Here is a 127,089-nt window from a genome sequence, read left to right on the forward strand (position 1 = left end):
TCTCATGAACTGGGAGACCATGACCCGACCCAAAGTCAAATGCTTAACTGACTAAGCCATCCAGGCACCTCCCTTGATTCCCTTACTAATTGAGCTCTTGAACGTAAGTTTTCTTTGTCCTGTTAATTACTCACAGTTCTATTGGTTCTTTGTCTAAAAGTAGGAATTTTGCCTGCCTTGGTCATTTCTTTAGGTCTCAATTTTAATATTGAGCTTCTGTGCATAGGTACTTAAAATGTGTTTTTTTTCCTCCTCTTAATTTGTTTTATGTCAATTTGATTCATAGATCAGCTAGAAGGATCTAGAAGAGTAGAGAAAAATTTTCTTCCCCAACAGATGGCATAGTCAGCAGCATGAATTTAACACTGCTGTAGCTGAGAGACCCAGGACATCTGACAAAAGCCAGCAGAAGGTAAGAATCCTTATCGTGTCAGCCTCCGAGATGTCAGCCTGAGGGTCTAATGGGGCAAGATTGGTGAGAGACTTTTCCCCCCTCAATTTCTGAATTCAGATTAGTAGGAAAAAATAATTGCATAACTAGTTCCTTGGGCTTAGTGACTCTGGTAAGTTTGGGAGAATACTCTTGGTTTAACTTAACCCATTCCCTCCCAGCAATGGTCACCATTTTTCTTTGTTTTTGTCTTTTGTATATTTGTCATGAAAAGGAACTACCAGAGGGGGAAAACATAGGCATGTGACCTACAAACCTGATGTTCAAGCTGGCTTCACACACAGGTGCATTTACAGTTCTCATCAGAGCAGCATCTGTTTAGGTAAACATTGCAGTGGCTCCTCTATGTGAAAATCAGATAAGGTATTTCCTTTCATCTTGTTTCATGTCCTAAAAGCTTGGCTTTGTGACCAGTGAAAATATTCCCTCTTGTCTCTACCATCTGTGGGGGGTATTTAGTGGGGTGCACTTAGTGGGATGCACCTTAGTGGCCTGTCAATAGACTAGGGTTCCAAGATGTGCAGTTAAACACAGTACTGTCTTTGCCTGGCTGTGCCAACTCTCAGGGGAGTCTGTCATAAGAGGTCCCAGCCCATAAGGGACCTTTGTCACTTCAGCATTTGTTGCTTGTTAGTACTGGAAAGTCCCATTCCAGTAGCACCTGCTCAGTGACACACATTAGCAGGTCTGTGACTGGAGGTGTCTCACATTTTCATGGGCGACCAGAGACACCATTTTCAATGCATCATCCTTACTGCCTTTGTAATGAAGACCTTCGTTATCTTTTTTTTTAGGTTTATTTATTTATTTTTGCAAGAGATGAGCAGGGGACGGAGAGAGATTTGCAAGCATGAGCAGGGGAGGGGCAGAGAGAGAGGGAGAGAGACAGAATCCCAAGCAGGCTCCGTGCTGTCGGCACAGAGCCTGACATGGGGCTCAAACCCGTAAACTGTGAGATCATGACTGAGTCAAAATCAAGAGTTGGATGCTTAATGGACTGGGCCACCCAGGTGCCCCAAAGGCCTTCATTTTTGTATGCTCTTTGGGGGAGTAAACTTTTGGATCATGAGGGTTGCATCCCCTATGCCCTCTCCAGAGACACCTCTTGCAGCAATGGTCTAAGTCTGGAAATTTGCATCTGGGCATTCCCATAAAAAAAAAGCTTATTACTTTGAGTCACTAATGAGATTAATAAGGTCCTACTTGTCAATGGCCAGATGATGGATCCTTTAAATTGGTTATATTATTTGTAGAAAGATCTCAATTGTCATATTAGCATAACAGGGTTTTTTTAATGTTTATTTATTTATTTTGAAAGAGAGAGAGTGTGTGAGCAGGAGATAGGCAAAGAGAAAGGGAGAGAGAGAATCCCAAGCAGGCTCAACCAGAGTTGAAGAGTACAATAACTAAAATGAAAAATACATTAGAGGGAATCAGCAGCAGATGAAAGGATGCAGAAAAGTAGATCAACAATCTGGAAGACAGGGTAATGGAAAGTATCAAGGTACACAGCCAAAAATAATAAATAATCATTTTTAAATGAGACAACATCAAATATGTTAACATTTGTAATTATAGGGGTCCCAGAAGGAGAAAAAAGAGACAAAGGGACAGAAAACTTACTTGAAGAAATAATAGCTGAAAACTTCCCTAACCTGCAGAAGGAAACAGACATCCAGGTCCAGGAAGCACAGAGAACCCCAAACAAGATGAATCCAAGGAGGACCACACCACAACACGTAATAATTAAAATGTCGAAGATTCGAGATAGGGGATCTTTAAATTTTTTTTTTCAACGTTTATTTATTTTTGGGACAGAGAGAGACAGAGCATGAACGGGGGAGGGGCAGAGAGAGAGGGAGACACAGAATCGGAAACAGGCTCCAGGCTCTGAGCCATCAGCCCAGAGCCCGACGTGGGGCTCGAACTCACGGACCGTGAGATCATGACCTGGCTGAAGTCGGAAGCTTAACCGACTGCGCCACCCAGGCGCCCCAGAGATAGGGGATCTTTAAAGCAGCCAAAGAAAAGCAGCTACTTATGTACAAGAAAAACCCCATAAAGCTATTAGCTAATTTTTAAGCGGAAACTTTGGAGGCCAGAAATGAGTAGCATGATATATTCAATGTGCGGAATGGGGTGGGGGAGGGAGCGCCTGGTTGGCTCAGTTGGTAGAGCCTGCAACTCTTGATCTTGGGGTCATGAGTTTGAGCCCCATGTTGGGCGTAGAGCCTACTTGAAAAAAAAAAAAAAGATAAGACAAAGTGCTGAATGGGAAAACAAAAATAGAACCAAGAATAATCTTCTTGGCAAGGTTATTCAGAATTGAGAGGTTTTTTTTTTAAGTTTATTTTTTGAGAGAGAGAGAACAAGTGGTGGGGGGGGGGGTACAGAAAGAGAGGGAGAGTGAAGACCCAAAGCGGGTTCTGCGCTGATGGTACAGACCCCCGACGCGGGGCTCAAACTCACAAGCCATGAGATCACGACCTGAGCCGAAGTCAGAAGTTTAAGCAACTGAGCCACCCACACACCTCAAGATTATTCAGAATTGAAAGGGAGGACTGCCGGGGTGGCTCAGTGTGGGGAGTGTGTGACTCTTGATCTCAGTGTCATGAGTTTGAGCCCCACGTTGGGAGTAGAGGTTACTTAAAATAAACTTAAAAAAAAAAAAAGAATTGAAGGAAAGAGTTTCCCAGACAAGTAAATGTTAGAGTTCATCACCATTAAACCAGCCTTACAAGAAATGTCAGAGAGAGTTTTTTTTAAGAGGGAAAGGCCATAATTAGAAGAAAATTGTGAAATGAAAAAAATTGCATGAGTAAAAGCAAACAGTTAAGTAGTAGATCAAAAACATACAAAACTAATAATAAGGATAAAAAGACAAAAGTAGTAAAATCAGTTATGTCTAAAATATTAGGGGATTCTCAAAATAATATAAAACATGACATCATAAACATAAAACATAGAAGGGGCAATAAAAATGTAGTGGTTTCAGAATGTGTTTGAATGTAAGCAACCGTCAACTTAATTTAGCCTGCTATATAGTGAGGATGTTATATATAAACTTCAAGGGAACACAAATCAAAAACCCATAGTGGATACACAAAAAAATAAAGAGAAAGGAATCTGAGCATAACACTAGAGAACGTCATCAATCACAAGGGAAGAAACAGAGGAGAACGACAAAACCAACCAGGAAAAAAATTACCAAAATGGCAATAAGTACATACCTATCGATAGTCACTTTCAATGCGAATGGTCTAAATGTTCCAATGAAGAACAGCGGGTAACCGAATGGATTAAAAAATAAAAACCAAGGCCCATCTGTACGATGCTTATAAGAGACTCACTTCAGACATAAAGACACATACCGACTGAAAGTAAAGGGACAGAAAAAGACAGTCCATGGAAATGGAAGTAAAAAAAAAAAAAAAAAAAAGCCAGAGTAGCAGTATTTCTATCAGACAGAATAGACTTGGAGATAAAGACTGTAACAAGAGATGAAGAGGGGCAGTACCTAATGACAAAGAGGTCAATCCAACATGAGGATGTAACAATTTAAGTATCAATGTACCAAATACAGGAGCGTGTAATTACATAAATTTGTAACAAATATTAACAGGCATACAGGGAGAGATCAACATTAACACAATAATAGTAGGGGCTTTAACACCCCACTCACATCAGTGGATAGATCATGCAGACAGAAAATCAATGAGGACACCTTGAATGACACATGAGACCAGATGGACCCACGTGATATATATAGAACCATCCAAACAAAATAGCTTAATACACATTTTCTTTGCCCTGGAGATGTGCAGGCGATTCTCGACTGACACGAGGTGCACAGGTCTGGAGGGTCCTAGCTCCCTGGCTAGACTAATGGAATACATACTGTGCATGTACAAGCTGCACAGGTTAGGACGGCCAGGGTCCTGGAACAGGACCGTGTATCTTGAGGCCAGCTAATGGAGGGGGCTGTTAGGGGTACCTGGCTTCATGCCTTAACCTACCCACATGTGTATATTCCCCTGCAGACGTAGCTGGAGGAGCCTGGACCGCCTTTTAAGGCTGGGCAGGAGAGATACTCAAGTACCCTCTAGTAACAGAGACATCTGGGAGCCTCGATGCCTGGGGAAGCTTGGGAGCGGGAGTCCAAATGGGGACTGACGATCACCACTTAAAGCTGCTGCCTCAGAAATATTCTCTGGGTGGGAGCACCCACCTCCCCAGAAGCTAGGTGGTTTTGGAGGACTGTCTGAGCCCCAGATGCCTGGAGGGCCCTGAGAGCCCAAGGCTAGTTGGGCATGCACGTGACCGGGCATGCATGGTGGCAGGGTGGGCCAAGCATCTGAAGTAGGGCAGCTACAGGGAGAGGCTTAGTTACAGAATGGGCTATTGGGCCCACAACTGAGCACCTGCCTGATTCAGGCCATAAGCCACACAAATGCACATATTCCCTCTGAAGAGAAAGCTGGAGAAATCTCAGCTGTCTTGCTAGGGCTGGGAGTGGGGGGGCCTTGCACAGAATGGTCCCATCTGTCCAGTTCCAAGCCCTAACGTGCACAAATGAGCACAGGTATTGGCTTTTCCTCCATCCCTGTTTTTACTCAAGTCGCCTAGGATCACATTCCCAAATAAATGACTTACACATAAGTTTTAATGACAAAGCCTGACTTCAGGGGAATCAGGCTGAGATACCCAGCGTCTATAAAAATTCTTTTGCTTCAGATTATAGAATCAGCTAAGGAGTTAAGATTTATTCCAGATTTGTGAAGACTCCCGTCAGAATTCCTTCTCCCACATGTACACATCCTGTCAAGCCCGCCCACCCCAAATCCCACTCCACCATCGTTTCTTGCAACGTCTTGGTTGAGACCACTCTGGGCAGTAAGCCACAGTCACTTCTCTCTGCAGAAAGCCCCACGCGGACACGGATGGCACGTGACAAAGGCATCTTACTAAAGCGTGGCTGAGGCAAAGAGTTTCTGTGATGGAAGAGGCTTTTCACCCTGAATAATCTCAGGTACAAGCCAGGCCTAAAAAACTTCTGTTTGGAAAGCACCTTGAACCATGAGCTTGTACACGACTCAAGGCAGACACCTAAAGTATCTGGCAAACCCACTGCTCTTTAGCACTTAATCTTTTGTGTCCATATTCCCGGTGACAATTATAATTATAGTTGTATTTATAACCATGCACGAAGTGGATGTGTGGTTTCTTGACCAAATAACTTGTGATCATTGGACTTCCGGGCAATTGTTAACGGATGGTTTTTCATCTATTTATTTTTTGAAGTTTATTTATTTATTTATTTTGAGAGACAGAGAGAGCACACACGTGAGGAAGGGGCAGGGAGGAGAGGGAGAGAGAGAATCCCAAGCAGGCTCTGCATCACCAGTGCAGAGCCTGACGCGGGGCTCGCACTCAGTAACCGTGAGACCGCGACCTGAGCCGAAATCAGGAGTCGGGCGCTTAACCTACCGAGCCGCCCAGGCGCCCCAATGGATCGTTTTTGAAGCAGGATAAATTCATGGCTGTCATGCAGATAGACTAGAATAGGTCAGAGATGATAGTGAACTCATTGACAAGTCGGACGAGTAAGACATTACGGGTGGTTCAAATTCAAAGATCCACACACATATAAATAATGCTGAGATGGACTTATGGTGCAAAGTTGGAAAAACTCGAAGAGAAAGGGAATTCTATGGTATTTCCACATCTCAAGATGTATCTGCGTGTGTGTGGACAAGAGCCATTGGCACTGTTCCCAGCCATCTACAATTCACAGACACAAAAGAGCTCAAGGACAATGAAAAGCACAGACACTTCACAGAATTGGATAACCCAGAAGGGGGTTTAGATCCCACCTGCCTGTTTTTCCATTGAACGCGCCCAGTAATCATTTTGCTCTGGTTCAACCGTCTTTCACATTTCTCCCTACATTGTCCGGTTTAACCCCCTTATTTCACAGATAAAGAAAAGGAGGCCTAGGTGAAAATAGCAGCCGTAATAACGTATCGGCCACAAAGAAGGGCAACCACATCGGAGGATCTGGGACATTTGCTTCTCCAGGACTATGCTGAACCTGTACTTTTTTGTTTTTTTTTTTAACGTTTATTTATTTATGAGAGAGAGAGAGAGAGAGAGAGAGTGAGCATGAATGGGGGAGGGTCAAAGACAGGGAGAGAGAATCTGAAGCAGGCTTCGCACTGTCAGCACAGAGCCCAACACAGGGCTCAGTCCCACGAACAGTGAGATTGTGACCTGAGCCCAAGTAGGACAGTTAACCGACTGAGCCACCCAGGCGCCTCTGGACGTGTCCTTCTGGCCGTTACTTCTCAATCTTCCTGCATTCCCTTTGTTGTTTTATTTCCACGGTTCCTTTAATTGACCTGTTGCTTTTCATTTCCTAATATCATCACTGGGCCAACTTTGTTCTTGCCCTGGGTCAAGGTGACAGGCTAGTTTGCCTAGTGACTTCACATACCTGACCTCAGCCACTGTCATTTTATTTGCCAAACTTTGAATAAAGCAGAGCGTTATGTTGTTCCTGCATCGTGGGTACCAATGACTATCTACACATAAACCTGAGGTTTGCGATCAGAAGACAAGAATTGCTTTGAATCCCACAAACCAAAAGTAGATGAACCTTAAGTATCTTTTCATTAGCTTGCTGGTTTCTCAGTTTCAGTTTTCTCTCAAAAGAGCTAAAGAGAGGGGCGCCTGGGTGGCTCAGTCGGTTAAGCTTCCGACTTCAGCTCAGGTCATGACCTCACAGTTCGTGGGTTTGAGCCCCGTGTCAGGCTCTATGCTGTCATAACAGCTCAGAGCCTGGAGCATGCTTCAGATTCTGTGTCTCCCTTTCTCTCTGTTCCTCCCTGACTTGCACACACTCTCTGTCTAACAATAAACAAACGTTAAAAAAAAATTTTTAAAGGGGCATCTGGGTGGTTCAGTCGGTTGAGCATCTGACTTTGGCTCAGGTCATCATCTCACAGTTCTTGGGTTTGAGCCTCATGTCGGGCTCTGTGCTGACAGCTGCTTCACATTCTGGTTCTCCCTCTCTCTCTCTCTCTATCCCTCCCTGGCTCATGCGTGTGCTCTCTCTCTCTCAAAAACAAATAAAAACATTTAAAAAATTAAAAAAAGAAGTCTGCCTTCCCAGAGTGTACAGTTCAAACAGGGGTCTTGATATATACCGTGGGCTGAAAATGCCTTGAGTCAAGAATGACAGGGACATGAAACAAACAGGAAATCAGACGGCAAGGCTTCTCAGTCTGCAAGTGCAATGGGACAAGATGGCGGACCATTGGGTCAGATTTCCCAGCCTATGGTGCACCTGAGCAAGGTCCAGCTGCTTGTAGGGCTTAGGAAACATGGTGACAATCATCCAAGGAAGTTAAAAAGTAACAAGGAACCAGAGCATTCAAAGTTACCTACAAGAGAAAGTACCTTGATTCATTTCGGTTGGCATTGCTTGCTCTAAATAGTATGGCGTTGGCCTCCCTATACTTGCCTAAGGGAAAAGACTTGTGGTCCTGTTGTTCTTTCTTCTGTTTTACTGACAAATGAAAGGTAGAAGGCCACTCCCAGTTGGCAAAGTTCTGACACTAAACCAGCTGAACTAAGGAGGACACACATGAGATTGGTGTGGATGAGTCCAGATAGAAGTAAGTCATAAGGAAAAAAAAAAAAGTCATATAGTAAACAATACAGAACGAATAAGGGAGGAACAGAGTGAGAGACCACAACCAGTTTCACTAGATGGTTACTTGTTATAAGGCTCTTTAAATTCACATTGAGACTGGATTCACATTGTTTAAACTTGACACTCCAGAGGGAGGTCAGATCAGGCATTCTCAATGGGGTCTTAAAATGCCTACCCTTGGTGTGGTATACGGTAGTTTGGGATAGGGTGCCACCTAGTGGTCGATGGTAAATTTATGTTTTCAAGTTAGGGGTGGGTAGGCAAAGTCAAAGGTCTACACTGGTACTGTCCAATGCATCTGCCACGAGAGCCACATATGTGGGAAGTATGTAGACAGCTGAGGACCATGCGGGTGTTAGCAGTTTCTGTAGAAATGGACAAAGGTTATGGGAGGCATGTCTTGAGAGTAGAGATCATGAGTGATGATTCTAGGTTTGACCCCGCATCCCTGCAACCAGGCCATTCTTCTGGTCTAAGAATCTGTTGGATGATCCAGATGCCACAGGCACTGAGCCTTATTCTGGGCCCCCAGCTCTTAATTCAGGAATGTTTTGGACCAGCTGTATTGACCTGAGGTCAGAAAGGGTCATGAATGAAGACTATTTGTGCTGAGGGTACTTGAGGAGTGCCCCAGAGCCCTAGTGTATATTGTTTAACCCCAGGTTTAATGAGGGTCACCTGGCCCTGCACATATCCAGGCCGATATATACACACAGGAGGCATGGGCCTAGGAGGGGCAGTGGAGCTTCTGGAAGGCCTAATGTGGCCTTGGCTTACCGGCACTTTTCCATTGGCAACCCACCAGCACACGCATCTATCCTCAGATTTTTTAGGTTCTGAAGCTAGCACCTCACTCTATCCCAAAGAATGCTGCTGATCGATGTGCTATTTCCAGACTCAACTCATATCCTTCTGGACCCCCTGGATATGTTTAAAAAAAAAAACAAACTGTTGGATTTGCCTAGTGGGATGATTGGCTTTCCTTCATTTGGAACCAACTATTGACATTCACCAATACACCTGACAAGCAGTGGGTGAGAAAATGAGGCCCCAGAACTCATGTGTACGTTGGGCAGAACAGCCTGCTTTGTTGTGGAAGGTTCACGGAACTTCTCAACTATCATTGATTGTGCGGGAACATTGAAGACAGTTACATGACCGGGGCACCTGGGTGGCTCAGTCAGTTAGGCGTCCGACTTCGGCTGAGGTCACGATCTCACAGCTCGTGAGTTTGAGCCCCACATCGGGCTCTGTGCTGACGGCTCGGAGCCTGGAGCCTGCGTTGGATTCTGTGTCTCCCTCTGTCTCTACCCTTCCCCCGCTCGTGCTCTGTCTCTCTCTCAAAAATAAACATTAAAAAAATTTAATAAAAAAATAAACTCTTTAAAAAAATGAATCATAAGCCTTGCATGTGATAAGGTTTCATCATCGAATATATACATCTGTACACAAATGCAGTCTAGAGACTCTAAGGTATCATCAGGAACACAGGCTCTTCAAGCTTTTCACTCCTCCATCCCAAGACTTTTGTCTTCATGGTATAAGATGGCTGTTGGAGTTCCGGCCATCACATTGACATTCTGGGCACAAGGATAAATTACTGGGTGAAAAGAGAGAGGGAGAGAGAGAGAGAAACATGTATCAGTCCTTTAAAGCAGTCTTCCAAAAACTGCCATATGACTTTAACTTCTTGCAGCTCATTGGCAAGAACTTAGTCATGTGACTGTATCTAGGTGCATGGGAGACTGGGAAAATGGGAATGTTTGATCCAAGCAGTTTTATGATAAGCTAAAATCAGAAATTATACGACTTTGGAAGATGAAGACAAGTTGGGAGAGGTGGCTAACAGTCTACCTCAGACACATTCACATGTTACACTATTTAAATGGGAGGGAATGTGTAGAAATTTAAGAAATTAGGGGCACCTCGGGAGCTCAGTCAGCTAAGTGTCTGATGCTGGATCTCGGCTCAGGTCACGGTCTCAGGGTTCGTGAGTTTGAACCCCACATTGGGGTCTGTGCTAACAGTGCAGAGCCTGCTTGGGATTCTCTCTCTCCCTCCCTCCCTCTCTCTCTCTGTCCCTCCCCTCTTGCACACACACTCTCTCTCTCTCAAAATAAATAAACTTTAAAAATAGAAATATTATTTAAAAAAAACAGCTGCATGAAGAAAAAAAAGAAAGAAACTGGCTACAAGGGGTGATTGGAAAGGGGTAAAAAGGAGAGAAGAACAGGAATGGAGTAATACAGATTAGGACAGAGTTATACTCCTTCAAGAACATCTTTTTGTTACAGAACGATAGTAATGCTTCACAAGCCCTTCACGTTTTCCCCTCCAAAAAATAAACAAGTTATAATGAGGATGTGGTGGGAATCCAAGATGCAATGCAAACAGTAACGCATGAACCTGTATTGTAAATAAAACACAAAATCCCACTGAAGGGGGGAGGAAGAAAGGAACCTTGGAAAACAGGATCTTGTCTGCATCATACAAGGTTAAAGACGAAAAAGAACTACATAAATGCTGTCATCTACATAATAAATGGGCTCTTCAAAGGTGGGTTAACAATTCTGACACAACTTTATGTGTACTTTATGAGTAAATAAGTAAGAATATTGTATACAAGGGAGAGCCTGGTTTCCCACCACTGGAAAAAAAAAAGTTACAAATAAGAAACCCTCTAGTTTTGGATTGGAATCAGAAGTATCAGCATAAAATCATGTGGGTTTTTTTTAACGTTTATTTATTTTTGAGAGAGAGACAGAGAGGGGGAGAGAGAGAGAGAGAGAGAGAGAGAGAGAACACAAGTGGGGGATGGGCAGAGAGAGAGGGAGACAGAGAATCCCAAGCAGGCTCCACACTGACAGCAGACAGCCAGATGTGGGGCTCGAACTCTGAAATTTGTGAGATCGTGACCTGAGCCAAAGTCAGGTGCTTAGCCAGCTAAGCCACTCGGGCACCCCTTAAAATACATATACAGATAGGGTCATACAGATATGTGTGTATGCATGGGTTAGTAGAGATACATGAATTTCCTACATCTTTTTCCATGGAAAGAGCCTAGAAGCAATGAGATCCCAGTAGCAATGAGCACACTTAGCACGCAGATATCGGTCTCTATACAGCATTCTTCAGTAAAAGGACCAGGATTCCTTGGAGAGTGGTTGATTCAAGGTTTGCGGCAGGGAAAAAATAAGATGAATCCGGATTATTTTGTGGTGCCAGAAGTAAGGAAGTGCTGAAAACTGGAAGGGAATTCTCAAGAAGACGCAGGAACCAAACAGAACAAGTTCTGAATGGCCAAAGCTAGAACAATTTGAGCATTAAAATAAATACATGATGGTGCTGGATTATAACTCATAACATAAGATAACTATTATGAATCTAGAGTGACATAAATAAATGAGAAAAAATTCTTACAGAAAAATCCAGTTGATGGATGTAGAAAGAAGAGGGAAATAGAAAAATCAATAGTAGGCAAGTACCCACTGTATTAATTCCTTGCAGACAAGGTGGATGGTAAAATTAGCAGGCAAAATTTGAGGAGAAAAAGGATATTTAGATAATCTTGCAGTATCTACTCCAAGATAGTTCTGAACAGGAGAGGAAGACAGTATTTTACGTGGAGAAACTTCACAGGTTTAACCAAATGGTCAAGGTTAGCATGTAACAATGTAACAATGTCATAAACTCTAAATATGTTACACTGAGAAGGACAAAAGTCATTTTATGGTCTTCTTACCCAAACTGTATAACCTCCTTCTAATCATGAGAGAACATCAGACAAGCCCAAATTGATGGATATCTTACAGAATTCGTGACCAACACTCTTTAAAATGTCAAGGTCCTGGAAAATAAGGAAAGATTATGGAATCGTCACAGATTACAAGAATCTGTGGAGAATAACAGCTCAATGCTCTGTGAAATCCCCAAACAGGAAAAGGACAGCAGTGAAACACTGCTGAAATTCTATTAAGTTCCGTACTTTACACAATAGTATTACACCAAGTTTAATTTCCTAGTTTTAACCACTGTACTTGGGTTATGCGAGGTGTTAGATAAGAAACTAAGTGGGAAATACGTGGGAACTTTGAGTTATTTTTGCAACTTTTCCATATAAGCCTAAAACTGGTTAAAAATGAAGTCTTTTTTTAAAGGTACAGTTCTGGGGCGCCTGGCTGGCTCAGTTCATAGAACATGCCACCCTTGACCTTGGGGTTATGAGTTCAAGCCCCACTTTGGGCCTAGACCTTACTTGAAAAATAGACTAGGATAGGAGCCCGAGTGGCTCAGTCAGTTAAGCGTCTAACTCGGTTTCTGCCCAGATCATGATCTCATGGTTCATGGGTTCGGGCCCCGAGTCAGACTCTGTGCTGACAGTGTGGAGCCTGCTTGGGATTCTCTCTCTCTTCTTGTCTCTCTCTCTCTCCCTCTCTCTCAAAATAAATAAATAAACTTTAAAAAAAAAGGATAAAATAAAATAAAAGGTGTGGTTCTGCAAATGTGAGATTTGGTGTAAAAAATAATATATTTTGGTGTGAATAAATTATCATATCTAACAGTTGTTATTAAATATACTTCATACTGTTTTAAAGGGAAGCAGTTTAAAATTATTGCATTGGGGCACCTGGGTGGCTCAGACGGTTAAGCAATGGACTCTTGATTTACCCTTGGGTCATGATCCCAGGGTCCCGAGATCGAGCACTGCATCTGGCTTGAGATTCTCTCTCTCTCTCTCTCTCTCTCTCTCTCTCTCTATTCCTCTGCCCCTCTCCCCCAGTCATGCTCTTTCTCTCTGTCTCTCTCTCTCAAATAAAAATAAATACATAAATACATAAATTGTTGCATTATGTTTTAATAAGAAATATGTCAAAAGTTCAGCTAAGCTATCCATGCTATCACTGCCTTGGCATTTATTTTGTTTAACCAAGCTGTCTGCAAGGGAGCCTAACTGTCATTAGCCCCCCATACAACCACATGCCCTAGATAATGACCTGAAGAGTCACAAGCCACTATAAGTTCCTGACATGACTTCCTCAACAGCGCTTGTGACCCACAGTCTCTCCTCTCTCCAGAGCCTTCCCCTTGTGCACCCCTTAGATAAGATTCCTTGTGAAGGAGCGCCTGGGGTTGACTCCCACTTCAGCTCAGGTCATGATCTTGCATTGCAGTTGGGTTCGTGCCCCATCGTGGGGCTCTGTGCTGACAGCGTGGAGTCTGGAGCCTGCTTCAGATTCTGTCTCCCACTCCCTCTGCCCCTTCCTCCCACTCTCTGTTCTCCCTCCCTCAAAAGTAAACATTAAAAAAAGAGTCATGGGGCTCCTGGTTGGCTCAGTCGGTTGAACGTCCGACTTCGGCTCAGGTCATGATCTCACAGTTCGTAGGTTCAAGTCTGGCTGGCTCTGTGCTGACAGCTCAGAGCTTGGAGCCTACTTCGGATTCTGTGTCTCCCTCTCTCTGCCCCTTCTCTGCTCAGGCTCTGTCTTTCAAAAAGAAATAAATGTTAAAAAAAATTAACATTAAAAAAGATTAAAAAAAAAAAAAAAGACTCCCCACGGAGCTTTTGGTGTTTGAGTCAACCAAGATCCGGCCTTACCCAGGACCCCTGAAGCCTCCGCACCCACGGGCAGAGATAAACGTGTGTGGCCCAGGTCCTGTCGCTCTCTGCCTGCACCCGACCTTGGCCTTCCCAAGTGGCCCCTCGACACGTCCTGTGCAGGTCCCCTGGGGCCTTGTGAGTAACAACGTTCCCTATTTCAATTTCTTTCCTGATCTTTTGTCGAACCACAGCTCATCACCTGTGTGTCTGCATTTCTTCAACAAAGGTTAATTTAACAAAGTGATAACTAAAACATACACTGGGCTTCTAGAATAAGGAAACGGAACAAAGAAAGTAGGGGTGTAGTGCACGAAACTGGGGTGGAGGGGAAGACTCGCACAAGCAACGTAAAGACACCGGGGACCCACTCACCAGTAAAGCCGGTGGAAATTATTTTAAATATAAATAACAGGGGCGCCTGAGTGGCTCAGTCGGTTGAGCATCCGACTTCAGCTCAGGTCACGATCTCGCGGTCCGTGAGTTCGAGCCCCGCGTCAGGCTCTGGGCCGATGGCTCAGAGCCTGGAGCCTGCTTCCAATTCTGTGTCTCCCTCTCTCTCTGCCTCTCCCCCGTTCATGCTCTGTCTCTCTCTGTCTCAAAAATAAATAAACGTTAAAAAAAAATTTTTTTTTTTAAAAAAGAAAAAATATATATATATAAGTAAGAAAAAACCCATGAAATCGTCTACTTTTTCTCTGCCGCTGCCCTGGAGTTGACCAGCCGCGAGCTCACGCTCACGCAAGGTTCGGCTCCACCCTAAACCACAGAAGGCAATTGCTTTGGGGGGGGGGGGGTGATGGGCGACCCTACTGCTTTGCCAGAGGCACTGAAGACCGCCCTCACCCACCGTGGCCTGGCCCGTGGGGTTGGCACCAGCTGCCAAAGCCTTAGTCAAGCGCCAAACCCGTCTCTGTCCGCTTGCATCCACCTGAAATGAGCCTACGCAGGTCAGGTTGGTGGAGGCCCTTTGTGCCAGACACTAAAATTAGTCTAATTCAGGCTGATGACAAGAAACTAGGGGGATGGGTGGGCCTCTGTAACACTGACAGAGAGGGACGATGTTATGAAGGGTTGGTTGCTGTTGTGGTGGTTAGGGACCAGGGCAAAGAGGCTCAGACAAGGACATTCGCGAGGAATACTTCAAATGCAAGAAAGGAACAAATAAAAAAAACGCAGTTCCTGGGTGGCTCAGCTGGCTGGGCGTGGGCTGGGCATTGGACTCTTGATTTTGCTTCAGATCATGAGCTCCCCATTGATGGGTTCGAGTCCCACATCGGGCTCCAAGCTGACAGTGAGGAGCCTGCTTGGGATTCCCTCTCTCTCTCCCTCTCTTTGTCTGCCCCTCCCCCTCCTCAAAATAAATAAATAAACTTAAAGAAAAAATTGGTGGGGCACCTGGGTGGCTCAGTTGGTTAAGCATCCGGACTACGGCTCAGGTCATGATCTCACGGTCTGTGAGTTTGAGCCCCACATCGGGCTCTATGCTGACAGCTCAGAGCCTGGAACCTGCTTTGGATTCTGTGTCTCCCTCTCTCTCTGCCCCCCAGCCACTCATGCTCTGTCTCTCTCTCTCTCTCTCTCTCTCTCTCTCTCAAAAAGAAATAAACATTAAAAAAAATTTTTTTTTAATCTCTAGAAATGGTCCCAAGGACATATAGTCTGTGAAGAAACATTTACTAAAAAAACAAAAACAAACAAAAAACTTAATAAATACAAATACTATCATATTTATAATTTTTTTAAGTAGGCTCCACACCCGGTATGGGGCTTGAACTCAGAACCCTGAGATCAAGGGCCGCATGCTCCACTACTGACTGAGCCAGCCAGGCGCTCCAAGAGTATATGGTATTTAAGGTGAAACCTATATACCCTCTTCCCCCCCACTCGCAACTCAGCGAGATGAACACTCAAGACTAGCACAGCCAGCAAAGATCACAGGGCTCCCTCGCCCCCCAGCTCCCGGTTGGGGGCTATTTCCTACCTGGGGCAGGACATCTCCAGTTTCATCTTGTCCCCATCAAACTAACGCTGAGGCTAACCTCCTGTGAGTGTGGCTGAGAAACGAGGGCTCCTTTCTTCGGCCCAGATCCCACACCCAGTACTGAAGCTCTACCTCCGATGTGGCACCACTGAGAATCCATAGGGCTCTGATTGTCCCGCCTCAGCTCATCAGGTGGTGGTTCCATGCTGGAAGAGGCGAGAGAAAACGTGATGTTACCGCCCCCTCTCTACTGAGGGCTCAATTCCTAAGGCAACAGTGTCACTGGGAGGGAAGTGTGCGGCTGTCCCCATCCCCCCTTCAGAGTGAGGGCTCAGAGATTTTGCCTGAGGGAAGAAGCAGGCTGGAAAAAGAAAGCTCTTACTCTCTTCCAAACGAACTGACTTCATCTGCTACCAACGTGGACAAGTTCAAGCCTGAGGGTTCTCTGGAAAACAGGGGAGACTGTGGTGAAAGGCAATTGGGGGGAGACGGACACATTTATTGGGCACATAGGCAAAGTATAGGCCAGCTGGTTTCCCGGAGAAAGCCTGGGAAAGAGAGCTGGGAGGAACCTGCCTGGGATCAGAATAAACTCAAATACTGCACTCAAAAACTATCCAGTCAAAGGAGCCCGAAATTGATTGGTTTAGTCTGGGGAACAATTTTTGCACCAGGTCTGAAAATAATAGAGTAGCCAGTGGACGCTTAATGGAGTTTAACAGTGGTGTGGCCCAAGGAAGAGACATCAAAGAAAGCCCCGCCAGGCCCTCCACATCCAGGACAAGTGTGGACAAGCAGGCTTCCCCCAGCCCCAGGGTGACAGTCGAGGCTACCACAGGGAAGGGGGAGGAAGGAGAGGGAACAGACTACACTAAAACAAGCCAGCCGGTCACTAAACAAATAAGCAAATAACAACAATAAGCCCTACTGGAAATGTTGCTACAGTATTATCTAAAATGTCCCGGTGAAGCGTCCGACTCTTGGTTTCAGCTCAGGTCATGATCTCATGGTTCATGGGCTCAAGCTCCGTGTAGAGGCTCATAGTGACAGCTCGGAGCCTGCTTGGGATTCTCTCTCTCCCTCTCTCTCTGCCCCCTCCCCAGCTTGCACACACACATGCATGCACCTGCTGTCTCTCTCTCTGTAAAGAAAGCTTTAAACATTAATCAATTAATCGAAATAAGATGAAATGTCCAGTTTCAGGGTGCCTGGCTGGCTCAGTCAGTAGGGCATGCGACTCTTGATCTCAGGGGCATGTGGGTTCAAGCCCCGTGTTGGGTGTAAGGGTTACTTAAATAAATAAATAAACTTAATAACGTCCAGTTTCTGGGGTGCCTAGGTGACTCAGTCGGTTAAGTGTCCAGCTTTGGCTCAGGTCATGGTCTCATGGTTCTTGAGTTTGAGCCCCACGTCGGGCTCTGTGCTGACAGTGCACAGCCTGCTGAGGATTCTCTCTGTCTCCCTCCCTCTGTGCCCCTCACTCACGTGCACCCTGTCTCTCTCTTAAAAAAACAAAAGAAAATATAAAAGTGGGAATTAAAGTGTGTGAAGAGGAAAAAATGTCACTCAAATACCAGCACACTAAATTCAGCAACATATAAAAATTATGCACCATGACCAAGAGAGATTTATCCTAGGAATGCAAGTTTGGTTTAACACCTGAAAAACAATTATTTTAATATATCATGTCACTAAAATGAAAACAGAATTACAGGATCATCTCAATAGACACAAAAAAAGCATTTGATAAAATTTAATACCTTTTAATGAAAAAAAAACAACACTCAACAAACTAGGAACTGAAGGGAACCTGACAAAAGAGTGTCTATAAAAAACTCGCAAATGGGACACCTGGGTGGCTCAGTCAGTTAAGTGTCCAACTTCAGCTCAGGTGGTGATCTCATGGTCAGTGAGTTCGAGCCCCACATCGGGCTGTGTGCTGACAGCTTGGAGCCTGGAGCCTGCTTCAGACTCTGTGTCTCCCTTCCTCTCTGCCCTCCCCCGCTCACACTCTCTCTCTCAAAAATAAACATTAAAACTTTTTAAAAAAAAAATTCACAAACAGGGGCGCCTGGGTGGCTGTTGGCTGAGCGTCCGACTTCGGCTCAACAAATAACATAATATCTAACAGTGAAAGATTGGACGTTTTCCCCCTAAAATCAGGAATAAGACAAGGATGTCCACCCTTGCTCTTTCTGTTCAAAGTTACAACAGAAGTTCTAGTAAGGGAAATTAGGCAGGAAAAAAAGGCATCCAGGTTGGAAAGAAGACGCAAAACTGTCTAATCCACAGATGAAGTAAAGGCGGGAGCCCACGGCAAACTAGGGGCCAAGTGCAAAGTACCACGCACCCTCCACCAGCTGGGGCACGCGTGACATTCCTCAGGCACTCCTGGCTGCCCAAGGACAAAGGAGAGGGAAAGAAAACCAACGGGTAACTTACAGAGCTAACTGTCGTGACGGGACCTGAGTCTCCATCAGCTTACGAATATCTTTGAAAATTACAAGAAAACGGGAATCTTACCAATACCCTAATCTCCATGAACTCCCTACTGTCTTAATGTTAATGCTTTGCTGGAGGGAAAAACAACCTTAGTTTGGCCATAGCTAGGCCTCCAGGATCCTGTGAGTCTCCTTTAACTTGTGAAAATCTCTGGGGCACCTGGGTGGCTCAGTCTGATTTCAGCCCGGGTCATGATCTCGCGTGATCTTGCATGAGTTCGGGCCCCGCGCCGGGCTCTGTGCGGATAGCTCAGAGCCTGGAGCCTGTTTCGGATTCTGTGTCTCCCTCTCTCTCTCTGCCCTTCCCCCGCTTGCACTCTGTCTCTTTCGCTCTCTCTCAAAAATGAATCAGTAATAAACAAACATTTCTTTTAACCCCTTTAAGAAACTTCCTCTTGGGGTGTCTGGGTGGCTCAGTCGGTTAAGCGTCTGACTTGGTTTCAGGTCAGGATCTCTCAGTTCCTCAGCTGGAGCCTGAGTTCAGGCTCTGTGCTGACAGTCAGAGCCTGAAGCCTGCTTCAGATTCTGTCTCCCTCTTTGTCTGTCCCTCCCCCATGCATGCTCTGTCTCTCAAAAATAAACATTAAAAAAAAAATTTTTTTTAATAAAAAAGAAACTTTCTCTCGACTTTACCTCCCCCAGCTCCATGGTATATAATGAGCCACGCTTCACAGCCCCAGTGCAGCGCTTTCTGCCCACGGGTCCTGTCCCCGTGCTTTAATAAAATCACCTTTTTGCACCAAAGAGGTCTTCAAGAATTCTTTCTTAGCCGTCAGCTTCGAACCCCCACCATTCCAAAACCTCATCAATGTGACCTTGTATATAGAAAATCCTAAGGAATTACATGGAAAACTACTTTCAATTTTCATGAAAGTTGCAGAATGCAAGAATTGCAGAATACAAAGGTCAATTTTGGATCAAAATTGTCAATACAAAGTTGCAGAATACAAAAGTCAGTTTTTTCTATATACTTTCAATGAATAATCTAGAAATGAAATTAAGAAAATAATTCCATTTGAAAAAGCATCAAAAAGAATATAATACTTCGAAATACACTTAACAAAACAAGTATAATATTATACGCTGAAAACTACAAAATATTGTTGAAAGGATATCTAAATAAATGGGGGGGGGATCCCATATTTATGGGTCAGAAGACTTAATGTTATAAGGGTAGCAACTCTCCCCAAATCGATCTAAGATTCAATGCAATCTCTATCAGAATAACCAGCTGGTATCTTTATGGGAACTTACAAGCTGATTCTAAAATGCATATAGCATTGGGGCACATGCATGGCTCAGTTGACTAAGCGTCCAACTTCTGCTCAGCTCATGATCTCATGGTTTATGGGTTCGAGTCCTGCATCAGGGTCGGAGCTGAGCCTGCTTGGGATTCTTTCCCTCTCCTCTCTCTCTCTCTGCCCCTCCCCCACTCGTGCAAGTGCACTCTCTCTCAAAAATAAATAAATAAAACTTAAAAAAAATAAAATGCATATAGCATCACAAGAATTTCTGAAAAGCCCAAAACAATCTTGAAAAAGAACAACCTTGGAAGACTCACATGTCCTTATTTCAAAATGCAGTACAAAGTAAATGGTAATCGAGACAGTATGGTCCCGGCTTAAGGTCAGACACAAATGTCAATGAACAGAATCGAGAGCCCAGAAACAAACCCATGTGTCTAAGGAAAACTGTGTTAAGTTCATTTATCTTGAGATAGAGACAGAGAGCAGGGGGAGGAGCAGAGTGTGAAAAGAGAGAGAATCCCAAGCAAGCACCTCGCTGTCAGTGAGCCAGCCACGGGGCTCAATCCCACCAACTGTGGGATCATGACCTGAGCTGAAATCAAGAGTTGGAAGCTTAACCGACTGAGCCATCCATGCGCCCCTAGGGTCAATTTTTTACAAAAACACCGAGACTATTCATTGAGAAAAGAATAGTTCTTTCAAACATTGGTGCTGGCAAAACTGGATATCCACATGCAAACCATATATAAACATTAACTCAAGATGAACCAAAAACTTAAATGTAAGATCTATAACTACAAAACTCTTAGAAGAACACAGAGGTATATCTTCATAACCTTGGATTTCACAACGTACTCTTGGATATAACACAAAAAACATTAGCAACAAAGAAAAAATGGATAAATTAAGCTGCTTCAAAATTAAAAACTTTTACAACATGGGTAGACCCTAATAGCATTATGCTAAGTGAAACATCGGAAAGAAAGACACATACTGTATGACCTCACTTATATATGTAATCTTTTTTTCAAGTTTTTTATTTTGAGAGAGAGAGAGAGAGTGCACAAGCAGGGGAGGGGCAGAGAGAGAGAGAAAGGGAAAGAGAGAGAATTCCAAGCAGGCTCCGCACCGTAAGCACAGAGCCCAACTCAGGACTCTATCCCAGAAACCATGAGATCACAGCCTGAACCGAAATCAAGAGTCAAATGCTTAACCAACCAACCCAGGTACCTCTTCTATGTGGAATCTTCAAAGATAAATGTAACTCACAGGTACAGAAAACAGATTGGTGGCTGTCAGAGGTTGAGGATGGGCGAAATGGGTAAAGTGGTCAAAAGGTGCATACTTCCAGTTATAAAATAAATAATAAGTTCTGGGGATATAATGTATAGCATGGCATCTAGTTAATAATATGTTGCATATTTGAAGGTTTCTAAGAGAGTAGATCTTAAAAGTTCTCATTATAAGTGAAAAGTTTGTAACTGTGTACGATGGATATTAACCACACTTGTAGTAGTAATCAGTATGCAGTATATGCAAATATCACATTATAGTGTATACCTGAAACTAACATAATGTTATATGCCAATTATATCCCAATCTTTAAAACTTTAAAACTTCTGTACTTCAAAGGACACTATCAAGAAAGTGAAAAGATAACCACACTATGGGAGCAAATATTTGCAAATCATATTTTTGATAAAAGACTTGTGTGAAGAATATTTAAGTAATTTATACAACTCAATAATAAAAAGACAATTTTAAAATGGGCAAAGAGGGGATACCTGGCTGGCTCAGTCGGTAGAACATGTGACTCTTGATCTTGAGGTTGTAAGTTCAAGTCCCACATCGGGGGTAGAGATTACATTAAAACATTTTTTAGGGGCACCTGGGTGGCCCAGTTGGTTAAACAACCGACTCTTGCTTTTGACTTGGGTCATGATCTCATGGTTCCTGGGATCGAGTTCCGTGTAGGGCTCTGTGCTAATGACATGGAGCCTGCTTGGGATTCTCTCTCTCCCTCTCTCTGCTCCTCCCCTGTTCCCACACTCCCTCTCTCTCAAAATAAATTTTAAAAAAATTTAATAAAATATTTAAAAATTATTTAATTAAAAAACATAAAAATGAGCAAAGAGGGGCATCTGGCTGGCTCAGTTGGTGGAGCATGTGACTCGTGGTGTCAAGCCCCATGTTGGACATGGAGATTAATTGAAAAAAAAATAATAAAATAAAATAAAAAATAAAATGCACAAAGGATCTGAACAGACATTTTTCCAAGAAAGATATGCAGCCAATAAGCACATAAAAAGATGCTCAACATCATGAGTCATCACAGACTTGACAATCAAAACCATAAGATATAAAATAAGAGATAATAACAAGTGTTGACGAGGATATGAAAAGAGCAGAACCCTCCCACACTGTTGGAGGGAGCGTAAAATGGTGCAGCTACTTTGGATGCGATTTGGAAGTTCCTGAAAAGATTCAGCATTTGAGTCTGAGCAATTGCACTCCTAGGTATACACCCAAGAGAAATGGAAACGTATGTCCACAGAAATACTTGCCCATCGATATTCATGGTAGCTTTATTCATAAGAGCCTCAGAGTAGAAATAATCAAATGGCCATCACGTGATGAATTAATAAAGCAACATGGTATTTACAAACAGTGGAATATTAGTTGGCTATGAAAAGGAATGGAGTGCTGATACAGGCTGCAACTTGGATGAACCTTGAAAACGTTATGCTAAGTGGAAAAAAGCTGGTAATAGAAGGCATACATTGTATGATTCTCTTCATATGAGATGTCCAGAATAGGCAAATCCTCAAATAGTCGGTTTGAGATACAAAGCAGATTAGTGATTGCCTGGAGGTGTGGGAGGAGCAGGAAAGAGCTAGTAACAGGTGCAGCGTCTCTGAGTAGTGAGGAAAGTGTTGTGGAATTCGAGAGTGGTGATGGTTGCACAACTTTGTGAATATACTAGAACACAACAAACTGTAAACTTTAAGTGGGTGGATTGTGTGATATATGAATTATATCTCAATATACCTATTTCTTTAAAAAAAGAAGCAAGAATGAGCAAAGAAACTGGTGACCATGAAGGTGTATCTAAAACACATACACAACAAAGCTAAATTAGGGAATTCAAGGTGTGGTAAATTATAACAACAAATGATCATTGGGGTCCTGTACTCCCACAGGCACACATGGAAAAATTTTAGTTTCAAAAAGGTTAAGGATTGGGGCACCTGGGTGGCTCAGTCGGTTGGGCGTCTGACTTTGGCTCGGGTCATGATCTCGCAGTCCGTGAGTTCGAGCCCCGCGTCAGGCTCTGTGCTGACAGCTCAGAGCCTGGAGCCTGTTTCAGATTCTGTGTCTCCCTCTCTCTCTGACCTTCCCCCATTCATGCTCTATCTCTCTCTGTCTCAAAAATGAATAAACGTTAAAAAAAAAAAAAAAGGTTAAGGATTGCAGTTGATTCAGACATTGTGTATATAACTTTTTTCTTTTTACATTTTTGAGAGATGGAGAGAGACAGAGCATGAGCAGGGGAGGGGCAGAGAGAGGAGGAGACACAGAATCTGAAGCAGGTTCCAGGCTCTGAGCTGTCAGCACAGAGCCTGACGCGGGGCTCGAACCCACAAACCACGAGATCATGACCCGAGCCGAACTCGGACGCCCAACTGACTGAGCCACTCAGGCACCCCAAACATATTGGGTATATAAAAAGTCATGATTTGAGAATAATTTTTCAGAAAGGAAATAGTCCTGGAGATAGCCAGGACATCAACTTATTCCTCCGAAAATTGTTAATTACAGGGAAAGAACTAAACACTTCTGCTTTTCTAATGTAAGTAGAACTCCAATGTGACCTAATATCCCCGTGTGTAAGGGAACGTGTTTCAGTATAGAAGAATTCTAGCTAGAGCTGGGGCTAGGGTAAGGCGAGTCGTGCCCAGGGCAGAAAATTTAAGCAGTCACTCACCTAGCCCTGATTCTAGTTAACAAACGCAGCAGAGTCCAAGTTAGAAAATTGTTTCAACCATTGGTGAAATAACTGACTCAGGCAGTAGTCATTAGTGCGGCTAAAATAACCACAAGAAAAACTGATAGGAAATGTACAAAAATCAGGTTGTCACTATCTGAATCCAGTGATCAATCTTAATGGCATGAGAAGTGAGACAACCAACATCACATGCCTCCTGGTAAGGGTACAGAAAGTACACAGCACCACTTAGGATTTTCAGGAAAAAAAAAATTTGAATCATAACGCAATGAAACTGGGGTACCTGGCTGGTTGGCTCAGTCTTGTGGAGCATGGAACTCTTGATCTCAGGATTATGAGTTTGAGCCCCACGTTGGGTGTAGAGATTACTTAAAAAATAAAGTCTTTAAAAAAAATGTTTATTTATTTTTGAGAGAGACACAGAGTGTGAGCAGGAAAGGGTCAGAGAGAGAGGAAGACACAGACTCCAAAGCAAGCTCCAGGCTCCGAACTGTCAGCACAGTGCCTGATGCAGGACTCGAATTCATGAACCTGAGCCCAAGTCAGACACTTAACCGACTGAGCCACCCAGGAACCCCAAAAATAAAATCTTTAAATAATAATCAGGATAATAATGCATTCAAACCTTTAAAACTGACCCCTAGTCTGCAAGAAATATTGAGCATAAAGGATTCAGTCCACAAGGAAGCAATATACAAGATCTCAAAGGAGGGACTTTATATTAGACTCTAATTTCATCAACAAGCCAATGAAAGGAAAAATAAGAGGGGAGGGGAGTGTTCTAGATTAAGAGAAACATAAGACTTAAAAGACTTAAAGGAAACACAAGAGTCATAACAACCAAATAAAACAGATCCTGTTTGATCTTGATTCTAAACAGAAATCACAAAAAGAATTTTTTATACAGCTGAGGAAATTTGAGTATGGCTCGGTAATTGAATGATATTAAATAATCATTTGCATTTTGTTAGATGTGATAATGGCATTGTGGTCATGCGAGAAAATACTCAGAGATTTCTTTTTGAGTTGCATACTGAAGTGTTTAGAGGTGAATGGAACCATGGCTGGGATTTGCTTTAAAATATTCCAGCAAAAAAAACCTAACGAGGGGGAAGGGGCAGATGAAACAAGTCGGTGGTTAAATGAAGCTAGGGGATGGCCACATGGGGTTTGTTGTACTCTCTAGCTTTGGGGAAGTTTGGAAAGTTTCACAGTAAAAATTCCAAAAATATGGGTACACCATTATTCAACTAAAACCCACTGTGGAGTATGTGTCCTAGAGGAGCTCTTACTATCGTACATGTGTTCAAAAGTGAGTTCTGCTTTGTAAAATGAAAATTGGAGATGAGTTCAATGTCTGCCAGTAAAAGAACAGATAGATAGAGGTAAAGTGATAAGAGGTTGTCCTGTCAGCAGCCACTCCCTGTTCCTCCTAGTTAATAAAATCCTGATTTTCTTTATCCCTCACAGAAATGTCTTGTGAATGCAATGTGATGGACCCAAGGCACGCGCTGGAAGCTCCTGTCTTTCCACCAGTAATTGATGCAGTGGCAGGGAGGCAACCACCTGTGCCAAAGAGAGCTCAGGGCAACTGGGTGAGAGTCTAGGAAGTTCCACCACACTTCATTGATTCTAAGGCACACAAGCTTTCATTTCTGAAATTGGCAGATTTCTCACAATTGATAGCATCTCACAAGCACTGTCATTGGATGGCTGTTGTAGTGTGTTTGTCACTCCGTGTGTGTGTGTGTGTGTGTGTGTACAAACATGATCTGAAAACACATCCTTTGTGACACCTTCTGCTAAGATCCAGAAAGTACGAGAATTACAACTTTTAGAGTGGGTCTTCTTCTTCCCCCTCCTCCTCCCCCTCCTCTTTTTCTTCTTCTTCTTCTCCTTCTCCTCCTCCCCCACCTCCTCCCCCTCCTCTTTCTCCTTCTTCTTCCTTTTCTCCTTCTTCTTCTTCCTCTTCTCCTCCTCCTCCTCCTTCTTCTTCTTAAGATTTTATTTTTAAGTAATCTCTATACCCAACATGCGGCTCAAACTTACAACTCCGAGATGAAGAGTCCCTCGCTCCACTGACTGAGCCAGCCAGGTGTCCCCAGAATGGGTCTTCTTGAGACAACACGGCACACTCTGTGAGGAGACGCTGCACTGGCTGTGTTCCTGATGGCACAGAGGGTAACATCTTGGGGGAGAACAAGGACATGGAAGGTGCTGATTTAAAAAGTGATTTAGAATAGAACTCTGGTGACAAGACCTTCTGAAAACACCAATTTCTTTCATTTCTATTTTCCTGTTTTGTATACCCAGGATAATTTTTAAAGATTTATGTCAAAGTTTGGGGCGTCTGGGTGGCTCAATCAGTTAAACCGTTCGACTCTTGGTTTCGGCTCAGGTCATGGTCTCGAGGTTTGTGGGTTCGAGCCCCACATCCAGGTCTGAGCTGACAGTGCAGAGCCTGCTTGGGATTCTCACCCCATAAATAAACTTTATTTTTAAAAAAGATTTATGTCTAAGTTTAAAAGGGCCATTTTTAAGAGTATAAAACAAAACTTCTAAGGGATAAGAAAGCATTGCCAGTTTAAATGTCGGAATTTTTGTTTTTTTAGAACTTAAAAAAAAAGTGTGCTTTACAATTGATGAAATGAGGTACCTCTCTATTAGGAAATAAGGCTTGTTGGGAATGCAAGCTGGTGCAGCCACTCTGAAAAACAGTATGGAGGTTCCTCAAAAAACTAAAAATAGAACTACCCTACGACCCAGCAATTGCACTACTAGGTATTTATCCAAAGAATACAGGTGTGCTGTTTCGAAGGGACACATGCACCCCCATGTTTATAGCAGCACTATCAACAACAGCCAAAGTATGGAAAGAGCCCAGATGTCCATCGATGGATGAATGGATAAAGAAGATGTGGTATATACATACAATGGAGTATTACTTGGCAACCATAAAGAATGAAATCTTGCCATTGGCAACTACTTGGATGGAACTGGAGGGTATTATGCTAAGTGAAATTAGTCAGAGAAAGACAAAAGTCATATGACTTCACTCATACGTGGAATTTAAGATACAAAACAGATGAACATTAAGGGAAAGGAAGCAAAAATAATATAAAAACAGGGAGGGGAACAAAACAGAAGAGACTCTTAAATATGGAGAACAAACAGGGTTACTGGAGGGGTGCTGGGAGGGGGGATGGGCTAAATGGGTAAGGGACACTAAGGAATCTACTCCTGAAATCATTCTTGCACTGTATGCTAATTTGGATGTAAATTAAACAAAATAAAATTTAAAAAAATAATAAAAGCTTTCAACAGACAGGCCAATTCATAATTAATAAAAAATTCTTTTGAAGGTTAAAAAAAAAAAGAAAGAAAGAAAAGAAAAGAAGGCTGGGGAGCTTGGGTGGCTCAGTCAGTTAAGCGTCTGACTTTGACTCAGCTTAGGATCTTGCAGTTTGTGAGTTCGAGCTCCACGTCGGGCTCTGTGCTGACAGCTCAGAGCCTGGGGTCTGCCTCGGATTCTGTGTCTCCCTCTCTCTCTGCCCTTTCCCCACTGGTGCTCTCTCTCTCAAAAATAAATAAACACCAAAAAAATTTTGTTAAAGAAAAGAAGGCTAGAAAGGGGAAATTCTTCTTTGCCCCCTCCATCCCCTTCCTGCTCTGGATAGTGTCAGGCCAGGGCACAGCTGTGGCAGTTATCTTGGGACCACCAGGGGAAGACAAAAAGGATCCCAGGGAGGCCAAATTGCATCCTGACATTGCTGAGTCACTAATCTAGCAATGGAACATCGTACCTGCAGATTTCCATCAATGAGGTAATTAATGCCTGTATCACTTATGAGACTTTTACTTCGGAATCATGCTACAAAACTATACTGAATTAACAATTATCTAGTAGAGTACTGAGCAGTTTAAAATACACAATATAATTGAATATAAATAAATATTTTGTATATTTAAAAATATATTTTATCTAGATATAAACATATTTTACATGAATACTGTATATTTTATAAACATATATACATTTCTATCTCAAAAATACTGAGTTTTAAAAAAAAAAAAAAGCAAGTTTCAGGGACGCTTGGGTGGCTTAGTCAGTTGAGCGTCCAACTGTTGATTTCAGCTCAGGTCATGATCCCGGGGTTGGGGATGGAGCCCCATCACTGGGTTCCACACTATCGTGGAGCCTGCTTAAGATTCTCTCTCTCTCACTACCTCTGCCCATCTCTCCATCTCACACACTCTCTCTAAAATAAATTTTAGGGCGCCTGGGTGGCTCAGTCAGTTGAGCGGCCGACTTCAGCTCAGGTCATGATCTCGCGGTCTGTGAGTTCAAGCCCCACATGGGGCTCTGTGCTGACAACTCAGAGCCTGGAGCCTGTTTCATATTCTGTGTCTCCCTCTCTCTGACCCTCCCCTGTTCATGCTCTGTCTCTCCCTGTCTCAAAAATAAATAAAACGTTATGAAAAAAATTTTTTTAATAAATTTTTAAAAAAGGAAGTTTCAGAATAATATCACATGTGCAATACTTATATAAAGTTAAATGACTAATTCAGTGTCGTGTATGTGTTTTAAACACGGACTAGAATACGTGGATACACGGACGAGAAGGACACATCTTCAGCGTAGTCGATACCAGTGGGAAGAGAGTAAGGGAAACGCAATCAGGACGGGAATATAAATGGGACTCATCTGCACCAATAATGATTTGCATATTTTTCAAAAAAATATCCAAAGCAAATGTGGCAAATATTAACTTTGTTAAATCCAACTGGTAAATAAACTTGTCATATTCTTCATTTGTGTGTGTGTTATGAAATACAATTATGATGGTGATGATAAAACTCTCATTACTCAATTTTCACATGTTTATAATTGAAATAATCTCAAATTCATATTGTAGAGCATAATAAAAATATGCTGAACATACATATATTTTTTCTTCACTTTTAAATTAGAAATGTTCACTGCAGATGGCGCCAGAGTCATGAAAAACACTAGGCTGTTGCTAGAATTAATTCTCTTCAAGAAAGGTACCAGATAGAATTGTGAAAATTCCATGTATGCTATTAAGACTTCTATCAGCAATAGCTGACATTTACATATCAGTGGCTTAGAATTCACGATAAAGATACAAATCTAAATGCCAACAAACTTTGTAGAACTCCTCCCAAAGGAGTAAAGGACCTCCTTCAGGAGGGCATGGGAGGAGAGGGGACGACTGACTTAATAGGATGTTTCCAAGTCTTTTGCCAAAGGATTTATACTGGCCAGGGTCTAAGCAGGAAAAGAGAAACCACTCTAAGCATTTAAAACAGGGGAGGAAACCCCAGAGGGAATCTAATACAAGGAATTGGATGGAGGAACTGAGAAACCTGGCAAGGGAGTGAGGCAACCCAGACCTTAGCAAGAGCAGGGCCCAGTACTGCCTCCTCCTGGAGCAAGCGGGGAAGGGTAAGGGGGGTGGGGGATGTTCATGGAGTCCAAGGGGTCACTGAGCAAAACCCCAAGCCCGTTTGGGGATGAAGCCTTTGCCAGAAAGACTACCTGATTGCCTTCTGATTCCCCAATGATGCCTCTCATTGGCTGGGCTTAGCCAGGAGTCAGCTCACCTGGGAGCCTGGGAAACAGCCTGTCGGAGCGAGCCCGTGATACAGAGCAGAGCAGAGCCAAGAGCAAAAATGAGATCTGAGGGAGAGAGGATCCGATCCACTGGTTGTAACCTTCATTAGTTACAGTTAAACTTTCTTGGGGCACCTGGGTGGCTCAGTGGCTTAAGCGTTGGACTTTGGCTCAGGTTGTGGTCTCGGGATTCCCGAGTTCCATCCCATGGGGCTCTGGGCGATCAGCACAGAGCCAGCTTCAGAAACTCTGTCCCTCTCTCCCTGCCCCTACCTCTCCCCCACCTCCACTTCTCCCCCCTCTTTCTCAAAAATAAACATTAAAAAAACAGATTCTCTCTCCCTCTGCCCCTTGTCCCTCTCTGCACCCACCCCCATGCGCATGTGAGTGCACAAGTGCGCACTCTCCAAAAAAAACCTTTCTTTGTTTCTCATTTTTTTCCTCATATTTATTTACGTTATTTTAGAGAGAGAAAGAGAGAGCATGTGTGAGTGGGAGAGAGGAGCAAAAGGGGAGAGAGAGAGAGAGAGAGAGAGGGAGAGAATCCTAAGCAGGGTTCCCACGAAGCCTGATGCCCACGGCCCCGAGATCATGACCTGAGCCAAAATCAGAAGCTGTATGCTCAAGCGACTGAGCCACCCAGGTGTCCTCCTCGTATTTATTTTTAAAATGCTTCTCAACTCCGGTATACCTAGAGTCGTCAGATCTGGGGGATGGGAGGGAGAGACCCTAGATGACAATTGAATCTGAATTTCAGATAAACAATGCAAAATTTGGAATACATATGACAAAAATTTTTAGTATTTATCTGAAATTCAAATTTAACTGGGCATCCTGTGTGGTACACACATTGTACACCATATACTAGGTATAACTCTAAATGAAATGCTTTAAAAATAAAACTAACTTGTACATCCAACTCTACAGAAAACAAAACGTATCCTAGCTTGCACGCGTGTAAGGGAGTAGGAAAGACTATTTCACAGAAGTGGATGATGCCACTCTGTTCCACTCTGGCGACATAGGCTTTGGATATGGGGCCAGACGGAGGCAGTGGACTTGGGTGCAAAATTTAATGGGGTACCAAAAAACTCAGTAAGTAATCAAGATAAATAATAGTTTAATACAATATTTTTAAATAAAAATGAATGCAAAAAATCCACAAGGAAGAAAATATCAAAAATTTTAGTATGACTGGATCAGTAACAACGCTGTGCTGAGACACATTGGAACCTGAGGCAAAAGGAAAAATGGGTAATACTGATCCCATCTTTACTTAAAATATTGACATATTATTCAACATGAATGTATTAATTCCTGGTTTTTAAAAATATTGCCTTCGGGGCTCCTGGGTGGCTCAGTTGTAAGTGTCGGACCCTTGATTTCACCTCAGGTCATGATCCCAGGGTTGTGGGATCAAGCCCTACATCAGGGTCCACGCTGGGCATGAAGCCTACTTGGGATTCTCTCTCTCTTTCTCCCTCTGTCCCTGCGTCTCCCCTGCCAGCCACTTGTGCACGCACACACGCACGCTCTCTCAAAATAAATCAATGTAGGGGCGCCTGGGTGGCTCAGTCAGTTGGGCGGCCGACTTCGGCTCAGGTCATGATCTCACGGTCCGTGAGTTCGAGCCCCACGTCGGGCTCTGTGCTGACCGCTCGGAGCCTGGAGCCTGTTTCCGATTCTGTGTCTCCCTCTCTCTCTGCCCCTCCCCCGTTCATACTCTGTCTCTCTCTGTCTCAAAAATAAATAAACGTTAAATAAATAAATAAATAATAAATAAATAAATCAATGTAAAAATATTGCCTTAAAACGTTATTTGTCTTGATTACTCAATTTCTTGGCACTTCGTTAAATTTTTGCACCTGAAGTGAGTGTTTAGCACTGTTTGGAACCATTTCAGGGTCACACAAAATTTACCAGATTTGGATCAAAGGTTAGTGGCACACTTTCAGTTAGCAAATAGTTTTCCCTTAGAAGCTTGATTTGAATATCCAGTGAATAAAAAGTGAAGCTGGGATTGGAGCTTGATGTCCATCCCTGTGGATGTCACTGCTTTGGTGCAAAACCAGCAGAAGTTTATGCTTTCACATCTCTGTAGTACTTCTTGGCAATTACGATTCACTGTGATGAGTCGGTTGCAAAATAATTTGTAGTTTCCATCAGGAGTTTGATTATGGGAATAACGACATTTAACTCTTTGCACCCTTAAAAAAAGCCAGATCAAGAGTCCAAGAACTCTTTTCAAGTGCCCGTTCTGACACTTACTAGCTGAGCAAGTTGGTTTACTTCTTGGAGCCTCAGTTTTCTCATCCAAAAAATAGGTTTGAGTATCCACATCCATATCACGAGGATGTTGAGGACAAAAAGGAACAATGCAAAACCTCTTTATGAAACTGTAAAAGACCATACAAAAGTGTCACTACCCCGAATACACTGAGGAATTCTCATTGTCTAAGTCATGCTGCATTCATGGATACTGGCATGTTTGCTAAGCAGAAGTACAATGATGATATTTAAAGACAGTGTTTGGAGATTACAGCTGAGGTGATGGAGAGGGGATTCATACAAGAGATTGTTTCCATAGTGGAATAGCAGACTTGAAAATTACTAGTACAGGGGTGCCTAGTGGCTCAGTTGGTTAAGCATTCGACTTTGCCTCAGGTCATGATCTCATAGTCTGTGAGTTAGAGCCCCGCATCTGGCTCTGTGCTGATAGCTCAATGGCTCAGAGCCTGGAACCTGCTTCGGATTCTGTGTCTCCCTCTCTCTGCCCCTCCCTCATTCATGCTGTCTCTCTCTGTCTCAAGAATAAACATTAAAAAAAAAAAAAGAAAATTACTAATACAGCCTTGGGTAGTCAGGAACGTCTTCTTGAGGAGAGATGATGCCCGTGTTTTCAGGGAAGGAAATGGGTACTGGCTGTAAGGGAGGGAGGGTGTGGATGGGGTGGAAGCTGAAAAGGGATTATAGGCAGGTCATGAAGGGTCTTAACCCATTTTCAGGAGTTTGGACTTGGTGCTAAGAGCAGTGAAGTGTTTTAAACGGAAGTGGACACAATCAGATTAGCATTAAAAACCTATCTCTGGCTAAATGAAGGCATTCTAGAAGTGGAGAGACTGGATGAGAAGGCTGCTGTGGCTCTTGTCTCAGTCAGAGGTGATAGTGACCTGGGAGAGTGGCAGTGAGAATGGAAGGATCCATGAAATGGAGGAGGTAAAATCCACGGACTCGGTTGGTTGGTTGGTTGGTTGGTTGGTTGAACGAGATGGGGGACGAAGAATCGGGAGATGGTTTGCAGTTATTTATTGCTATATGACAAGCACCCCAAATGTAGCAGTTTAAAAGTACAACTTGTATATCCACATGCAAAAGGATGAAGTTGGCCCCCTAGCTGGCATAATATATAAAAATTAATTCAAAATGCATCAAAGACCTAAATGTAAGAGCTAAAACGATTTTTTTTAAAAAAGAGCCAAGAGGAGCCCAGTGGCTCAGTCAGTTAAGCATCCGACTCTTGATTTGGGCTCAGGTCGTGATCTCGAAGATGTGGGATCAAGTCGTGCATTGGGCTCTGCACGGAGCATGGAGCCTGCTTGAGACTCTCTCTCTCCCTCTCTCTGCCCCTCTTCCAGTCTCAGTCTCTCCCCACCCCATAAACAAACAAACATTAAAAAAAAACACACATTTAGGGGCACCTGGGGGGCTCAGTCGGTTAAGCGTCCAACTTCAGCTCAGGTCATGATCTCACAGTTTATGGGTTTGAGCCCCACATTGGGCTCTGTGCCGACAGCTCAGAGCCTGGATCCTGCTTTGGATTCTGTGTCTCCCTCTCTTTCTGCCCCTCCCCTGCTTGCACTCTGTCTGTCTCTCTCTCTCAAAAATAAGTAAACATTAAAAAATATGTATTTTAAAAAAAGAGGGGCGCCTGGGTGGCTCATTTGGTTAAGTGACGTGTCTGACTTTCGCTCAGGTCATGATCTCACTGTTTAGGAGTTCAAGCCCAGCATTCGGCTCTCTGCTGTCAGTATGGAGCCTGCTTCGGATCCTCCATCCTTCCCCCACCCCGCCCCTCTGCTGCTCACTCTCTCTCTCTCAAAAATAAACATTAAAAATATAATAAAATTTAAAAAGAGTTAAAAAATTATAAAATTCTTAGGGAAAGCAAGAATAAATCTTCATGACCTGGTTAATTAGATATGATACAAAAAGCAGAGTTGACAAAAGAAAAAATAGATAAATTGGACTTCATCAAAGTTAAAAACTTTTCTGCTTCAAAGGACTCAATCAAGAAAAAGACAAGTCATAGATGGGAGAAGATACTTGCAAATTATATATATGATAAAATATGACTTTTATAATTAACAATATAAAGAAGGGCACCTGGCTGGCTGAGTTGGAAGAACATGCGACTTTTGATCTCGGTGTTGTGGGTTCGAGCCCCGTGTCGGGCTCTGTGCTGACTGCTCAGAGCCTGGAGCCTGCTTGGGATTCTGTGTCTTCCTCTCTCTCTGCCCCTCCCCTGCTCACACTCTGTCAATCTCTCAAAAAATAGACGTTAAAAAAAAATTTTTTTTAATAAGAAAGCTGAAACAATTTCAGCAACAAAATAGCATAATATTGAATCGTAAACACAATAGAAAATAAATATTCATGAGTCCATAATGATAAAGTTTATGACTGAATAAGTAACTGAATGCGGAGTAAGTAACTCCCCCACCGGAGTGTCGAACTGCACGTAATGACTCGCTTCCCAAGAGTAAAGTGTGGGGGTAACTTTACAGTGGAGAAGCCTGGCAGACACCCCGAGCCAAGTGATCAAGGTTAACATCATCATTTTGCTAGGATGCTCTCTCCATTTGACATGAGAACAGCACGTCACCTCTGTGGTTTTCCACCTAAAACCCCATAATTTTAGTCTAGCTGTAGCTGAACTCAAGGGGTGCCGCCCTTGGGGTGCATCAACTTGAATACCACCCAAAGAAGTGCTGAAGGCAAAGAACTTTTTATCACTTGTTACATGGAAGGAGACCGATAGTTCTCAAAGCACTGTCTTCCCGTGGGATTAGCACAGGATGTTTTTCTTCAGGCTTTCAGGGGGCAGGGCAGGGAGCTTGCATATACATTAAAGAACTTACACATATTCTCTCAGGCTCTTTGCCCCAACTGTGCATGCCTAACATGCTAACAGGCTAGTGCATATCGGGATGCTCAAAAAATGGCAGAAAACCCCACCTATAGGAGGAGATCTTAGTATTATAACGAGCTAAAAGTAACTTCAAAACAATTCAGGGGGACACAAATAATAATGAATAAAAAATGGGGTGCCTGGCCGGCTCAATCGGTAGAGCATGTGACTCTTGATCTGGGGGTTGTGAGCTCGAGCCCCATGTGGGATGTAGAAATTACTTCAAAATAAAATCCTAAAAAAAAAAAAAAAAGACAATGCAGGGGGGCTTCTGTGTAAGATCCTCAGCTCCAGTCCAGCTCAAACTGGCTCACCTAAGGGGCTATCAGGTGAAACACCTAGCTGGGCAGTCTCCTTGGCTGGAATTCCTGGTTCTGCAAGACGAAACACATTCCTTCCCTGTTTTTGTCCCTTCCCCTCCCTTCTGCTGAGAGCTTTGAACACTCTGATCTGAGTAACTCCTCTGCTGGGTCCTAGCTAACAGGGGCAGGGGGATCCTGAAATGGCAGACCCCATTGATCGGAGGCCCATGAAGTCATACTAGCAGGTGTCCTGGTGCCGCTTTATCTGGTCTCCTGGAGGTCTTTCCATGTCAAGAGACTTGGAATCTAAAAAACGCCTTGATTCTTCATGTTTAAGATTTCACTAGGTACATTTGGTAATTGTATCTATCTGTAGCATAGTGCGGATTAACTACTTGTCCCACAAATTGCTTTGAATGATAAAGCAGGCATTCATACCCCTGGAGCCGAAGCCTATGTGTTCCTTGGTTGGTCCGGCCGTGCCTGGGTACACATTGATGAGGGAGCGTAAGACAAACTGAGGGCAAAGTACAGGCTAACAGCACCCCCGGGCCCCCAGGTGGAATATGTGTGCTATTTCTTGGACACTCCAGGCTACCCAAGAACAAAGGAAAAGGGTTTAAGTGCTGGCCACGGTAATGTGGGAAACTAAGGCAAACGAAATTTTAAATTCCCTTACTGCCTACAGCCCATTGACAAGTGCTTGAAATAGGCAGAGTGGCCTCCCTCTAGGAGCTCAGCTGCCTCCGTGACAACACTTTGCTAGAGACAAAAGGGAATCTTGGCTTAGCATCATCCTGACCCCCAGGAACCTGTAAGTCCACTTTAACGTTACAAAAATTCCTTTGGAGACTTCCTTTATCTCAACACCCCCAAGATACAAGCTGGCAATCATATTCTAAGCTTATGGCCCCCTGATATACAGGTGTATATCTGGGTCTCATGACTGAGGTTTTACTAAACGGTAATAAATGGTGTTTTCCCAACAGCACCTAGCCTCTCAAGGTCCTAGAAACCTTGCTTCCGAAATTCCTTAGAGTCTTAACCTATCCCTAACCTCCTCCCTACCTGAGGATATATTATCAGTCACCCGTCACAACCCCAGGGCAGCTCTTTCTGCCCACGGGTCCTCTCCCCATGTTTTAATAAAATCACCTTTTTGCACCAAAGACGTCTTCAAGGACTTTCTTGGCCATCGGCTCCAGACCCCACCATCGCCCCAAAACTTCATCAATATGACCATTAACGTTTTGAATTGACAAGTTGGAGGTCTGGGTGCCAGCTTCATAACCATGAACAAAATATTGGGAAACCCAAATCAAAGAGCATTCTTCAACAATCCTGACCAGTACTCCTTAAAGCTGTCAAGATTGTCAAGAACAAGAAAAACCTGAGAAACTATCAGCCAAGCATAGCCTAAGAAGACATAATGAATATGTGTAATGTCGTGTCTTTTGACAGGATACTGGAACAGAAAAGAGACATCGGGGAAAACTGGTGAAATTCATATAGTAATGTACCAGTCAAGGTGGTTTCTTAGATGTGACAGACGTACCATGGTAACTTAGTCAAAATTTAAGAGGCTCACAACAGGGGACTCTAGGTCAGGAGTATGCAGGAACTCTATGCATCGCTGTTGCAATCTTCTGTAAAGCTAAAACTATTCTAAAATGTTTTCTTTTCAAACGGCAACTGCAACAGTGCCTTCTCACAGAATTGTGAGAAATCAGCGAGAGCTTACAGGCCAAGTGCAAGGGGCAATGCTTAGCGCACAGATGACAGGTGTTACTAGAGCTATTTTACGTAAACTGCGGGAGGGACGAGAGCCCCGACACCAAGGCAGTTTAATCACGATAAGCAAGAGGCACTCACCCCACGATCCCAACCGGCAAACCCGCCACGCACCCACAACTCCACGCGAGCGCACTTCCGGCCGGGCGCGCGCGCACGCACACGCACTGGCCGCCGAGGGCGGAGCGCGCAGGACGACGCCAGCGTGGGGCGGGGCTGGCCGCCGTTCCCACACGGGCGGCGGCCCCCGGAAGTGGCGTGTCTGGGGATGTCGCGGAGCGGAAGCCGAGTGTGGCGGGAGGCCGGCTGGAGACGCTGTCCCCTGTTGCTAGACGACGTGAACTAGCCTTCGTCACTTCCTCAGCCCGCCGTCTACCCACTCCCCAGGCCGGAACTCAGGGGCCCGGAGCCGCGGTGGGCACAGAGTCGTTCTCCGAGGCCCAGGACCGCGGCCCGCTCGGCAGCTGGAGTCGAGGCCACGCCATCCGCGGGGAAGAACCCAAGCTGGAGCGGGAAGATGGCTGCAGACAAGCCTGCAGGTGAGGCGCCCACGCCCGGGGCGGGCGGACCCTGGCGCTGAGTAGGTGGGGACTAGGGGGTGGGGACCCGAGGGTGACTTTAATTTGGGTGTGCGTTCCTCTCCCCCGTCCTCTCCCTCGGCCGCCCCTAACGTGAGTCTTTGGGCCCCATGGCCGGTAGTTTTTTTTTACGTAAGTGCAGTATGAAGCCGCCACCGACCGCCTTTGCCCCGCTCGCCGGAATATCGGACTTAGCATTTGTGTAGCCACTTCACGGGCTTTTCGGTTTTCCAGGGGGGAAGGCGGATCACCCCGCAGCACACGGGTGCCTTATGTCCCCTGGCTCAGGATAGGGCTCACCTGGGCTATTTCGCCCACGTGAGCCTGCCTCTGGTCAGCGATGTCCTATGAAGTTAGCTTTGTGAAAACTGTTTAAATAGTCCTAAAACTGAAGTGTCTCTCTTCGTTCTGTGCTAATACCTTGAGCTTAGGAACTATTTTCCCCTAGTTCCTCAAGGTTAGCTCATTTAATTTCGACTGATTTCTTTATGGATTAGTACCCCATTCCTAGAGTCTTCTCCGTTAAGGTGTATAAAATTCTTTCCTGCCTGCCTCTGGGAGGGTCTGCCGTATGTTTCCTGTAAGAAGTGAATATTCTCTGTGGCATCCAGTTCATTGGAAGAACTTCACTCGCAGGTCTTAGAAGTGGTCAACACTTTGTCTTTTCTAAAGATTTCACTGTAAAAAGCCCATCTCAATATTCTGAAGGTTTTGATCTCAATGACTGATGGTCGGACTAGATTTGAAACGAAAGTGAGCCAGTCCTGCTATCGGAAATTTGTTAAAACATCTCTGCAGCAGTCTGCTGAGAAGGAAAACCATAGAGAAAAAGTTTACAAATTGAGGATAATAGAGTGTGCTGTAGAATGTTAGGTAGGCTGGTCCCAGGAGGCTTCTGGTGGGGGTGGTAACTGAGCAGAAACTCCCATGAAATGACAGAGTGACCGTATGGAATGGGGCAGGCTGGATAGCGAGAATGTTCCAGGCGGGAAATCAGCGTGGCTTGTCCAGGGCCGGACCAAGCTGTCCGGCATCTTCCGTCCTTAACTGAAGGCAGCGTCTCTGCGTCCCGGGTTTACGGTTCCTACTTGGCCATATCCTTGCGCTTGCTTGGAATGAGCTTTCCAAAAAAGGCCTAAGGCCTGTCCGGTTTCCAAGTCCTGCGGTGAAGTATTCTCGTACCTTTCCCTTCATTCACTCAGAAGATTGGGCCCCAGGCACCGTGTTGGAGGTTGAAGAAACGGATATGACTCGCTCCGTGCCTCCGACGTGTCCTGTTTAGTCCGTAAGGACAGCGCCGCTGGGTAGCTCTCCCATCTGGTAACGTGTGCGACGCGTAACGTGGCGGCGTAACGCAGGTAGTGGAGGAACGAGGCCCACGGTGATTCGGGGCCGTGTCTTTGGTTGAAGCTTTGTAGCCACGTTGTAGGAAACGTCTCACCTAGATGACGTTACGTAGCCACGTGGTAGGAAACGTCTCACCTAGATGACGTTACGTTGGTATCCAGCCGAGTGTTCAGAGTGGTCTCCTTGAATCTGGCCTCCTCCTCTCCGTCCCCGCTTCACCTGCTGTGATTCTAGCCTTTATCTCCTAATGTCTCCCTCGCGCGAGGCCGCCTTCTGACTGCCGTCCCTGTCTCTTCGTGTCCGGTCTGTTCTTCTCACTGTTGTCTTTTGATGTCTGAGACGCTAATTGCAGCAAAGCATTCCGATGCCTGTACACCTTCTAAGCTTATGCCGTCTCGTGTGCATCACATCCTCTTTCCTACATGTCATTCGTGAAACTTCACCATGTGTTTCCAGCCGACGTTTCCGTATCCGCACACCTCGCTCTTCACCCCAGAAACGACTCTTGGACATACTGTTCTTCTGAGCTGCTGAGTGGTAGTGCCTTTGATTTTCTTTTCTCTTTGGTAAACACGCTCCTCATTCAAAGGCTTTTTTTTTTTTTAGTATTAGTAACGTTTTTTACAAGTTGATTTATTTTGAGAGAGAGAGAGAGGGCCGAGCAGGGGAAGGGTGGAGGGGGGCAGGGGGTGAGAGAATCCCAAGCAAGCTCCGCACTGTCAGCACAGAGCCTAATGAGATGTGGGGCTCAAAGTCACCAACCATGAGACCAGGACCTGAGCCAAGATCGAGAGTCAGACGCTTAACCGGCTGAACCACCCGGGTGCCCCTCATGGTCTAGCTTACATGCTGCTTCATCTCTGAGCTCCTGAGCTCAGGGCCCTTGTCACAGAGGGTAAGAAAAGAGACCCATGAAAGCATGTAAGAAAGTGACCTGATCACAGCGTGGGAAGGGGGAGGTTAAAGTGAAACGAGACCGGAAGCCCAAAGACTAGCTAAAAGCGGCTAGTGCTATAGTAATTTATTCAGTAAATATTTACCCATGGCCTGCCTTGCCAGGCACTGACATAATCTCTGTAATCATGGAGCTTATGGTATGAAAGACAAACATGTAAACTAAAAAAATACTTGTGAGTTTAAGTTGTGATGAATATTGTGAAGAAAAGGAGGTAAGAGGACCAAGGATAACTGAGAGCAAGGACCCTGTTTAGAATGGATTGGGTAGAAAAGGAATCACTCTCTTAGAGGTAACATTTTGTGACTGATTGGGTATAGTTGGTAAGCAGAAAGGCTTACTCTTTACGCAAGGTTCTTAGTTGAACCTCAGTTTCTCATTTGCAAAATGGGGGTCCTAATTACTCATGTATTTTTTTTAACATTTTATTAAAAAATTTTTTTTACGTTTGTTTATTTTTGAGAGATGAGATAGAAAACAAGTAGGGGAGGGGCAGAGAGAGAATCTGAATCAGGCTCCAGGCTCTGAGCTGTCAGCGCAAGAGCCCAACGCAGGTCTCGAAACCACGGGCCGCGAGATCCTGACCCGAGCCGAAGTCCGATGCTTAACTGACTGAGCCACCCAGGCGCCCGTGAGATTTCATTTCTAAGTACACTCTGCACCCAATGTGGGCCTCGAACTTACAACCCTGAGATCAGAGTCTCGTGTTCCACCGACTGTGCCAGCCAGGCGCCCTCTAACTTTTAACAGCGTTTTAGTTTATTTACTCACAGGGTTGTTGCTTGTGTGCTTCAGCTGAGGTCAGGTGTTTGTTTTAGCTCACATCTTTTGAGAAGCAGAACCCAATTCAAGTGCTCTCAATTTGGAAGGTGCAAACGCAGAGTGGAAGAGGTGAGAGAAAGAGCCAGGCCGAGGGAGGTGCAGTATGTTGCATACTTGGCTCTTGTTCCTCCCTGAGCTGAGAGAGAGCAGGCCGCTTGCATGTGGGGCTCTTCTGAAAGGGCTGCAGGGAGACACTGCACTTCAGGATAGTCCACATGAGGGAGAAAAAAGGGATAACTTAGCGGTGCAGCTTCCTCCTGTTTCCTGTTGCTAGTTGGCAAAGACTCATTCCACGGGAGACGCATGTGCTTCTGGGTTGAGTGGCTTCTCAGTGGCTGATCGGCCAGCAGTTCCCCCACCCTGACTTGTATGCGGCCAAATTGCAGAGGGAGGGCGGGTGGAGACCGACCAAGGACAGAGGCTCCAGGGGGCAGTGGGGGGCTCACGAGGTCCGTGTCCCTGCGTGACATACAGAAGTGGTGTGAAACTGGTTTGTTACTGAGGAAGTACCAACAGTGCTTTAGGGTGATTTATTCGACTTTGATTTTTATGGCCATCTGAGAGGAGAAAGTGGCTGGAACTAGGACACAAAATCCTAGATTTGAATGTATCTGGGAATTTGGACCGTGGGCATGACTGTAGTAGGCTTCGTAGAAAAAGGTGGATAATATGATGAATAAGGGAAAGATAGAGCCTGACCTGATGGGTCATACGAAATCAGCTTTCAAAGATAGCTTTAAAATTTTAAGCCAGGATGGCCATAAAAATGATAAGAAGAACAAACAAATGGGAAGATTTTAAGCCAAGGCTATTTTTATTTTATTAAAGACACCCCAAACTGATTATTATTAAATGTATAAGGTAAAAACCTATTGAGTCCTCTATTGCCCCTACCCAATTCCTGTCTCCAGGTAGCCGATACTGAGTTTGTGTGTTCTTCCAGACTTGTCTACACCTACCCAAGCTCACACTGACTTAAAAATATATATGGCTCAGTCATTTGAACATCCGACTCTCGATTTGGGCTCAGGTCATGATCCCAGGGTCATGGGTTAAGATTCTCTCTTTTCTCCCTCTGCTTCTCTACCCTGCTCCATGCTTTCTCTCTCTCTAAAATTAAAAAATAAAAATAAAATATATGTGCAGATGACGTGGTACTGTCCTGCCATTTGCTTTCTTCAGGGTTCAGTAGGGAATCTGCATATTTGGTATTTTTTCAGCTTCGTATTACAAGCGATTTCAAACATCCAAAAAAATTGAAAAAATGAGTATCCATATACCCACCACCTAGTTTAACAATTGTTACATTTTGCCGTAGTTGCTTCTTCTTTATCTAGCTAAAATTCTTAATGTTGAATATTTCTTTTGTTTTTAAGTTTATTTATGTTGAGAGAGAGCGTGAGTTGGGGGGAGGGGCAGAGAGGAGAGAGAGAATCTGAGCAGGCTCAGTGTTGAAAGCGAGAGCCGGATGCGGGGCTCCATCTCGTGACCTGAGCTGAAATCAAAAGTTGGACGCTCAACTACCTGGGCCACCCAGGTGCCCCAATGTTGAATAGTTACAGATACTTCATCTCTAAATATTAAACCATGCACTTTTTTTTAAATAAGGCCTTTCACCTATATAACTTTTGTCATACTTTACAAAATTACCATTTAAATATACTAAACTTCCCCAAAGTAAGCTGTACTTACCTGACAAAGTATCAGTTATAAGGTAATAATAAGTCAAAATGATGAAAAGTACAGCTCAGGGAAGAGAGTCAGCAATACAGTGACCACATGTATTGTGGTGAGTGCCAAGTAATATAGAGTTGAATCAACGTGTTGTACACCTGAAACTAATCAGTTAGAAAAACCAGCTGTGCTTTTCAAACTGAGATCCAGTCAAGATTCACAAATTATATTTTTTAGGTCTCTTCAGTGTCTTCATTCCCAGTAGCTCCCTTTTCGTTTTGTTTTGTTTTGTTTTGTTGCATGACAGTGATTTTTTGAAGAGACGAAGTCAGTTGTCTTGTATAATACCCCACATTCCAGATTTGTCTGATTGTTTCTTCCTGGTATCCTTGTCCTTGGTCCTTGTCTTCTGTATTTTCTGTGAACTGAAAGTTACTTCTCAGGCTTGGTTAGATTTAGACTTACCATATTTGTATATTTTTAGGTGATTTTGTATACTTTATATACACTACATGATGTCAGTTTCAATTTGTCCACCATTAGTGATGCCAAGTTTGGTCAATTTGGTAAGGTAGTGATAGGAACATCTTTTTCCAATTATAATTAGAAGTAATCTAATGGATAATAATTTAGAATAATATAAACATCCATCATTGGTGATCAGTTGTATCATGGGGGGGGGGGGCTGCAAGGTGGTACTTTTTCTAGTTCCATTACTGCTGACATTTATTTGCTGATATTCTGTAAAGAACAGCTCTCCTGTATTAATTAACTGGGGATGAACTATAATTCTTCCCAGAAAGGCATGTTAAATGTTAAAAACTTGAAAATTCATCCTTTGCATTTACTAGTTTTTAGGATAAGGAGTTGATGTAATAGTGACCTACATTTCATGCTTTTAAGTGTTGTTAATGTTTAGGAATTTAGAGTAATATATTGGTCTTAGGATTCCAATTTTTTTTTTAATTACTTTATTTTGAGAGAGAAAGAGTGCAAGCAGGGGAGGGGCAGAGAGAAACAGAATCCCAAGCAGACTCTGTGCTGTCAGCACAGAGCCCAATGTGGGGCTTGATCTCACAAACCGTGAGATCGTGACCTGAGCCAAAACCAAGAGTCGGATGCTTAACCAACTGAGCCAACCAGGTGCTTCTCCAATTTTAAATGTATAGTTGAGTGAATAGTTGATTTATACTTGTGAACTTTCATTTTAATTTTTACTATATTATTGCATGGACATTAAAGAATACCTCAGTCACTATTTTTATAAGTTTAATTTTCAGATTTAAGTTCTCAGAAAATTATCTTTTTAAGTCAACTGTACTTAAAATTGAATGTATGAAATATTTAAGGTAGTTAAAATTTTATGTCTGAAGAGTGTTTAACGTTGTAAAGGCGATCAAACATTCATCACATCCCTTTAAAATTAGAACTCCAAATAGAACGTCTAAGTTGAGGGACTCCTGGCTGGCTCACTCAGAGGAGCATGAGACTCTTGATCTCCGATTGTGACTTTGAGCCCCACGTTGGGTAAAGAGATGACTTAAAAATAAAATCTTTTTCTTCTTTAATTTTTAAAAAAATTTTGTTTTTACATTTATTCATTTTTGAGAGAGAGACAGAACACAAGCGGAGGAGGGGCAGAGAGAGAGGGAGACACAGAATCTGAAGCAGGCTCCAGGCTCTGAGCTATTCACACAGAGCTGGACGCGGGGCTTGAACCCACAAACCGCGAGATCATGACCTGAGCCGAAGTCGGACAGCTAAACTGACTGAGCCACCCAGGCGCCCCTAAAAATAAAATCTTAAGGGCACCTGGGTGGTTTAGTCAGTTAAACGTCCAAGTCTTGATTCCAGCTCAGGTCATGATCTCACAGTTTCATGAGTTTGAGCCCCATGTCAGGCTCTGTGCTGGCCCTGCAGAGTCAGCTTGGGATTCTCTCTGTGCCCCTCCCCTGCTCACGCACACACTTTCGCTCTCTTTCAAAATAAATAAACTTTAAAATATTATAAAAAATAAAATCTTAAAAAGAAAAGTCTAAGTTGAATATAAAAGTTTGAGGAAAATCTACACTTTCTGAATTTGTAACATTAATAAATCAAGTATTAATATTTAAAAAGCGGTGTCTTTTCTGTATATAAAAACTACTCTCAAAAACAAGCAAATAAAGGGGTACCTGGGTGGCTCAGTGGTTGAGCGTCTGACTTCGGCTCAGGTCAGGATCTCTGGTTTGTGAGTTCAATCCCCACATCAGGCTCTGTGCTGACAGCTCAGAACCTGGAGCCTGTTTCCGAGTCTGTGTCTCCCTCTTTCTCTCTGCCCCTCCCCTACTCGTACTCTGTCTCTCTCTCAAAAATAAATGAAGATTTAAAAAAAAAAGCAAATAAATACTAGTCTCAGATACGAAAATAAAAACATACTCCTCAGCAGGGGCATCTGGCTGGCTCATTCAGTGGAGCATGCAGCTCTTGATCTTGGGCTTGTGAGTTTGAGCCCCAGGTTGGGTGCAGAGATTACTTAAAAAATAAATCTTGGGGCGCCTGGGTGGCTCAGTTGGTTTAGCGTCGGACTTCGGCTCAGGTCATGATCTTACAGTTTGTGAGTTTGAGCCCTGCTTCGGGCTCTGTGCCGACAGCTGAGAGCCTGGAGTCTGCTTGGATTCTGTGTCTCCCTCTCCCTCTCTGCCCCTCCCCCCATTCACGATCTGTCTCTCTCTCTCTCTCTCTCTCTCAAAAATAATAAACATTAGGGGCGCCTGGGTGGCTCAGTTGGTTGAGCGTCCGACTTCGGCTCAGGTCATGATCTCATGGTCCGTGAGTTCAAGCCCTGCATCGGGCTCTGTGCTGACAGCTCAGAGCCTGGAGCCTGTTTCGGATCCTGTGTCTCCCTCTCTCTCTGACCCTCCCCTGTTCATGCTCTGTCTCTGTCTGTCTCAAAAATAAGTAAATGTTAAAAAAATAAATAATAAACATTAAAAAACATTAAAAATAAAAACCAAGATACTCAGCAGTGGTAGAGATCTGCTTTGTCTGTCTTCCCCAAATCATGTTGTTACTGATCGTTGATACTCTCTTCCTTTATTTCTGTAGTGCTGGACAGAGTGCTCAAGTCTGAGGCAGTGCTGGTCATATAGTGTTTCTCTGAGCTGTATACTAATCAGCTGTTATATATAGGGTTTTGATAAATCAGAGACGCTTGTCCAAGTGATAGGAAACCACATAGGGTGTGTGAACTTTATGGTGACCTTGGCAGACGTGAATTATTTTTCTTTCGGATGGCATCCTTCTTTTTTAAAACTTGCCTTCACAAAGGAATCAGCACTATTTTGTGAGTGTACCAGTGGGTTTCCTTAGGCCTTAACATTATTTTTTCCTTAGGAAAAAATGTCCTTTCTTGAAAATCATTGAGCTATATTTTGAAAAGGTAGCTTGTGTGGAAGAACCTCCTGCAGTCAGATTTGAATTGTTAACATTCTGTATTGGAATGTATCTGTGCGTTCAGTTAACTGACTTTTCAGTTTTGAAAAAGCAGTGTGTTTCTTTTCGACTTAGTTCAGACCTAAAGGCAATTGTTTGGTTCAAAATGAAGCCTGTTGGCTTAAAGGGCGTCCGGGTTTGTGTGCCTAAGAGCCCTGTACGCCTAGAAGCTCAGCCATGTTCGTTAGGCCAGAGTAGAAGGAAAGTCAGGTTTAAGGATGAAGGGCCATTTTCTCTTACAATCGGCAACGGAGACTACTTTTGGACAAATAAAGACATATTGTGGAATTATGTGCAGACTCTTTCTGGTAAGAACTCCGCAGTCACAAATAATCTAGGTTTTAAAAATCCTGACTACAAAAATAACACCCATGCCTTATAGGAAACTTGAAAAGTAGAGAAAGATAACAAGGAAAACAAAAATAGTGATCCCATTGGAGTGTTTTTGTTTCAAAGTTTTATCTTGAAGTTAAAATGCAGATAAAATAATGGTTAACTGGTAAAAGGCTGTTTCTTGAGCTCTGTTCTCCAAAACGTCTGTAGAAATGGGAATTTCAGACTCTCTTGTAAGCCTTAGAGTCTAGTTTATTTATCTTAAAGCTGGCTTCTCTTTCTCAGGAAGATTATAGGAGACTTTTATAGTTCCTAGAGGGTAATGATGCAGAGTAGAAGCCTAAACTCTTCAGTGCGTTGGTGACTTGTTGGGTTTTTCCCCTTGCTTTACAGTATTTATAAATCACTTTTTGGCAGTTGGGCCTGTCAAAGAATGTAACCTAGAGGGATGCCTGGGTGGCTCAGTCGGTTAAGCATCCGACTCTTGATTTTGGCTCAGTTCGTGATCTCAGGGTTCGTGGGATCGAGCCCCTCAACCGGCTCAGTGTGGAGGACCAAGCCTGCTTGGGATTCTCTCCCTCCACCCTTCTCCAGCTTGTGTGCTCTCTCAGTCTCTCTCAGAATGAATGAATAAACTTTAAAAAAAACTTAAAAAGTAACCTAGAGACGGTGTATCTTATTTTTTATGATTTTTTTATTTCTTAAAGTTCATTTATTTATTTTGAGAGAGAAGACGTGCATGTGTGAGCGGCGGAGGGGCAGAGAGAGCGGGAGAGAGAGAATCCCAAGCAGGCTTAGCGCTGCCAGCATAGAGCCCGGCGCGGGGCTCCGTCTCAGCTGTCCCCTGAGCTCAGTGTCAGACGCTTAGCTGACTGAGTCTCCCAGGTGCCCCAAGAGCATACATTTTAGAAGAAGCTGCGGGAGAACTCAGTGGCAAACTAAGAAATTTTGACATTTGGTCTAAATTTAATGCACTTCCTTGGGAGGGAAGATAAATGTTTTAAACACTCTGGTTTTCCTAAACGTTTTTAAAGTTTTGTATTCATTGTTAAAATTTTATGACAGATACATATGCGGTATAGTGTTCTGCTTTAATCTAAACTCATTCTTTCTGGAGCTTTGAAATCCTGGGTCCCATTTTTACACATTTAAAAGTAATGGCTCCTTACTGTTCTTGTGCCCCTGAAAATTTTGCAGAACAGATGTATTGTGTAAACAGTTGGGTTAACAATAACTCATTATTTGTCTTTCTAAAGAAAAAACTGTTTAACGATGTCCTTTTAAACTTTTCTCCAATAAACTGTTAGCTTTCCTCCCCCCTATAAGGACTCAATTCTTATTTATCTGTATGCTGAAGTAGAAGTGAAATGTTAATTTATCTGCTAACTTTTTTTCCTGTTTCATTTTATATAATTTTTTAAGTTTTATGTAAGTAGTCTCTACACCATTGTCGGGCCCAGACTCACGGCGCTGAGATCCAGAGCTGCGTGCTGTTCCTACTGAGCAAGCCAGGCGCCCTTTGTCTGCTAACTGTATCAGAAGTAACACTTCTGAAAGACCCAGATACCAGAATACTTTTTTTTTTTTTTTTTGTAGGGCAGATCTAAGTCTTAGATAAGTTCACTTAGCACAGGTTATGTTTTGTTCTTGATGTTAAGTGGCGATTCTCAAGAGTGTGCCGTCTACCGGGGATTTGACGGTGATCTAAGGGCCGTTCCATGATCAAGTCATGCTAAAGCTGTTTTCACTGTTAATTGTATGTTTAGAGCGCAGAATTGTGTGTGTGTGTGTGTGTGTGTGTGTGTGTATGTATATATGTATATACATACATATATATATGTTTTTGAAACTGCCAGAATTGTTGGTTGTTTTGCCAGAAGGAAGGGGAGAGAGCCAGTACTTACTTAGCATCTGTAAGCAGAGAGTTAGGTGGCCAAGGGGAGGCCGACTGAAGATGTGACTGATTCCAAGGTTTGTACAGTTTTCGTTGCACCGTGTTGCCCTCTTGAGAGAGGGCAGTTGGGAATCTTTACTGACGGCCAGGATGTACCAGGCCAGGGCTCCCAGAGTCAGCTCTGTGCAGGACTGGTTCTTTGGAACGCTCCTGGAATATAGGTTTCTAGATAGGTTTCTATATAGGTTTCAAAAATGCCCACATTGTGTTTGCTTCGGCAGCACATATACTAAAATAGGAACAGTGCAGAGATTAGCACCACCCCCGTGCAGGAGGACACGCAAATTCACGAAGCATTTTGTATTTCTGTACTGGGTTTGGAATGTTAAAAAAAAAAAAATGCCCACATCATGAATGTACATAGTTTAATGACTCCTTACACACCCAGAAAGAAGCCCCTCCTAAGAGCTTGCTTTGAAGATTAAATGAGTTACCCTATTTGAGGTGCTTACATGCCTAACACCTTGTGAGCCCTCAAAGCATGTTAGCTTTATTGTTACAATTGCGGAGAAGTCGCAGGTGGTGTAGAATGGAGGCGCAGATAGTATCTCAAGCTAGAACTTGGTTTGGCAGGGGCCGGAAGGAGTGGTGGTTGTTTCAAAGCTGCAAGCAGTTTACATTTGGAGCCCTGCTTCCTCAGGACTCCCCATACCTGACTTCTGAGTTAGGTCCGACCTCACTTGTCATCTCTGTGCCCTCTCACAGCCCTTGTTATTGCCATGGCATTAGTCACACCCGGAATCACGGATTTGCATCTTATCTCCGCAAGGAACCTCTGAGTTTCACAAGTGCGGGAGCCCTGTCTGTGTGGTTCGCGTGTCGATCCCTTGCACTTAGAATGATGCTTGACCCTTATGGTCTCTCAGCTATTTATTAATTGGATGTATGGCCTGAATTTATTATATGCAAGCCATACTGTCACAGTTGAAAAAAAAAAAAAAGACTCAGGCGAGTGTTGTGCGTTTCTTCACGGTCAAGGTTAAGGAATGAACAATGTCTGCTGGGAAGCTTGCGGTGATGGCGAGGGTAGTGTTTGTAGGAATTATTGAGTAGTAAATCTGGGGGACAAGATGATCTGCCCTACCTCCCCACTTGGAGATTTGTCTTCCATTGCTACTTGAGTTGGATTGTGTTGCTTTGTGAACAAACGTATCCACTGCTTTATAGAAGCTTGTTTGGGGTTACTGAATTTCTGACTTGGAGGGCACCCTAAAAGCCATCTAATACAGATGCTCTTTAGTAACTAGGAAAACTGATATTTGCCCCAGTTCCACTTGTGTATCAACTGTGTAATTTCAGAAGTGGCACGAGAGTTTTGGTCTTCTTACTTCAGTTCCAGGTCTTGGCTCTACCTCCCCGTGCTCCCGGGTCCCATCTGTGTGTTGGAACAATAAAGTCTGCACCACCATGCCACATAGGGGGACCTACTCTGCCGGATACATTCTCATCACTTCACGTATATTCTCGGTGAAGCCTCCCAATCACTCCAAAAAGGGCTTTCTTATCTCCGTTTTTTACCTCGGTTCAAGCTTTGGAGGTCTTTAGATTCCAGGCTGGAGCAACAATTCTATCTGAAAAAAACTCTTGTGTAAATAAATTCAAATATTGTGAGACTTTGATAGTCTAATGAATTTTTTATTCTGAGTCATCAACAATGGCATCACCCTCACGTACCTGTGTTTGCAGCCCATGCATCCTATTTATGCAGTGGTCCTATTACTTTCCGTTGGTATTCCGTTAATGGTGCGTGGGGCTTTTGTTGGTGACTAAAACTAAAAAAGCCAGAATATTCTTTGGGAGATGATTGAAACATAAAAGTCACCTTTTTAAAACAAAACGCAGATTTTTTAAACAAAATTAAAATGTTGGGGCACGTGGGTGGCTCAGTTGGTTAAGTGTCCGACTCTTGACTTCCGCTCAGGTTGTGATCTCATGGTTGTGAGATGGAGCCCTCGTCAGGCTCTGCTCTGGGGTGTGGGCCCTGCTTAAGATTTTCCCTCCCTCCCTCTGCCCACCCCCCACCCCATTCTCTCAGGCTCTGCTCTGGGGTGTGGGCCCTGCTTAAGATTCTCCCTACCTACCTCCCTTTGCCCCCCGCCATTCTCTGTCTCTCAAAAAAATTAATGTTAAAAATTACTGATATTTATTATCCCATATATAATATTCTTGCCATAAATGTTAGACTAAATGCATGAGGAAACAATCAGATAAACCCAGAATATGGAACATTCTACAAGGTAACTATCTTAGGCTCTTTATTTTTTTTTTTTAAGTTTCTTTCTTTCTTTCTCTATTTTGAGACAGCACATGAGCAGGGGGAGGGGCAGAGAGAGAAGGAGAGAGAGAATCCCACGCAGGCTCCGTGCTGTCAGCTTGGCTTCATCTTACTAACCATGAGATCATGCCTGAGCCAAAACCAAGAGCTGGAGGCTTAAGCGGCTGAGCCACGCAGGTGCCCCAGCTTAGACTTTAAAACAAGTGGTGACTTGAGGAGCAGCAGAAGGTGAGGAAGTGCTCTGGAGTAAGAGAAACAAAAGCTATTTAAGGGAAATATGTGAGCCCTGATTGATACCCGGATGGGGAGGGAAAAATACAGTGATAAGATATTTCTTAGAACAATCAGGGAAATTGTTTGTTAGATGATATTATTGATTTATTGTTACTTTTCTTAGTGTGACCATTTTAGTTGGTTATGTAGGAGAATGTCCTTTTTTAAAAAAATTTTTTTAATGTTATTTTGAGAGAGAGAGTGTGTGTGAGTGGGGAAGGGGCAGAGAGAGAGGGAGACAGAACTGAAGGAGGCTCCAGACTCTGAGCACAGAGCCCAAGGCGGTGGTCTAACCCAGGAACTGTGAGGTCATGACCTGAGCCAAAGTCAGACACTTACCCGATTGAGGCACCCAGGTACCCTGGTGTTTTTTCTTTGTTTGTTTGTTAGTTTTTTAAATCAAAAGAAAGTTTTCTAAGTGGGAAAATTTTCAAATAGTAAAAGACCGTTTCTAAAGACTGATGTTTATCTTTTTTTTTTTTTTTTTAGTGTTTGTTTATTTTTGAGACAGAGAGAGCACAAGCAGGGAAGGGGCAGACAGAGAGGGAGACACAGAATCTGAAGCAGGCTCCAGGCTCTGAGCTGTCACCACAGAGCCCGATACAGGGCTCGAACCCATGGACCGTGAGATCGTGACAGCCGAAGTCGGATGCTTAACCGACTGAGCCACCCAGGCACCCCTAAAGACTGATCTTTATTAAGTACAAGTTGTATTTTGAGTTCAGTACCTCAGGGCAAAGCAAGAAATGCTGTGATTGATTTGAGATTAAATGAAGTTAAAATAATCAGCATTACAGTTTGCTGTAGCTTTCAAGGCACTGTCACTTTCCTCCCCTTCCTGCCGTTCCCATTCCCAGTGCTTAATTATTATTATGGCATTGAATAAATGTGAAAAGGGCTGAAAGATTTTGAAATCTGTTCAAACACGGAGTTAAAGGATTTAACATTCTCTATGGTCCGTCCCTTGATGTACTAGATGCTGAATTTTTTTTTTTTTTTTTTTTTTTTTTTTGGCTCTGTAGATGTGGTTACCTGGAAGTATTTATTCCTATTAACTTTTATAACTTTGTTGCCAGTTCTTTCCTTTAAAAATTTTCAAAAGCTCGGGTTTGTTTCGTAGTGTGGAATGGGAACTATGTTTTATGGCTACTGCTTTGTAACTTTACAGAGGAAACTCTGTTGTCTCCAGAGTGTGATTTCATGGTTTAGCTTCTTGTTACTTCTCTGACATCAAGGCCCCAGATCCTAAGGAAAAGCATGATTTCTGCCAGTCCCTCTGCCCAAAATCATCTGCCACAATATATAGATGAGGCTTAGTCGAGACAGATCCCTGGTGAACAAGAGGAGCTGAGACCATGTGACTGCATCATGCAAAGTTGGGATCGATGATGCTTTCGTTAAAAAGCATTTTTTTGAAGTATTTGTCAGAGCAGTTAAGAGTAGTGAACTGGAGTAGTTTTAGACTTGATTTAGCAGAGAGTTTTATGCTTATTTTGGAATTCTGTTTTCAAATAAAAAATTAATTTTGAAAATACAAAATTGTGGGGCAAGAATCATTAATCTTAGAGTGTATATGGATACTTGGGGCACCTGGGTGGCTCAATGGGTTGAACGTCCAACTCTTGATTTCGACTCAGGTCATGATCCCAGGGTCGTGGGATCAAGCCCCCTGCTGGGCTCAGCGCTCAGTGTGGATCCTGCTTGGGATTCTCTCTTTGTCTCTGCCCTCCTTTCCCACTTGGATTCTCTATCAAAAATTAGGGGTGCCTGGGTGGCTCAGTTGGTTGAGTGTCCAACTTCTGCTCAGGTCGGGATCTCATGGTTCGTGGGTTCGAGTCCTGCATCAGCTTGCTGCTGTCCGTGCAGAGCCACTTCGGATCCTCTGTCCTCCTCTCTCTTAGCTCCTCCTCCCCCAAATAAACATTAAAAAATAAATTAATTAAAATTAAAATTTAATAAAATAAACTTCTGGGAAAAAAGATTGTATATAGATATTTAACCATGTTAAGGAAGCTTTAAGAAAAAATTTCTTTTTAATGTTTATTTATTTTTGAGAGACAGCACAACCAGGGAAGAGGCAGAGAGAGACAGAGACACAGAATCTGGAGCAGGCTCCAGGCTCTGAGCAGTCAGCACAGAGCCCAATGCCGGGCTCAAACTCATGGACCACGAGATCATGACCTGAGCTGAAGTCGGACGCTTAACCGACTGGGCCACCCAGTCCCCCCCAAGGAAGCTTTTTAAATGTGTTAATGTTGGCTTATGGATTTCTAAGCCTATGAAAGCATTCTTGGCCTGGAAATTAACTATGAGTTCTTAGCAATGTAGTTTTCTAATTATTAAATGATATTATATTCCAGCTGGATTATAACCTTTTTGAAGGTATTGTGTATGTATTTATAATAATCTTGTGTCTCCAGAGCCTGGCATAGTTTCTTGAATATGTGGGACTTTGGTATAGATTGCTCGGGGGCAGATCTAATATGTTTTGAGTGAATGCAACATTCTCAGTCCTGATGGACAGAGCTGTGATTCTTCCATATGTGGTGGTGGGTTTTCATTGTGCCAGACCATGGCTAAGGGAAATGTTTCTTTAAGTTTCTGGAGGAGTGACTTCTAACTCCTTATAACACTGATAAGTCATGGTAATTGAGAGCGCCCTAACTATAGCAACTTCATTAGGAAGAAGACAGGAAGAAAACCAGGGGCACACTCACTGTACCACTTCATTTCTAAAGAACTCCAAAACTTGTGTGCTTGCAGATCAGGGAGCAGAGAAACATGAAGGGACGAGTCAGTCCTCTGGGATCACCGATCAAGAGAAGGAGTTGTCCACCAGTGCTTTCCAGGCTTTCACAGTAAGCAGCGGTTTCTTTCGGTTTCCGTTTTTAGGATCTGTCGAATATGAATCTTTTCACAACGAATTTTTAAATTTGTAACTTTTGTTCTGTAATAACTCAAGAATTAAGTTTAGAGAGTAGGTTTTATTTAAATTTTTTAAACACTGGGAGTTTAAATATGGTAAAAGGAATGGGAGTAATTTGAGCCATTCCCAAGTTTTTGTGTTTCATAAACGTGTTGACTCTTACACTGTTATTTTTTTCAGTCTTTTAAACTTAGATTTGTAATTATATGGGTCAGTCTTTTCAGTTCACTTCTTTGTTCGGTGCTCTTTCTTGCATGTTCTTTAAAATGGAACGCCAGAAGTTTCTTGTCAAAACTTTAACTTTTCTGATGTTAAACGATATGAAAGAAAACCTTATTTGACTATCAGGTTACATACATGTAAGCAGAAGAATTTGATACTTGGGTATTCAGAGCATATTTATTAGAAATTAAATCATATTACCTTTCTTGGGCTAGCCTCAGCTGTTATACCGTGCTAGCAATATATACCTATATACATGTGTGTGTGTGTGTGAGATGTGGTTTTATACATGTACATAGGTATATGATACACTTATGTGTCTATGTATGACTTATACACATAGTGGTGTTAGAGTGTGAGTCTTGAGAAATAAATCTCTATAATTTCTAGCTTTATTGAGATACAATTGACATACCCCACTTTCTTAATTGACATGAATATTGTTTCATTCAGTGACTTTAATTAGTATACTTGGGGAATTAGATCTGTCTTTTTAAAGAGTTTTCCAAATAGAGACGAATGAAACGTATTTGGAAATGAATGTCTTAGTTTTAAAGGTAATAGGTAATTTTGTCTGTGTGTGTGTTTTTTTTGTTGGTTTGTTTTAGGCTGGAAATTATGATGCCTGTCTGCAACACCTTGCCTGCCTACAAGAAGTGAACAAAGATGATTATAAAATAATTTTGAATACAGCAGTGGCTGAGTTTTTTAAAAGTAACCAAATGACAACAGACAGTTTGAGACAAACACTTAACCAACTGAAGAATCAGGTGATACACAAATGAATTTAGCTATAAAAATGTTGTGATATTCTCTGAATTGTGAAGTAAAAATACTTGAGGAAAATTAATATGTCTTGTCTGTTATTGGTAGCACAACTTCTAATGTGTCTAAAACAACTTGCATTAGTTTTATTTGTATAAAATTATTATTCTAGGAAATGAAACGTATGTTGTGTAATTTTATTTTCTAATTTGAACAGAATAGACTAATCTACCAAATTTGAATGAGCTTTGGAATTTTGAAGGAAAATTAAAGTGGAAATCTATGAAGAAGCTTAGCTGCTGAGATTATCTTTCTTGTGACTGCAAAGATCTGATGATAATAATGTGAGATTGTTTTAGCATTTTGGATCAGGGGATGTTAATTGATTAAATAGAAGATATTCTGATTTATATATGGTTTGGTGCTTGCCTTGGTCATCGGTCATAACAGCAACATCTCTCCCATCACAGGGTTAGAGCTTTGGTAGTCAAGAGGGCTAACGAAGATGACGATGATGATAGGATCGGGTAGCAGACATTTGTTGCCTACGATGTAATAGGGCCCTGCTGAGAACTTTGCATGCAGCATCTCACTCTTTCCAGCAGTCCTATAAAGCAGCCACTATGATGTTTCTCATTTTACAGATGGGAATGCTGAGGTACAGATAGCTGGTGTAAATTGTCCAAAGACACAAAGCTCTTAAACGAAAACAGCTCCATGAACCCAGTCTCCTTTGACTCTAGGGCCTGTGCCTCTGAACTGCTTCAAGGTCTTGAGACCTTTTTGAGCCCCTGTCCTGTGTTCCTGGGTACCATTATGCAGTAGAGTATCACCCTAAAATGTGACCTAGTTAGAAATAAGTGACCCCTCCAGGTTCTTTGTAATTTTTGGGGGGAGTACAGATACTCTACAGTATCACCCTATACATGGTATTGTTAGAAATAAGTAACCTGTTCAGGCTCTTCCTAATTACAGGAGTGAAGTAATTTACTGGCTGGATCAATCTTGATCTCAGGGTTGGGAGTTTAAGCCCCATGCTGGGCGTAGAGATAACTTAAAAAAAAAAAAGAAAGAAAGAAAAATGGCCAATATTTATCAAACTCTTATGTGATTCCAAATTCCATATTAAATGTGTTTTATGTTTTATCTCCTATAATTCTCATATTCAACCCTTGAGATAGGTCCTTGTAATTGCAGTTGTAAAGCTGGGGTTCAGAGAGCCTAATGAGTTTAATTTATGTGGCCAGGAAAAGTAGGAGCAAGATTCAAACCAGACCTTCAGACTTTTTTTTTTTTTTTTTTTTTTTAAGTAAACTCTACATGTGGGATTCAAACTTACAATCCAAGGTCAAGTGTTGCATGCTGTAAGGACTGAGCCATCCAGGCACCCCCAGACCTTCTGACTCTTTTTATTTTTAACATTTTTTAAAATTAGTTTATTTATTTTGAGAGAGAGAGAGCAAGCAAGCTGGGGAGGGGCAGAGAGACTGAGGGACAGAGAGTCCCAAGTGGGCTCTGTATTGACAGCAGCTAGCCCAAATGTGACTTGAACTGACAAACCGTGAGATCGTGACCTGAGCCGAAGTCGGCCGCTTAACCAACTGAGCTGCCCAGGCACCCTGAGTTTTTCTTATAGATTGTAAGTGATCTCTACACCCAATGTGAAGTTCGAACTCACAACCCTGAGATCAGGAGTCTCATGCTCTACCAACTAAGCCAGCCAGGTGCCCCAAAATCTTTTTTATTTTTTTATTCCTTTAATTTTTTAAAAAAATGTTTGTTTATTTTTGAGAGAGAGGCAGAGAGAGAGAGACACAGAATTCCAAGCAGGCTCTGAGATCAGGAGTCTCATGCTCTACCAACTAAGCCAGCCAGGTGCCCCAAAATCTTTTTTATTTTTTTATTCCTTTAATTTTTTTAAAAAATGTTTGTTTATTTTTGAGAGAGAGGCAGAGAGAGAGGGACACAGAATTCCAAGCAGGCTCCATATTGTCAGTGCAGAACCTGACCTGGGGCTCAGACTCAGGAACCTTGAGATCATGACCTGGGTTGAAATCAAGAGTCGGATGCTTAACTGACTGAGCCATCCAGATGCAGTGCCCAAAACCTTTTTTAGAATAAGAAAGAGACTCTTGCAAGCTTCCTGTTAAGCCTAGAAAACTGCTTTATAAAATCCTTTCACCAGCCTTTTTTTTTTAATGTTTATTTATTTATTTTGAGAGAGAGAGAGACAGAGATGAGAGAGAATCCCAAACAGGCTCCGCCCTGTCAGGGCAGAGCCCTATGCAGGGCTCATCCCAGGAACCATGAGATCATGACCTAAGCCAAAATCAAGAATCAGAGTTTGTTTGTTTTTTTTTTTTAAACAATGATCCACCTTTTTGTTTTTTAATTTTTTTTTTTAACGTTTGAGGGACAGAGCTTGAGTGGGGGAGGGGAAGAGAGAGAGGGAGACTCAGAATCTGAAGCAGACTCCAGGCTCTAAGCTGTCAGCACAGAGCCCGACATGAAGCTTGAAGTCACGAACCATGAGATCATGACCTGAGCTGAAGTCAAACGCTTAACCAACTGAGCCAACCAGGCACCCTTCACCAGCCTTGATTCTTAATAAGGCTGGTTCAGTAATACCCCTCATGCAATCCACTGTCTTGTGTTTCCTAGAAGTGTTTATACCCGTGTCTCCTAACTTTTCTCTAAATCATACTTCTGTTCAAGGTCCTATGCCCTGGGCATAGTTACATACATACCTTTTCAACCCATTACACTTCTATTATGCTTTATCTCATTTAACGAATAGTGTTTGTTTTGGCTGGAGCCAAACAAGTTCATGTTTCTCGTGAATCACAGAAAGTGTGGCGGTTATATATGTCACAAGTTCAATCCTTTTTGAATCCAAAATTCCTTAATTTGTCCAAAACCCCCCTTTCTGGCTAAGAATTAACCCTTTCTTAGCTCATTCTCTCTGCATTACATTACTACCAAGAAGTATTGTCTTTCTTTGGAAATTGAGTTTTCTCTACAGACTATTTTTAATCATTGGAAGATAGTGACTTGGTAAGTGAAGATTATACAGAAGCTCCGAATTCACTGAGATGCCCGTGCTGTTGGTCAGAGAGGACCAGTTGGTAACATTTGCACCTCCCTGTCAGGCTTACGCGTTATGACTGAAGTCTGCAGATGTCTGATTACAGATCACTATGTGTCCTGAAACTTCTGGTACCTTGTCATTAGCAAAACGTTAAGTTCATCATGTATATCAGAGTTCCACTGCTTAATGTAGGGGAACGTCAGTCTTAGAATTAATTACTTAACATTGCTTGGTAACTTACTCCAATCTTCATAGTGACAAAGAAAGATTAGTTTTAATACTAATTCCAGCTTTGTGTATTACATGAAAGTACAGAATGGATATGAAACTTTATTAAAATTGGCAAGCCTACTGCAGTAACTTAGGGAGGGGATAAGCAGGTAGTCGTTAGCTTTAAAATGCTTGGGGCGCCTGGGTGGCGCAGTTGGTTAGGTGTCCGACTTCAGCCAGGTCACGATCTCGCGGTCCGTGAGTTCGAGCCCCGCGTCAGGCTCTGGGCTGATGGCTCGGAGCCTGGAGCCTGTTTCCGATTCTGTGTCTCCCTCTCTCTCTGCCCCTCCCCTATTCATGCTCTGTCTCTCTCTGTCCCCCCCAAAAAAATAGGTGAAAAACGTTGAAAAAAAATTAAAAAAAAAAAATGCAGAGTGTGGGGGCCCCTGGGTGGCTCAGTCAGTTAAGCATCTGAGCCCCACAAAGGGCTGTGCACTGACAGAGCAGAGTCTGCTTTGGATTCTCTCTTTCTCTCTCTGTCCCTCCCCAACTTGTGCTTTCTCACTCTTAAAATAAATAAACTTATAAAAATAAATTTAAAAAATACAATGCAAACTTACTTTTTTTTCTTCTGGTATCAGATGTAGATGTTAGTGTTTTAGTAAAGCCATCAATAGCCTATTTTTGTTGTTTATTTAAAGATTCTATTTTTCAACTTTTTTTTCAACGTTTATTTATTTTTGGGACAGAGAGAGACAGAGCATGAACGGGGGAGGGGCAGAGAGAGAGGGAGACACAGAATCGGAACAGGCTCCAGGCTCCGAGCCATCAGCCCAGAGCCTGACGTGGGGCTCGAACTCACGGACCGCGAGATCGTCACCTGGCTGAAGTCGGACGCTTAACCGTCTGCGCCACCCAGGCGCCCCTAAAGATTCTATTTTTTTAAGAGCTCCTGGGTGGCTCAAGTCAGTTAAGTGTCTAGCTGTTGATTTTGGCTTAGGTCATGTCATGACTTCACGGTTCGTGGGATTGAGACCTGCGTCCATCTCTGTGCTGACAGTGCAGATCCTGATTGGGATTCTCTTTCTCTCTCTGCCCGTTCCCTGCTTGTGCTTGTTTGTGCGTGCACGTGCTCCCTCAAACATGAGAAAAAAATTTCAAATAAAATAAAAAATCTGCTTTCTTTAAGTTATGGGAACAAAACCTGAACGTAAGAGGAAATTCAGAAAATATACTTCCTAGCTATAAGGCCTTGGGCAAGATAGTTAAGCTTTTTGTGCTGGTCTTCTTACTTATAAAATGGGAATGATAATGTCTATGTCCTTGAGGTATGGTAAGGATTAAATGAGATATTCTCTGGAAAATGTTTAATGTAGCAGGTCTGGCCCATAGTTAAGTAGTTAGCTGTTTGTTAATGTTTAAGTTTTAGTTTAGTTTTTACAAAATGGAATCAAGCTTACGTATACATAGTGCGTAACATAGTGCACATGGGAAAGATTGTTTTGAGTTTTGCTCGCTCCCAAGGAGGCTACAACGTGGGGAACCAGTTCAAAAGCCATGTTGGCGGTTGAGACGTTCTTCACAGTGGCAAGGAACAGACTTGCCTTGCCTTGTCTACATAAAGTCCCATGAAAATGTTTTACTTAATGGAATTTTATTATTAATAAAATAATTTTTAGTAAGAATAATTAAAATCCGGAAGTTCTGTTGAAAATGTGGAAAAATCCAGAGTGAGAAATGTTGGCCTGTGTTCCCGTTTACTCGCATAGCTTCTTTCATTTCTCTTTATTTTCTTACTGTTTTGAGAACATATCCTGGCTGACTGTTTCGTAGGTCCACTCAGCTGTCGAAGAAATGGATGGCTTAGACGACGTGGAGAACAGCATGTTGTATTACAATCAGGCAGTCTTTCTGTATCATCTGCGGCAGTACTCAGAGGCCATAGCAGTTGGTGAAAAGCTCTACCAGTTCATAGAACCTTTTGGTATGTTCTCTCAAGTCCAGAACTTCCCTGTCATACTCAGAGGGGGCTCTGGTAGTTTCTTACCCAGTTAAATCAAGGAATCACATGCCACTATTTAAAGAAAGAAGGAGGGGCGCCTGGGTGGCTCAGTCGGTTGGGCGACCGACTTCGGCTCGGGTCATGATCTCGCGTGATCTCGCGTGAGTTCGGGCCCCGCATCGGGCTCTGTGCTGACAGCTCGGAGCCTGGAGCCTGTTTCGGATTCTGTGTCTCCCTCTCTCTCTGACCCTCCCCCGTTCATGCTCTGTCTCTCTCTGTCTCTAAAATGAATAAACGTTAAAAAAAAAAATTAATTAAAAAAAAGAAAGAAGGAGAAAAGCTGTGTCCAGTTTTAGCCACTAAAGATAACAAAGAGAAGAATGACATTACTTTTAGATGAACCCAGGTTTTCTTCTCCCATTTCCTCCCCACTCCTACCCCTCGATTTTTGCAAATTGAGATCAGAAATGAGGTTGCTAATTGGAAAGACTTCGTGCTTTTTGTTTTTTTCTTTGCTGTGTGAACACAGCTTCGTGTACCTGACCTGTTCTTTATTGAGTGGTGTGTTGAGAGTGGGGATGTTAGCGGACAGCCTGGTATCTTCTTGTCTGTTGCCCTCCTGACAGTTTCGTGGGTAATCCCTGGAGTAGATAGTACAGACTGTTTTGGTGTCGCGATTATCTTGCAGTTACTAGCCTTGAGTAACCGTAGTAAGAAAGGTAAGGGCAAGGGAAAAAAGAGAGAGCAAATAAGGCAGCAAAGCCAGATCCAGGAGGTGGTTGTTAGAGAGGGCTGTTTGTTTCCAGCCCACAAGCAGTCAGATTTCAATGTGATCATGTTTTTGTCTTTTTCTTCAGGTTACTTTCTTTTAAATTCGAAACACTAATGCCAGTTCTTGATTTATAAACACCTGATTGCTAATGTGGTTCCGGCAGGATAAGAAGCAGAGTGTGATGGCTCCTCTGTGGGGCTTTGGGAAGAGTTACAGGGTCCCTTTTTGCTGGTTGAATGGCTGTTTCCTGTGGCTCCAGGGAGGCATTTTCAAGGTGCTCCTCTCTTCCTCCGTCCTGAGGGCATGGTGGCTGGACAGATTGGGCAGGAGAGATGCCTGTGGTGAAGATGGTGTAAACAGCGGCCAGTTCCTTTCTCTGTAAAGCTGGAAATCAGAATTATACCTCCAGGATGACACAGATGGATTTTTCTTTTTAAATTTATTTTGGGAGAGAGTGCGCACACATATGAACTGGGGAGGAACAGAGAGAGAGAGAGAGAGAGAGAGAGAGAGAGAGAGAGAGAATCTCAAACAGGCTCTGTGCTGTCAGCTCAGAGCCCAGCTCGGGGCTTGATCTCACATACTGTGAGATCATGCCTGACCTGAGCCAAAATCAAGAGTTGGACTCTCGACCAACTAAGCCACCCAGACGCCCCCTCAGATGTATTTTTCTCTAAAGCTTTTTTTTTTTTTTTAAAGTAATCTCTACACCTGATGTGGGGCTTGAACATGTGACCCCAAAATCAGGAGTCGCACGCTGCACCGACCTTGCCAGCCAGGCACCCCTGTGAAGCTGGTTGTTAGAATTTCGGGAACCGTTCATTAAATCTTGTTCCTATGTATGGTGGCCAAGTGGAATAAAGCCACCGAGGCAGAATTCAGATCCATTTTTCTTCTTCTTTGAAAATTGTTATTGTTATTTTTAAAAACTTTACTGCTTGGTTCTTCACACAGCATGTATTTATTGAACATACACGGTGGACCCAAACTGTTCTGGGTTTTGAAGATAATGTAGTGACTGAAACAGAGCCTTTACCCTCGTTAAGCTTATATTCTAACGCGAGAGAGCGACACAATAAGTATGTATTGTGAGGTAGCCAAATGCCATGAAGAAAAGCTAAAACTGGTAAGAGGATAGAGGTGGACTGGGAACGCTGTTTTTACGTAAGGCAATCAAGGAAGGCCTGGGGTAAGACAGCATTTGAAAAGAGACCTGAGTGAAGAGAGGTGGTGAGCCACATGACTCTTGAGGGGAAGGCATTCCAGCCAGAGGTGATACTGTGTACAGAGCATCTGAGATGAGCTTGAGTTTGCCGAGTGAGAAACGGCAGGTCATTGACCTGGAGCCAGGTGGGGAGAACAGTAGCAGGTGACGTCAGAGGCAGCAGGGTAAGGAACAGGTGAAGTCCTGTGGCCCGGGTAAGGACTTAATGTTTTCGTTGGTTTTTTAAATTTTTTTTAATGCTTTTATTTTTGAGAGTGACAGAGCGTGAGTGGGGGAGGGGCAGAGAGAGAGGGAGACACAGAATCCGAAGCGGGCTCCAGGCACAGAGCCCTCTGTGGGTCTCCACATCACGGATCGTGAGATCACGACCTGAGCTAAAGTCGGACGCTTAACCGACCGAGCCACCCAGGCGCCCCAAGGACTTAGTGTTTTAAGGGTAGTGGTGGGATGGATGCCCGGTTGGCTCACTCGATTGAGTGTCCAACCCTTGGTTTAGGTTCAGGTCATGATCCCAGGGTCCTGGAATCGAGCCCTGCATTAGGCTCTCTGCTGACAGTGCGCGCTCGCGCGCGCGCGCTCGCTCTCTCTCTCTCTCTCAAAATAAATAAACTTAAAAAGAGTGGTGTGTAACCCGTAGAGATATATGACCTTTGTGCATCAGCCATGTCGATTCTAGTTTTCAATTGATTCCACTCCGGCTGCTCTGTAAGAACAAGAATGGAATCGGGAAGACTTGTTAAAAGGCTCTTAAGGGCTTTTAAATTTTTCTGGTCTTGATTTTAGCATCCTTTTTTAGATCTTATTTTTCCTTTTATCTTCTCTTTTGAAAGGAAAAGAAAATAGTATTATGACATACCAGGTTACCCTTTCTCTCTTCATTGGGCTCTTCTTCCTTTGAAGTCCTTGTTAGAGTTGGAAGGAACCTCAAGAGATGACCTGGTTCACTCCCCTGCCTTCAAGCAGGTGAAGTATTCTCCCCATTTTACAGGTCAGCCAGCTGAGGTGTAAAAATTAGCTCGCTGATATATAGAGGCAACATATCCAGTAAGTAGCTGAGCAGGTACAGGAATTGAGGTTTCCTTCTACCTGAAGTGATTCTCCTCATTTGGTGTGTTGGTAGATATTTTGCCAAAGAAGGATCAGCTAGTAGAAACCCAGCGACGGGAGGCCTTCAGATGGAGAATACTGCAATCGCATTGTTGGTATTGCAGGTTGTTTCCCTTCATGGCTCTGGGGGATGAACACACATTTAAATAAAGAGACGTAGGGGGCGCCCGGGTGGCTCAGTCTGTCAAGCGCCTGACTTTGGCTCAGGTTATGATCTCACGGTTCATGAGTTTGACCCCTGGTCTGAGAGCACCGAGCCCACTTTGGATACTCTGTCTCCTTCTCTCTCTGCCCCTTTCCCACACATGTCCGCCCGCCCTCTCTCTCATTCTCTCTGAAACATAAATAAACATTTAAAAACAAAAAACAAAACAAAAATAAAGATTTAGGCTTTGCTCTTTAGGAATCTGGGGAGAGGAGTGGTCTGAAATGTTTGCTTTACTTTGGATTGTAACTTTTCTTTTCTTGTTTTTTTCCCCCAGAAGAAAAATTTGCCCAAGCAGTGTGTTTTTTGCTTGTAGACCTATATATATTAACCTATCAAGCTGAGAAAGCTTTGCATCTTCTTGCTGTCCTAGAAAAAATGATTTCACAGGGTAACAATAACAAAAATGGGAAGAATGAGGTGAGTGTTGTAAGGTGATCAGATTAAAATTTATGGTTATTAAATATTTTAACAGCTTTATTGAAATGTAACTCATTATACAGGATGGTGGCTATCATTAATAATACTGTATAACATATTTGAAAGTTGATAAGAGAGCAGATATTCAAAGTCCTCAGCACAAGAAAGAGACCTTTGTAATTGTACAGTCTAGTGATGGATGTTTTAACTAGACTTATTTTTTTTCCTTGCAATGTTATTTGTTTTTGAGAGACAGAGTGTGTGAGCAGGGGTGGGACAGAGAGAGAAGGAGACACAGTATCTGAAGCAGGTTCCAGGCTCTGAGCTGTCAGCACAGAGCCTAACACGGGGCTTGAACTTGTGAACCGTGAGATCATGACCTGAGCTGAAGTCAGACACTTAACTGACTGAGACACGCAGGCGCCCCTAGCTAGACTTCTTTATTTCACGCTTGATACAGATATCTAATTGTTATGTTGTAGACCTAAAACATAATGTTGTATGTCAATTATACCTCAAAAAAATCTTTTTTGTTACAGCTTATTTTTTTGTTGTTGTTTATGAAAATTTTTTTAATAAATGAAAATCAAAAGAATTATGCCTACCCTCAGGTAGCCCACAGGCTACGTAGGGAGAGACAGATGAGTTAAATTTTTTATTAATGAGGGCAGTCTGGCTGGCTCAGTTGGTAGAGTGTGTGGCTCATGGTCTCAGGATCATGAATTTGAGCCCCACGTTGGGCATGGAGCCTATTTAACTAAAAAAGAAATTTTTTTGATTAATGACCTAAAAAAAAGCAAAGGTAAATATAATTCGCATCCACAAAATTTACCTTTTTAAAGTGTATAATTCAGTGGTTTTTAGTATCCTTACTGAGTTGTACGAGCATCACCACTGTGTACATTTTCATCACCCCAAAAAGGAACCCCGTACCCGGTTAGCACGTTTTCTTTTCCCCTTTCCCCAGCCCCTGGCAACCACAAATCTTTTTTTTTTTTTTAAGTTTATTTATTTTGCAAAAAAGAGGAAGCGGGGAGGGGCAGAGAGAGAGAGAGAGAGAGAGAGAGAATCCAAGCAGGCTCTGTGCTGCCAGAGGGGAGCATGATGCAGGGCTCAAATTCCTGAACTATGAGATGGTGACCGGAGCCAAAACCAAGAGTCAGACACTTAACCGACTGAGCCACCCAGGTGCCCCTGATGTACTTTCTATTTTTGCGAATTTGGACTATCCTGGCCATTTCATGCATATGGCCTTTTGTGATTGGTTTCTTTCACTTAGTTCGATACTTTCAAAGTTGACCAGGTTGTAGCATGTATATTTCTTTGCTTTTTATGGCCAGATCATACTCCATTGTATCCAGTTGCCACAGGTTTTTATCCATCAGATGATGGTCATCTGGGTTGTTTTCCACATTTGGTGATATAAATGATGCTACTGTGAACATTTGTGTACAAGTTTCTGTGGCGGCATGTTTTCATTTCTCTTGGGTGCATGTCCAAGAGTGGAATTGCTGGATTGTATGGTAATTCTGTGTTTAATCTTAGGAGGAACTGCCAGCCTGTTGTACAGAGGCTGAAAATATCACACAATTTTACATTCCTACCAGCGTCTTACGAGGGTCTCAGTATGTTAGCATCTTGGCATGTGTGAGATACTAATTTTACAGAATGTAAAGATTAGAATTAAGACAATAGAAACCCCAAAGCTGGATAAACAGGCAGCTTTCACTAGAAAATATTTCATCATGAAAGTTCTTTAGAAAGAATGCACATTTATGACATATTCTGATAAGAGACTTGGTAAGAATACTTCAGGGGCGCCTGGGTGGCTGAGTTGGTTAAGCATCCGACTTTGGCTCGGGTCATGATCTCACGGTTTGTAGGTTTGAGCCCTGCGTCGGGCTCTGTGTTGACAGGTCGGAGCCTGGAGCCCGCTTTGGATTCCGTCTCCCTCTCTCTCTCTGCCTCTGCCCCGCTCGCACGCGCGCGCGCTCTCTCTCTCTCTCTCTCTCTCAAAAATAAATAAACGTTAAAAAAATACTGAAAAAAAAAAAAGAACTTGGTTAAATCATCTTAGCATTATTCCTAAACACTGTGTGGTAAAATACTTTATTTTTATATTCAGTACTGATAAGAGTTGAGAAAATGCAGTTCTGTTCAACAGATGCTTGTGTCCTCTACTAGCTATTAAAGTGACAAAAATGAAAACGTTTTCGCTTTTCCAGGAACTCCAGTGTGTGGGAGGAGAAAGCTGGGGAGCATCTGTCCAGGGGCTGGGAGGAAGGTGGGGAAGGAAGTTTGGATGTTTGATTTAGGCCTTGAAGGATATAGTTTGAGTAGACAGAAGCAGCAGGCTGGAGCAGGGTAACCGTCGTGGCAGAGAAAACAGCACAGAGGTGAGAGTGGAATATTGGAGAAATTTCCGGCAACCCCAAATGCATAGTATACCTGAAAAGTCAGTGGAGATCAGGAGACGAGATTGGCAACTCAAATAATGGGTCTCATTGTGAAGGCTTTTGAACACTGCTAGGAATCTAGGGTATGATGTTGCCAGTGTTTATACCAGAGAAAATTTTTAAGAAGGGGATGACATGGTCTGTTCCGGGTTCCAGAAGGATAACCTCAAGTTTTGCTTGAGTAATATCTGTGCTTTTTAAACCGGGCTATCATTATGCTCAGTGCAAGCTTCTCAAAAGTAGGGTTTCCTTAAGAAAAAAAAAAAAAAAAAGTTGCCTATTACTCCAGACTATTCCACCTGAAGTCTGGATTCTGAAATTTGGAAATGCTCTCTAGGTGACTCAGACTAGCACGCTTGGAAATCACTGATTCAAATTATGGCAAAAAAGATTTAATTTCCGTTAACTCTGTTTCACCACCCTACAGACTGGTAACAACACCAACAAAGACGGATCTAATCACAAAGCTGAGAGTGGAGCCCTAATAGAAGCTGCAAAATCAAAGATACATCAGGTAGGGTAAATTCTGAGAGAGGGCATACATCATGTGTAGTTACTAACACTTAGGAGTGACGAAGAATGTGGAAGATCACTGAAAGCAGTGAATGTTCCGAGGCCTGTATGTTTTTTTGGCTTTGGAGTATTATAATTTAAAAGCATGTTCAGCCTTCTAAATACATGTGCCTAAGATGATCGTGCAGTATCGTTTCTTTTAATTCCTTGATAAAAGGTTGAGAGAAATGGCCTGGGTGTATTGGATGGTAAAGCCAGTTTGCAGACTATTAAAGTTCATTCTTAATTAGCTGTGGGCACGTAAGAACTGGTAGGAATTACAGCAGTGCTGTATCGCTGTGCTGCGCACCTGAAAGTAATGCAACACTGATCTTTAATGTTTATTTTCTGAGACAGACCGAGCAGGAGCAGGGGAGGGGCACAAAGAGGGGGAGACCCAGAATCCAAAGCAGGCTCCAGCTCCGAGCTATCAGCACAGAGCCCGATGCAGGGTTCGAACTCGCAAACTGTGAGATCACGACCTGAGCCGACGTCGGACGCCCAACCGACGGAGCCACCCAGGCGCCCCCAAAATAAAGTAACTTTTAAAAAATAAAAGAATTGTTAGGAGTTTTGCTTGGAATTTGGGTATAAGTTTTATTCTACCATTACCGTGTTTTTTTGTTTTTTAGAAGGTCTTCTCAGAGTACAGTGAAAATAGAGTGTTTAATAAGGTCATTTAAAATTTGCTTTTGCAAGTAACTGGCGTTAACTATGTTGTAAACAGGTTGGGTTGAATTTCCTTACCTAGAAAGTAAAGCTGCGTCACCCTGTGTAAATCTACCATTGTTCTTACATACTAGCGTTTTCTTTTAATAGTATAAAGTACGAGCTTATATCCAAATGAAGTCCCTGAAAGCATGCAAAAGGGAAATCAAGTCGGTCATGAACACAGCTGGAAATGTAAGTTTCTTCTTGACTTTTCTTTCTTTTTTCTTTTTTCTTTAATTTGCCAGTTTTAAGTAATTTATTTTAGTCTTAATATAGTGCATATCTACCAGTAGATAAGAACCTTGACATGGAGTTGTGCAGTAGTGATCATACCTTGTCTCTAATTTAATACGGTGCTTTTCTCATGCAAAATTGCAGCTTGCATTTTCCCTTCGTATGCAACCCTCAGAACCACCATTTTAAATAGCTGTCTAGCATTCTGGGAGTTGTTTATCATAATTCACGCAAACATTTACTATTAGATACCTCAGGGTTTTTTTAGTTTACACTCAAACCACTTACTAAAGATGAACGGTTCGGTTGTAGCCCAAACCTGCCCCTTCCAAACGGTCTTTGGCTTGACCTTCACTTTGACTAATGCCAGAGTACTTGAGACACGGTGTTCCTTCCATCCACTCCACTGATACATGATTTTTTTGGACTATGGAGGGAAAAAACAGAACTGTACACATTCTCGATGCTTTCAGGAATGGTGTTAATTTTAAGTATGAAGTCATAAGGAGATACAGTTTGTAGTAGGAATACTTCAAGTAAATTGACCCTAGAAATCCCAGGCAGGACCCAGATTAGTCACCGGTCACTGCTCAGGTGATTTTTGAGGAGAACAAATGGTAGCCCAGGTCTGAGGCGTAGCCTGGAGGCTGAGCGGGGAAGGCCTAACTAGCCGGCCAACCGTTACCAAACCTGTTTTGAGGTAAAAGGCATGATTTCTGCCTTAATGGATGCCATAGTCCTAGGGGAGAGAGAAACGAGAAGAGAAGCAGTGACACTGCAGACTAGCAGTAATACCTAAATCAGGAGGGGGCACTGCTGCCTGGAAGCCCTTGTTTCCTCGGCGACCAGGAGGCAGCAGAGTGTGAGCAAGGACTTGGAAAGCCTGCAGCTAAGCTAGAGTGAGGCGTGAGGAGGCCGGGATGCCTGAGGTCCTCCTGGCTGCGTGTGCGCTCTGCAGATGTGGGCATGCTTGTGTGCCCGCCACCCCGGGGGCTTCCAGAGAAGTGAGGCTCCGTGTGCCTCCCAAAATGTGATCTTTGCCACAGCCAGACTCACTCTCAAAAATAGGCGGTTCCTCCATCCACAGAATGACACTTTTTTAGATCCCTCTTTGGAAAAGCATTTGATTATTTGTATCCTAAAAAATAAGGGAGACCGTTGGTCTCTGTAATAGTCATTGAAACGAAAGGCCTAGTTAGTGCTGTTAAGTTGGCTTCCAGTTAGTGGTGTAATACATATACATATATGGTGTATGGATTTTTTAAGGCAGACTCTGAATTGAGTGTATGAGGTGCTTTCTGATGGGTTTCTTTTTTGGGGTTGTGAGAGCAATGGAAAATTTTGGAGCTATAGTTTTTTGTGAGCATGACTTAAATTACACTCTTGAATACATACCAGTATAGTGGTAGAATTGTGACCTCACATTACACATGTGAAGACAGAGTATAAACAGTTTATATTTTCTTTACAGTCTGCCCCCTCTCTGTTTCTTAAAAGCAATTTTGAGTACTTAAGAGGCAATTATCGAAAAGCTGTGAAGCTGTTAAATAGTTCAAACATTGCTGAGCATCCAGGATTCATGAAAACAGGTAAAAGAAAATTATGAAATTCTAGTACGCTATTTTATTTCTGGCTCTCTGTCTTTTGTTGTCTCCTGTACTTCTCTTCAGTGTGATTTTTTATAATTTTTTATTTTTATTTTATTACTATTTTTTATCTTCGACCATGAGTGTGAGTAGGGGAGGGATAGAGAAAGAGACAGTCTTAAGTAGGCTCCACACTCCGCCTGGAGCCGACGCGGGGCTCGATCCCACAACCCCTGGAATCATGACCTGAGCGGAAATCAAGAGTCGGACATTCAACCGACCGAGCCACCCAGGTGCCTTGAGCGTCCATCTCGCTACCCCCCCGCCCACCTCTTTCTAAAAATAAAAATTAAAACGCAAAGAAGAGGCGCCTGGATGGCTCAGTCGGTTAAGTGCCCAGCTTTGGCTCAAGATCCTAATCTCATGGTTCATGAGTTCAAGCCCCATGTCAAACTTTGTGCTGACAGCTTGGGTCCTGGATCCTGCTTTAGATTCTGTGTCTCCCTCTCTCTCTGCCCTTCCCCTGCTCATGCTCTGTCTCCCTCTCTGTGAAAAAAAATGAATAAACATGAAAAAAAATTTTTTTAAAAATGCAAAGGATGAGTGAGTTTTATGATACATTTTGTTTTAGATTCTGTTCAGATTTGAGCACAGACGGCCTATGCGAACATACTCAACCCCTGTTGCCCTTTTACCTCTTCTGTTTGGTGGGGTGGCAAAAGACGAAGAAAAGCAGTTTGTTCCATTATGATGTTCTTGGATATTCTGTTTATTCTGAGTACGCTTTTTTTTTTTTTTTAAACTTTTGTGTTTGTTTATTTTTTGAGAAAGAGAGCAAGTCTGGGAGGGGCAGAGAGAAAGGGACAGAGAAATTCCAAGCAGGCTCCGTGCTGCCAGCACAGAGCCCAATATGGGGCTCAAACTTGAGAAGCGTGAGATCGTGACCTGAGCCAAAGTTCAGAGTTGGATGCTTAACTGACTGAGCCACCCAGCCGCCCCTGAGTACCCATTTTTAATTCTGCTAAATTTTCATTTTTGCTGTTTTTATTGCCAAAATTTCCCCTCAGAAGCCCATAACACCCAAACACTGAAATGATCTTTCAGACTAAAAATTCAATATGCTTGAGAAAATTTTGCTTAGGATTGTCTTGATGTAGATTTCAGAATTGATATTGTCAGGCTCTGCAGTGGAGTGCGGAGCAGGGCATGTGGTTGACTGGTGAATGGTTAAGATTATGTAATAGGAAAGGTTTTATACAGCAGTTTTATTTTTTGATATTTTTCTTTTCTCTTTTTAATTTACATCCAAGTTAGTTAACATATAGTGCCAACAATGATTTCAGGAGTAGATTCCTTAGTGCCCCTGACCCATTTACCCCACCCCCCCTCCAGTAACCCTCTGTTTGTTCTGTATATTTAAGAGTCTCTTCTGTTTTGTCCCCCTCCCTGGTTTGAAATTATTTTTGTTTCCCTTTCCTTATGTTCATCTGTTTTGTCTCTTAAAGTCTTCATACGAGTGAAGTCATAGGATATCTGTCTTTGTCTGACTAATTTCACTTAGCGTAGTACCCTCCGGTTCCATCCACGTAGTTGCAGATGGCAAGATTTCATTCTTTGTGAGTGCTGAGTATTGATATATTTCGTAGTTATTAATTTCAAAATTGTTCCTTTTCTTCTCACATGTGAAATTTAGGTTTTGCTGCCGACAAAATATGCTCATTAGAGATTTGGGAATAGAATGTTTCTTCAAGTGTTCACAGTGCTACTATCAGAGACAGTCTCCTTTAAACATTTTAGCGTATTTCCTACTGTCTTTTTTCCTAAACCTAGCTTTTGTCTTTTTAAAATATCCTTGCTTAATTTTAAAATGTCAGAAGAAAACCTTTAGACTTTAGTATTAAGTATTGAATATCCTGATTATTAATTTTCTGTGTCTAGTCTGGCATTTATATCATTGAGGAAAAGGTGGACTGTCAATGAGTTGTTTTGGAGCATTTGGGAAGCAATTTACAAGAGGAATCCTGAAGCTTGGATTGCTTTCATTACACCAAAACAAACCCCAGAGAAATGAAGGATTAAAATGTAAAAATTATAAAAGCAGCTAAAACAACAACAACAACTTGAGTATTTTAATTTTGTGGTAGGGAAGACTTGATCAAACCAGGAAGCATAGAGTTTAGAAAAGGTGACTAGAGGCGCCTGGGTGGCTCAGTCACTTAAACATCTGACTCTTGACTTCATCTCAGGTCATGATCTTGTGGTGAGATGGAGCCCCAAGGTGAGCTCCGTACTGGGCTTGGAGCCTGCTTCAGGTTCTCTCTTTCTCGGGGCGCCTGGGGGGCTCAGTCTGTTGAGCAGCCGACTTTGGCTCAGGCCATGATCTCGCCATCTGCGTTCGAGCCCCGTGTCAGGCTCTGTGCTGACAGCTCAGAGCCTGGAGCCTGCTTCGGATTCTGTCTCCCTCTCTCTCCATCCCTCCCCTGCTCGTGCCTCTGTCTCCCACTCTCTCTCAAAAGAAAATAAACATTAAAAAATATATATTAAAAAAAAAAAAAGATTCTCTCTCTCCCTCTGCCCTTCTCCCACTCACACACTCTGTGTTTAAAGATAAGTAAAAATTTTAAAAAGATGACTAAATTCAACCACGTAAAAACGTGAAACATTAAAAACATAACACACACGGGGCGCCTGGGTGGCTCAGTTGGTTAAGCGTCCGACTTCAGCTCAGGTCGTGATCTCGCGGTCCGTGAGTTCGAGCCCCACGTCGGGCTCTGTGCTGACCGCTCGGAGCCTGGAGCCTGTTTCAGATTCTGTGTCTCCCTCTCTCTGACCCTCCCCCGTTCATGCTCTGTCTCTGTCTCAAAAATAAATAAACGTTAAAAAAATTAAAAAAAAAAACAACACACACACACACACACTGAACCAGGTCACAAGACAGATGACCCAATGACATTGTGGGTAATATTTGAAACAGACATGACCCAAGTTTTCTGCAGCATACTAACAGGTAACCAGTAGGAACAATGTCTGTAACCAAGTGAAAAAGTGGAAAGAACATAAAGAAGCAGAATACAGGATACAAATGCCTAACAAGCATGAGGAGAAAGACGCTCAGCCATAGTGATACACTTTTTTAAATGTTTATTTTGGCAGAGTGCGTGGGTGTGGACGTGCAGGTGCCAGCAGAGGGGAGAGAGCGAGAGAGAATCCCAAGCAGGCTCGCACTCAGCACAAACCCAGCGAGGGGCTTGATCCCACAACCTGGGATCATGACCTGAGCTCAGATCAAGAGTTGGACGCTTAACCGGCCGAGCCATAGTGATGTGTAAAGACATAGGAACTAAGAACAGCGGAGGGGCCCCTGGGTGGCTGGGTTGGACATCCCACTCTGGGCTTCAATTCAGGTCACCGTCTCTCAGTCGTGGGATGAAGCGGAGCTCGGAGCCTGCTTTGGATTCTCTCCCTCTACGCCTCTTCCCTGCTTGTGCGTGCATGTGCGCAGACACGCATGCACTTTCTCAAAATAAATTTAAAAAATAAATGAACAGCAGAGACTTAAAGTTTAACAAGCAAAAGCAGGATTTTATGTGTTCTGTTTGATGTATTCTTGCTATTTATTCATTGAATACATTTCTGTTTTAAATGTTTCCACATATACTTTGTTCTTTCCAGTTTCTACATAGTATTTTGTTGTGTGGATGTAATGCACATGATGTTCCTAATACATATTTTTTGTCCTTTGCGTTATTGTATCATTTGCCTATAATTATTAAAAGTTGAGTCGGAAACGAAGACTAAACAGGCTAACAAAATTGATGTGCACAGTTGGTTTATCACCTGTAAGAAAAGATTTTGAAAGGAAAGGAGCTTACAAAATTTTCAGATGTTTCTTAAATTTCAAATGCCTCGTGAACTTTTCTGTAGGGCCTAGCAGATGTGATTGCGTGGCTGACGCTTGTGTGGCATGTATCAACAGTAAAACTTGTGGACAAATTTATCTGTGTTCTCAGGTGAATGCTTGAGATGCATGTTCTGGAATAATCTTGGCTGTATCCATTTTGCCATGAGCAAGCACAATTTGGGAATTTTCTACTTTAAAAAGGCCCTCCAGGAGAACGACAATGTTTGTGCACAGCTCAGTGCAGGCAGCACTGATCCAGGTGAGCTCATTGCTGGAAGACAGTTCGTATTTGACCGCCTGAGGAGGGCATGACACTAGAGAGCAGCTGAGCACTGAGGCACGTATACAATTGTCAAATCACTCTATTTATACCTGAAACTAATATAACACCGTACCTGATGTACACTGGAATTTAAAAAATGATAATTTTTTTAAAGAAAAAATAAAAATAAATAGGTAGATGAGAGATCAAGTGGTCCAAATGTATGCCTCATGTGCCTACCTAAAATTAACATTGACCCTTCCCAACAGGTTTGACTCTGGGGATTAGTAGATATTGCTACTTCAAATAACAAGGTGGTAGGAGTAATTATCAAGGAAACCTAAATTACGTTCCCTTTTTCATGGATACAGAGATGAGTAATCACGTATGGTAACATGGTAAAGCAAAATAGATTGTGAGAGTTCTCAACTGCTAAGCTGGGTTTTTTTGTTTTGGTTTTTGTTTTAAGTAAGCTCTGCATTCAGTGTGGCGCTTGAACTTGTGACCCAGAGATAGAGAGTCCCGTGCTTTACCAACTGAGGCAGCCAGGCCCTCCTAAACTAGTATTATTATAGGTTATTTCCAAGATTTCACATGTGCGGTTATTGGTAGTATCTAACAATCTTTTTGAGCAAATTCCTGAAGTCTTTTATTTAATATCCATACGATACGAATCCTTCACCTGGAATGCTTAAAACCAAGCAGTTATTTACCTTATTGAAATATAAAACTAATTGATGAAAAATGTATCCAAAATTGTAAGTAATCTTTATTTATTATAGACTGAAACTTTGAAAAAGTTAGCAAAGCATTGTCTTTGTAGGTATAGTATATTAATTTTCATGTTCATAGAAAAGTTGCTAAATCCCCCTAACATTAGCTGCATGTTTCTGGGTAAGAAAGCACATGATGATAAAATGGTTAACCAAACTGAAAGTTTAAAAAAAACAAAAAAAGTGGAATCAGGCCTGAGTGACTCAGTCGGTTAAACATCCGACTTCGGCTCACGTCATGATCTCGGTTCGTGGTTTGAGCCCTGAATTGGGCTCCGTGCTGACAGTATGGAGCCTGCTTGGGATTTTTCTCCCTCTTTCTTTTCCTTCCTCCCTCCCTCCCTCCCTCCCTCCCTCCCTCCCTCCCTTCCTTCCTTCCTTCCTCGCTCTGCCCCTGCCCCACTCACACTTTTCACACTTTCTCTCTCTGAAAAATAAAAGAAAAAACTGCAATCTTCTAAAAAGGTGGAAAAGGTACAGTGGAGTCCGTGGGTCCTGTCTCTTTTCTTTGCCTTTCTGGAAGGTTGCTGTCTGGCTGCACCAGCACAGGCAACTGAAATGACTCTGGAGAATATTTGTGGGGTTGAGGGGGACGATCATCACTGGGAGAGAGCTGTTACAGCTTCACAGTGGGGTCACTGATATTACACGAGGTAGCATTCAAGTACTTTGTGGGATAAATGTTTTGAGTGTGACTGCTTTTTTTCACCTGATGAGTTTTTTCTTAACCTAATTTGTATCACTAGGCAAAAAGTTTTCAGGAAGACCCATGTGTACATTGCTAACCAACAAGAGGTACGAGTTGCTGTATAACTGTGGAATTCAGCTTCTTCACATCGGAAGACCTCTTGCCGCCTTTGAGTGTCTGATTGAAGCTGTTCAGGTTTATCACGCAAATCCCCGCCTCTGGCTACGGCTGGCCGAATGCTGCATTGCTGCCAACAAGGGGGTGAGTGCCCCTTGGGCATCGTTTTGAACCGTCCCCCAACTCGTTGCATAGAAAGCAGCAAACGCCGGGAGACATCCGAGACCTCGTTCCCTTTCTAAGTCTCAGGGAATGTACGTAGTCCGTCCTTTAACAGCTGGACAAAAGATTTCGTTTCCAAGAGTCGTTTGTTGACATTCTGCTTCTTGAAGCATCGCAGCCTCTGTCGGCAGTCATACTAAAGAGGTGGAGTCGTTGAGAGGGTCGTATCTGGTGGGACGGTGGTCCGCTGGCTGCTGGGGGCGGGGGCCCTGTCGTCTGAGGGCGTGAGAATGGCACCTGCACAGGTGGGTAGAAAAGGGCTGGCGGTAACCCCGTGAGTGCGACGCCGCTTTCCTTTTGATCCGGTAAACGGACTGTCGGACTGCCTCTCCCACAGGAGGGTCCCCCGTGACTGTGCGAAAGAGGCCGGTTTACGTGGGTGTCCTTGCCTAGATTATCTGCACGTGGTGGTTGCTGCAAGCCTTGGGAATCTGGAGTGGGGAGCGGTCAGCAGGGGGTGGGGGCAAGACCGCTTGGATGAGAATCGCCAGACGCCTGTAAGACCCGTTTCCTCCCCGCCCCCCGCCCTTGCCGTGCTCCTTGGCTGTGTGGAGACTGGGTGGCCTGGCACCCGAGGTGTGCCTGCCATCGGCCACCTGAGATGCGTCGGCTGCCCTCGCCCCCTCCTGAGGAACCGCTGCCGAAGCCCGCGTGGGAAGGATGTTTGCCTGGCGGTTGTCACACGTGGTATTTAAGTGGCTGATGATCTGTATCCCCCTGGGGAAAGAGAAGCGTGCCGTCCTCGAAGGGCTGTAAGGATTTATTGGATTGTAATTTGCCTTTTAAAAGACAACTTTCTTATTGGAGCATTCTTTTTTTTTTTTAATTTTTAAAATGTTTTTATTTGTTTCGTTGTGAGAGAGAGAGAGCAAGAGAGAGCGAACTCACGCGCAGGGCAGGGGCAGAGAGAGAGGGAGACAGAGGCTCTGAAGCGGGCTCTGCACTGACAGCACAAGGCCTGACGTGGGACTTGAACTCACAAACAGTGAGATCAGGACCTGAGCTGAAGTCCGACACTCAACTCACTGAGCCACTCAGGCGCCGCTCTTATTTGGTAATTCTTAAATTAATTGACAAATAGTTCTAGGCAGAATGTGTACTTTTGAAAACAAAAATCTCTAGGAATGGTTTATTCTCTTTAATCCATTCGTGAATTTAAGTATTGGAGGCCTCTCATTTGCACAGTTATTGGAAACCAGGGAATTACATCAACCAGGGAGTAGAGAAATACAGTAAGGCTTAATGTTTTCTTTTAAAATTACTTATTTTTAGGGGCACCTGGGTGGCTCAGTCAGTTGAGCTTCCGACTTCGGCTTGGGCCATGATCTCACAGTTGGTGAGCCGCTGTCGGGCTCTGTGCTGACAGCTCAGAACCAGGAGCCTACTTTGGATTCTGTGTCTCCCTCGCTCTCTGCCCCTGCCCCACTCTCTCTCTCTCTCTCTCTCTCTCTCTCTCTCTCTAAAAAATAAATAAACATTAAAAAGAATAAATTAAAACAATAAAGTTGTTATTTTTAGAAGTAGTACTTTTCAGACTGTCTTCATTCTGTGGATTTTATTATGAAGTCACTGCCCCATTCTGCAAAGTTCTAAACCTCTAATTTTTAGAAAATGGTGGAGATGACTTAATTGCCATAATTTGGTGGATGTCAGAATATTCAGTTTGTGCTACAAATAGGAAATATGCCAAAAATAATTTTCTGTCTGTGTGCTCTCTCTTCCTTCTAAAAGGATGCTGAAGTGCCCTAAAAGACAGTTAAGACAACTCTCTAATAAAACCAGAGAGTAAAATCCCAAAAGCAGAAATTATAAACTCTAAATAAAATTCCATAAAATGTATTGAGTTGGGATAGAAGGAATGCTGAAGAAAGCAGTTTGTACCTTCAGAAATAAATTCATCTTTTAATAAAAAGAACAACTTGGGGCACCTGGGTGGCTCAGTGAGTTGAGTGTCCAACTCTTGATTTGGGCTCAGGTCACAATCTCAGGATCATGGGATCTTAAGTGGAGCCTGCTTAAGATTCTCTCTGCCCCACTGGCCCCCTCTCTCTCTCTCTCTCTCTCTCTCTCTCTAAAACAAAAGTTAAGAAAAAATACCTTTTTTAAAAAGAACCAACTTAACTGTTAACTTGGTGATGCTGAGGAGATCATTTATGTCCTGTTTATCTGACGGACATTGCTTCAGACTGCTTTTGGCAGAAGTAGGGCTTACGCTTACTTGGATGGGTATAATATATGAGAGAAGATGCGCTAATTTAAAAAAAAAACACAGAGTTTACTATAGGGAGAGTATGGAACCAATTTAAGAGAAGGCTGTTAAGGGATGCCTGGATGGCTCCGTCAGTTGAGCATCCAGCTTCAACTCAGGTCATGATCTCGCAGTTTGTCGGTTCGAGCCCCGCGTCGGGCTCTGTGCTGACAGCTCAGAGCCTGGAGCCTGCTTCAAATTCTGTGTCTCCCTCTCTCTCTGCCCCTTCCCCACTCATGCTCGCTCGCTCTCTCTCTCTCAAAAATAAATATTAACAAAAATTAAAGAAAAAAAAAGAAAGTTTATTATTGCGGATTTTTAGTTCCATTCGGTCTTTGTTTTCATCTGTTGCACCTCCACATCTTCCTTGCGTGATCTTGTGTGACCTTACGGATCGGGAAGGAACGTATGGATGAATCATAAATTTATCACCACGAATAGGAAAAGAAGTCAGAATGGGAGTGCCTTCCAAGAATGGTTCAGAATATCCACTTTTTGTTATTTTTCATTGATCTTGCTTGGCTGCCCCCTCGACACAAAATTTCCAGTCAGAGCAGTTTTGTTGTATTTTTTAAGCACTGTGTAATATTTTCTTTTTAAAATGAAGTGTATACAGTGAATCCCTGTTTTATCAGAAGTCATGGCTGGAAGTACAACTATAGTAAAGTTCCAGTAGGAGCAGTGAGTAACAGTACAGAAACGTACTTAGAGAAGGACTGTTTGCAGGGCAGAGTTTAGCTCTGCGAGTTCACATGGGTCGGCTCCAGTTTATTCCTGCACGTGAGAGCTGCGTGACTTTATAAAATGACAGGGTGGGATTCCACCTGCAGGCAACCCAGAGACCTCGAATGACCGGAAGATAAATGCTGCTGGCACATTAAGTTCTCGTGGTGAGGTGACGCTGCTGTGTTCGTGAGACATCCCAACACTGTGTGTGTGTAGGTAGCTTTTACTGTTGTCGGTCTAATGTTTACAGGGTCTTAGAATTTCGATTTTCTAGAAGGAAAGAATTGTGCCCGTGTAAATGTTAACATGTAGCTTGTCCCAGTTTATATGTTGTTAAAATTTAATTAATGCTTTCAATTAAGAAAGACACGCTGGGTTCTAGGAAGTAGAGTTGCTTCCCTTTCTGAGTTTTTGTGGCTCTCCTGTTTCCTTACTCTGATGCAGCATGGTGTCCAGGGTGTAGGATATTCTAACTAGATCGTTCTAAATAAATGCTTAAGTCGTTCTTGAATTGCCTTTATTCCTTAGAATTACCTCAGACTTCATATTAAAATATAGCATATATGACAGACTTCCCGCTTCATGTACTAATTAACCATCCTTTTCTTCAGTACTGAACATATTTCCTTTATCACCAAAACTGCACATTGATGGATCATAGGAACTTCCTTGGAGTACTTCGAAAAATATTAGATCATTTTTCACATCCTGTCTTACCGTTGCATTGATTAATTGGAAATTATTTGTGTTTTTGCAGACTGCTGAACAAGAAACTAAAGGCCTTCCAAGTAAGAAAGGAATTGTACAGTCTATTGTTGGTCAAGGCTATCATCGTAAAATAGTTCTGGCATCACAGTCCATACAGAATACTGTATATAAGTAAGTATTATGCAGAGAGAGAGAAAGTGTAGATATTTGATATTATTTCTCAATGTTATTTATGTATAAAAATATGCTTAAGATTTTTCATGGGAGGAACCACTTTGCAACTAGGTTTTATTTCTACTTCAACAACCAGAGCCTCATATAAGTCCATAGTGTATATTATCTGACACAGGGTTTCGGTTTAGTTACGTATGTCCTGAGACTGTTGATGGCTCAGAGAACCCGGTCTATTCAGTTCCATTATTCAGAATGTCCAGAAGAGGGCATCTTGATGTTTCTTAAAATTTTATATAGTGTATCATTGCTGCTTTTTATTTAGGTATTTTCCCTAAACCTGATTCTTAGTGTTAGGAGAAAAAAATACAAATACATAAGTAACCAAAGCAATATAAAGCTGTCACATGCAGAACCTTCAGTTGAATAGCTTTTAAATATGAACATCTTTATCTTATATAAAGAAAGATTCCGGGGTGCCTGGGTGGCTCGGTTGGTTAAGCGTCCAACTTCGGCTCAGGTCATGATCTCACGGTCCATGACTTCGAGCCCCGCGTCGGGCTCTGTCCTGACCGCTCAGAGCCTGGAGCCTGTTTCCGATTCTGTGTCTCCCTCTCTCTCTGCCCCTCCCCTGTTCATGCTCTGTCTCTCTCTGTCTCAAAAATAAATAAACGTTTTAAAAAAAACATTAAAAAAAAAAAAGAAAGATTCCAATTTGGAGTTGCTATTATTTTTAAAGTAGTAGGCTTTGTAAAAAATTTGCTGTTTTTTTCCTTCCCCAAAAATAAAATTGTTCTCTACCATTTAAAAGTTTTTCCAAAGTTGTTTTTTTTTTTTTTAAGTTTATTTATTTTTGAGAGAGAAGGGAGAGAGAGAGAGACAGAGACAGAGACAGAGACAAAATCCCAGGCAGTCTCTACACTACCAGCATGGAGCCCGACACGGAACTCAAACTCACAAACCCTGAGACCGTGACCTGAGCCAAAATCGAGAGTCGGACGCTTAACTGAGCCACCCAGGAGCCCCCACCCCAAAGTTTTAAAATAGTATCTGGCACACAGTATTTTCGTGTTAATTTATTTCAACTATACTGCAGATTTATTTTTTTAAAGACTTAAAATTTCAAAATTATTACTACTTTTCACTTTTTTTCCCCCTAATAAAGTTTTAGTTTGGTGTATCAATAGAAAGTTATATAAATTCTCAAAAAAGGGACGCCTGGGTGGCTCAGTCAGTTGGGCGTCCGACTTTGACTCAGGTCATGATCTCACAGTTCGTGGGTTCAAGCCCCACGTCGGGCTCTGTGCTGACAGCTTGGAGCCTGCTTGAGATTCTGTGTCTCCTCCTCTCTCTGCCCCTTCCCTGCTCATGCTCTGTCTCTCTGTGTCTCAATAATAAATAAACGTTAAAAAAAATAATAATAAATTTTAAAAAATAAAATAAAATAACATAAAATCTCAAAAAAAATATTGTAAGGCAAAACAAAGCATTTTCGAAAACGAGGGTCAACTGAAACAAGGCTCAGGTGTAACCTTTCTTTCCCGTTCTTACTATACCTGTCCTGGCCCTTGTTACAATTTTCCTTACCTTACTCCTCTGTCTGTTGTGTTAACATGGGCACTGCAGATCACCTCCAAGTTGTTTTCCAACCCTAGTCCCATTCCTGGAGATACAACTGGGTATTATTCATGCTTCCTACACTTGATATGCACCGTTGAGGATTTGGGTGCTTTAGCATTCTCTTGGAGTGGCTTGTTTTCAGATTTTTCCCTGTCAGAGGGCACATTTTCATTCATAATTCTATTGGTTTTATTCCCGATAACAGAAAAGTCTTACTACTTTTTATGTTATTTACTTAGCTAATTCGGTTTTACTCTTTCAAGCGACGGACAGTCTTCAGCCATTCCTGTAGCCAGCATGGAGTTTGCAGCCATCTGTCTCCGAAACGCCTTGCTGCTCTTACCGGAAGAACAGCAAGATCCGAAGCAGGAAAATGGGTCTAAAAATAGTAACCAATTAGGTGGGAACACGGAGAGCAGCGAAAGCGGCGAAACTTGCAGGTATTCTAATCCCTTGGACCCCCTTTGGTGAAGCCCCTCAGGACTTCTTCGTGAGCCCCTTTGTCCTACAGATGAATTCTTAAAATCTCCAGACTGAATTTCCTAAATCCCCTGTTTTGAATAAGAAGAAAGGAAAGTATGAATGTTAAGTATTTCTGGAAGGGAGAAATAAAGTGAAGGCCAAGTGAGGACAGAACCTTGGAAGAGAAAAGTGGAAAGAAACAGCTTTTCATTGACAGGAGATACAGCTGTAAAGAAATCCTTTCGCACTCAGAGATAGGGCTTTGTTTTTACTTTTATTAAAGTAAATACTTAAATCCTAAAACTTCTCACTTCTTCTTATCCTTTGCCTTTTGTCTTAACATACCGTAAATCACTAACCTCTAGAATATTTCTATTAATTTCTAGGTTTTTTTGTATAAATGTTATACCAATCTCTAGAAACTAAGAGAGTTTCTAGTAATCATAAAACACCATCATATATAAAGTTATTTTTACACATAGCACCTTTAAATTCAAGTGTTTCCTCCCAGCATTTTTTCTGGATTATTATAAAAATACATTCATTAAAGAAAATTTGAAACAAAACTGTGGGGTTTTTTCCGCCTCCATCAAGAGGTTATCTTTTACTGTAGTTGATACAAAAAAAAAAAAAAAAAGCAATCAGAAGAATGAGAAATGTGTGAAAATACGAGAGTGGTCTCCTTTGTAGAGATATTGTTTACAATTAGAAATTTAAAAAAAATTTTTTTTAATATTTTATTTCTGAGACAGAGACAGACCATGAGCAGGGGAGGGTCAGAGAGCGAGGGAGACACAATACGAAGCAGGCTCCAGGCTCTGAGTTGTCAGCACAGGGCCCGACACGGGGCTCGAACTCACAAACCACAAGATCATGATCTGAGCTGAAGTCAGACACCTAACTGAAAGAGCCACCCAGACACCCCAACAATTAGATACTTTTGAAAGCAATATTGTGTATTGGAGAAAAGCTGAAATACAGTATAGCTTTAACACATTGGTGTTACCAAGTTACTAAGCATTTTTTCATTGGTTGTTTTGGCTCTTTTGCATTTTTGGCATAAAAAATTGCATGGGAGTGGGGGTCAGGCAACCAAATTTTATATTTAATTGCTTATTTGCTCTTTATAATTAAGAGTCTGTCTTTCTTTTAGCAGTAAAAGCCATGATGGAGATAAGTTCGTTCCAGCTCCACCTTCCTCTCCATTGAGAAAACAGGAATTAGAAAACTTAAAGTAAGTACGTAAACAAAAGTTAGCATAGCAGCTACTGCATGTTATTTTTAATCTTTATTTTGTTGATATTGTGAATGGTATTGGTGGAATGTCAGATGTTAAACCAGTCTTTCAATCTTGTGATAAACCCTACTAGTCAGAATGTTATTATCTTTTTTTATAAATTTTTTTTAATGTTTATTTATGTTTGAAAGAGAAAGAGCACGAGCAGGGCAAGGGTGTGGAGAGAGAGGGAAACACAGAATCCGAAGCAGGCTGTCAGCACAGAGCCCCAACTCAAGGCTCGAACCCACAAACCACGAGATAATGGCCTGAGCCAAAGTCAGACGCTCAACCGACTGAGCCACCCAGGTGCCCCTTTTTAAATTTTTTTTAATGTTTCTTTATTGTTAGAGAGAGTGCAGGCTGGGGAGGGGCAGAGAGCGAGGCACAGAGCCAGACGTAGGGCTCAAACCCACAAACCATGAGATCGTGACCTGAGCTGAAGTCAGATGCTTAACCAAGTGAGCCACCCAGGTGCACCCAGAATTTCATTTTTTAAGTATCAAATTTATCACTGCTCTTACTTTTTATCCATTTCATGTAATGTGTAGAAAGGCCTTCTTGCCTCCAAGGTTTAGAAAATAATTCACACATGTGTTCTAGCACTGCCACAACCACCAATCAAAATTTTTGTTTCATGTAGAATTTTGTTTTATCTAAATGAAGAAGGTATAGGAATCTATCCTGTGTCTAATTTTTCGTAGTAGTCCGTTTGATTAAGTTAATTTAACTTTCAAAATAAAGCATGAAACAGAACTATGAATGTTGAGATTTTATGTGTAAACATTTAAAATTACATTTTTATAAAATAACATGTGTATGTTTGCAAAAAAAAAAAAAAATCTGGGAAGGATCTGTGTCAAAACCTTCGTAGTGGTTATTCCTGAATGGTGGAATAACTGATTTTCATTTTCTTACTGGATATGTTTTTTTCCTAACTCTTTAAGAAAGGAAGATATTTCCTTAATGTTAGTGATGCCCCTTCTTGCATACCTAGTGTTTTTGGAGGAAGATTGGCCAGCCGGATGTGCCATTTTCTCTCTTCTCCCTCCCCTCCCCTCCCCCCCCCCACCCCCAGTTAAATAAAGATACGCCATTTTCTGATCATATGTTGTTAGATCAGCGTGTTCACAGTAGGGCATTGCTGTCCGTGAGCTCGGGGTGCCACGCACCATGTTCACCTAAACAACAAGTTTTTATCTCTTTATTTTACTCTGTTGAAGTATACCATAAATTCACACTTTGCAGTAATGCCCTCTCTGGCCTGGGTTTTATTATCAGGAGGGAAGAATTAATCCTTTGATTATAGAGAGGAAAATCTTAAATTTCAAATTTAGTTAGAAACGGGGAGTTGGTCATTTAAGGTACATTTTGAAAGTAGTGTTTTGGGGGTTATTTTTTTTTTTTAATTTGACAAAGATAATTAAATGTTTTATTCAGTAATCTTTAGAGTAAAACTTCTTGAATTCTCTTGTAGTGACAAGATAGCAAGAAAATAAAAGTACTGTAACAAATTACTAGTGAAAGTGCTGTAACAAAAACAAAATATCAGAAGAAGGTTGCCATTGAATAAATTAAAATTGAATTTTTAAAAAGCAGCCAAATTCCAACAGTATACCTAAAACTCACTGTGCTAGATTTTTGTCCTGAGTAGAAATGTGTAAAAACAAAGCAGATTATGTAAAGCTAAACTGTATTTGGTATAAAGTGAGCTGGTAGGGAAGAGGTGGATTGTCATGTTCAGCCAGGACGATATTTGGGAAAATACTTTATTGCCAGAAAATACACTGTTTTTCCCCAGTATTACTGCTTAATGTCTTCTAGAGATGTCTCTATGGAGCCACCTGTATTTCATGTTTGTCTAAGGGTTCATTTAGTTTTAATAGGTTATTTTGTATGGTAAAAATCTCAGTACAAAGTGTTATGTGGTGTAGGGGTGCCTGGCTGGCTTATTTGGAAGAACATGGACTCTTGATCCGCAGGGTCATGAGTTCAAGCCCCCCACATCGGGGCAAGTAAAGTATTAAAAAGAAAAAAAAAATGACATAGTGTAAAGTAAAATTTGACCCATCACAGTCCTCTGTTTCCAAGATCTTCCAGAGGGATGACCAGTGACTGGTTTCTTTTATGTCCTTCCGGTGAGATTTCTCAGTCATATGTCAGCAAAAGGATATATGGGATTTTTTAAGTTTTATTTCATTTATTGAGAGAGAGAGAGAGTGTGTGTGCACTTGCATGCATGCACATGAGTCGAGGAGGGCACAGAGAGAGAGAGGGAGAATCCCAGGCAGGCTTCTTGCTCCCATGACCTGTGAGATCACAATCTGAGCCAACATCCAAAGTCCAGCGCTTAACTGACCGAGCCACCCAGGCATTCCTATGGTATTTTGCACACTAACAATTGTATAGTGTCCACCTTGTTCTGTACCCTGCTTTTCCCATTTGACAGTGTGTCGTTAGAGATTGCTCTGTATTGGGACAAACCTCTGTTTCACTCTTTATAATAGGGGCATAAAATTACATTCTATGGATATGTATCATTCTTTTTAGCTGTTGATAGTGTTTTCAGTCTTTGATGTTACAAATAATGCTGCAGTATCACTGGACACAGTTCTTAATCCTTAATGAAGAGAGCATTTAAGCAGTTTTTAGGTTTAATTTTTACAAATTTATTTGAGTGTTGTATTAATCTTAGGGTTGTCTTATGCATGCGATTAACAAGTATTTTATTCCATGATGGTCGAACGGCTGCAGAGCTGTGTAAATTAATCTTGCATTCTTAAAGTGGCATTAAAGAGAAGGGTACGTGTGGGGTGTTCTACTTCCCCTCAGAGTTTTGTACCTCTCGTGGCACAGCGCTCGGCTTTCCACGTGTCCTGGTGGGAGGACTGGTGATTTCTAGAGAAAAGAACGTCACTTCCCTATTTTTGTGGAAAGGGGCAGAGGGCCTCCCTGGGGAATTCCGTCATCATAAAGGGAGGTAAAGATGGGTTTGCGCGAATCTGTTAACCTTTTTTTCCATGGAGCAGACGGGCGAAAGGAAGTGGGACAAGACGGAAGGAGCCTTAGGGTAGATTCATAAAAAGAACTGCTGTGCAGAATAGCAGTGATGGTAATGTGGAGACAAATGGTGCAGGGAAGGAGTTGTGAAAGATTTGTGGGTAATTTCCCAAGCTATAAAGGCTCCTAATGCAGTTGGGCGTGTTAAAGGGCAGCTCCGTGGCAGGGGCCAGCTGTCCTCTGTGGAAGGAAGGGCACTGAGCCCATTGGTTTGCTAAGATCATGGAATTCTTAGAGATTTCATCCACTTCTGACCTGCATTCTTTTATGTGATTGGAAAAGTGTGTGACTAGTGTATACTTTAGTTTTTATGGACTATTCTATTTGACCCCTTGTGCTCTGTAATCCCCAAGACACCAATGTAAAACCTCATTTCCTATTTTCAGCATAACTAATATGCAGTAAATTATCATGAGTGTTCTAATGGCTGCTTCTTATAGTATGGGTTCACAGCCTCTCGAGTACTTTCTTTTTTTTTCATTTCTGTATAAATGAAGATGGGTTCCACAAGATACTCATTCTAACCAAGTTTCAGACAGATCTGTTTTGAAGGAACTGTGAGATTCTGTGTTAGAATTAAGATAGTTTTCAGAAAAATATTCTCTCAGTTAAAACAGATTTGCCCCAAATCAGGAAAATGTGTCAGAAATTAACGAGGCAGTTTAATTGTGAAGCTCAGATGAACGCTGTTAGAATATTGTTCAGTTCCTGAATCTGTCAGAGCTCTGCAAAGCCATCAGTTTCATCCAGTTAAGAAAGCATACACACGTTCTACAGCCTTAAATTAAATAAATGCGGTGATAACATTTTCAAATAAAAGGTGACTCTACTTCTAGGTACTTACCCAAGGGAAATAAAAGCTTGTCTGCACAATAAGTAATAGCAGCTTTACTCATGATAGACAAAAACCAGAGATAGTGCAGATAACCATTAGTAGGAGAATGGGTAACTACATTGTAATCCACTTTATACTACTCAGCTATAAAAAACAACAAATTAATGGGGTGTCTGGGTGGCTCGTGTGGTTAAGCATCTAACTCTTTTTTTATGTGTTTATTTTTGAAAGTTTATTTATTTTGAGAGAGAAAGAGAACCCTCATGTGTGCGAGCAGGGGAGGGGCAAAAAGAGAGGTCCACACAGGCTCTCTACCGGCAGCACAGAGTCCAGTGTGGGCCTTGATCTCCTGACCCGGGAGATCATGACCTGAGGCGAAACCAAGAGTCAGATGCTCAACCCTCTGAGCCACCCCGACACCCATGTCTGCCTCTTGATTTCAGCTCAGGTCATGATCCCAAAGCTGTGGGATTGAGTTGTGCGTCAGGCTCCGTGCTGAGCATGGAACCTGCTTGAGATTCTCTTTCTCCCTCTGTCCCTCTCGCCCACTCTTGCGCACCCGCTCGCTTTCTCTCTCTCTCCTCTCAAAACATCAACAACAAATTATTGATACTTAAGTCAATATGAATGAATCTCAAAACATTCTGTGTTTCTGCGGTGCTTGGGTGGCTCAGTTGGTTAAGTGTTCAGCTGAAGTCATGATCTTGTGATTTGTGGGTTCAGGCTCTGCCTTGGGCTCTGTGCTGACAGCTCAGAGCCTGGAGCCTGCTTTCGATTCTGTGTCTGCCTCTCTCTCTGCATCTCTCTCTCTCTCTCTCTCTCTCAAAAATAAACATTAAAATTTTTTTTAAAAACCATTGTTTTTCTTCTCCTGCAGTGTGAAGTTCATGCTGTATGGTTCCATTTATGCCATTCTGTGCCAGGCAAAAACTACAAAACAAATTTAGGTTGATAGGAATCGCAGCAGTGGTGGGGCAGAATTGACTAGAAGGATCTTTCTGGGGTGATAGAAATGTTCTGTATCTTGATTGGGCTAGTGGTTACATGTATACATCCAAACTCATCAAATTGTACCCTTAAAGTTATGCATTTTGCTGTATATAAATTAATCGCTCTTAAAATTTTAAGGTTTTGGGGCACATGGGTTAGGTTAAGTCAGTAGAGCATGTGACTTTCATCTTGGGGTTCTGAGTTCAAGCCCCACATTGGGGGTAGAGATGACTGGAAAAAAAACTAAAACGTTAAGGTATTTTGAAATTTTGCAAAAAGTAATACAATTCTGCATATATGATGTTGGGAAATATAACCAGTAATGATTCATACCTGGTCAGTTCCGCATTCTGGCATGTCATGGAAAGCTCAGTTTCTTAACGAAAAGAGAATTCTTGCCACGTACTCCGTAGACCCTACAGTTGTGGTACGGGGTGGCACAGCCACTCCCACATCTCTACCAAGCACGTGGAAGGCACACTGTTTAATGTGTGATGCCAGGGATTTTGAAACTCACTGCCAACACTGCGTAAAATGTGTCAGCAACTTTTTTTACATTACATGTTGAAATGATATTTTATGTATATTGGGTTATTTTAAATATGTTAAAACTAATTTCACCTGTTTCTTCTACCTTCTTTAATGTTTCTATTAGAAAATTTATCTATTTTTTTTTAATTTTTTTTTTAATGTTTATTTTTGAGAGAGAGAGAGAGACAGACAGAGCATGAATGGGGGAGGGTCAGAGAGAGAGGGAGACGCAGAATCTGAAGCAGGCTCCAGGCTCTGAGCGGTCACCACAGAGCCCAACGCGGGGCTCAAACTCACGGACTGCGAGATCATGACCTGAGCCGAAGTCAGATGCTCAACCGACTGAGCCACCCAGTCTATTAGAAAATTTAAAAGTATATTCCCTGCTCCAATTACATTTCTGTTGGACAGTGCTGCTCTGAGGTTTCAGAACTGTGTTTGAAGTTTTTTATTTGTTCACACATGGTTTTCACAAATATGTAATACTGTTTCTATGCCAGCTTCCTCACGTGCCGTTTATTTTAGCTGAATATCTCAAACATTTTTTTTTAATTTTTTTTTTTTAGCGTTTATTTATTTTTGAGACAGAGACAGAGCATGAATGGGGGAGGGTCAGAGAGAGGGAGACACAGAATCTGAAACAGGCTCCAGGCTCTGAGCTGTCAGCACAGAGCCCGACGTGGGGCTCGAACTCACAGACGGCGAGATCATGACCTGAGCCGAAGTCGGCCGCTTAACCGACTGAGCCACCCAGGCGCCCCATTTGTTTTTTTTTTTTTTTAATTTACATCCAAGTCTGTTAGCATATAGTGCAACAATGATTTTAGGAGTAGATTCCTTAATGCCTCTTAACCCATTTAGCCCATCCCTCTCCCACAACCCTTCCATTAACCCTCCATTTGTTCTCCATATTTAAGACTCTCTTATGTTTTGTCCCCCTCCCTGTTTTTATGTTACTTTTTTCCCCTTCCCTTATGTCCATTTGTTTTGTCTCTTAAAGTCCTCGTATGAATGAAGTCGTATGATTTTTGTCTTTCTCTGACTGACTAATTTCACTTAGCATAATATCCTCCAGTTCCATCCACATAGTTGCACGTGGCAAGATTTCATTCTTTTTGGTTGCCGAGTAATACTCCATTGTGTGTATATACCACATCTTCTTTATCCATTCATCCGTCAATGGACATCTGGGCTCTTTCCATACTTTGGCTGTTGTGGATAGTGCTGCTATAAACATGGGGGTGCATGTGCCCCTTCGAAACAGCACACCTGTATCCCCTGGATAAATAAATACCTAGTAGTACAATTGCTGGGTCTTAGGGTAGTTCTATTTTTAATTTTTTGAGGAACCTCCATCCTGTTTTCCAGAGTGGCTGCACCAGCTTGCGTTTCCACCAACAATGCAAAAGAGATCCTCTTTCTCCACATCCTCGCCAATATCTGTTGGTGCCTGAGTTATTGTTAGCCATTCTGACAGGTGTGAGGTGGTATCTCATTGTGGTTTTGATTTCTATTTCCCTGATGATGAGTGATGTTGAGCATTTTTTCATGTGTCAGTTGGCCATCTGGATGTCTTTGGAGAAGTGTCTATTCACATCTTTTGCCCATGTCTTCACTGGATTATTTGTTTTTTGGGTGTTGAGTTTGATAAGTTCTTTGTAGATTTTGGATACTAACCCTTTATCTGATATGTCGTTTGCAAATGTCTTCTCCCATTCCGTCAGTTGCCTTTTATTTTTGCTGATTGTTTCCTTCGCTGTGCAGAAGCTTTTAATTTTGATGAGGTCCCAGTAGTTCATTTTTGCTTTGGTTTCCCTTGCCTCCGGAGACATGTTGAGTAAGAAGTTGCTGTGGCCAAGATCAAAGAGGTTTTTGCCTGCTTTCTCCTCGAGGATTTTGATGGCTTCCTGTCTTACGTTTAGGTCTTTCATCCATTTTGAGTTTATTTTTGTGTATGGTGTAAGAAAGTGGTCCAGGTTCATTCTTCTGCATGTCATTGTCCAGTTTTCCCAGCACCACTTGCTGAAAAGACTGTCTTTATTCCATTGGATATTCTTTCCTCCTTTGTCAAAGATTCGTTGGCCATACGTTTGTGGGTCCATTTCTGGGTTCTCTATTCTGTTCCATTGATCTGAGTGTCTGTTTTTGTGCCAGTACCATCCTGTCTTGATGATTACATCTTTGTAATATAGCTTTTAAAGTCTGACATTTTTGTCTTTAAAAGGCCTAATGTCCAAATGAATCTTAGAATGAAGACAGTTGTGCAGGATTGATATTTTGGCTCTCTGCTTTGATTGAAATATTAATGTTTCCACATGCATTTGAGAGATCATGATTTTCTTGTAAACAATTAGTTATAAAGGCATTCTTTTCTTTTAATCTTTCTAATTTAAAACAAAAAACAAAACAGCCAAACATTTACTGTCTACTGATACGTTATTTTTTTTTTTCATTTTTGTTAAGTTTGTTTATTTTGAGAGAGGCAGAGAGAGAGGGAGAGAGTTTCAAGTAGGCTCCACACTGTCAGCATAGAGCTCAGTCGTGACCTGAGCCGAGATCAAGAGTCAGATGTTTAACTGACTTAGCCACCCAGGTGCCCTTTACCTTACGTTTTAAAAATGGATTTATTGAGATATAACTCAAAAATCATACTATTTGCCCCTTTAAAATTTACAATCCAGTGGTTTTTAGTATATTCACAGAGTTTTGCAACCATCACGACAGTCACTTTTAGAACACTTTATCACCTCAGAAAGAAACCAGGCACCCTTTTCACTGTCCTTCCTCTGCCCCCAGTCGGCTCCCCAGCCCTCATTAATGTACCTTCTACCTCTATGAATTTTTCTGTTCTGGACATTCATATGAGTGGAATCAAAATAATATATGGGCTTTTATGACTGGCTTCTTTCACTTAGGATAATGTTTTCAGGGTTCATCCAAGTCGTAGCATGTACCATAGTCGTTTTTATTGCTGAATAATATTTCATCATATGGATATACCTTATTTATCCATTCACCCATTGGAAGACATTTGGATTATTTGTCTGTTTTTAAGATTTTTTTTATTTCTTTATTTTTAAGTAATCTCCACACCCAACGTGGGGCTCAAACTTAAAACCCTGAGATCGAGAGTCATGTGCTCTACCAACTGAGCCAGCCAGGCACCCCCGGATTATTTGTCTTAAAGCTATTGTGAATAATGCTGCTCTCTGCATTTGTGTACAAATTTCTGTGTAGGCGTATGTTTTTACCTTTCTTGGATATTTACCTGGAAGTAGAATTGCCAGGTCACATAGTAATTCTGTTTCTCATTTGAGCAATTGCCAGACTATTTCCTAAAAGGGTCGTACCATTTTATAATCCCACCAACAGTATGTGAGGATTCCAGTTTGTTCACATCCTCACCAGCACTTGTTATTTGCCCGCAGTTTGATTGCACATTGTTGTGGGTGTGAACTGGCGTCTCGAGGTGGGTTAGTTTTGCCTTTCCCTGAAGACTAATGATGTTGAGCTTCTTGTCATGTGCTCATTGGGCATTTGTGTATCTTCCTGGGAGAAATGTTCATGCACATCCTTTGCCTATTTTGTAATTGGGTTATTACCCTTTTATTGTTGACTTGTAAGAGTTCTTTACGTATTCCAGACACAAGACCCTTATCAGATACGTGATTTACAAATATTTTTTCCCATTCTGTGGGTTGTCTTCTCACTTTTTTGAAGGTAGCTTTTGAATCACAAAAGTTTTTCATTTTAATTGAGGTTAAAAAAAATAGAATGGAGATAAAAGTTTTTCATTTCAATGATACTCAACTTACGTATTTTTTTTTCTTTGATCATGCTTTCTGTGTCATATCTCAGAATCCTTTACCAAGTCCAAGGTCATGTTGGTTTACCCCTATGTTTTCCTCTAAGACTTTTATAGTTTTGGCTGTTACATTTAGGTCTTTGATCCATTTTGAGTTAACTTACATATGATAAGAGGTAAGGTCTCAGCTTAATTCTTTTGCATACTAATATGTTACTAAGAGTAAAGAAGTAAGTTCATATGATCAGTCACATACCAACATTTCATTATTGCTTAGTGGTTTAATAGCAGTCTTGGGTATGTACTGAGTCTGCATTTAATAGGGCATCTTTGTTATTCATTCTGAGATTGTGATATTAGCTGAACCTTTAATTTCTGAAACTAAAATGGAATCTGTCTAGAACTTGGGGAAAAAAGTGTAACAGAACTGAAAAATAATAGGAAATAATTTGGGGGCCCACATGGGAAATGTCCGTATGAGAAAATTTTAATTACAGCATACAAAATAAAAGTGAAATTTCAATTTGTCTTTTTTTTTAAGAAACTATAAAAATGGATAAAAAGAAAGTGCTCAGATCAAATTTAATTAAGCCCAGTTATTTAACAAGTATAAATTAAGGAACTTTAATGAGTTCATTTAGACTCTGATACTAAGTGAGTGATTTCCCATTCAGTTAAAAGGGACCTCTTAAGACCCAGCTTTTATGGGAAAAAGATGAATCAAACAAATGCTTAATAACAAATATGACAGACAGTTCTAGTGTACTTAATCCAATTTTGGGGTGCTTAGATGGCTCAGTCGGTTAAGCATCTGACTTTGGCTCAGGTCGTGGTCTCCGGGTTCGTGGGTTCAAGCCCGCATTGGACTCCATGTTGACTGTATGGAGCCTGCTTGGGATTCTCCCTCTCTCTGTCTCTCTCTCTCTCTCTCTCTCTCTCTACCTACCTACCTACCTACCACTGTACACTCTATCTTTCTCTCACAATAAATAAATAAACAAACAAAAAAAGAATCCTATTTGTTTTCGGTTTTAGTCCAGTGGTTATATTCTAGCTCATGAGACCTACCTGAAACGGAATTATGGCTAATAATCTTTTGAACCTCTTGGTGCTCTTACAACCGAGTATGTGGTCCTTACTGAAATGTGTCCATTTAGAATCAACTCTACCAAAGAAGGAACATGCCTGTGTGACATTTCTTTCGCATTATCAGCAGGGTTCGGATGATTCTTCGGTCGTCTGCCATTCTGTGGAGGAAGCCCCATAGGGCCACCGAGCCATTTAACAAATCATTTAACCCCTCTAGGCCTTACTGTTCTTTTTTAGCAAGTAAGCGAATGGGGTTGGGTGGTCTTCAGGTCCTGTGCATAAAATGCTGTGTCTGTGGCTTCAGGAATCTTATTTGCTGCCTAGGCTAGGACTGGGTCCTTTGGGATGGTAGATTTGGTTGAAAAAACCTTTTTTCAGCTTCTTTGTGCTGGGCTTCTGTTTGTTTTGGATTTGGGGTGTGTGAGTAAGCTTTTTGGCAGAAAACTGTTATTAGAAAGCAAAATGTTTATGGAAGACATGAAGTGAAAAACTTATTTAACTCTTAAATTTTCTTAAGATTTGAGAGTTGAAAAGTTTAACATTTTGGAGATTATTGTAAATACATGGAAATAGTTTGAAAGATTTTTTTTTTAAGTAGGCTCCATACGCACAGTCGGGCTCGAACTCATGACCCCAAGATCAAGAGTTGTGTGACCTACCAACTGAGCCAGCCAGGCGCCCTCATTTTTTTTTTTTTTTTTTTTTTTTAATTATAAAATCTAGTACCATGATCAGCTTGGAAGAAATCCTTTTTTATTTTTTTTTTTAACATTTATTTATTTTTGAGAGACAGAGTGAGACAGAGCACAAGTTGGGGAGGGGCAGAGGGAGAGGGAGACACAGAATCCGAAGCAGGCTCCAGGCTCCGAGCTGTCAGCACAGAGCCCGACGCGGAGCTCGAACTCACAGACTACAAGATCATGACCTGAGCCGAAGTCAGACGCTTAACCGACTGAGCCACCCAGGTGCTCCCGTTTGTATTTTTTTAATGTTTGTTTATTTTTGAGAAAGAGAGTATGCAAGCCGGGAAGGGGCAGAAGGTGGGGCCAGAGGATCCGAAGCTGGCACTGTGCTGACCGAGCCCGATGCAGGTCTTGAACTCACAAACCGTGAGATCATGAGCTAAGTCAAAGTTGGACACTCAACTGACTGAGCCACCCAAGGTGACCCAGAAGAAATTCTGTGTTGAATTTTTTGTGTGTTTAATGTTTGTCTATTTATTTTTGAGAGAGAGCAAGCACGGGCAGTAGAGGAGCAGAGAGAGAGGGAGGCAGAATCCCAAGCAGGCTCTGTGCTGTCAGTGCAGAGCCTGATGCAGGACTCGAGCTCACAAACCGTGAAATCGTGACCTGAGCTGAAATCAAGAGTCAGACGTTCAACCAGCTGAGCCACCCAGGCGCCCCTCTTCATTGGATTTTTTTGGGGCCAATTTTTCAAACAATGTTAGCTATAAGATTGCTTTGTAAATGTATTTTCCTTTGACAAATGGTGAGTAAGTTTACCCCCATTTTAGCCTCTCTTAATAAGGGTTAAACGATTTCAGACATTTGTTTTACATTAATTTCACTCACAGTGTGTGTGGCTTGGCAGATTTTGATGCCCAGTCTTACATGGCTTGTTGCTGTAATTTGGTGCTTTAAGGAAAGTCCTCACCCCCATTCTTTCCTTTCTCTTTTCTTGTCTTTTTTGTTCTCTCCTTTCTGAGGGTTGACGGTCTGTGGACCCAGAACGAGCTCCTCCAGCATGCAGAGGAGAGAATGTGGGGTTGTGTCAGACCCTCCGTGGGAGGGGGAGAGGGGCCGGGCAAAGCTCTGTGTCTCTTCCCTTGAGGTATAGTTCTTCCAGTCTGGTGACCTGTCAGATCCACTGAGTGCTTGGTAAAGCAGATTGGACAGTGACTCGAGGAAGCAGTGGGGTGGGGGTGGGGGTGGGGGGACTCGGTATTTTAAGTAGCAGCTCTCAAAAGTAAAGTGAGTTCTCCAGGGGCTTGGTACACCGAGCTGTGTGTGTTGGCAGTGTTAGAGCCCTGCAGGAATTACGCACAGTGGAGTGTTGACTCCTAAGAGGCAAAGGAGGAGGATGAGAAGCTGGGGCAGATTGTGAGGCACCGAGGAGAGAGGAGCCATAAATGTTGGCTTGAGTTTCGTGCAGTGATGCTTGCTTAGTCCTGACAGCTCTTGATCAGAATGCCAGCCCACAGAGTTCCACGTTCACATACATGAGTATTTTTGACAAGAAAGATCGTTGTTGTGATTTGACACGATACCTTCTGGGACAAGAGGTAAAAGTTGAGGAAACCACATTGTACCTGGTACATGACTGCAGTTTGGACTTCCTGGGTAACAGGAACCTGCTGCAGTCTTACATGACTGATTTCTGGACCCAAAGTGGGCTTGACAGGGGGCTGGAGCAGTAATAGCCCCCCACTGTCGGGAGAGGCTGGGGCAGGCTTTTCCCAGCAAGCCCGCCCCGAGGTGTGGCCGTCCCGGACGCCAGGCCCCACAGCTTGCGGGACATTCCCCTGAGGGAGCTTTGTCCTCGAGGCAGCCTCCCAGCAGGACAGGTAGAGGTCTGGGTGCCTGAGTCAGAAAAAACACTGAAAGCTGTGGCCTTACCTGTTAGACACCGCCTGCACAGATGCTGAGGAGTTGCGGTAGTCTCTGGGCAGGAGACAAAAGATAGTGGGCTTCTGCTTTTAAGGAGCTTATGTTTTGCCCTGACCTTCGGCCAAGTCATGAATGAAAATGGACATGAAACTTTGTGATGGTCATTCGTATAGGCCCTAAGCCCATGGGAGGCCTTGGGCCTCTGGAGATGGAGACTCAGGCCTTAACAGCCGTTTGTCTTCATCAGCAGTACATACGTACCTGGCTAGTGAATGAGTATTCGTTGCCATTTTAAAATGGAAACTACAGGGCGCCTGGGTGGCTCAGTCAGTGAGGCGTCTTGACTCTTGGCTTCGTCTCAGGTCGTGATCTCCCGATTTTGTGAGTTCTGGCTCTCGGTGCTGGCAACGCCGATCCTGCTTGGGATATTCTCTCCCTCCCTCTCTCCCTCCCTCTCTCTCCCCCTCTCTCTCTCTGTCTCTCTCTCTGCCATCCCCCCGCCACCACCACTTGCGCTGTCTCTCTCTCAAAATAAACCTAAAGCAAAATTTTCTCACGGCAAATTTTTAAAAAAGAATAAAGGAAAAACTACAAATAAGCCAAAAGAGGAAATTAAGTCCCCCTTAATCTCAGGACAGAGCTAGGCACTGAGGAGCTTCTGCACAGGGGAGAGAAGTAGCCAAGGTCTCCCTCCTCTGGGCCCATGAGGAAGGGGATGTTGCCCAGGGGCTGTGGCCACAGAGCAGCCTGGCTGGTCGAGACAGCTCCTGGAAACACAGACATATCCCTTTGAGAATGACACTCCTTGCCTGCTTTTGCTCTTTTCTGTGAACAGGGTTCAGATTTTAAGTTAGGAGTTCAGTTAGAAAATTGAAACTTCTGATGTTTGGAGTACATTGGTTGCTTCCATTTTATTTTAAAGTAGGCTCCATGCCCAATGTGGGGCTTGAATTCACAGCCCTGAGATCAAGAGTCACATGCTCTACTGACTGAGCCAGCCAGGCACCCCTGTTTTCTTCCCTTTTAAAAAGACGAGTTTGAGTACCTATGTGTGCATAGGTACACATGCATTAGAAAAATCATAACATAATCCTTCCTTTCTGTTTTATCTGTAGGCTGTCCTGTGAACTGATACAGTACCAATGTGATCGGATGGGAAGGGCGGTGAATTGGGGATCAATATTAGTCCCGACTCAAGTCACACACTCTAAGCTAGGGAGTATATTTAATGACTTTGGATTTCAGTTTCTACCTTCATAAAACAAGGGATCGCACTAGGCACTCTTTCAGCCTTACCATTGTGGCTTAAGGCCGTAAATGTCCATTTCCTTGTGTTTCCTCTGGGACCAGTCTACCTTTCTGTGTTCTTCGATGCCGAGGGAGCACTTTGCCTTCAGTGGACAAGTTTCCAAGGTTCCAGAAACCAGGAGTCATCCAGTGAAGCGGAAACAGCAGACCACTTCTGGATTTGCCCCACTGTGCTTTCAGAAGGGCCGTTTCTAGTCAGAGGATTTCAGATTACTAGAAAACTGCGGTGGTGCAGCGGTTACATTTTGCTTAGACTGAAATCACAACCCGAATGCACTTAATGATACACATATGTACTGTAATTTGTAAACATAGCTCAAAACCCTGTATCTTCGTTGGTTCCCTTGTGGTTGGCCATTCAGACCTCATTTCTACTTGACAGGGGTTTATTTTAAGATTGCTTTTTAGAGCGGTTGTTTAACATTCAAGTGATCTATTACTGCCAAGTCCTTGGCTAGACCTGCTGTAAATGAGCTGCCCGTTAAGTAGAAAGCCGAATAGAAATTTAGCTTTCCAGCCCAACTTAGCAAAATCAGTGTAAGCTGAATTTTCTTATCTTCACATGTAGCTTTTCAGCCTGATTTCTTTCTTGAGTATTCACAAAGTGCGCAGGCGAATGAAATTCTTTTAGTTGCTCTTGATACCGTTGCTTAGGGGGAACTGTAGCCTTGACAGGCTCAGAGAGGAACACTTTACAGGAAGCTAAGTGGATTTGTTCGTAACTTAATTGTATTTCTTCAGGAAATGGGTTTGAAAAAATAAGATCTGCTTCTGTAACTGCATTTCCAGGATGTTAAATGCTCTGTGGGAAGTAAGTTCTCAAGAGGCCCGTACCTGCATTATTTTTTGACAGGCAAAATATATATTGTATCTCTTTTGGTTACTTTGTTAGAGATGGGAGTCAGCTGGGTGGAAGCTACAGATGATTTAGGTAAATAGCAGCACACCGTGCCTTAGATGATAGTTTCTCCATCATCCTAACGCTTACCTGTGGCTTCCTCCTTTCCAGAGTGTCACAGCTATAATCAGGGCCTTCTTTCCTATTTAATAACAAATACAGCTGCTGTCAATTTTGTAACTCAGGTTTTCAGCCCTTCCCTTTTGTGTTCCAGATGCTCCATACTTGCCTGCAGTGCTTACGTGGCTCTGGCGTTAGGTGATAACCTCATGGCTTTGAATCACGCAGATAAACTTCTTCAGCAGCCCAAGCTGTCAGGATCCCTTAAGTAAGTGTGGCTTGCCCTGTGCGTCCGGGTTTGTTTCGTGTGGAGGTTTTCGTTAGTTTTTGGTGCATATTGCTGCTTTTTGCCCCCTCGGTGGGATATATATTATCTAGACAAGGCAACTGATTGAAGCATTAATTTGGTAATTCTGCGTTAGGCTCTTTTCCCTTGTACCTCAAGGATTAACAGCGATAGCGTTTGCTGGACAGAGCGTCAGGAAGTGGGAACTAACTGCACAGTGTCTCCTGTCCGCGGCTGGGCCTGTCTGGAGCGCGTGTCCACATATTGGTCCCCAAGATAAAGGGAGTCCTCAGGGAGAAGACCCACACGAAAAGGAGTTTCTTCAACGGGATAAATCTGATTCAAGGACTGCGGTTTAAAGGGGCCAACAAGCATTCTGAGGACAGGAGTTTCATTCAAACTCCGCAGAGGCCTCTTCACTAGTAGTGTCATTGTCATTCTAAAAGTTGCTAAAGCACATCTTTCCTTTTATGGAAATTGAATGAGAAGCAGCGTCCTCTGAATCTTTGTATGTGGCTTTTACTCAAAGCCACAAATGCTCTGCATACCATTAGGACAGTTGTTTTTCTCATTCATCCTGTGGGTGAATACTTAGGATCTCCAAAATATAATTACTTACTCTTGCTTTTTAGTGGTCTTGTTTATAATGTGCAGTGCTTAGAATTGTGAGATCGTACTCTGAGGAATAATTCTGCTAAGGTTTAGTTATTTTTGTCTTCAAGAAAACGTATTGCTGTATACAAGCATCTAAAATTAACATCGATTAAGGCTGTTTCAGGCCAGTGTTCCCCAAACACACGTTTGTATTTCAAAAAAAAAAAAAAAAAAAAGTAAGAGAGCATCCGGTGAGGTAAGAGACTGTCACAATTCAGACCTAAGACAGCTGCCCTTCTGCAAGAAAACCTCATCCAGCGACCAGGCCGGGAGGGAGCCTGAGTTCCAGCTGGAGGCAGGCGGGCTCCCACTGAGGGGAGGCTCCGTCGCCCAGCTCCGTGAAGCCCCAGCGAAGTCCCAGCGAGCCCAGTCGGCTGCCACAGCCATCGCCACGATCCAGCACTCAGGCTGTGGCTGTGACGCGCTCGGCCAGTGCGAGAGCGAGAGCGGTGTTCTGTTTTTCTTTTCAACAGAAATGAAACCCAAGTCCTCACTGCTTCTTAAAATTCTTGGGTTGACATTGTGGTCCCTATTCTCAGATAAATCCCAAGTAGGTTCGTGCCCTCTGTTGGAGGGTTTCTAAGTTCATTTATCAACTTTCAGGGGATTGGCCAAGCCATGTCTGGTCATTTCTTTTTTGATTCTCTTAACTCTCCTTTCCTGAGTGTTGGTTTCTTAGTGAACAGCGAGATCACTGTCTGTCTTCCCAGTAAAGACAGGTAGCTCGTTCTGCATCTGGCAGCTCAGCAGCTCGACCCCCCTCACTCCTTATTGCTTTCTGGACACGTAGTCAAAGGTTTCTTCGCCCTGGGTGTCACGAAGGCATTGCATTTGGCTAAAAACGGAAAATGTCCTGAAGTAAATTCACAGAAAACAATTTGAACTAGTTCTTTAGATATATGTGTTTGTGTTTTGCAATGATTACTGGCTTGTGGATACTAAAGAAAAACTTCAAATTATCTTATTTCAAAATATAATTGAAGTTACTGATTTTTTAAAAACTTGTCCGTTCTATTAGAGTATTTGGTGGAGAAGCAAAGTAAAAAGTCATTGCAGCTCCTGGTACTTAGAAGGAATTCCTTAATAAAAAATTAAAGAGCTCTTGAGTAGTTAATGCATATTAAAAAATCCCTAAATAGATTATATTGAAAAAAGCCTAAAATTGGAGGGCTTGAGATTCATGGGGACAGATTCAGTTGGGGCAGGCTAGCTATAGTAGGTGAGACCTGAGCTAACCATTTAAAAGGAGTTGGGCATAGAGATTAAATAAATTAAGTAAGTAAAAATATTTTTAAAAATATGGGGGGGGGGGGGCCCTGACTGGTTCAGTCAGTGGAGTCTGCAACTCTTGATCTTGGTGTTGTGAGTTCAAGCCCCGTCATAGATGTAGAGATTACTTTAAAAATAAAATCCTAAGTAAGTAAATCTTTAAAAAAAGAAGAGGAGTAGATATTGGCTTGTGGGGATGAGGCCAGGCTTGCCCAAGAAAGCAAGGCCACTGGGGAGCAGTGGGTGTGCCCAGCCCAGGACACTGTCTGGTGGGATGGAGAGCCATCTCTGAGGGGGTGGGAATAGTGACTGGATATAGAAACGTGGGACCAAACTTGGAGAACTTTAAATCCATAAAAGTTTTGTTTTGTTCTCGTGTAGAAAAAGTCATTAAGATTTTCAGCAAGCGTGTAAAATATCTAATCCTGTTTTATTTTTGAAAAACCAATCAGGTGACCGTAGGGAAAAATCATCTTGTAAGCAAAGGACTGGAAGAAGCAGGCTGTTGTAAGCCAGGAGGATGTGTATCCGTCCTGACGTCAGTGGGCATAAAATAGATTGGACAAAGCAGGAGACCTTTGGAATAGAAGTAGAGTTGGTCCAACCCGCCTCTGGTCTCAGTCCAGTCTGGCCCTCCGCTGTCTCTGGACCCGTCCAGCAGCAGAGCCTGATGGCTTCATCCTTCGACCGAGCTGCTGTTTTAGAACTTCATTCTAAAACAGAGCTTCATGTTGATGTTACTTTCTGCGTAAACAGAACAGTATGTTTGCCTGTTGTCAGCTGCTTTCTGAATCGACACATGTCATTTGTTCCAGCTTAGCTAATGTAAACAATTGTTGTATATTTTAAGATACTTTTATAAAGAGATAAAATTTAGCCCTTAATTAATCCATTTATAGACGTGGAATACATGAAGCATATGTACACCAAAGCTTGTTATACACTGGGTGTTGTGTGTATGTGATCTGTTTATTTCATTTAGGTTTTTGGGCCATTTATATGCTGCAGAAGCCCTCATCTCTCTGGACAGGATATCTGATGCCATTACTCACTTGAACCCCGAGAATGTCACTGATGTTTCCTTGGGCATCTCTTCAAATGAACAGGACCAAGGTTCGTGAGGACACATTTGATCAGAACTGGTCACCATTTCCACGCCCTTCCTGTTGTAACTCAGGATGTGTGGAAATTTAAGGGCACAGTTGGAAAGGGAAGGAGATTTTAGGTTGGCCGTCTACAAATTTGGCTGTACTTACTTTGTAGTAATTGTTTGCTGGGTAGATCTGGGAGTTGATTATCATATGGTCTAAATGCTCATTATAGAGGGGTGCCTGGCTGGCTGAGTTGGTAGAACGTGCAACTCTGATCTCGGGGTCATGAGTTCGAGCCCCGTGTTGGATGTAGAGATTACTTACCAAAAAGAAAAGAGAGACTCTTTTAAATCAGTTTTCACTTTTGAAAGCATGGTAGTATTAGAAAAATTTGTTTTGTTTTGAAACGTTTGTGTGTATTTATTTTGAGAGAGCGTGTGTGCATGAATGGGAGCCGGGCACAGAGAGAGAGAGAACCCCGAGCAGGCTTCACGCTCAGTGCAAAGCTCAACCCCGGGGCTTGATCCTGCAGCCTGCAAGATATCAACCTGAGGCATTATCAAGAATCTGACACTTAGGGGCACCTGGCTGGCTCAGTGGCTTGAGCGTTGGACTTCAGCTCAGGTCATGATCTCAGTGCAAGAAAGAGTTTGAGCCCCGCGTCGGGCTCTGTGCCAACAGCTCAGGGCCTGGAGCCTGCTTTGGATTCTGTGTCTCCCTCTCTCTCTGCCCCTCCCCTGCTCGCTCTCTCTCTCTCTCTCTGTCTCTCAGAAATAAATAAACATTAAAAAAATTAAAAAAAAAAAAAAAAAAAAGAATCTAACACTTAACCAACTGAGCCACCCAGGCACCTCTAGAACGATTTGAGTCTCATACTGTATTTTTCTCTTTGGAGGGATTCAGCAGTCCAGGGAAAAGTAGAAAGCATTCAAAAGTGAGTTTTAAATCATGGCTAAGTTTTTAAGGAAGCAAGACTGGCATTCATTGTATTCGAGATTATTATGCAGGCATGGGGGGAGGGGGCTACCTGCTGGTACCCTCCGGTAGAGCCTCCCGCGACATACTGAGAGATTGCTTCGATAGAGTGGATTTTCCATTTCGTAAACAGACTAGGTTTCTAAAAAATACGCTGTGTTGTCCTACCCCCTCAGGTTTGTTTTCTTGTCTTTGTAGGATCGGACAAAGGTGAAAATGAAGCAATGGAATCCTGTGAGTAAGAAGTTTCGTAAATACTTAAAGTAGCCTGGCTCACATCCCAAAGATGTAGACTCAAGCCTTCTGTGTCCTTCATTTGTCAGCCTAAAAATAGGGCTGAGCTCTATTCTGCGCAGCCGCTGGGGCGGTCGATTGGGTGGCGCTCTTGCCCTTGCCCTGGCCTCTTCAGCACGGTCCGCGCTCTTTTTCCCCAGCTGGGAAGCGGGCCCCCCAGTGCTACCCCAGTTCCGTCACCTCTGCCAGGACCGTGATGCTGTTCAATCTCGGCAGCGCCTACTGTCTGCGGAGCGAATACGACAAGGCTCGAAAGTGTCTGCACCAGGTGAGGCCAGCGAAAGGTTTGCAGTCTGTGGGTCTTGTTGCTGAGTTTGAGGCTCTGGTCAGTTTGTTAAAAATCAGAATATTACTTTCCCAAGCTTAAAAATACCCTTGCGAGGTAAACAACCGATCAGCTATTGAAAATGAACTAGGCATTTACTGGAGAGTTCTTCCTGATGGTTTTAATAATTAAAATTTCAAAAGACTGGAAACCAGTGTAAATAAGGGATCATCTGAATAATGGTGCATCCATATAGCCGAACACATGCAGCTGTAAACTCTGTGTTCCAAAATGATGACATATCCGAGACTTGCTAAGTGAAAGGACCTTTTGTATGTGCATAAAAGAGCTGTCGAAGGACACACTAGAAGCTGCAGAGACTGGTCATGGGTGGCAGGGTACAAACTGTGGGGCTGGAGCACTAAAGCAAGAGACTTCAGACCGAGAGCTGGCAGCCTGTCCCTGAAATGCACCCCTGAATCCTACCGCTGAGATGGTGCGTCATCACTAGGACCCCGGGAAGATTTTGATTGAGCCTCTTTAGGATTCCCGCCCATCCCGGATGAGTCACGGACCCTTACCTATAGAAGGGGAAGATGTATCACCAGTGGCAGCTCCAGAGGGATGTCACAGACTCAGAAAGGGGTAATTCCTCAAAAGGATAATCATTCAGCAAGTGTCTGAGCACTTACTTCTCAGTAGGCCACGGGAATAAGACAGTAAACAGGTAGGCATGCCACGACCCTGCCTAAGAAGGGAATTGCAAGGTCAGAGCGATGCAGAATTCTAAGACTTCAAATACGGAGAGTTTGTGCCAAATGGTATATTCACCAGCAGCACGTGAGAGGGCCCACGTCCCTGTATGCTTGTCGGGGGAACTGACATTGAAACTGAACCTGTTCTCCAGAGATAATGGTGGCTCCTGGAAATTTCCTAGGAAGTCCACCATATTGCGTATAGCATTGAAGAACCTTACCATGCCGAAATAGCCAAGAGTGATATTTAGTTAACTTAGTGGCGTCTCGTCGGCACTTCTGATCCCAAATCAGAAAAGTTAAGTGATGGGACTGTCCAGGGAAACGTGTGTGCTGTCATCTCGAAGTTGAGTCACACAAGTTGACGGGGAAGGAATTGAAAAACTCACTGCTCTTAGTGGCCGGGCCAGGGTATTTCACAACCCTTCTGAGAGTGCCCATGGACCCCAGTGGCTGGAGCAAACAGGGCCTTTGATCCAAGTTGCAGAGTGCACAGTCTAGCTCAGGTTCTCGTGCAGCAGGTGGCTGAGGCGGCTGCCACACTGGGAGAGACAGATGGGTCAGGGCTGGCTCTGGGTCTGAAGGGGCGGGGGGGGGGGGGGGGGGGGTTGTTTTGGTCCCTTGAGGTTTAGGTTAATCCAGTGCCTGAACCTGTGTTAATTGGGAGGCCCGCCCTGCCTGGGAGGGCAGGGCCGTGCTCTGCGCAGATGGTTCCGAGGGTCCCTGCCCACCACTAGCCTTTCTGAACGGCCAGTAAGCACAGCACCATCAAGTCTCATAAAATTGCTGCTGTGAATTCTCGTACCTGCGGGAAAGCTGCAGACTGTAGTCCACGCAGAGAACGATAAATGACCTGCGGTAACTAGCCACCTGGAGGCAAAGTGGACGTTGCAGCACCCACAGCATGCTGTGAAGAGGCTCTTGCCCGTATGAGGCTTGGCCCGGAAGTGTGAACTCTGTTTCCTGAACTGAGTGGTTGCCCCTCAGGGAGGTGGTGAGAGGAACAAAAGCCTCCCTGCTTCACTCGTGAGGAACTTAGGTCGTGTGCCCTGGGTGTGAGTCCCTGCTCACCCGAGATTTCTCCTGGGGCTGCCGGGAGCTGACCTTGTGCAAGCGTCTGGTCCCCCAGACGTCTCCCATCTCCACAGCTGGGTCTGCGAGTCCTGTCTCCCCATTTTCTGCTTCTCCGATTCCATTCTGAGAGAGAGAGGACTGAGGCGGGCGCCTCCCCGAAGCTCTCCGTTCCCCAGAAACCTATTTTTCTCTGTATCCACGGTGCATTCGCTCTCCTCTCTCCCTAGCATTTGGGGAAATCTGTTTGGATTACTGGTCAGCCGTTTGCACGCCTGTGGTTCTCAGGATGAGTCCGTGTCTTAGCCGCACGCCCATGTCTGGTCAGGAAGCGTCTGTACGAGTGCACTTTCTAATCAGGGAGCAGGCAGAGCAGCCTGGCACCAGAGCACCCGAGACTGGATGGGGAAATACGAGTTGATAGTGCGGGTGGGGAAAGGGCTGCAGCCCAGAGAGGCCCAGCCTGAGGAAATAGACCTCTGGTCTCGGCACGGCTGACCCAGAGCAAGCCCGGCGTCCTTTCTCAAGACTGGTCAGGGAGAAACTGCTAGCTGGAGATGTGACCCTCAGGTCCAGAAAAGGACAGCGTGTTGCTTAAATTCTTTTATTTGACAAAGTTGTGCTATTTCAGTCCTCAAGAATGAGGACATCGAAAATGCTTAGTGGTATGCTTGTTTCCAAGTTTTTGGTGTCCCCCCCCCCCCGAGAGCGAGTGTTGTGGAGAGGCAGAGAGAGAGGGAGAGAGAGAATCCCAAGCAGACTCCACACTGTCAGCACAGAGCCCAACACAGGGCTCAGACTGATGCACCATGAGATCGTGACCTGAACTGAAATCTAGAGTCGGATGCTTAACCAGCTGAGCCACCTGGCTGCCCCTGTGTCACCAACTTTTTCTTTTTAGTTTGAGTTCTTACTGCTTAGGTTGGGAACTTGGGGCCTACGATACTGAGCTGTTACTTAGGAACACAAATGGACATGCACATTTGAATATAAATGCAACGATGTCTGGAGTGAAAGCCACCAACAGACCTGCACCAGTGAGTGACTGGAGTGTAGAATGAGAAATGTCTGACATCCTTCTTAAAACCAAATAGAGTCAAGACATGGGAGAAAAACCCCAAGCAGGCAAAAACCACGAGGAAAGAAAAGCATTCCCCTGTTAAGAATTCATGATAGGGGCGCCTGGGTGGCTCAGTCGGTTGAACGGCCGACTTCGGCTCAGGTCATGATCTCACGGTCTGTGGGTTCGAGCCCCGCGTCGGGCTCTGTGCTGACAGCTCAGAGCCTGGAGCCTGCTTCGGATTCTGTGTCTCCCTCGCTCTCTGCCCCTCTCCCACTTGTTCTCTCTCTCTCTCAAAAATAAATAAAATGTTAAGAAAAATATTTTTGAAAAGGAATTCCTGGGTAAGGAAAATCATCGAACTAAAAATTACATGTGTAGTTGAATCTGTAGGGACAAGGACAGGTGTCAGAGCAGAACTGTAGTAGCTCCTAGGAGCTGCTGTGAGAAGGAGCTGCACAAGTTTGCTGACTTGCCGTTGGTAGGCTTTCTTTTTTCTTCTCTCGGCATCCCTTGGAGTTTGTCTCAAGCGGTTGGTTTCTCATGGGGGTCTTTTCTGTTTTGAGCAAAGGCGGCTTCGATGATCCACCCTAAGGAGGTGCCCCCTGAAGCCATCTTACTGGCAGTCTACCTGGAGCTACAAAATGGTAAGTCAGTCTTCTCCCCAATTAGGACTGGACCCTTTCAAAGAGCCCCAGGTTTTTGGTATCTGGTTTATCTCTTTGAATTTGAAACTCGGCCTTCCTTGAACATATTACCCATCAAGTTCTTTTAGGAAAAAAAAACCGGAGCTAGGGAGTGTTTGGTATCTTACAAATTCCTGCTTCTTGCGAGTTAGCCATACCTGCTTCTTTTTTTAATCTGTGAAAAGGCAGGGAAGCATAGCTTCTGACAGCTAATTATGGTTTAATCCCTGCTAATTAACCTTTCTCTTAGGCAGCCCAGATGAAGTGAGAACATGAGTCAGGATGCCAGTTGCTAAGAGTTGTACGCTGTAGCATTTGGAACGTAGATGTCATTAGTGAGTTTTACAGTAAGCCAGTTTTGCTGGAATCAGCCAAACCTAAATCCAGGCCATACCTCTGAGCACATACAACCCTTGAGGACGTGGCTTCTGGGAAGAACGACGGCAGGCCCTATGTAAGACAGCGTGAAGCCGAGAGGAGACCTGAAACAGACATACCAAGAGTTCTAAGTCGTGTCTCCTTTTGATCATGGGAATCCTTACATGGTTCCTTTCCTTTTATAGCTCTTGCCAGCATTTAAGTGCCTGGTACCCAGCTGGCCTTGGCTTCCCGAAAGGTGTGATTAGGGCTGGCCCACTGGCCCCAGAGCCCTCTTCCATGCAGTCTACCTTCGGAGACCAGTTCTCAAGCTGGGCTGTATCTTAGAATCACTGTGGGGCTCTTGCCCAGGGCGCACCCCGTGTCTCTGAAATCAGTTTGTGGGGATGGGACACATGTGTTATGTGGCTTCAGGGTGCAGCAACGGCGGCAGACTGCTGCTCTCCTGGACCACCTTTGGCTCCCTTGCACGCTGCTGATGGCTCGCTTTGTGCGTGACGGTGTTTATGCTGCTTCGTTAATGGGAAGTGTTTTTATAGGTAACACCCAGCTGGCCTTACAGATCATCAAAAGGAATCAGCTGCTTCCTGCGGTGAAAACACTGTCTGAGATGAGAAAGAAGCCAGTGTTCCAGCCTGTCCACCCGGTCCAGCCCATCCAAATGCCAGCTTTCACTGCACACAGAAAGTGACATTTTTGCTCTCAGAAAACTGTTACTTGAGACCAGGGGGGTATTTACAGGCCTCTTCAGTTGTATCACGGCAGAACGAATAAAAGAAAGATGGTGAAAGGTGCTAGTTTTGAAGACACGCTTTTGAAACGATTCTAACCCCTGGTTTTCTTTTTGCAGGAAGCTTAGTTAAAATCAAGGGTTCACAAACTCATTTTCGTCTGTTTTTCTTCAGTCTTAAACTGTGAGCCATTATGTGATGTATCTGTGTCATGGGCAATTAAAACACGGTCTTACCAGAAGAGTCTTGCACGGTTTTGCTGTTCTTGCAGCCGCTGGACCGTCTTAGCCCCTGGGGTTTAGCGCTCAAGCTTCCGAAGCTGCCACAGCTGTCGGTGGATGAGCAGCCGACCCAGCAGCTGGCCTGGGGGCACAGAGGAGGGACACCGATGCGTCTTCTGCCTCCTTGGGACTGAAAGGACCAGAAAATGCACAGGAAAACCCACGGGGCCAGGAAAATTGGCTTCAGAGGAGACAACCGGGCTGATAGGAATCACTTGCTTCAAGATTAGAGATGAAGAGCAAGCCGGTTCAGGGCACGGGTTGTGTTCACCTCCCCTGCGCCCTCGGGCAGAGGCCCCGCTTCTGGAGGCTGTCAGCAGGGAGCCCCAGGTTCATTGCTAAGCCCTGTGCAGGTGCAAACAAAAAGTTAAAAAATTGCATCTTTCTGGGGTGCCTGGCTGGCTCAGTCGTAGAGCATGTGACTCTTGATCTCAGGTTATAAGTTTGAGCCCTGTGTTGGGTGTAGACATTACTTAAAAGAATTTTTTTTTAAAAGTGTTTTAGGGGCGCCTGGGTGGCTCAGTCGGTTGAGCTTCAGACTTCGGCTCAGGTCCTGATCTCACAGTCTGTGAGTTCGAGCCCTGCATTGGGCTCTGTGCTGACAGCTCAGAGCCTGGAGCCTGCTTCCGATTCTGTGTCTCCCTCTCTCTCTGACCCTCCCCCATTCATGCTCAGTCTCTCTCTGTCTCAAAAATAAATAAACATTAAAAAAATTAAAAAATAAATTAAAGAAAAAGTTTTTTAATGTTTACTTTTGAGAGCAAGAGAGAGAGTGTGAGTGGGGAAGGGGCAGGGAGAGAGGGGGAGACACAATCCAAAGCAGGCTCCAGGCTCTGAGCTGTCAGTACAGAGCCCGACGCGGGGCTCAAACCCACAGACCGTGAGAACATGACCTGAGCCTAAGTCAGACGCTCAACTGACTGAGCCACCCGGGTGCCCCAAAAGAATAATTTTTTTAAAAATTGCATCTTTTCGAGAGACGGGTATATGTTATGGGATTGACATGACCAAAATTTGTCCATAAGGTCAACACGTTAAACTTTGGGATAAAAAAGCCGTAATACAGACTTGTTTAGAAAAATTGGGTGAGGAGCGCCTGGCTGGCTTAGTCAAAGGAGCATGCAACTCTTGATCCTTAGGGTTGTGAGTTCAAGTCCCACATTGGGTGTGAAGGTTACTTAAAATCTTTTAAAAAAAAAAAAAAGAAAGAAAAAACTGGGTGACCTTCTGGTTGAGACCGTGTTTGGCAGGTTCATCCAAGCTTGCTGTTTGGAAGTGTCCCTTGCTGTCTACACCTCTTCAGTTCCCCAGTTTGGAGACCACGTTCAGACAGGGAAGTATGACACCCCAGCTGATCTCTGTACTTCCCCATTTTCACACCTGGAGAGGAAAGTGTTTGGGTAACAGCACATCATTTACTCAACACTTGATGTGACTTACTCTGTTGCTGAACTCACTTCAGATAGGGATATCTACCAGAACAAGGTATTTGTGGAGGTAACTAGACATTGCCCACAAAGGACTCAGAGAAGGTGGGGGGGGGGGGGTCTTTCTGCACTTTTTATGTTTATTATTTGGGAGAGAAAACGCAAGCTGGTAAAGGGCAGAGAGAATCCCAAGCAGACTCCGTGCTGTCAGCCCCAGATCAGCAGCAGCTCTGGGGGACCCACTCGTGCTGCAGGAGGGTGGCAGCACTGTTAGGCCTGGGCATTTCTGGAGAGTGAGTCCACAGAACTTATAAATTGGTAAATTCCAGGGGATCACGGAAGTGTGAAATGGGAAGAGGCCTGTTCATTGCACTTGAGGACAATACATCTTTGGATAAATCTCAAGAAATGAGAACTTTCCTTGCTTGCCACTTGGTTTGTGGCAAAGCAGGAACAGCTGTGAGCAGGTGAGGCCCCATATTGCTATATTAAGTAAAGAATACATTGGGCTGTTAGTACACAATAGGTTACTAATTTGTTTTTAATTTTTTTTCTACGTTTATTTATTTTTGAGAGACAGAGACAACGTGAGCAGGGCAGGGGCAGAGAGAGAGGGAGTCAGAATCCGAAGCAGGCTCCAGGCCCTGAGCTGTCAGCACAGAGCCCGACGCGGGGCTCGAACCCACAAACCGTGAGATCATGACCTGAGGCGAAGTCGTGTGCTCAACCGACGGAGCCGCCCAGGGGCCCCAATAGGTTAATAATTTTAACGAAGACTGTTTTTCTCTCGCTTGAGAAGTGGATACATAGGCAGCTGTCGGCCTTGGTTGTAGTGCTCAGTGATGCCCTCGGGGACTCCGCTCTAGTTTTCCCTGCCGTTGGCCTTAGCATCTGGGCTTTTGTCCCCGGTCACAGGATGTTCCATCATTATGTCTGCATTGAAGGCAAGAAGAGGAGGGCTAAGGCAACCTGTCCTCACAGGAGACTCTCAGGAACACACTTTCCCAGAAACTCCCAGTAGACCTCAGTTTCACATCTCCTTTGTCCGGTCAAGTCAGGTAGCCACCCTTAGCTGCAGGGAAGGCCGGGAAAGAGATCCCGCTGTCGTTGCCAGGATCTCCCTGCACTCCCTGAGGGGAGGCCAGGTCGGTGAGTTTCCAGTCTGAGCACTCTTTCCGACGCCTTGTCGGCCCAGCCGTGCCTTCCAGAGCCCACCCTGTGCAGATCCCAGCACATTCCACAGACGCTCTTTGCTTGCGTGGCTGTTGGCCTCAGCCAGGAAGCCCTCCCACGCCTTCCTGTCCCAGTTTGTGACCGCCACCTTCCTTACGTGAGGTAATCCTAATACGCTAAAAGATTTTAAGTGCCATTTCCCTGAAGTTTGTCCTAGGTGTCCCCGGTTTCTTCCCCCTTTGGCTCTCTTGTGATATGTACCTCTTCTTCTGTGGCGTATGGTTTTCTGTAAGCAGATATGGGTGTTGTAGGCATCAATCTTAAGCCTTACTTCCTAGGGTTGTGACTTTTTTTTAAGATCTTATTTTTAAGTAATCTCTCCACCCAACGCGGGGCTCGAACTCACAGCCCCAGGGTCAAGAATCGCAGGCTCAACTGACTGAGCCAGCCGGGCGCCCCTGAGGTGAATTCTGAGAAGAGGCTCGTACTACCTACTCGGCTTTGAAAAGGGCAAAAGTCGCAGACCGGTGAGAACGTGAACGCCAGTATCCCCGAGCCGCAAGGTGTGAACCCTCACAAGGGCTGGCACCGTCGTCCGTTACACCCCCGGCCCTCGCATCCGAGGCCGGCTCCCCGCAGGCCCCACTCCGCGGAGTCCCCCCCTGGCGTCCTGGCCCGCCACCTGCCCGCGCGGGGACACCACTCACCCTCCGCCAGCGTGTCCTGTCGTGACCGCGCACCCTGACGTGTCCGGCACGCGTGTGCCACTCTCTGACAGCTCACTCAGCCCGAGCGGCCGGGCGGATGACTTCCTCCCTCTCGGGTTCTTACCCGCTTGGTCAAACGAGGGTGCCTTTCCTCAGGATCCAGCGAGGATTCAAATGGGGCGATGAACACAAAGTGCGGCTGGCTCGCGGGCATCCACCACCGGGGAGTTCACCTGCCCCTCCTGTGAGCCTCCGACCCGCGCAGCCCAGGCCTTGTCCACACTTCCTTCACCTGAGTGTTCCCTCTCTCAGCCTCCAGTCCGTTCCCCTCGGGGAGGGGAGGCCTTCGGGAGAAAAGTGACCGATGACTTCGTGGTCTGGCTTCGTGGGACGTTTGAGCCGGAGCAAGTTACGCTGCTTCGCCCCTCAGTTTCTCCATCTGTAAAATGAGGATGCTAATAGTCACCTCCCCGCTGGGTTGGAATGAGCTCCAAGGGACTGGCCCTTGTTGTAGCTGGAAGTGCCTTGGGCCCCAAATGGGAACGCCACGATTTTCACGGTGTGATCTAAAGGGTATCAGAGCAGAGACCGCTTCCTGCTTTATTAGGGAAACAGTACACGTTGGGGCAGGTCTACAGACGGGTGGTAGGAGCAGGGGGGGCTCCTTAGGTAAACTACCTTCTTTCTTCACTGTGGATGTGTCCAATGTTAAAAGATAAACTGAGGCGTATTAAAAAGTTTAAGAGTTTGAGCAAAAACCGATTCAAATTGGGCAGCATTCAGTCTAACAGAAAGGGGCTCTGAGGACCTGTACAAAATAATAGACAGGAGGCGCCAGGGTGGCTCAGTCTGTTAAGCATCCGACGTTGGCTCAGGTCATGATCTCGCAGTCCGTGAGTTCAAGCCCCGAGTGGGGCTCTGTGCTGACAGCTCGGAGCCTGGATCCTCAGCTTCAGATTCTGTCTCCCTCTCTCTCTGCCTCTCCCCTGCCTGTGCTCTGTCTCTGTCAAAACTAAACATTAAGAAAGAAGGAAGGAAGGAAGGAAAGGAAGGAAGGAAGGAAGGAAGGAAGGAAGGAAGGAAGGAAGGAAGGAAGGAAGGAAGGAGAAGAAAGAAGAAGAAAGATGGCAGAAGGGAATGGAAGATGGAAGTTATGCTGGCCAAAAGGGTTGGTTATTGCAGAGTTACCTACAGGTGGCAGGGCTATCCGGCAGATTCCTTCACTAGTGCTGATCTGATGAACTGGATTCAGATTCCGTTTCTGGGACACCCCACACTGTAAGCTGAGGCTCAGTGTGGCGAGGAGGGGCTCAGCATCAGCGGTTCTATTTGGAGCCTCGTGTTTTTAATACCAGGATCGCGGGCGTAGTAGTTGCTCAGTAAACCCTGGCCTCCTGTGTTCTCATCCCATTCTACCCACTCCACCCAGGTCCTCACCTTCTGTGACGCCAGGTCACAAGTCTCCCTGCCTCATCCCCGCAGGTCACGGCCTACAGCACAGTGCTGAATCCCGCCCAGGGGTTCCTTCCGGAAGGCCCGAAGGCGCTCTTCATGGTACCTCCTCCACTCCACTGAGCCTCCGTTGACCCCTCCCTTATGTGCCACGCGTTACCCAAACTGGGTTCCCTGCCATCTCCCCAAAGGAGTCGGCACCTCCCACCCCCCGGGCTCTGCTGTCCTTCCACGCCCTAGAAATCTCTCTCCTCCGGGTGCCAACATGCCAACATCCGAGCCATCCCACACTGCCTCTCAGTGGCCCTAACCCCCGAGGAGACTCATTTGTCTTAAACTCCAAGTCTTCATTGACTCCAGACATGCTCACCACGGGTATGTTCTGGGCTGGTGAGCTTTTTCGTTGAGCCCCACCGTGGAACTTGGCACGTCTTCAGGCACGGTCTATGTTCTGTTTCTTGTCAGCTGTTGTCTTCCCCCTCTGGGGTTGCAAGTACTTTGAAGACCTCGTTCTAGACCTACAAGCTCCACTGAGCGGAATTTTGGGTGACTTTTTTTTCTTTCTAGGCCTGGCAGTGTCCCAGGACCCACTTCCTTCCAGGTGGAGGCGGCCTATTAACGCAAGGTTCACCGGGCCTCCCCAGCATCCTTGACCTCCTGAGCCTTATCAAGTGAGTTAAATAGTGGCCTGGGATGGATGGGTTACTGGTCCAACTCGGCTGGTCCAGCCTGAAGTAAGGAAACCCAGATACACACAAAGCAAGCAATTGACACATTCAGCCTCTTTCTCCCTGGGAAGAAGAAGGCAGAGACGCAGGCTCCGAGGTAGGAGTGGGGGTGCCACGCGGGGGAGGCAGCCGAGTTCATTAGCCCCCTCATTTGGGGCAAAGGGGATCCGTGTGGTGACAAACAATTGTCCTGGGGGATTTAGGAGGATTTGGCCAAGTGTCCCTGTGGGCCCCAAGCCTCCTCCTAATCCCGTCCACATTTCAGACTACTTAGGATCGCATTAAATGTCAAAGCCGGCGTTTAGGGAAATATCTACATTTCGTATGCATCGCTCGGGTCAAAAGAAAAGCTGAAACGAACCTTCGAGCATTTGGCGCGAGAGGCTCTCTGTGTGGTCCGGAGTGTGAATGGGGAGGGGGGCCGGCGCCCTCGCGGCCTCCCCGCCCAGGAATGCGGGCTTTTCACATATAGAAAATGCTAATTCTTTGTTCCAGCCTGGCCTCCCGGAGGCGCGGAGGCGCCCGGCCGGATTGTCACAGCTGCATTTGCATGTGAGCGGCCCCTGGTCCCCATCCCCACCCCCACCCCGCCCCTCCCCCCGCACGGCGGGCCGAGGACTTCTGGGACTTCTGGAAAGGCCGCTTGCAAACGTCCTCTGCCATCACTGAATCCCCGGGAAAGCCACAGGTAGCTACTCTGGAACTTTCGGAACGGATATCCCTTCCCTTTGTGCCACTGGGCAGGTTCTTTCCCTCCCCCCCCCCCACCCTCCAACTCCCACTTTATTTAGCGCTTTCAATCACTTTATATAAAACAACTCGTTCCATCGAGGAGGAGGAGGAGGAAGGCATTGGGTGACCCACTCGCATCTGAGCCCTGGCGGCAGGAACCCCGAGCTCCACGTGACGCTTTGCAGGCGCTCAGAGCCAGCAGCCGCGGGTGTGCGCGCGTGTGTGCACGTGCGCTTCTACCGAAGGGGACACAGCCCTCAGGTTGTGGAGTCGCCCGAGGTCCCGCAGCAAAGGCGCACCGAGCGCGCACGCCCCCGAGGCCCCGGCCGCGCCAGGCCGACTGGATGCTCAGGGCCCAGGGCGCCACCTGTCGGCGGCGAGCGAGCCCCGCGGGGCGCGGGCGCAGCCGAGGGGCCCCCGCGTTTCCCAGGCCCGAGCTTTAGCTCTGGGCGACGCCGGGGGCCTGCCTGACCGTCTCCTTCCATGATTACGATGTTTTCCTGATTCACTTCATGTGTTTCATCTTGTTTCTTCTTCCTGTTTGTTTTTGTCATTTAGGTTTTTTTATTGAGTTGTATTTATTTTACCTTTTATTTCTTTTCTTTTCTTTCGTGTATTCTGTGTCCTTACTTTGTTTGGCTTATTGTTTCATGCATGTTCATTTCATGTGGCCAAGTTCATTTCATTAATTAATTAATTTCGTGTATTTTATTTAAACGTCTCTAGTCCGTTATTTAACTTCATTTCAATACCCTCTTATACGTCTTATGTCGTTTAACCTCATTGGTTTCGCTTGTTTTCTTTTACTTTATTCGTGGGTGAACAGAAGAGGCGGACACCTTCTTCATCCTATGCCGAGGCTCATGTATTCTGCATCAGAGTTTGGAGAAACAGAAAAACAAATAGTACCTTAGCTCCTCTCCGCAAGAGAATCTGAAACACCTAAAAGTCGGAGACAAGGTTTGATATCACAGTCCAGGAAACTGTGGTCAGTGACTGAAAGTCATTCATAGATCGTTCTCCATTTGACACGGTGTAAAACACTCCGGCCCTCTCAATCAGATTTGTACCCTCCGAGGCACACTGCCCAAGCTGAGTTCAGGGCACGCGGTCCCAGCCTCCTGAGGCCCAAGCCAAACTGAGGGCCGAGACAAGCACCCAAGAATTCACAGAAGGCTTCCTGGAGGAAGGCTCATTTCAGGTGGGCGGGACAGAGAGGGGCTGGGGACTGCTGCAGGTGACCAGGCCATAGGGGGCACATTGCAGACAAATAAAACCGGGAAAGGTCTCTGTCACATTGCAGAGTATCTGCTGCTGGGGGGACAGCGGTTTGAAACCGGAGGCAAAGGGTCGTTTGTGAGGGACGCGTCTCAGTTCTCAGACCCTGTGATTCTGGGGGGGCATAGAGGGCCTCGGTGCCTGTGACTCCCCTGAAAGACCGTGGACATCACGGTGTGTGTGTCCTGTGTTATTTGGGGGAAGGAGAGAATGAGTCACTACTTGCTGTTGGTTCTCTGGAAGGCTCTATGAGTTGCATTTCGGAATTTTCACCTGTCTTCCTCCCTTTTATTTTGAGAAAGATGAAATATTTGTGTTGGAAAAAGTGCAAAAGTGTAATCAACTTTTATTAGTGAACACCTTTATGTCCTAGATCCACCTGTTAGCACTTTACTGACACTTGCTTCAGCCTGCCTCTCTCTCCTACACGCAGACACCCCTGCGTTCATTTATTTACTCAACTAGCTAGTGAACTTTTGAGAGTAAGATGCTGGACACAATGATACTGTATCTCTCAGAACAGGGCCATTGTCTATGTAACCCAACACAATTATAGCTCCCAAGAAATGTATAATTTTATTTAGCAGGACACAATCCACATTTAGATTTTCTCAGTTGCCCCCACCGTGCCCTCTTCTGTCATTTTACCCCTTCGTCCAGAATCCGCTTCAGGATCCTGCGCGGCATTTGGATGTCGTGGGCCCTCTTTAATTCAGAACATTCCGCGAGTCTTTTTGGTCACTCAGGACACTGATAGTTTTGAGGGCTCCAGGCCAGTGGTCTTGGAGAGGTTTCCTCTACCTGGATTTATCCGATTATTATTACTTTTTGTTTGTTTTAATGTTTATTTTTGAGAAAGAGAAAGAGAGAGAGAGAGACAGACAGACAGACCAAGGGTCAGCGGGGGAGGGGCAGAGAGAGAGAGAGCACAGGAGGGGAGGGGCAGAGAGAGAGAGGGAGACACAGGATCCGAAGCAGGCTCCAGGCTCCGAGCTGTCAGCACGGAGCCCCGTGTGGGGCTCGAACTCCCGGACCGCGAGATCATGACCTGAGCCGAAGTCGGATCCCCCAGGTGCCCCTCTCTGATTATTCCTTATGATTGGACGCACATTTTTGTGAGTTGGAGGCTCACTGGTTTCATTCCGGACACCCCTTTCCCAAGCTGATGTACCCCCCGAGGCCAGACCTGTGGTTTCTGACAAAGCTTTCAGCTCTTCCTTTCCTGTCTGTTTAGATTCCAACATCCCAATTTCCACATCATGCTCAAAACAACCAATAGGAAAGCACCAAGACATGCAAAGTTCCCCTGCCTTAAACTGGCACATCTTCCATGTTGAGAAATTCAATTTTTTTCTTTCCTTTCTCTTTTCCTTTCCTTTCTTTTTTCTTTTCTTCCCTTCTTTCTTTCTTCTCATTTTCTTCTCTTTTCTTTTTTCTTTTCTTGTTTTTTCTTCTCTTCTCCTTTTCTTTTTCCTTTTCGTTTCTTTTCTCTCTTTTCTTTCCTTTTTTATTTTCTTTTCTCTCCTTTTCTTTTCTTTTACTTTTTTTTTTTTCTAAGTAGGCTTCACACCCAGCACAGAGCCCAACATGGGGCTTGAACTCAGAACCATGAAATCAAGACCTGAGCTGAGATCAAGATTAGGCCATTGAACCAACTGAGCCACCTGGTAGCCCTTGTAGCCCCAGGAAACTTAGTTTTCTGCTGCCATGTAATTACGGTGGTTTTCTTTAGCAGCAAACACAGGCCAGGGAAAGACCTGGGCGATACGGGGAGCAGACCCAGGCAGTGGCCGAAATGTTGGTTGGAAGAGACCTGCTAGGATCGGAGAAGGGCCACAGAGGTGAGAGACCGCTGGCCCGTAGCGGTTCATGCTTGACCCACATCTGGTGAGATGCAGGGTGGATAGGAGTCTTGAGTTGGGGTTGTCCCATGTGCCGGTGAGGGGAGATCTTGGGAGCTTCTGACTCATCTCAGGGCTAAATGAATCTGCAGATGGGCAGGGATGGGAGGGGATGCAAAGATAGAAGCCTCCTCCCAATTCTTGGACCCGTGGCTCCTGTTGCCACAGTCATTAGTAGGACTGGGGAGCCTGTTGGACAAGATTCCTGCTGTCCCCGTGGAAAGGGCTCCCCGGGGAGGGCGGGGTTGGCGAAAGGCCCAGTGAAGACACTGCCCAGGCATGACACCCAATGAAACTCTCAAACTGGGCAAAAGATGGGTTTCCTTTGGGAAGAGACCCACTTTGCTTTCTTTCTAGTTTGTTGGTGACGCGTCCACTTGGATGCCCTCTCTTCCTGGAGCTGGCTTCAGGGAAGGTGGGAAACACACAGACTCTAAAGCCTAATCACCTGGGTGCGAGTCTCAGGGGCACTCCTTCCTGTGTGACCTCGGGCAACTCACCTGTCTTGCTAGAGTTTCCTCATCTGCAGAATGGGAGTGTAATACTATGAACCTCGGAGGCCTGTTATGAAGCTTCTATGAGGTCATATTTGTAAAGCTCTGGTGACAGTGCCTGGCACTTATTAAGTACCAGATCGGTGAAGATTAAATTAGTAAAAGAGAGAGAGAATCCCCAGCAGGCTCTGCACTGACAGTGCAGAACCTGATTCGGTGCTCGAACTCCTAAACCGGGAGATCAAGACCTACCTCTCAAGAGACAGAGTCAGACGCTCAACTGACTGAGCCACCCAGCTGCCCCAAAGGTTTTTTCTTTTTCTAATGTTTACCCATTTTTAGAGAGAGACGAGGCAGAGCGTGAGCGGGGGAGGGGCAGAGAGAGAGGGAGACACAGAATCCAAAACAGGCTCCAGGCTCTGAGCAGTCAGCACCAGAGCCCGACGCGGGGCTCGAACTCACGGACGGCGAGATCATGACCTGAGCCGAAGTCGGATGCTCAACCGACTGAGCCACCCAGGCGCCCCTGGGATTCTTTTCATTACAACCCAAAGTAGGGGTGGGTTCAGGCGGCTGCATGCCTGGATTTTCCACCCTTCAGACATCCCAGTCTGCTGGAGAAGGTCTTAATTAGGTCTCGTGGCCTTAACTAGAGCCGCAAAGCCGGCGTTTCTTTTTTTAGAGGGTGATCCCACCGAATTAAAATTCAATTAATCCAACTTTAGGGGCAAGAAAAACTATTCGCCAAAAATCATTAAACGGCACGTAAAACCCTTTGAGGAGCAGCAAAGACCAGGACAACCTAGCTTTTGTTAAGGTCCTTTGGGACCAAAGAGTTCACTTTTTTAAGGAATTTTAACAAGATAGTGGTCACAGTGGAATTTGTTCATGTCGCTTATTTAAGGTTTTACGAGGCCCTGAAAAGAGCCCCCCTCCCCTGGGTCTGCACGACAAGATTTGGTAACAGCAGCACGGTGAGAGGTAAAATCCTGGGGGGTGTTTGAACCCTGGGAGGGGACAAGGGGCCTGGATGCTTCAACAGTGTCACAAAGGGTCGGGGGGGGATTCCGTGCCAGGTTAAAGGGGACAGGAGACACAGGGCCCTGGGAAGGCAAAACCAGACATGCCCAGAAAAGACATTATTAGGACAGTCTTCGGATTAGATAACGGCCTTGCATCAATGTGACACGTCCGGATTTCGGTAAGTGTACTTGGGTTCTGTAAAATAATGTTTGTATTCTTAGGAAATGCACAAGGAACTGATTACAAGTAGAAAGGTATCATATCTCCTTCCAAATGGTTGAGAAAATCAACTAGATACATAAAGTTATATGTGGCACCTGGGTGGCTCAGTTGGTTAAGCGTCCGACTTGGGCTCAGGTTATGAACCTGTGGTTGGTTCATGGGTTCAAGCCCTGTGTCAGGCTCTGTGCTGACAGCTCAGAGCCTGGAGCCTGTTTCAGAATCTGTGTCTCCCTCTCTCTGACCCTCCCCTGTTCATGCTCTGTCTCTCTCAAAAATAAATAAACGTTAAAAAAAGTTTTTTTAAGAAAAAATTTAAAAAACAGATTATGTACTTTTAGAATAGTATCAAAACTTGTGAAGAATTTTGTATTCTTTTTTCTTCATAAATGCTTTATCACAAGTGGTTTTCCATATTTTCACATAGAATTCATTTTCATTGCTTTTAGTTGACTACGTACCATTTCTTCTAACTGAGTATCCCATACTTAACAATTTCACCATTGTTGGGGAACATCTATTGGGATTGCTTTTTCTTCTTCTGTTACCAAGTATATTTGCTTTTGCTTACTCTAGATTACTTTAATGGTTTAAAACTGGGCCCCTGGGTGGCTCAGTTGGTTGGGCGTCCAACTTCAGCTCGGGTCATGATCTCACGGTTTGTGGGTTCGAGCCACGCATCAGGCTGCGTGCTGACGGCTCAGGGCCTGGAGCCTGCTTCTGATTCTGTGTCTCCCTCTTTCTCTGTCCCTCTCATGCTCACCCTCTGTCTCTCTCTATTTCAAAAATAAAAAAAATGTTTTAAAGTTATATTTATATAATTATGTACACACACACACACACACGGCCCTTGAACACCAGGAGTTTGAACTGCACTAGCTCCACTCATGTGCGGATTTTTTTTCCATTAATTCAGTACAGTTCTGCACATGTATTTTCTCAGTAACGCTTTCTTTTCGCTAGCTTCCTTTATGGTAAGAATGCAGTTTATAATCCATATAACATACAAAATATGTGTTCATTGACTATTGATGTTATTGGTAAGGCTTCCGGTCAACAGTAGGCTGTTAGTAGTTACGTTTTGGGGGAGTCAAATATTATCCACGGATTTTCAATGTCACAGGGGTCGGTGCCCCTAACCCAACGGTGTTCAAGTCTAACTGTGTATAATACATCCATTTGTACATGGAATACATATGTATTAATGTATAATCATATTACAGGCATAATAACGGGCACCTGGCGGGTTCAGTTGGTGGAGCACGTGACTTTTGATCTTGGGGCTGTGAGTTCGAGCCCCATGCTGGCACTTGGAGATTCCTTAAAAAAATAATAGGAGGGGTGCTTGGGTGGTTCAGTCCGTTAAATGTCCAACTCTTGATCTTGGCTCGGGTCTGTGCTGACGTCATGGAACCTGCTTGGGATTTTCTCTCTCCGTCTCTCTCTACCCTTCTCCCCATTCTTGTGCTCCCTCTCTCTCTTTCTCTCTCTCCCTCTCCTCCCCCCAGCCCCTTCCCCTTGCTTGCACGTGTGCACACATGCTCTCTCTCCCAACATAAAAAAATCAAGTGATTTCAAAATACAAAGTAAACAAAAATAAAAACGAGTAAAACTAAATAAGCTTGAGAAGAGACAAACGCTAACAAAAAAGAAAGAGAAAGGAGGTGCCGTGGGGGGGGGGGGGGGGGGAAGTGAACAGCATGCTCACGTCTGACGACCACACTTACCGGGTTCCTCCTGCCTGATAAACACCCTCAGGTGGGTTCCAACAGACCGCTCGAGGGGTCCCCCTAAGAGGCTCGTAACCAGACGGGGAGACCTAAGGCCCTTGCCTGCGGTCGCCGCAAACCCGGGGCCAGCGTGCGACGAAGAGTCACGGAGGGTCACCGGTGCCCGCGGCGCGCGACTGGCCCCCACCTCCGGGGAGCTGGCGGTTTGGGGACGGGGGACGAGCAGAGCACGGACGACGGTGCCGCGGGCTGTGGTCCGGTCCGGCAGAACCCGAGTGGCAGCAGCGACGCGGGCGTTCGGGCCCGGGTCTGGGGAGGGAACCCGCCGGAAACGCCCCCCGCCCCGGCCGGGACCGCGGAAGCAGGTTTCGCAGGCCCAGGAGAAGCCTTCCAGGAGAGCGGGGTGAGCGGCGAGCGGGACGGCGTGCCCGGCCCGGCCCGGCCCGGAGGTGGGACGCGGTCGGCGCAGCCGCGTTGCGCGGCAGGCGCACGTCGGGCAAAGGCGGCGGGCTGGGCGGCCGGGGCGCCGCCGAGCGGCTTCGGGGAGGCCGCGTGCGGCTCGGGGCCGGGCCCTGAAGGGGGAGCCCGCACGCGGCGTGGAAACTCCTCCACGCGGACGGCGGGCGCGTCTGGCCCGGGAGCGCGGCGGTCGGGAGCGGGCGAAGCCCGAGGGGAGCGCCCGGGGCCCGTGAGGCCGCCCGGGGCGGGTCGTGCGCGGTGTCCGCTTCCCACCCGGGCCTGCGGGCCCCCTCGCGGGGCCGAGCCGGGAGGACAGGACGACCCGACGTGTGGGGAACAGCCAGAGTCCCGGGGAGAGACGTGGCGGAAGACGCGGTCCCGGAACCGCGGAAGAGAGGCGGCCGCCGCCCGGGAGCAGCGGGGCCGCCCCGGGCGGAGAGAGACGACGGGGGCGCAAGGGCCCGGTGCTTCCCTTCTCCCCACGCTCCCGTCCGCCGGCCAAACCCCTTCGGCAGCCGGCCGACCCCGGAACCCGGGCCGTGCCGGTGCCAGGCCGCCTCTGGGACACGGGACCGAGCAGGGCAGGGCGAGGAACGGGGGCTGGGGGCGCACGGGCCCCCGAGGAGCCCCGGCACGATCTCCCCAGGAACCGCGTTGGTCCTTCCCGGGAACCGCACGATCCTTTTGGTATGGATTCCGGCGTAAACCCGCTCGAGCCCCCGGTATCACCATTTATCCAACCAATCAGGCCAAACACCTTGGAGTCACCCCCTCTTCTGCTTCCTGACTTCAGTCTTTCTATTTTCTTTTTTCTTTTCCTTTCCTTTCCTTTCCATGCTTTCCTTTCCATCCTTTCCTTTCCTTTCCTTTCCTTTCCTTTCCTTTCCTTTCCTTTCCTTTCCTTTCCATCCTTTCTTTTCCTTTCCATCCTTTCCTTTTTTCTTTTCTTTTTTTCTGTTCTCTTTTCTTTTTCTTTCTCTTTTCTCTCTTTTCTTTTCCTTTCCTTTCCTTTACATCTTTTCCTTTCCTGTCATTTTTTCTTTTCTGTCCTCTTTTCTTTTTTCTTTTCTTTTCTGTCCTCCTTTCCTTTCCTCCTTTCCATCCTTTCTTTTCCTTTCCATCCTTTCCTTTCCTTTCCATCCTTTCCTTTTTTCTTTTCTGTCCTCTTTTCTTTCCTTTCCTTTCCTTTCCTTTCCTTTCCTTTCCATCCTTTCTTTTCCTTTCCATCCTTTCCTTCTTACTTTTCTGTCCTCTTTTCTTTTTTCCTGTTCTCTTTTCTTTTTCTTTCTCTTTTATCTTTTTCTTTTCTCTTCTCTTTTCTTTTCCTTTCCTTTCCATCTTTTCCTTTCCTTTCCTGTCCTTTTTTCTTTTCTTTTCTGTCCTCTTTTCCTTTCCTTTCCTTTCCATCCCATCCTTTCTTTTCCTTTCCTTTCCTTTTTTCTTTTCTTTTTCTTTTCTGTTCTCTTCTTTTTCTTTCTCTTTTCTCTCATCTTTTTTCTTTCTCTTTTCTCCTTCTCTTCTCTTCTCTTCTCTTCTCTTCTCTTCTCTTCTCTTCTCTTCTCTTCTCTTCTCTTCTCTTCTTTTCAGAGAGGGAGAGAGAGAATCCCAAGCAGGCCCTGCACGGGTCAGTGCAGAGGCCAACATGGGGCTCAAGCTCAGGAATCCTGAGATCATGACCTGAGGTGAAATCAAGAGTCAGATGCTTAACCCACCGAGCCACCCAGGTGCCCGTCTTTCTCTCATTCAACCCATTAGGAAATCCACACCCTTTCATCTCAGTTCCGACCCGGCTGGGACTTGCACTCCACATTCCACATTCGTCCATGTGTACACCATCTGTCTCCTCCTTCACGGTGAATTCCCAAAGTCTGGCACATAGTAGGTGCTCAGTAAACACTCGTCGAGTGAAGTCGCCTATTGCCTCATTGTCTCACTGCATTGACTTGGGTAAGTCCCCCCTCCCGTCAGTTGGCAGGTAGGCTGGAGGCTGGCTGTCCTGCACAGCCTCATTCACATGTGTGTTAGTTGGCCAGGCATCAGGGTGGGGAGAAGGTGTCCCTGGGCTCCGTGTCTCTCATCCTCCAACAGGTTGGCCCAGGTGATCACAGGGGTTCAAGAGCAACCAGAGGGCTGAGCTTCATTTTTTTTTTTAATATTTATTTATTTTTGAGAGAGAGAGCATGTGTGAGAAGGGGAGGGGCAGAGAGAGAGGGAGACACAGAATCCGAAGTAGGCTCCAGGCCCTGAGCTGTCAGCACAGAGCCCGACGCGGGGCTCGAACCCACAAACCTCGAGATCGTGACCTGAGCCGAAGTCGGAAGCTTAACCAGCTTGACCGACTGAGCCACCGTGGTGCCGCAGAGGGCTGAGCGTCCAACACTCAAAGACTTGCAGGCTTCTGCTTTTGTCACATTTACTACTGTCCCATTAATCAAAGCAAATCACATGGCTATGCCAGAGTCCTTGTGAGAGGACACTACTAAAAACCGAGGACACAGGGAGGCATGAACAACTTGGGGATCACAGTTCCTACAAACTCCTCCCATAGGCAAAGGTGGCAGATTTCACAACGGAGGTAACCGCTGAAGTGCAGTGAGGGTGGGAGGGGAGGGAGGCGAAAGGACTTCCGACCCTGGGTTGTGAGTCAGGATGGGTGGGTTTAGATGGATGAGGTGGAGGGTAATGACATTGCAGGTGGTACAGCATCAAAGTGCCTGGGGCGGGGGGGGGGGGGAGTGTAATTAGTAATAATAATAGCATACATCACCATCATTTTCTGAGCTTTCCCATGTACCCGGTTCTGAGCTGAATACTTTAAAGCATTATCTCATTTAATCCTCATAATCGTCCAGAAAGCCAGGATCTCTCTATCTTTATCCCAATTTTACAGAAGAGGAAAACAAGGCCTAGAGAAGGATTTTTTAGATCATCAGAGCACAACCCATAAAAGAATAAATCAATAAATTGAATAAGTTGGACTTCATCAAAATTTTAAAAAGTTTTTTTATGTTTATTTTTGAGAGAGGGCAGAGTGTGAGCAGGGGAGGGGCAGAGAGAGAGGGAGACACAGAACATGAAGCGGGTTCTAAGCTCTGAGCTGTCAGCACAGAGCCCAACGTGGGCCTCGAACTCACAAACCGTGAGATCATGACCCGAGCCAAAGTCGGACACTTAACCGACTAAGCCACCCAGGCGCCCCTCAAAATTTTAAATTAACACAAAAGAGAATGCAAACATAAGCAATAGTCTGGGAGAAAAATCTTTGCAAAGCAGACATCTGATAAATGATTTATATCCAAAATATATAAAGAACTCTCAAATAATAATGAAACAGTCAATAATAAAAGAACCCCCTCAAAAGAGGCTGAAGCTTTGAACACTTTCATCATTTACAAATGAACACACGAAAAGAAGCTCAATATCATTAGATATTAGGGAAATGCAAATAAAACCACAATGAGGGGCACCTGGGTGCTTCAGTTGGTTAAGTGTCATGATCTTTCGGTTCGTGACTTCGAGCCCCACATCGGGCTCTGTGCTGACAGCTCGGACCCTGGAGCCTGCTTCAGATTCTGTGCCTCCCTCTTTCTCTGCCCACCCCCTGCTTGCTCTCTGTCTCTGTCTCTGTCTCTCTCTCAAAATAATAAACATTAAAAAATAAAAATTAAAAAAAAGAAAGTCCGTTTTATTTTTTTTTTCAACGTTTATTTATTTTTGGGGGGACAGAGAGAGACAGAGCATGAACGGGAGAGGGGCAGAGAGAGGGAGACACAGAATCGGAAACAGGCTCCAGGCTCTGAGCCATCAGCCCAGAGCCTGACGGGGGCTTGAACCCACGGACCGCGAGATCGTGACCTGGCTGAAGTCGGATGCTTAACCGACTGCGCCACCCAGGCGCCCTGAAAGTCCCTTTTAAAATAAAGTTAAAGAGGGGCCCCTGGGTGGCTCTGTCGGTTGAGCATCCGACTTCACCCTCAGGTCATGATCTCACAGTTTGTGGGTTCGAGCCTCGCATCGGGCTCTGTACTGACAGCTCAGGGCCTGGAGCCTGCTTCAGATTCTGTGTCGCCCTCTCTCTCTGTCCCTCCCTCCCTCTCCTTCTCTCTCTCTCCCAAAATAAATAAATTAAACCTCACAATAAAAAAAAAAAAAAAAAAGATTGGACTCAGAAGAGGCATAGCGTCACTGCTGCCATATTCTGTTGGCCCAAGCCAGACTCTAGGAGACAGGCAATAGACCGCAGCTTTCAGTAAAAGCTCTGGAAGTGCGGGAGACCCAGAGTGAGAACAGCTAGGGCAGAAAACAGACGGTGAGTCTGAAGCAGTGTTAGCTGTCCATTGATAGGTGGTGGAAAGGGTTTACGTGGAAGGGTGGTGGAAAGGGAGGTCTGGGACAGAGCACAGAGATCTGTGGCCATCAGGTTAAGCAATTTGAGTTAACTTTTAGGTAAGAGGGACCACTTGAAATCGGGAGCAGGTGGAATGAGTGAGGGTCAGGGTTGGGCTGAAAAAAGGAAACCTTAAATGGCATAGAGACCTTCAGCTGCAAAATCAGAGAGCATTTGGAATGAGAAGCTGCACAGGCTCAACAGTATGTCCTGATTTATACATACTTTGATTTTCTGCTATAATGGTCTTTAAAACAACCTTTGTTGTTCTTTGCCCCCTTATGAAAGGTACACATTTCGTTTTAGGAAATCTCGGCTGGGAGCTCAGCTTAAAAACGGCGGGCCACAGTGGGCGCTGGAGGGGAGAGTGACATGAGGAGAGATGGCCGCTCTGTTAGCGGGGAAGGAGGACACAATTGGTTGTATGAGACGTGGAGGGCCAGCGGAAGGTAGCGATGAAGCAATGATAGATTTAAGTGGCAGGCACTCGCTGAATAATGACGGTAGAAAGCTAATGTTCAAGGGGCGCCTGGGTGGCTCAGTCGGTTGAGCACCAACTTTGGCTCAGGTCACGATCTCACGGTCTGCGAGTTCGAGCCCGGCATCAGGCTCTGCGCCGACAGCCTGGAGCCCGCTTCGGATTCTGTGTCTCCCTCTCTCTCTGCCCCTCCGCCATTCATGCTCTGTCTCTCTCCATCTCTGAAAAGTGAATAAAGCTTTAGAAGATAAACATTAAAAAAAAAAATACAACAAGCTATTATTTAAATATGTGCTTGGGCATTTATGTGTCATTGGTGCTATACTAAAAATCGTCCACTTAATAGCTCACTTATCCCTGACGAGCTCCGTGTTTGCACCAGTCGCGTTACAAGCATGAGAAATCTGAGACACAGGGAGGCTAAGTAACTTGGTCAAAGTCACACAGCAGAGTGGTGGTGATGGGAGGTAAGCCTAGCTGAGCTCTGAACTACTTTTAACTACTAAAGCTACATAGTGATTTTCACTTTTCCTGTGTACAATTCAAGTGCCTCTACCATAGTCTTGTCAATTTCTGGGTAACTAGAGTTTATATCCCCTCCCTTGCTGCTATTCTGAACTCAGGGTTGTTGAGAGCAGCTGATGCGCTTCTGTCAAATGATCTCAAGGCCAGAGTCAGGGTATGGAGTCAAGAGTTGGCCAGGTGTGCAGAGCTCCCCCCCACCCCACCTCAACTGGCAGGAGGCAGGCAACAAATGCCTCAACAGCTGCCTGTTAAGCTGGTACACCCCCCCCCCCCCCAGCATGGCTCAAAATAGTAATTGTGATGTAATATTTGTTTAATGTCTGAAAAGAATACTCTGGTGATTTATGTACTTCAAAATTATGTAAATGTACCCTCAGGATGCTGAGTGAAAGGTGCAATTTTGACATCAGAACCAGCGGATGCATCAAATATTTAATTAAAGGACCAGATGAAAAAAGCAGATGATGGAAATGTGGTCTCACCACTCCCCCCGCCCCCAGGTCTGAGACAGCAGCAAGGTCCTGTGTCACCCTTGAAAACAAAACAGGACTACAGATGAATTCGAGAAAAAATGCACATTTACCGTCCACCTATTTTTAGGGCGGGTTTCTTTTTAAAAGCGGCTGTTAAAATACAAACGATGTATTTTCAGGACTCAGGAAAGAACATGTACTCCCTTTCTGATGTTAACTAGTGGAGGGAAAGCTGGAAGGCTGCTTGCTTAGGAAGGGTGTTTATTAGCTAGGATGGCAGTGAAAAATTTAATACTCGTTTATAGCAGGGGACCGTCTTGGGCCCTTCATCTGGGTACGTGGCTCTCCTTCCTCTCATGAGTAAACAGTAGCCTTAGGAAGTCTCATCCCAATTTGTCCTTTATCGCTATACCGTATTTCAAAACCTCAACTGTATTTCCATAGCAGTGGGGTTAATTCCTTGCTGCAAAGATTCCCCGATTTCCTGCAAGTTGTCTTAATGGAAACTCGGAATGTGCTGCATGAACCATTTACAACGCAGCCCTGTTTCCTGGCAGTGTCCTGCCAATTCAAGAAAGGAAAGAAAGGGAAGGTACTTCACCATAAGGAAGCAAAACCTTTTTTCTCCCTGCTTTCTTTCTCCTTTCTTTTCTTTTTGGTTTATCCTGGGGAATCGCCTCCAGGAAACTCGCCCGCCAACCGCTGTCAGGTGTGATTCCTGTTCCTGGAGTTACACCTTCCTGCTCCTCCAGGATGTCTCAGCTGGCTTTTCGTCTCGGCCATCCACTAGCAAACTGGCTTAGAGCCCTAGGACCTGGAGGACAGATGAGTCTTCCCCCTTGGCATCTTTTTTTTCTTTTTTTTAGATGCTTGAGGGTGAGGCTGTCCAGCGGGGAGTCCAGGGGCCGGTGGCCCATCCCTTTTCTGACCCCCTGCGGCCGTCTTCCTTCTGGCAGTTCCCTTGCCCCATCTGTTTTCCTCTTGTTTTTGTTTAAAACAAAACCAAAAAAAAAAAAAAAAAAAGGAATTAAAAACAACCAGAGAAAGGAAAAGAAACAAACCCAGAAATACACACAACACATCTGGAGCAAGGCCAGCATGGCAGAAAATTCTGCAGCAGTGCGGAGATTCATGTGTGAGCATGTACATGTTTACACGTGCATCTCAAAT

At 44.2% G+C, this 127,089-nt stretch overlaps 1 protein-coding gene, 1 long non-coding RNA gene, 2 other non-coding genes and 1 pseudogene across 10 annotated transcripts; 3 read left to right on the forward strand and 2 right to left on the reverse strand.

Moving 5' to 3' along the window:
• The first annotated feature begins 14,557 nt into the window (after positions 1-14,557).
• LOC106988020 (40S ribosomal protein S12-like) lies at positions 14,558-15,907 on the forward strand (annotated as a pseudogene).
• A 15,630-nt stretch (positions 15,908-31,537) lies between these two features.
• Positions 31,538-36,643, reverse strand: LOC128315345 (uncharacterized). Its single transcript, XR_008298100.1, has 3 exons — positions 36,497-36,643; positions 34,273-34,369; positions 31,538-33,677 (listed from the first exon to the last, which is right to left on the reverse strand). It is a non-coding gene; the product is annotated as an uncharacterized LOC128315345 (long non-coding RNA).
• Positions 36,644-36,693: 50 nt separating this feature from the next.
• On the forward strand, positions 36,694-106,693 carry CNOT10 (CCR4-NOT transcription complex subunit 10). 7 transcript variants are annotated; one of them, XM_053221730.1, is made up of 19 exons: positions 36,694-36,954; positions 52,864-52,958; positions 53,857-54,018; positions 59,145-59,295; positions 62,900-63,042; positions 65,926-66,012; positions 66,870-66,953; positions 68,467-68,584; positions 72,592-72,741; positions 74,264-74,466; positions 78,276-78,397; positions 80,281-80,457; positions 81,633-81,713; positions 97,092-97,205; positions 100,129-100,259; positions 101,411-101,446; positions 101,647-101,774; positions 105,229-105,304; positions 106,261-106,693. In XM_053221730.1, the coding sequence occupies exons 1-19, from the start codon at positions 36,933-36,935 to the stop codon at positions 106,410-106,412; spliced, it is 2,232 nt and encodes a 743-aa protein (XP_053077705.1). In that variant the 5' UTR covers positions 36,694-36,932; the 3' UTR covers positions 106,413-106,693. The 7 variants fall into 7 exon arrangements, with proteins under 7 accessions (XP_053077705.1, XP_026896375.1, XP_026896374.2 ...); XM_027040574.2 differs by having other exon boundaries at positions 36,748-36,954; positions 97,071-97,205; XM_015086405.3 differs by lacking the exon at positions 36,694-36,954 and adding an exon at positions 44,740-45,573 and having other exon boundaries at positions 81,636-81,713; positions 97,071-97,205.
• On the forward strand, positions 47,758-47,860 carry LOC113594179 (U6 spliceosomal RNA). The gene has a single exon (XR_003414508.1). It is a non-coding gene; the product is annotated as a U6 spliceosomal RNA (small nuclear RNA).
• TRNAR-CCU (transfer RNA arginine (anticodon CCU)) lies at positions 55,667-55,739 on the reverse strand. Its single transcript has one exon. It is a non-coding gene; the product is annotated as a tRNA-Arg (tRNA).
• Positions 106,694-127,089: the final 20,396 nt, after the last annotated feature.

This window comes from Acinonyx jubatus, chromosome C2 (assembly GCF_027475565.1).
Source record: "Acinonyx jubatus isolate Ajub_Pintada_27869175 chromosome C2, VMU_Ajub_asm_v1.0, whole genome shotgun sequence".
Classification (NCBI taxonomy): Eukaryota; Metazoa; Chordata; class Mammalia; order Carnivora; family Felidae; genus Acinonyx; species Acinonyx jubatus.

What these genes read in the sequence shown, in the direction of transcription:
- CNOT10 (XM_015086404.3), top strand. Translation starts at nt 45,273, where the DNA reads ATGTATCTGTGCGTTCAGTTAACTGACTTTTCAGTTTTGAAAAAGCAG. An exon ending in TTATGTGCAGACTCTTTCTG is followed by an intron (nt 45,574 to 52,863) that starts GTAAGAACTCCG and finishes GTGTGCTTGCAG; the next exon opens with ATCAGGGAGCAGAGAAACAT. An exon ending in CTCGAAAGTGTCTGCACCAG is followed by an intron (nt 101,775 to 105,228) that starts GTGAGGCCAGCG and finishes TTTTGAGCAAAG; the next exon opens with GCGGCTTCGATGATCCACCC.